At 50.8% G+C, this 114,187-nt stretch overlaps 2 protein-coding genes across 2 annotated transcripts; both read right to left on the bottom strand.

The window, feature by feature from the left end:
• Positions 1 to 1,849: 1,849 nt before the first annotated feature.
• On the bottom strand, positions 1,850 to 68,553 carry LOC101596504 (maestro heat-like repeat family member 5). Its single transcript, XM_004672044.2, has 27 exons — positions 68,503 to 68,553; positions 61,612 to 61,771; positions 59,836 to 59,888; positions 49,126 to 49,233; positions 48,718 to 48,834; positions 48,002 to 48,121; positions 46,585 to 46,731; positions 45,862 to 45,984; positions 45,054 to 45,133; positions 43,784 to 43,928; positions 38,609 to 38,704; positions 37,238 to 37,329; positions 35,166 to 35,312; positions 34,655 to 34,829; positions 33,115 to 33,264; positions 32,556 to 32,710; positions 18,458 to 18,614; positions 17,473 to 17,657; positions 7,884 to 8,024; positions 7,424 to 7,538; positions 5,871 to 6,014; positions 4,203 to 4,379; positions 3,646 to 3,801; positions 2,703 to 2,825; positions 2,454 to 2,556; positions 2,220 to 2,294; positions 1,850 to 1,983 (listed from the first exon to the last, which is right to left on the bottom strand). Exons 1-27 carry the CDS (start codon positions 68,536 to 68,538, stop codon positions 1,883 to 1,885), a joined length of 3,381 nt encoding a protein of 1,126 aa, XP_004672101.2. The 5' UTR covers positions 68,539 to 68,553; the 3' UTR covers positions 1,850 to 1,882.
• On the bottom strand, positions 51,482 to 51,706 carry LOC101594455 (small integral membrane protein 15-like). The gene has a single exon (XM_004672039.2). The coding sequence runs from the start codon at positions 51,704 to 51,706 to the stop codon at positions 51,482 to 51,484; it is 225 nt and encodes a 74-aa protein (XP_004672096.2).
• Positions 68,554 to 114,187: the final 45,634 nt, after the last annotated feature.

The following is a 114,187-nucleotide window of genomic DNA, read 5'->3' as shown; positions in this document are numbered from 1 at the left end:
GGCAGTGAGGGTGCTGAGCTGGGCTTTAGGTGCAGTTGTCTTTGGCTTAGGAAACAGTCCATGGCCCAGAGAGGTGGAGGTGGGGGTGAGGACAGCAGGGTGGCCTGAGGTGGCATTGAGGGTGCTAGGAGGATGGGACAGGAAGAGGCCCGTACAGAGCCTGGGTGTACTCCCAGGTTCCAGAAGCTGTGGGATGATGACCTCTTGCTCGGCCGAGGAACCAGGGCCTAGCTGGGAGGAGGACAGCCCAGGGCTGGCTGTGTGTGCTCTCTCTCCTAGTTCCCAAGACACCAGCACAGCCTGGGGACTGTGACCCTTGGATCTCTGATGAGCCCTTCACGTCCCTGTCCCAGAATGGGGCCCAGGCTACCTCATGCCTACCCGTGCCATCTGCCTTGGGCACTTCTCTCCTCAGGCCTCACACACCTATCCCGAGGCTCCCACCCTGCCCAGCTTTGGACTGGATCTCTGGGCACCCAGAGTCCCTATTGCTGTCTTTCCCAGGAAGGCAGGTCTCGTGGCCAGGCGGGAAGGCGAAACCCTGCCCGGAGCTTATTCCCTGGACGTGGCGCCCACAGCCTGGGCCACTCTGCCTGCACCTGCCATGGGGGGCCGGGGTGCTGCCGTGGGGGGAACCAGGCTTGCCTGCGCAGCACTTGTGGCAGCACTGGGCAGGATTGCAGCCGCTGTAGAGCCGGCTTTAGCTGAGTGGGGCCCTCTCCCATTGGAGAAGTGGTTGGATGAGCCAGCTATCTGCAGTCCAGGGTGTCATTGGCAAGCACACCCCGCAGAATGGCCCTGGTAGCTGCCACTCTCACACCAACCAGTCTGGATTCAGGGGACCTGCGGTCACCAGGCTGAAACAAAGGACTCAGCGCAAGATGCCCATGGGGCCAGGGGACAGGGTGGGGATATATGAAAAGCCAGAACTACCCTTCTCAGGTGGTTTTTCCTTGGAAAGCTTGGAGGGATGGATGAGACAAGGTGGCACTTGGACATCCAAGGCCTTTGGGAGCACAGGGACCTACTTCACTCATGGTGGTCTTCTCTCCGGCGAGCACACCAGGAACTCTTAAATCTGTGGCACATTTGCACATCACTGTATGTTTTTTCAACCCACCATGCAAGGTGTGGGGGCCTCTCTGAGCCCCGAGCACCACGTCCCTACCCCAAGATGCACAGAGTTTTTGGGGGTGGGAGAGACAAGCTGGGATCTACTCAGGTGAAATGGGGAGTTCAGCCTCAGGGACTAGAAGCCCCCCCTCCAGGGGCTCCATAGGACCGAGCAGGCTGGCGTGCTGGAGCTGAGTCTAGAGGAGGGGCTTGGGCAGAAGCCTGGGCGGGCAGTTGGTTCCAGCATCTTGTAGTGCTCAGCACACACAAGGACGGGTTGCTCATTTCACAAGTGGGGAAATGGTGGCTCAGTGGGGCCAGACTAGTCTGAGGAGTGGCTGATACCTACAGCTGGAATGGCTATGGGGCCGGATAGCCAAGGCCTTTGTCTCAGGTTCTGTCCGGCAACCCTGAGTGGACTAGAAGGAGGGAGGGTGGAGGTGGGCTGGGCTAGGGAAGCTTGCTGCGGAGCCATGAAGCCTCCTTCTGTAGAACCCCAGCTGGGGCACTGGAGCTGGGGATCCCTCGAGGCCTGGGCTTACGTCACATGGAGCTGACCTCGTGTCTCTCTGCCTGCCCCTGCTTGCCCTGAGTCCTGCCAGCATCTCCCAGGCCTTGGCTTGACCATGGTGGAGGAGTCCTTGAGTAGAATCTAGAATTTTATTATATGGAAAAATGTTCTACAACGAAGCTGTGTGGATATTGGGCCGTGGTGGTGGTGGGGTGTATTACTGTTCTGGGGATGAAGGATTAGAAGGACGGCTGGAGGTCACTTATTGGATCTGGCTGACATTTCTTTAAAGAAGGAGAGCTGTCTGGTAGCAAATTCACGGATGCCAGGCTCTGGGTCTTTTTTGAGGTCTTTAAAAGCTTTGGGAGAGGAAGGACAAGTCAAAGGTCACTCTTGCCTGGGAGCAGCCCCCCAGCCCCCATTCTAGCCATTCCCTATTGGCCAGCATAGTGGGTGGACCCTATATCCCAAGTGCCCTGGTGGGGTGTGGCTTGGGTCCCCATTCTGGTCCTGGCGCTGGGCTCAGTGTCACCATCTGTGAATGTGTGTGAGCGCGCTGCATGGGGCTGAGAGGCCCTGGGCAAGGGTGACTCACCACATAGCAGCAGCTTGGTGTCCACGTCGTTTACCACCTGGGACACGGCCTTGGGGTGGTAGCAGGTGGTGTACCCTGTATGAGATGGGAGGCCACTGGCAGGCAGGTGGGGGGCTCCCGGGCCCAGACCCACCCCAGTCCCCCTAGCCCCAAGGCCCCCTCCCCTCCCTTTTCCTGTCCTGTGATGTGTAAGCAGGGTTGGTGAGGGTGCCCAGCTTGGCCCACGCTGCCCACCTATGAAGAGTGCTGCCCAGGTCTTGATGTAGTGGTGGTGGCTGTGCAGGTAGCTGATGGCCTGAGCCAAGTGGATGCTGAACTCCTCCTGGCTGTGAGTCATCTGGCAGAAGAGAGACTACCTGTCACTCCCTGGGGCAGGGTAGCCTGGGCTTCCTGCCTCAGCCAGCCCAGCCTCTCTGGGGAGGAGAATCCACGGGAGTAGCCATCCTGCAGTCCCGGTCCTGGCCCTGTACCCCAGCCCCTCACCAGGCACGTCCAGAGGAAGTGGCGGGCACTGAGGCCCCGCTCCCAGGCCAGCGTGCAGAACAGGGTGTACCGCAGGTGCCAACGGAGCAGCACGGCGCAGCGGTAGAAGGCAAACTTGGCCTGCTGTGGAGGTGGACAGACATGCAGAAGGTCACCCGCTATGGAGGGGGACAGACACGTTGGAAGGTCACCCGCTTTGGAGGTGGACAGACACGTGGAAGGTCACCTGCTATGGAGGTGATCATGCGGAAGGTCACTCACTACCTGGTGTATTTCAGCCTGGGGTCTACATTCTCCCTCAGAGACCACAGGCTACAGTGGTACCTGAGAAGCCTGCTGGGGTGCTGTCTCAGGGAGACGTCCCCACTCCCGGCAGCTCTGTTTGGGCTTCCCCTGTGGCAGGGAGTCTGAGGGAGCTGCTGCTCACGGTGGGGAGGACTCCGACCATGCTTAGTGAGCAAGTTTCACGGACTACACCCCGTCGTGTGCCAGGTGCAGAGGACAGTGCAGCCCGCAGAACCCATGATCCAGTCCACATAGCCAGAATGGGGCGTGTGCCCACAGGGAGGGCCGGGTCGTTGGGAAAGCATTGCCAGTGGCAGGACCTGCCATTCGCTTGCAGCCCTAAGGGCTCCATTCTTTTTTTTTTTTTAATTTTTATTTTTTTTATTTGAGAGCGACAGACACAGAGAGAAAGACAGATAGAGGGAGAGAGAGAGAATGGGCGCGCCAGGGCCTTCCAGCCTCTGCAAACGAACTCCAGACGCGTGCGCCCCCTTGTGCATCTGGCTAACGTGGGACCTGGGGAACCGAGCCTCGAACCGGGGTCCTTAGGCTTCACAGGCAAGTGCTTAACCGCTAAGCCATCTCTCCAGCCCAAGGGCTCCATTCTTCAGGCAGCCGCGCCTGACCACCCTGTCCCTGGCCGCAAGGGCGCACTGACCGTGGTGACAGCAGGGCAGTGGTCCTTCGTGTGCAGGAGGAGAGGCACCATGCTCTGGTACACCTGAGCCCGCAGGGCACTCAGATCCTGGCCTGCCATCGTTGCCACCAGGTTCCCGAACAGTGCCATGGCTGCTGCTCGAATCCCGTCTCGCTCCTGTGAGGCGAGAACTCATGGGGGGCACTGTTCCCTAACTTGGAGCCCCACTCTGTTGGCTTCCCTTAGCCAGGTTTGGGGACCAAGGCCAGGGAGGGCTGAGCGTTCATCCTCATGCAAGGCCTCAGGCCATGCCCCAGACTGTCTCCCAGGGCATAGTCCAGCTGCATGGGACCTTTTGGGTGACCTGCCCTTTTCCCCATTGTTTCCCCTTGAAGGGAATCTTGAGGGTGGGGACTTGTCACGGATGACAACGTCTGCGAGGCCGGTGGTGGAGACAGAACAAGAGAGGTGGGACCTGGCATCCTTCAGTGCCACTTCCCTGGGCTCAGTGACAGGGGACCAGGGGACCAGGGAGCCCACCTCAGAGCCACCTCAACCCTACCTGTCCCCATGCTCACGTCATCAAAGAAGGAGCGGGCATTGACGGCCACACTGAGGCTCTGGGAGCCTGCCCCCTGTGTGCCTAGGCGGTGCAGCACATCCGACACCATGCCCATGATGCCCACTACCACTGACTCGCTGTTCTGAAAGAAGCCGTCGAGGAAGGACGACAGCTGTCCCCTGAGCAGGATTTCCTGTGGGTGGTAGTGGGAGCCATGGGTAGAGGGCACAGGAGTGACCCCTCCCCCTGGCTTCACCTGGGGTGCCTACCCCGAGCTACCCACCCTGCCTTGCCCATGTTTTGTACTTTATCCTGCCCGAACACACCCTTCTGAGCCCGAGGCCACTTTTCCCTTCCTCACCCCTGTTTCTAGATCCTCTTGGGTCAGGTGGGGCCTGGGCTGGGGGGCTTCCAACCTTTCAGGCAAGGGACCATTGCATTTTATTTTTACACTCTCTTCTTGGAAGTTTTTTTAAATGATTTTTTAAAGTTATTTTTTCAATCTTTATTTTATTAGAGACAGGGAGGGAGAGGGAGACAGAGAGAGAATGGGCACGCTAGGGCCTCTAGCCACTGCAAACAAACTCCAGATGTATGGGCCACCATATGCATCTGGCTTAAGTGGGACCTGGAGAATTGAACCTGGGTCCTTATACTTTGTAGGCAAGTGCTTTAACCACTAAGCCATCTCTCCAGCCCTTGAAAGTTTTTTGAATTCATTTTTAGCTCGTTCAGTGTGCCCCTCTTGTGGTGGCATGGCTGGGTTCATGGGGACTTGGGGGAGGGGTGGGTGTGGTAGGTGGGCGGATAGATTGATGAGCAGGTTCTATCTCCACATCCCCATTATTAAGCACCTCCTGTGCCATGTGCACCCCAAAGGGCACTGCTCCCTTAGTCACAGGACGATGGTCAAGTGGATTGAGACCTCTTTGGAAACTGTTCCTTCTTTGGCCTTCCCGTGACTATATTTTTCCTGCAAACCCTGACTGCAGCTCTCCAGCAGTAACAGCTGGGAGCTGGGCCTCTCCCTTGCTGGACACTGAGAACACCTTCATCTAACTCAGTATCTTTTCTGGCTATGGCTCGTGCTTGCAGGGCAGCAGGATGCCAACTGTAAGAGGAGGCCATGACTACTCATGATGGTAGCAGTTTGCGGGCTGTCGTGGGTTCATGGCCATCCAGTTTAACTGTCGTGAGCTCTGGCGCCTGAGTTCCAGATATCCTCCCTGCTAGAGTGTGAGTTGGTCTGTCTGGGCCTTGGCCCTTACCCACTGCTCAGAACCACAGAGGGAGGGATGTTAGGGACTCCAGGGCCTGAATCGGAGGGTTGGAGGTGGGTAAAGGGCCAGTCACCCAAAGGCAGCATTGCAGGCTATCTGTTCCATATGGGTCTCTATGGTGACGGGTGGACTTCACTGGGAAAGGAGAAGACAATCAACATCAAACTGGGGACTTCATGATTCTCTCTGGGCCAGGTGTAGGAGGGCTTGTCTCTTGTGAGGATGGGGAGTCAGGTTCCTGAGGAATCGACACTTCCCTCCCACAGTGTGCCCCTTTCTTTAGATGAGGAAACTAAAGGCCGGAGGACGTGGTCGTGTGTTCCAGGCCACACTACCAGCAGTGACAGACCGTGTGGCCTTGCCTGTCCTCGATGCCCATGGCCACATGCCTGTCTGGGTCTCACCTTCCCCGGGTGGAAGAGGACGTTTCCGAGGCCTTGCAGGCTGGTCACGCGGATCTCGGGGCCGGGGTCCTGAAGCATTTGTGCCAGCACAGTCAGGGCGGCCTGTTTGGAAAGCACCTCCAGCAAGGTGGGGCTGTAGAGGAACTGGGGCCCAGAGGCAGGCTGCTCAGGCTCGGCCCCCTCTCCTGGTGGCCTGAGACCATGTCGGCTGCTTTGGGGCCAGGGTCTGGGCAAGGTTTTGGGGAGCACAGTTAACCAGCCTCCCTGGGTACCAGGGTTTAAGAAGCCTACCTTGGGGCTGGAGAAATGGCTTAGTGTTTAAGGCACTTGCCTGCGAAGCCAAAGGACCCAGGTTTGATTCCCCAGAACCCACATTAGCCAGATGCACAAGGGGATGCATGCATCTGGAGTTCATTTGCAGTGACTGGAGGCCCTGGTGTACCCATTCTCTCTCACTCTCTCTCTCCCCCTGCCTATTTCTCTCTCTCGAATAGATAAAGACAAATAAAAAATCTTTTTAAAATATTTTATTTTCTTTTTCATTTATTTATTATAGAGACCAAGGCCTCTAGCCTCTGCAAATGAACTCCAGATGCATGCGTCCCCTTGTGCATCTGGCTAACATGGGTCCTGAGGAATCAAACCGAGGTCCTTTGGCTTTTCAGGAAACACTTTAACTGCTAAACCATCCCTCCAGCCCAAGGAAAATAAAATATTTTTTAAAAAAGAAGCCTAACTTATCCAACCTTTCCATATAGAACTTTGGAAACTAAGACCCATAGAAGTGATGCAGCAAGGGCTGGAGAGATGGCTTAGCGGTTAAGCGCTTGCCTGTGAAGCCTAAGGACCCCGGTTCGAGGCTCGGTTCCCCAGGTCCCACGTTAGCCAGATGCACAAGGGGGCGCACGCGTCTGGAGTTCGTTGCAGAGGCTGGAAGCCCTGGCGCGCCCATTCTCTCTCTCTCTCCCTCTATCTGTCTTTCTCTCTGTGTCTGTCACTCTCAAATAAATAAATAAATTAAAATTAAAAAAAATATTAAAAAAAAAAAGAAGTGATGCAGCAAGCCGGGCCAACTTACATTAATGGCCGGCTCAAGAAGATCTTGGATGCCACCTCCCCCACTGGAAGGTGGCCCAGAAATCCTGCTGGTGGGATGGTGGTGGCATGAGGCTCTGGTTTGGGTCAGTGGCACCAAGTTACTAGTGCCAGTTATGGAGATGACCCCTTTCCTGGAATTCTGCCACTGCCCAGAGCCCACAGTGGCAAAGCCGGCCATTTGCCTGGTTCTAAACACTCCCTTGCAACTTCAAGGTCCTGGGGTGGGGACCAGGGTATGCTTGAGTCCAATCTGCTGAGTCTACACCCATGTCTACCAACCTCAGGTTATCGACCCAGGGTCCCAAGAGGCGGGGACCCCTACAGACTGTCAGCGAGGAGGAGTGGAGGAGTCTGTTTGGGTGGTCTCCCCCACAGTGGGCATTCTGCTCGAGCTGGAGGAGGCCAGGGGATGAGGGGCAGGTTGTGTGGGAGTGGCTGCTCCTGCCCCAGCTCACCTCTGTGAGGACCAGCATGGCTGTCTTCCTCTCCCGTTCCTGCTGGCTCTGTAGGCTGGATAGCAGCTGACAGAGAACTGCCTTGGTCTCTCTGCAGCCATTCTGCACCATGGCCCTGGGGGTGGGGGCAGGGCCTGGACTGTGGTCACTGCCCAGAGTCTACCTCCCTCTACTGCCACTCTGGCCAAGATCCCCTTTTCACCCCCCGCTGCCTGCTCTGTACCCGGCCCCAGAGCATGGGGAAGGAAGAGGAGGAAAGACAGTCCTTGTCCCCAAGGCCATAGGCCAAACGGAGGGAAGGGTCTGCACCTATGGGTGCACGTGCGTCCAAGTAGTACTGTTCCCAGGCAGCCCTGAGTGGCCTCAAGGGCTCCGTGAGGTTCTGGGCCCAGGCACTGTGGTCCGTGTACTCAGCCCCCAGCATAGGTGGTGGCCTCCTCTGTCCCGGTCCCACTGGTACCTGGCAAGGAGGCCCACAGCCTGTGGGTAAGTGCTCATAGAGTTGAACTGCTCCCAAGCGCCCTGTAGTTCCAGGTGGGCAAAGTCATGCCAGTGCCCTGTGGTGGACAGCAGGCTCTTCAGGGCCTCTAGGGATGTGCTAGAGTCAAGCAGAGAGGTCAGGGTCCACCTGGGGTCACAAAGGTCATTTGGGGGCTGGAGAGATGGCTTAATGGTTAAGATGTTTGCCTGCAAAGCCAAAGTATCCCAGCTCAACTCTCCAGTACCCACGTAAGCCACATGCACAAGGGGGCACATGCATCTGGACTTTTGTGGCTGGAGGCCCTGGCGCTCCCGATCTCTCTCTCTTTCTCTCAAATAAACTATATATATATATATATATATATATATATATATATATATATATATATATGATTTATTTTTATTTATTTGAGAGAGAGATGGAGAGGGAGACAGAGAGAGAGAGAGACAGAGAGGGAGAGAATGGGCACACCAGGGCATCTAGCTACTGGAAACAAATTCCAGCTGCATGTGCATCTGGCTTACGTGGGACCTGGAGAATCGAACCTGGGTCCTTAGGCTTCACAGGCATGTGCCTTATCCGCTAAGCCTGCTCTCCAGACCAAACAAAAAATATATATATGTATATTTTTAAAAAAGGTCAATTGGGCCACCCTAAGTCCTTGGGAAGGCTGTCCCAGGATAGGCCCATTTTGGCTCTTCCAAGGCTTCAGGGTCTGCCTGTGCCACCATTTTTCAACACAGAAATGCTGAGGTCTGGGCTAGGCACGGGGACATAGAACACAGCCAGAGCTGTCCCTGCCTGGGTGGGACACTGGAAGCTCCACAGTGGCTGGGATGGTGCTTCTGGAGCCAGTGGAGTTTGAAGTCTCGAAGCAGCTGGGGATCAGGGCGAAGGGCAGGCTGGGAGAACCGTGGGCCTTCTTGGACTCTCGTGTTGCTCAAGTGTCAGGGTGGGGGAAGGTCCTGGCAGAACCTCAAGGGATCTTGGCTCATCAGGATGGCTTGTCCTTCTGCTGCTTTGGCCCTGTAGCCACAGCAGGAATTCCAGAAGGCTGCTGTTCTGCTGATGGGAGCACCATAGGGAATTTTTAAAATGACGGGCAAAGGAGGCAGAGAGGGAACTGCTGGCAGCTGGAGCATGTGGCATCATGGAAGTCGGGAGGATCCTGTCTTCAGAGGACACGGAGAAGCCATGTGGTGCCAGTCCAGGTGCGTGAAGAGCGCCTGTGGGGCACATGGTGTAACCTTGCACTTGCTGTCGCTGAGAACCCATAGCGGGCCCTCACAGAGGAGCAAGCTTTGCAGAGGCTGCCGCGACTTGTCACACACCTGGCTGAGGTCAGCGCAGAGTCAAGAAAGGTCCCTGGCTCCAAGCATGTCTGGCAATGTCACTGTCATAGGCGTAGGTGACTCCACTATTGGACACAATTAAAAGTCCAGGAATGTGAGCCCAAGATGTGCAGGGAAGCCCGGATGGCTAATTATCTGGCTGCTCATGGCTGCCCTGACTTGGTGACCTGATGTGTGTGGGCTTGCCTTGCCATGGGACTATCTGCTTGGACCAACTCGCTTTGGAGCAGATTTGCAAGACGAAGTGTCAGGGGATGAAACGCTACTCTGAAAGTCCCTGATGGTGCCAATTCACATGCCAGTTGGCTTGCCATCTCGCCCCAAGCTGTCATTAGAAAGAGGCAACATGTTCCAGGTCACTGGTCTCAGCCACAGAGATGAGGGTTTTCAGAAGGCCCTTGGGGGTGAGGGGGGTTGGGTGCATTTTGTTCACTCTGTGATGTTCTGGAAGCTTCTGATCTTGGGGCACCTTGGCTCATCAGGATGGCTTGTCCTTATACTGCTTTGGCCCTGTGGCCACAGCAGGAATTCCAGAAAGCTGCTCTTCTGCTGATGGGAGCACTGTGGGAACTCCCTGGCTCCAGTGGGGAAGCCACCCTTCTGTGGACCCCTGCAGCCCTCCTCAGTGTGGGACTCCACATGCCTGCATGCTGATGGAGGCCACGTGCCTTCCTGAGACCTCAGAAGACGAGTCCCTAGAGGCCATGCCCAGACAGGGGGCACTGTCCCCACCACCCCTTGCTGCAAGGTCATGTCTTGTCTCCAGCTCTCCACACTCCAGCGTTCCAGTGATGCACACTCTGTGCCCTGCCTGTGAGCCACTCTCCTTCCTGGCTCTGGCCCTGGAGGGGATCAAGGCTCCCAGAAGGAGGATGCAAGGTCTGTGTGCTTTCCAGAGCTGGCCAGAGAACAGCTCATCCCTGCCCACATTGCCTCCTTTCCTGCTTTTACTTTTATTTTTTATTTTGAGGCAGGGTCTCACTCGAGCCCAGGCTGACCTGGAATTCACTATGTGTCTCAGGCTGGCCTCAAACTCACAGTGATTCTCTTACCTCTGTGTCCTGTGTGCTAAGATTAAAGGCATGTGCCACCATACTTGTCTCTCATTTTTCTTTTCAAAATATTTTTATTTATTTGCAAGCAGAGAGAGATAGACAGAAGAGAGACAGAGAGAATGGGCATGCCAGGACCTCTAGCCACTCAAACAAACATCAGATGCATGTGCCCCTTTGTGCACCTGGCTTTATGTGGGTATTGGGGAGTTGAGCCCAGGTTGTCAGATTTTGTGGGCAAGCGCCTTAACCACTGAATCATCTCTCCAGCCCCTTACTTTTAATTTTCTTATTTAGGTACAGTGCCATTATAATATTTGTGTGTGTGTGTGTGTGTGTGTGTGTGTGTGTGTGTATGTGGGTGTGGGTGTGCATGTGAATGTGGAGGCTGAAGTCACTCTCCTCAATCACCCTTCATCTTACTCATTGAGACAGGGTCTTTCATTAAACCTAGAGCACACTGATTTAGTGAATTGCGACAGCTTGTTTGCCTCCAGGATCTTCCTGTCTTTGCCTCCCAAGTTTTGGGATTATACGCACATAACACCATGCCTGGCATTTATGTGGACCTGAGAATCTAAACTTAGGTCCTGGGCTGCAGAGGTGGCTTAGTGGTTAAGACACTTGCCTGCAAAGCCTCAGGACCCAGGTTTGATTCTCCAGGTCCTACATAAACAGATACACAATGTGGTACATATGTCTGGGGTTCATTTGCAGTGGCTAGAGGCTCTGGGGTGCCCATTTTCTCTCTCTCTGTCTCTAATAAGTAAATAAAAAAAGAGAAAAAAAAATTTAAACTTAGGTCCTCACGCTTGCATAGCTAATGCTTTTCCACCTAAGCCAGCCCTCCAGACTTTCTGATAATTTATTCTCTCCTTCTAATAATGTCTAACTGTACAGTTTGGTGGCGTTGAGTACAGTCATATTGCTGTAATTAGCACCACCCATCGCCACGGCTCTTTCTTCTTCCCACATGGAAACTCTGTCTCCATTAAACCCTGACCCTTGCTCCCCCACCCAGCCCCAGGCACCTGCCATCCTGCTTCATGTCTCCCCGAGTCTGCAGCTTCTGCCCCCTGGTCACTGGCTTATCTTGCTCAGCGCAGAGTCCTCCGGGGAGCCTGTGCGGTCTCTGCACTACAATCTCCCCCTTGTTAAGGCCGAGGGCTGATCTTCATTCTCAACTTGATTGGAGTAGTACCAAGGAGATTAGAAAAGCACACCCCTGGGTGCTCTGGTTCCTTCCTGTACATCCATAGTCTCTGCTTCCTGTGCACCAAGAAGTGAGGAATACTTCTGCACGCTCCTCTCCCATCTTGTTCTTTCCATCTGGCGCGTGGACGGAGCTCGTGGCAGCCCTAAGCCAGGACGGACGAGTCCCTCCTGCCCGCCGCGTCTGTCAGGCACTAGGTCACAGCAGTGAGTCAGGCGCCGTGTGTGCGCCCCGCCGCCTGGCTGCTCTGCACTGGCTTGCTCCACTTTTGGCTGCCCTGAATAGTGGCTACTCTCTTCTGAGTCTCTACTTCAGTTCAGGCCTAAACTCAGTGCAAAAGCAGGGTCACCAGATCACAAGGCCCTGCCAGTCTTGACTTGGTTTTCTTTTTGTTGCTATTGTTTTTTGATTTTTCGAGGTAGGGTCTCACTGTAGCCCAGGCTGACCTGGAATTCACTATGTTGTCTCAGGGTGGCCTCGAACTCATGGCAATCCTCCTACCTCCACCTCCCGAGTGCTGGGATTAAAGGCGTGAGCCACCATGCCCGGCTTTGACTTTTTTTTTTTTTTTTTTAGATAGGGTATTTCTCTGTATCCAGGCTAGCCTTGGACATGCTCTGTACCCCAAGCTGGCTCTGAACTTGTGATCCTCTTGCACTTGCTCCCCAAGTGCATAGACTGCATGCATGTGCCACCATGTCTGGTTCTATCAGTGACTTTTTGAGGATCCACCATGCTGTGACCACATCATTTTCCACAACAGCTGCTCCACCCTGTCTCTCATTGACAGTGAGCAAGACTTTGCTTCTCCACATCCTTGCCAGTCTGTTAGTTTCTGGATTAATTTTTTCCCCAAGGTAGGGTCTCGTTCTAGTACGGGCTGATCTGGAACTCACTCTGTAGTCTCAGGGTGGCATTGAACTCACAGCGACTCTCCTACCTCTGCCTCCCAAGTGCTGGCAGCCACCATACCCAGCTTATTTTCTGTTTTGTTTTGTGAATGTGGTCATCCTCATAGACATGAAGTTTCTACCCATTCTCCTTTTCTTCTGCTTTTTTTTTTTTTTTTGACAAGGTGTTGGCATGCAGATCAGGCTGACCTTGAACTTGATATGACCTTGAACTCGATATAGCGGAGGCTGTCAAATTCAGGATTCTCCTGGGTTCAGGTGTGGGACCAGTGCCTCTTCTCTTATAAAGGCTTCTGCCTCATGGCTCAGAAGGACCCAGGAAAATACCGAGGCCGAGAAGAGAGTGAAAATGGGCACTGAGTGAGACAGGCACTGCACAGGTTGGGCAGTTTAGCCCTCAGTGGGTCCAAGAGGGGCAGTGGGGAATTCCTTAAGGGGTGGGATGGATATTGGCTAGCCAGAAGACTCAGCTGTGGGTCACGTTTCTAAGTGAGGGTCTTTATGCATGGCAGAAGCAAGGGATTGTCTCACACCTCCCTCAGCCTTGTCCAGGGAGGGATTCTACTCAAAGCCCTACACTTGGGCACACAAGCCGGTCCCGTTGATCAAGACATCAGGAAGTGTGAAGCTGTAGGCTCAGTTCTGAGTCCTATCAGCTTCAAGGCTCGCTTGGCTGCCATCCAATGTCTTGGATCATTCACAGACCTGCCCTTTTAGAAGAGATTGGGCACATTTGAGGTTGAATGGCTGTAGACACTCACCTGCCCTTTCAGCCCCTCTTACCCTCTTCAACAGTGCCAATCAACCTTGCACAGGGTGTCAGCCCTGGACTGTAATAGATCTCTTTGATGTTCCCCTGCTCCCTGAGGCCTGAGTGCCCACCAGTCTTCCCACAGTCCCTGACTATCTGATGGCATCCCTGTTCATGTGCCTTGTGACTGGCCTGCCCTATGCCCGGGCCCCTTCAGGTCTTATCTGGACAAAGTTCCCTCCCCAGGCCAGTCCAGGCTACAGGCAGGGAGGCATAGAAGTCCCCAATCAGCCTCAAATGCCTCTGTTTCCAAGAGATTGGTTTAGAGATGGTCATGTGACTGCACGTGGGCCAATCAAGCTAATGGGCTGTGTCCAGGGTAAATTTCTGGTCCTAGGTCTGCTGGGGCCACGTTCAGGGCTTTCCATAGAGCTGAGGAGGGGAGGGACCAGACTGATTCACCTTGACATCTCCATCCTGAGCAGCAAGTTACCCACGGGCCCCAGGACAGATAGACATCCCTATTGTGTGAGATCCCCCTTGGGCATGGAGGACTCCAAGAGGACCAGGCATACCTGGCCTCTAGGGCCTGCCATCCAGCCTTCCATTCTCGGGGCACACAAAATAAGGGTGATTGTGAGGTACTATCCATGACTGTGCCCAGGGTGGGAGGAGGCTGTGGGAGGTGCTGCTGTTCCAGAGGGAGGCTGGGGGGCCCTGGCAGGTGACTGGACAGGGGAGCAGAAGCCATCAGGCAGTGGTATTGGAGGAAGAGCTCCACAGGGGAGACCAGTGGACAGACAGATGGAGGCTGTTTGTCTTTGCGTTCTTCCCACCCTCCCGTGCTCATGGAGAGCATTTTATTAGCTTATTAGGGAAGATTCATGCATTTTGCATGGCTGATCTGAATAAGAAAGGGATTTCATGCACATTGGAATTCAAAGGCAATTGGGGAAGAAGAGACTTTTTTTTTTTTTGGTGATGTGCCTTGGGGAGACCTGTTAAAACTGACAAATTGTATGAGCACATCGCCACATAAACAAATGAAAATAGTGAGCCCAGTGGATTTTAGAGACTTGCTTATTGGATTTTGAGAAATATGGCTGGTGAGCAGGGAAGCTCAAGGCAGCTAGCTCTACTTTGGCCGGATGTCCCTCCTACACAGGTGGGGGTGGGGTGGGTGACTGTCCATGACATTGCTCAAGGACATGCCATAGTTCAGTCAGGCAGCCAAGCTGTCTAGAAGTGGGTGAGTGTGGCAGCTTGATTCAGGTGTCCCCCATAAACTTAGATGTTCTGAATGCTAGGTTCCCAGATGATGGAGATTTGGGAATTAATGCCTCCTGGAGGCAGTGTATTGTTGGGGGCGGGCTTATGGGTGTTATAGCCAGTTTCCCCATGCCAGTGTTTGGCACACTCTCCTGTTGCTGTTGTCCACCTGATGTTGGTCGGGGGGTGATGTCCATCCTCTGCTCATGCCATCACTTTCCCTGCCATCATGGAGCTTTCTCTTGAGTCTATAAGCCAAAATAAACCCTTTCCCCCCAAAGCTTGATCAGGTGATTTCTGTCAGCAATGTGAACCTGACTGTAACAGTAGTGGTGGTACCAAGAGTGGGGTTGCTGCTAGACACCTAACTGTGTGGTTTTGGCTTTTTGGAGGTGATTTTCAAGAGGAACGTAGAAGGATTTGAAACCTTGCAATGCTGTAAGTACAGCCTGATGGACTAGTCTGGTCAGAGTTGAAAGAGCTGAATGCAGTAGGAACTATGAACTGTGAGGTTTGGCTTGTCAGGGTGATAAATAGCTTTGCTTGGACTGGGCTAGAAGCAGTTTGTGTGGGAGGCTTGCTGTTATGGCCATATTCTGAGAATTTGTGCAGGATTGCTTTGCATAAAAATGGACTGGTGTGAGTAGAGGGATATGGCACAGAGAAGAAAAACATGAAATCTTTGGGTGAAACTGCTGCTTATTCAGCTGCAATTGAGAGATTACAACCTTTGAGCTTGGACCAACTGACCTGCACTTGGGCAACAGGAAGAATGTAGACTGTTTTAAAGGGATCTGAGTGTTCAATGAGTATCCTGTTCTTCAAAGTCTGTTTTATTCTCCCTTGTATTATGGAGTATAGAAATTCAGGAAAGAGTGGGTCATTGAATTTACAGCACAGTCTTGTGTTTTGGAAATGACCATGGGCAGTGTGAAGCAGGTTTGCTGGATGCTTGCATGGAGACCCCATGGAGCCATGAGGATGAACTGTGGGTTTCAGTGGAGACCCAGTGGAGATGGTGGGACCATGAGATGGCTGCTAAGGAAAGCTGCTGGCCCCAGATGAAGTTTTCCAGGACTGTGAATAGCCCACCTGGAGAGTAGAATTGGAACTCCAGAGACTTGTTGCTGGTTAGAATTATTGGACTTGGAGACTTGTTACTGAGTAGAGTTGTTGAATTTGAAGCTAGTTTGATGTTTGCCCTGTTTAAATCTGGTATTGGCTGAATATTTCTTTGCTACACCCAATTCCATCTTTTGCAGTGCGAGCATCTATTCTGTGCCACTAAGGTTTTTGAGGGAAATTTTTTGGTATTATGGCTCAGTTAAAAGACCTTGGATTAGGGATAGAGAGATGGATTAATGGTTAAGGCACTTGCCTGTGAAGCCTAAGGACCCAGGTTCAATGTTCCAGGTCCCATGTAAGCCAGATGCACAAGGTGATATGTGTGTCTGGAGTTCGTTTGCAGTGGCTAGAGGCCCTGGCACATATATTTTCTCTTTCTCTTTCTCCCTTTCTCTCTGACTGAAATAAAAATACATAAATAAACAAGTAAGTAAGTAAGTAAATAAATAAATAAAGGTCTTGGGTTATGGGATATTTGAACATCATTAGGATTGATAAAAACTATGGGGACTTTAAGGCCGGGCTTGGTGGTGCATGCCTTTAATCCCAGTACTCAGGAGGCAGAGGTAGGAGGGTCACTGTGAGTTCAAGGCAACCCGGAGAATACAGAGTGAATCCCAGGTCAGCCTGGGCTAGAGTGAGACCCTAGCTTAAAAAAAACAAACAAACAAAAACCATAAAACAACAACAACAACAAAGAACTGTGGGGCCTTTTAAAGTTGGACTGAACACATTGTATTTTGTATCATGTATGGATATCAGTTTATGGGGGCCAGGGGCAGAATGTGGTGGTTTGATTCAGGTGTCCCCCATAAACTTAGGTATTCTGAATGCTAGGTTCCCAGCAGATGGAGATTTGGGGATTAACACTTCTTGGAGGCAGTGCATTGTTGGGGGCAGGTTTATGGGTATTATAGCCAGTTTCCCCATGCCAGTGTTTGGCACACTCTCCTGTTGCTACTGTCCACCTTATCTTTGCCAGGGGGTGATGTCCACTCTCTGCACATGCTATCCTTTTCCCCTGCCATCATGGAGTGTCCCCTCAAATCTGTAAACCAAAATAAACTTTTCCCCCCCAAAAGCTGCTCTTGGTCGGGTGATTCCTGCCAGTATTGTGAACCTAGATGCAACAGTGAGTGAGGGTCAGGTGGCTGCTAGGTGGTCCAGCCCAGCGCCCTGTGGCTGGAGCACCATCAGAGGTGCTCTGAGCCTTCACTGCCAAGTTTGTACAATGGGGAGAACAGCACTAGTGTCTGGGGCCCTGATGAGGAGCACACGGGGTAAGAACAGGTGCACCCACCATGTTGGAACTGAGGGGTCCCTAGCTGGCAACAGACACTGAGCAACTCTACAGTCTACAGTCAGGCATCATTGGGGGGAGAGGAAATGGGATGAGAATCTGCCTGTGAGACACTCCGTGCTGGCTGCCACCTTAGCCATGGTGGCATTTGGGATCATAACTACTATGGACGACTGTCCCTTTTAGAAGAGACATGCTGGACATGTGTACCCATGCATGTGACCTTATTTGGAAATTAGTCATTGCAGATGCAAGTTATTAGGGAGGTCTCAAGGCAATGATAGGTGTCCTTATAGGAAGGGGACGTTTAGACACAGGCAGTGGAGGCCAAGAGTGGTGGTTTCAAGCCACAGACCACCAAGGGTTCTGGGGAGCAGCAGAAGTGGAGAGCAAGAAGGCTCTCTCCTGGGTCTTCAGAGGAGCGTGGATGTGGACCCTAGGTTTTAGACTCTAGCCTTGGAACTGGGAGGCAATACCCCTGCTGTCTCAACCTCTACCTGTGGAACCTTGATCTTAGGACAGGGAGCCAGCACCTTTGGGTGTTGCGGCCGGTGTAGCGCACGGCCTGGCGATGAGCCGTCTGGGAGGCCGGACTCACCTCTGGGGGCTGGGCGTGACTGTCTCCTTGGCCTGCAGCCCCGCCTGGGGACCAGTGAGCACGGTCAGCTCCAGCGTGAAGTGTACCTGGGCCAGGAGAGCCAGGAGCAGTTGAGGGTAGGCCTCCCGCATGGCCTTCTTGTACTCTCGTGCAAACTGCAGCTCGTGAATTGTGTTCATGGCCTGTTGGGGAAGGACCAGAAGGGTTCTGGGGAGGACTGCTGAGCCAAACTCATGACCCAGCACTTCCAGGTGCTCCTGGCCAGTGCTCCCACCAGGCATTTCCAGCCTGATGTTTTCAGTCTTCAAGCGCTCCCAGCCCACACTATCCAAATCGAGTGCCCCCTGCAGTGCTCCGTGTCTGCAAGGTGGACGTCAGTCTGTCCAGGGAGGACTCGGGTCGGGGGAGGAGTAGATGTACAACCTGGACGGTTGCTCAGGGGCCATTGGGACTAGGATACTGTCTGGAAAGTTCCAAACAGGGTCAGCCCAGAGTCTAGTCAAGGGGTCCAGGTGTGGGCACGTTAGGAAGTTGTCCCAGCCCCAATAGGTGTGCAAATAGGGTGTGGGTTGTTGGGAAAGCTGGAGATGTTTCAATAGGAGGGAGGTGATGCAGGAGACAGCGGCTAAGATTCCCCAAGTACCCATGACTCCTCAGCCCAAGCATGGCACACAGTCTCAAGTTTTACGCCTTTGCCCTCTTCCCGAACCCTGCCTAAAGTCCCACTCCTGATGCTGCCATGCACAATGGGGTTGAGTTTCTGTGGCGGCCCTGCTGGGGGATGCCCTGGGATGAACCCTGGGGCAGGTCGTGGGCAGCTGAGACTGGGGCCAGGGCCTGTGGGATTAGCTGGTGGGGTCTGGCTGCTGCCCATGCAGGGAGTGGACTGTGCCTCAGCTCCCCTCCCTTCAGCTTGGCACACTGGCCAGTGTGTTTCCACAGTCACTCATCCAGGGGTCAGAGGACGAGAGTGCAGACTCACGGCCAATGAGTACAGGTATGCCTTCTTGGGGTCGGAGCTGCTGTCGCTGTCGCTGGGTGGCAGGGTCCGCTTTTGCAACCAGGTCAGCAAGGTAGCCAGTACCAGGTGGCTCACGGGCTGCTCGGCCCCCAGGGCCCTCCATAGGCAGAAGGCATGGCTGTGGGAAGAGGTGGCACTTGGTGCTTCATTGCAGCTCAGGTCTGCCTGGCTCAGTCTGCAGGGCCAGGGTCTGGATAAAGGCTATTGGCCCTAGCCATGGCCTTGAGTTGGTGTGTGTCTTTGAGCCACATTGTGGGGACACTGAGGCTTCCAGAAAGAAGTTTTCCCTAATCAAGGACCTGTTTGGTATCTGGACACTGCCCCTTCACCTGTTTATGAGGCCTGACATGACCTTGTGAGGGTGTCAGGGCTGTCCTCAGAGGCTGCAATAGACACCTCCTGTCACCCACCCTCAGCTGTCTCTGGGCCTGGGTGTTGGGTAGATGGATCAGGGCTGGGAGAGTCACAGTGGAGGTGGCTACCTGTATGTCCAAATATATCCAAGGGGGTTGCCACAAAGGCCCGAGGAAGCCAGTCCAGTCCTGGCTGACATTTGCTAGGTGGGCACAGGAGATTCTAGAAGGTTCCATGATATGGCCACTGGCCCTGGAGAAAGTTGGGCATTTAAAGCCAGAAGGCACTGGGCTCCACTGGGCTCAAGTCTCTGCCCCATGCTGGGCAAGTCACTTGGATAAGTGTGCCTGCTGACAGTTCAAGGTGGAGACAAAGATTTTTCAATTGATTTAGCAATGTGATGTTGGTGACAGAAAGAGCTTTATTGCTCTGCAGTGAGGAAAGTTGGATCTAAACAAATTTAGGAAGAAAAGCTACAAGTCAAAACAGAAAGACAAACAGTCAAGATTCACAAGGGACAAATGCTGAACAGACAGACGTCCTCCAAAAAAGAGGCAGGAATGGTTGAGGGGCAGATTCAAGACACTGGACACCAGCAGCCAAGGGTAGCCACCACATGTCACTTCCACCTACTGGGATGGCCACGGAGTGAACCAGGATATGGAGAAGCGGAAACCTCACATACTGCTGGTGGCTGTGGAAAGAGGCAGAACTGCTGTGAGAAACACACATTACTGTTTACTATTTGTGCCACATCTTCCTCCTAGGAGATTTTACACATGGCTTAGAGGTATTTAAACACACATAGGACTATGTATGTAAGGTGATGCAAAGAACAACCATTTCATAGGAGGGTCTTGAGCATCCATAGATAATTAAAAAAAATTTTTTTTGTTTATTTTTACTTATTTGAGAGTGACAGAGAGAGAGAGAGCATGGGCGAACCATGAAAACGCAATGCAAAGGGAAGAATGGGCTTCTGCTGCACGATGTACCTAGAGAGGTGAATTCATAGTGACTGGAAGTAGATCAGAGGGTCTCTGGGATCAGGGAAGTGGAAGGGAAGGACTGTTTAAAGTGCGTATTTAATGGCCATTCTTGCAGTCAGGTTTGCATTGCTGGTAGAAATCACCCAACCAAGAGCAGCTTGTGGGAAAAAGAGGTTTATTTTGGCTTATAGGATTGAGGGGAAGCTCCATGATGGCAGGGTAAATGATGGCATAAGCAGATGGTGGACCCCCTGGCCAACATAAAGTGGACAATAGCAACAGGAGAGTGTGCCAAACACTGGCATGGGGAAACTGGCTGTAACACCCATAAGCTTCCCCCAACAATATACTCCCTTCAGGAGGCATTAATTCCCAAATCTCCATCAGCTGGGAACCTAGCATTCAGAGCACCTAAGTTTATGGGGGACCCCTGAATCAAACCACCACAGCCATGAAGGTTCTGTGGGAGTGATGAGAAAGCTTGGTAGTAAGATCTGGTGACAGTTGGATGCCAATGTAGACATAACCAGCTCCACGGAACCAGGTCCTCATGAGCACCTGAGTGCTGAGGAGATGGCTCAGGGTATAAAAGCATTTTCTGTGTAAGTGTGACGGACCTGAGTTCAGATCTCCAGGACCCATTTAAAGCCAGAAGTGGTAGTGCAGGTCTGTAACCCCGAGTGCCTGAGGAGAGATGGCTGGCAGACAGGATAACCCCTTGGCACTCATGGGCCAAGCATTCTGGTATACGCAACAGAGAGCAATGAGAAACCTTCCTCAAACAGGATGGAAGATGAGGACCAATGCCCAAAGAGCTATCCTCTGATTCCTATGCACATGCTCAGGCACAATGCACCCACACTTGCACACATTCATCACATGCACTCAAATATGAAAAACTAAATGAAAGTGCTTAAGATGGCAAATTTTATGTCATGCATATATGATCACAATTTAAAAAATTAATAGCTGGGCATGGTGCATACTTTTAATCCCAGCACATGGGAGGCAGAGGTAGGAGGATCACCATGAGTTTGAGGACATCCTGAGACTACATACTGAATTCCAGGTCAGCCTGGACTAGAGTCAAACCTTACCTGAAAAAAAAAATTCATGATGTCACATGCAAAAAATCCACTTAATTGTATACTTTAAGTGTGTGAATTACATAGCATGTGAAAAAATATGTATACAGATCCATAATATATTTACATATAAATATGTGGAATATACATAATATATATGTGAAACATATATGTGACAGTGTTGGGGGTTGAATACAGGGCCTTACATATGCTACACACCCCAGGCTATGAATATCTTAATCAATCTGTCTTCAAAAGAAATAGGAGGTTCCCATCTTCCAGTAATAGTATGCCAATCTATTTCAATCAGCTCCTCCGTTGAAAACAAGTCAGGAGAGAAGATGGGGGGGGAGGGGCTGGAGAGATGGCTTAGTGGTTAAGTGCTTGCCTGTGAAGCCTAAGGACCCTGGTTTGAGGTTTGATTCCCCAGGATCCACGTTAGCCAGATGCACAAGGGGGGTGCAGGCGTCTGGAGTTCGTTTGCAGTGGCTGGAAGCCCTGGCGTGCCCATTCTCTCTCTCTATCTCTCTCTGCCTCCTTCTCTCTATCTGTCACTCTCAAATAAATAAATAAAAATAAACAAAAAAACATTAAAAAATGGGGGGGGCTAAAAGTAGTGGAGAAAACAGGACTATGAAGAGCCAGGCCAGCAAGTGGGGTGCAGGAGGATGGTGAGAAGTCGCTCATGAGCCAGTAGGTTTCTGATGCCCTGAGGACATGTGGTGATTCGGGACTGTTCGGTCCTTTGTTGGGACAGATGAAGTGACAGAGCTCTGAGAATGATTAGTCACACAGGAAACCCACCTTCTCAAGTGACGCTCAGCTGCCCTGAGCTATTGAAGTGCTGGGAACTTCCAGAGAAAGGCAAGTCCCAGATTCGGTTGGAGGTGGCCTTGAGCTGCAGTGTCCTCGGGGCGCAGCATAGGGAGCGCAAATCCCCTCCTGAGGAAAGCGACTGTGGGGCCGACCCCAGAGTACTTGTATAATTAAAACACCAGCGCCAATGTGTAGGGTACTGTCCGTGATAACAAGAACGACTCTGCGTGTGGCATCAGCAAAGACAACAGATACCCAACCTGGCCACCGAGGACGGGCCTCAATGGCCAGGCATGGGCTATGCCGTGGTGAGATGTCACCAGGAGCAAAGAAACAGAAGACAAGCTTAAAAATGTCTTCAGGGAACAGGAAGCTATAGGTGAGAGAACATAGAGACAGAAAGAACAAACAGACTGACAACTTAGAAAAAATGCCAAATTAGAAATTGAAATTTCAATAGAAAAGTTAGATATGGTTGCAATAGAAAACAATAGGAATCTACACCAAACCTGGAGAGGTGGCTTAGCGGTTAAGCGCTTGCCTGTGAAACCTGGGGACCCCGGTTCGAGGCTCGATTCCCCAGGACCCACGTTAGCCAGATGCACGAGGGGCGCATGCGTCTGGATTTGGTTTGCAGAGGGTGGAGGCCCTGGCATGCCCATTCTCTCTCTCTCTATCTGCCTCTTTCTCTCTCTGTCTCTGTCTGTCGTTCTCAAAGAAATAAAAACAAACAAACAAACAAACAAAAACAAAGCACATATCCTATAAACAAAAGTGGGACTCGGTCCCTGTAAGAGAGCAGTAGACCAACTGATTTGTAAACAGCAGCAATGGAGCCGGAGGACAGCGGAATGCTGCCTGCCTGGGCTCCAAGAAAGCACAGTCTCCCCGAAGCTGCAGGGTCACATCACAAGATCCACAGTGGATGCCCGACACCAGGAAAGGGACCAAATTACACCTTAATTATGTTTTCATATATGCACATGACAGGGAGTAGGCAGTTAGGGTGATTGGGCCCCAAAAGTAAGAAGGCAGGAAGGTCTCCACTTTGCTAGAGATCAAAGGATGATCTGACTCCTCATCTCCTGCCTAAAGGAGATCTGTCTTTCCACAAACAACCTGGGCCCCTCCTGGGAGGGAGGTCTCCCCTAGGATTTAAATCTAATCCTGACATTGAGGTTAGTCAAGTTTAGACCACAGACCTTGGTGTCACGCTGGCTTCTTCCTGAGACAGCCCCTAGCCCAGACCAATTAACTGTCCCTCCGGCTCACCTGAGCTGGAAGTTGGGCTCACCACAAGGTTATAAATACATTTGCGAGGGGAAGGCAAGTCATCTCAGCGGCCTGACCACTCATGAACCCCCAGCTTCGGATGAGAATCTCAGCTTCCAGCTGGGCTGAGCAGAGGGAACAGCCACCCTAGCCCTTACTTCCCACATGGGCTCTTTGAACTTTCTTTTCTACTCTCTGTGAGGCTTTTCCAGGCCCTCCACATGGGCTTCCAAGCCATGTGGGTGTCTCTTGTTGGTTCTGTGCCTCCCTAAATAAATATAATAATTTAATAATTACCCTCCTCAGTCTTATTTTACTTAATTCTTTGATTAAAATTAGACATGGACCTAGGGTTTGGGGTTCAAGGACTTTGCTGAACCCCTAACACCCTGCTACATATGTACCGATACGTATAGACATATGTGAATTCGACACAGTGAGACAAATAAGCAGTAGCTAAAAATAAAAAAACAGAACAACTGTGACCGTACACTGTAATATATGAATGCAGGTGTCTATCTCAGAGTGTCTTCTCTATTTTCCCTTCCTTGTGAGGAGGTGAGATGTACAAGGCCTATGCTGAGATGCAGTGAGGTGAGTGATCTGAGCTTGGTGACATAGCCTGAGCCCACAATTCCAATCCAAGTATGCCAGAGCAGCACCAGTTGATTCATGACTGGCCACTGCTTGGTACCTACTGGGCAGACAGTGCACGTGGTGTGGCAATGCTCTCCTGGCTTGCGAGACTACTCAAAACAATGCCCAGAGAAAACCTAGAAACTGTTTTTCTCTGGAATTTTTCACTTAGTGTTTTTGGATTGTGGGTAACTGTGGCACACTGAAATCACAGATGAGCGGTGACCACTGTCACTGCCACTTGGAGTTTTGACTCTAGTGGAAACATTGTTTAAGAGTGAGGATAAAGCCCTGCGTGGTGGTGCATGCCTTTAATCTGGCACTCAGGAGGCCGATAGAGGAAGATTGCCAGGAGGTTGAGGCCAGTCTAGGTGACAGAGTAAGCACCTGGCCAGCCTGGGCTACAATTAGACCCTGCTCCAGAAAACAAAATAAGAAAAGACTGAGGGTGAAATAAAGACATTTTATGAAAGCAACTGAGAGCATTTGCAAAGGGACCCAAACCAGAGCGTACCCCAAGGGATAGGCATCGGCTGGAGACAGATGGTCTTGGTGGAAGGCTTGAATTTCAAAAAGGAATGTGGAGAAAAGAAGGAGGAAAACAGGCCAACTCTGAATGGATATTGCCTTGTGAGATTTCACATAATAAACCACAAAGGCATGGACATGGAAGTCTATGAGAGCATATGGGGGTTGTGAGGGCAACTTTCTTCTCTGGAAAGAGTGAAGATAGGAAATTTAATCTCAAATATACTGGTGGCTATCGCTCATTAAATGGAGTAAGATCCCCATTCAAAGACAAAGCCTTTCTGATTATAAACAGCCAATGAAGTTTGCAAATGCCTCCATCTAAAGTGAAAAAAAAAAGAAAGAAAACAAAGAAACAGTAAAAGTAAAATCATGCGATACCAATAAAAGAAACGAGTGTGGCTAGCTCATTGCTAGAACAGACTTGATTCTGAGCCATATGGACTCAGAAGTGAAAGGGTGTCCAAAGGGTATGGAAATAGGAGGAGATGATGAAATCCGTATAAAATATGAAAACTGCAATTCATGATATTGAGTTATGTGGACTCACAAAATAATAAAAATGCCTTGAGGAATGTGTTCAGATCCAATAAAACTATACAGAGGAATAAAAACCCTTCAAGAGTGAGTCATGGCTCAGAGCCAGGGTCTGGGCACTCTGCCTCTAAGTAGGACTCTCCCAGATTCTACTCTGTAGGCATGTAATGGGTTCACCTGTCCACACAGGTCTCTCCCAGATGTCTGAAACTAGACTCATGTTAAAACCACTCACTAAGTGAATGAATGATTAACCAAGTAACTTAATGACAAGTATCATACATGACTTAATAATGAAGCAAGAAATAGGTAAAGCATGGACCAATACCAACGGGGCAAGTGTCTCAAGTCAGGGATGACATCTTGTGCGACTGAGCTCTAATCAAGTAAAATGAGCCGGATGGGGGGGGGCGTGGAGAAGAAACCATGACCACCAGGTTCGCAGAGCTCCATGGAAATGGTGAGGGCCTGGAGTGAACAAGACGTTCCTGAGGAAGGCGAGGAGGAGGCCCCTCTCTATGGGGGGTGGGCATCTCTGCACGGGTGAGGAGAATCTCCACAAAGCTACAGGAGTTGGAGCCCTGGTTATCAGCCTGGGCATAGGCAAGAAGACCCAAAGAGTGCCGAGAGCTACGGACAGTCCCTAGACCGAGGTGCCTGGCTTGAAAGGAATGATGAGCAGAGAGATTCCGTTAGTGGTGTTGGGATGAACATCAGTCTAGGTGTGTCAGAGAGCTGGATGCCATCAAGAGAACTCCGAGAAGACAAAATGTGAAAACATGGAAGTTAGGGTACAGAAAAGATCTAAGACCGCAGTCCAGAAGGGGCTTGTGTTCAGGTTTCATAGACCATGAAGAGGGACGACACAGCAGAAAAGCAGGCTGGGCCAACAAAGAAGATGTTCAGGGGTCAGTAAGAAATGAAAAGTGTCCACATCCATGACTTAATGCCACAGCAGAATAACGTTCCAGTTATCTCCAGTTCTAATAGGCTGAAGGCAGATGCTAAGCATCAGTAAGGATGTGGAATGACACGGCTCCCAGAAAAGCCATCAGGATACGAATTGGCACCGGCGTCTTGGGAAACAGCCTGTACCATCCATCCTGCAGGGTGTGTGCCTGGCTTCCTCCTCCAGGCACGCGGGTCCTCGATGCACATGCTGAGGAAATCTAGTCCCTGGTGGGAAGCAAATGTCCAATCACAGCAAGAGGGTCCTTGGCATTCACAACACAGGTGCCGCATGGTGATGAGCCATAGCATGGTGCCACGAAACTAAGACACATGTTGGAGGAAAACAAGGCCCAGAAAGGGAAAGATGCCGGGAGAGTTCATACTGTGCAATTCAGTTTGCACTTTAGGACGCAATCGACCATTAGGACGTGTACTTCAAAAATATATATATAGATGTGCCGGGCGTGGTGGCGCACGCCTTTAATCCCAGCACTCGGGAGGCAGAGGTAGGAGGATAGCCATGAGTTTGAGGCCACCCTGAGACTACATAGTAAAATCCAGGCCAGCCTGGACTAGAGTGAACCCTACCTCGAAAAACCAAATATATATATGTTATTTTATTGACTACTTTCATATATACACACAATGCACCCTGTGGTTTTTTTTTTTTTTTTTTTTTTTTTTCGAGGTAGGGTCTCACTCTAGTTCAGGCCAACCTGGAATTGACTATGTAGTCTCAGGGTTGTCTTTTGTTTTTGAGGTAAGGTATCAGCATATAGACCAGGCTGCCTCAGCACTTGTGGCAATCCTCTGCCTCAGCTTCTCAAGTGCTGGGATAATAAGTGTGAACCACTGTGATAGGAGAACAGGGACGTATGGCAACATCAAGTTCAGCATATGCAAGGCGGTCTAGCTGGAGGTACAGCTCAGTGTTAAGCATGCTTTCTGAGAGCAGGAGGGCCCGAAGGAGCTTGAGACCACCCGAGTTTGAATCTCTAGAACCCACATAAATAGCTGGATGTGGCCATGTCCATCTGTGACCCCAGTGCTGTGGCAGGGGGGACACCAAATACTTCCTCCGGCTGTCGCAGGTGAGCTCATGGTGTGCCGCAACACACACACACACACACACACACACACACACACACACACACACACACACAGGAGGTGATGGCACTCAGAGGAGTGGAAGCCTTCCCATAGCTGGCTGCATGTAACAACGGAGCCTGTGTGGAAAAGCCTGCACTATCCAAACGAGAGTGGCAGATGCTATGTAAATATCTAATTAAAGGGCCATGAAGCTCAGGGCCCTGTGCTTTTTGGATATATGTCTTTTCCAGCTCACTAGCCTATTCCCATCTCAAGAGTACTTTCCTTTCCTTAATAATCAGTATCTGTTTCTATTACCTCACTATACATCTTGGGTCCAATTCCATGTCCTTGGAAGCCCCCACAGTCAGTGGGTGCCCTCCCCACTGGGACTCTTCTCGGGAATCACTACCACGCCTGGCTATGACATGTAGTTTTAAGAAAGATGGCCCATGATAGGGGCCATGGGAGAGCTCTCTTCAGAACGGTGTGCAGTTTAGGGATGAGGGGAACAAACCCCTCCTGTGTAGACAGAGGAGTGAGGACCTTCAGGCTTCAGCCAGCACCCTGTGGGTGAAGGGCCGTCCTGGGAATATGAATTACAAGTCCTGTTTTGATGTCCAAATTCACACCACCAATGAGACCCCAAGTCTGCAGCAGAAACTTTTATGTTTAATGTAGTCACAAATGGATGGTGCCCAGCTGACGGGCAAAAGCCAAGATAAATCCAGATAAATCCTACCGCAAGGTGCCATCAGTGTGCAGGGCTCTGGATTTCCTAAATGTTTACACCAGGTGCTTAGATGTGGGGAGCAAGATCTAAATTCCAGCATGAGTGATGCGGTGTGCTGCCTGGCCTCCCCCTCCTCAGATGCCCGTGGGGAAGGGCGCAGTGAGCGCAAGGGAGAGATGAAGCCACAGGAGCTGACCTCGCCCGACATGCAGGAGCCCAAACATCACCTCACTCAAAGAAAAAGGAGATAAACCGCCAGCCTCGGGGGGCAGGCCTGATGCTCCTGCCCACCCCACCCCACCTCACCAAGGATGTGTGGTGGGTAGAGGCGGGTGAGAGAGAGCGGAAGCAGGGCAAGCTTTGAAAGGTTAGGCTTGATGCCAGCCACCCTCAGGACGACGGGTCCGCCTATGACGTCACACACACTAGCAAGGAGACAGGGCAGGACTTAGCACACAGTCTTCAAACTGCACAGCCTGTGGGAGATGGAAGAGATGAAAAAACATTATCTGAGTTTGGTATGGTGGCGCATCTGTAATCCCAAGACTTGAGAACGGAGGTGGAAGCATCTTGAGTTCAAGACCATCCTGGATTACATAAGCAAGATCCTGTCTCAACAAAACCCCCTCAGAAATGAAAAAATATTAAAAGAGTGATAGACTCAAATTAAAATTTAATAAGGGGCATTCAGAAAAGGTGGAAGACCATCATGAAAACAAATGATCATAATTGTTGGTGGGGATGTGGAAAAAGAGGAACCCTCCTACACTGCTGGTGGGGATGCAATCTGGTCCAGCCATTGTGGAAATCAGTGTGGAGGTTCCTAAAACAGCTAAAGATTGATCTACCATGTGACCCAGCTATAGCACTCGTAGGCATATATCCTAAGGACTCATCTCATTTCCTTAGAAGTACGTGCTCGACCATGTTTATTGCTGCTCAATTTATAATAGTTGGGAAATGGAACCAGCCTAGATGTCCCTCAACTGATGAGTGGATAATGAAGATGTGGCACATTTATACAATGGAGTTCTACTCAGCGGTAAAGAAAAATGAAGTTATGAAATTTGCAGAAAAATGGATGGACCTGGAAAGAATTATACTAAGTGAGGTAACCCAGGCTCAGAAAGCCAAGTGCCACATGTTCTCTCTCATATGTGGATCCTAGCTACAGATGATTGGGCTTCTGTGTGAGAAGGAAAATACTTAGTAGCAGAGGCCAGTAAGTTCAAAAGGAGATATAAAGGGAAGAGAAAGGAAGGGAGGAGGGTACTTAATAGGTTGGTATTGTATATATGTAAGTACAATGATTAAGATGGGGAGGTAATATGATGGAGAATGGAATTTCAAAGGGGAAAGTGTGGGGGGGGGGAGGGAGGGTATTACCATGGGATATTTTTTATAATCATGGAAAATGTTAATAAAAATTGTGAAAAAAAGTTATTTTATTATTTTTTTCTAAAAAAGAAAAGGTGGAAGAACGACCATGATGGTGACAGGGTGACCTCTTTTGTGAGAGAAGTAATGAGGATCAGAGACAAAGCCAGGAAGGGGCAGTGGTCTCCACTGGGGTCTCCAAGGATGAAAAACAACAGGTTAACAGAAACGATGACCTAAGCAGAGCCTATAACCATAACTACGAAAACATTACAGAGCTAATAACAAAAGGATGCACCCGGTGCTGGAGAAAACTAGTCTGGCATTTTCTAATAAAATAATTAAAATTTAAAGATATAGAAAAAATATTTTGGGCTGGAGGGATGTCTTAGCAGTTAAGGTGCTTGCTTGCAAAGCCAAAGGACCCAGGTTTGATTCCCTAGGACCCGTGTAAGCCAGATGTACAAGTTGGCAAATGTATCTGGAGTTTGTTTGCAGTGGCTGAAGGCCCTGGCACACCCATTCTCTCTTTCTCTATATGCCTCTCTCTCTTAAATGAATAATAAAATAAACAATTTTTGTTTTTCAACATAGGGTCTCTCTAGCCCAGGCTGACCTGGTATTCACTATGTAGACTCAGGGTGGCCTTGAACTCACGGCGATCCTCCTACCTCTGCCTCCCGAGTGCTGGGATTAAAGGTGTGCACTACCATGCCTGGCAAAATAAATTAATTAAAAAAACAAGAAAGAAACAAATCTGTAAGGCAAAAAGAGCAAGTAAAATTCAAAGGCAAAGACAAAATTACAAAAAGCCAAAACCAAAAAAACGAACCAAAAATGAACACGCCATCCTTACCATCTATCCAGCCCAGTTTTTCTTCAAAGCGCAAGTGTCGACATGAGAGAGGGAACGGGTTCTGAAGCCGTGTGCTGTCTGTGAGGAATCTGCCGGAAGATGGACTTTGTCCAACCCAGAGATATCCAGCAAAGGGTGTGTGGAGTGCACCCACCAAGAATAAATGTGGACAGCGGTGGGCAACTTGGGTTCAAGTGCTGAGGGGGAGTAGATAAGTCTGAAGGGCACTGTAGGGATGGCAAGCTGGGGCATTGCCAGCCAAAGCTAACCACACCCATAAACCCAGCTCCTGGCCCAGAATCAAACACTGGCCAATCAGAAACATCCTCATTTACATGGTGGAAACCACACCCCAAAGAGAGCAGCTCCCATAGCTTCCATATTCAGAGTGCCAAGGCTGCCCTCTCTACCTCTGCCTTGCCCACGGCTCCCTCAAAGTGTACTAAGTAAACCCGCCTCATCTTTTTCTACTCTGATCTGACTTATAGGAATTCTTACATAGCTGGCATTGTGAACCCACCTCAAATGCATACATTTTGCAATTGCAAATCAGAGGCAAAGGGAGACATAATGAGGAAACTAGCATAACTGACTGTTGTATACAAACTGGATGGGCGTTAGAGAGTATCCAATAAAGTGAACAGCCAGGTGTGGTGGTGCATCCCCATAACCCCCACACTCTTGAGGCTGAGGCAGGAGGAAATATTTTTCTTAAAAAAGCGACAATGGGCTGGAGGGGATGGCTTAGCAGTTAAGGCATTTGCCTGCAAAGCCAAAGGACCCAGGTTCAATTCCCCAGGACCCATGTAAGCCAGGTGAACAAGGTGGTACATGCGTCTGGAGTTCGTTTGCACTGGGTGGAGGTCCTGGTGTGCCTATTCTCTCTCTCTCTCTCAAATAAATAATAAATAAAAATAAAAAATTGAAAAGATAACACTTATGAATATGAATGTACCACATGTATGAAGCACAGTTTCTTCCTTTCCATTTCCATTTCCCTTCCTTCTTCCTTTCTTCCAGCTTCCCTTTTCTCTTTCTCCTTCCTCCCTCTCTCTCTCTCTCTCTCTATCTCTCTTTCTTTCTTTCTCAGACAGGATCTTGTTATATGGTCCAAGCTACCCCAGAACTTACATGTTGCTCAGTCATTAAATTTATGTTAGTCCTGCCTCAGTCTCCTGAGTACTGGCATTATAGACATGCATCATCACACCAGGCTCTATGGTTTCTTTGGTGAGATTTTCACACACTCCCAGTACAAGAGCAGTCAAGGAAGGACGCTGGACGTTAGAAGACCTATGCCACTGTGGCAGTTACCCTCTCGTTGCTGGGAGAAAGCACCAGCCTAAAGCAGCTGATGGGAGGAACGATTCTTATTTTGGCTTACAGTCTCAAAGGGATGCTTCATGTGGCAGGGGACAGCATGGCATGGGAAGAGGCTGGACATCACCTCTATCATAGCAGGCGGAAACAGCAGCAGGAGACTGATCCACTAACACTGGCGAACTGGGGACTAATAAACCTCAACGTCCACTCCCCAGTGACACACCTCCTCCAGCAAGGCTCCACCTTTCAAACTGCTACCTGCTGGGGTTCAAGCCTTCAGAACACATTAGTTTATGGGGGACATATGATTCAAATGATCCTAGCAACTTATCAAGAAGGTTAGCCTTGTGGCAATATATGAAGCTCCATACCCCAATGAAAGAAAATTTTTTCTTCTTGAGGACTTCTGGGACATTCACAAAATTCACAAAAAGAGTTCCAAAGATTATGGTGGTTCACACCTTTAATCCCAGCACTTGGGAGGCAGAGGTGGGAGGATTGCTGTGAGTTCAAGGCCACCCTATAACTACATAGTGAATTTTAGGTTAGCCTGGGTTAGAGCGAGACACTACCTCCAAAACCAAACCAAACCAAACCAAACCAAACCAAACCAAACCAAACCAAACCAAACCAAACCAAACAAACAACAACAAAAAAACAAAAGACACCTCTACACTGTGATGGAGAACTACCATGGAGAAGGCTCTGGGCACAGTAGAGCTCTCTTGTGGGCTTTCCCAGGTTCTCAAAGCAGCCGGAAGCAAAGTCAGCTGCAGAGGCAATGGGCAGGGTATGTGGAGGTTTGGTGATGGTCGGAGGAGCCACTGGCAAAGAGGAACTGGATAAGGACGGATGAGAGCTATGAGATGGGTAGGGCAGTAGCCTAAAGGTCTTACAGAGCAGAGGGCCCCAGCCATGGGAGAAAGTCAGAAGACCACTGAGAGAGAGGAGATCAAAGCAAAAGTCAGGTAGGAAGATTCTAGTCAGGAGAGGGGAGAAGCAAGAGGTTATCTTTGAGTAGGAGCAATGTGCTCAAGAAGTGACAGGTGACCTGGAGCTGGTGTGGCAGATGGTGGCAGTGGTAGATACTAAGAATGTGGGATTCAGAGCTCAGACAGAGGAGTGGCCATGAACAATAATAATGACTTGCCCCCCAAGGCCAGGTCCGTATGAGAAGACCAAGGCAGTCACAGGGTCTTTGGAAGAGCAGGCAGGAGACGAGAACAGAGAGGAGGATGAGCTGGGGAGGGGGTCTGTGCTGATGGGGGTGATCTTTGTGGTTGGCTGGGGTCCTGCTGGGAGCCCTTCTCCATCATGATGAGTGATGGAGACTGGGGTGAGAATTTCATGTGGAATGCCCCTGGGCACTTACAAATGAATGGATATGTAGGGTTCCCACCAACACGCCAAGCAGTCGGCTCTCTGTGGGCCTTGAAGGGGCAGACAGGAGGGACAGAGGTCATAATCCTGGTCTGGGGCAGCGAGGCAAGTGAGGGAGGATAGGGCTGGTTACCTGTCCAGCGACACAGAAAAGTCCAAGAAGGCAGCCACCAGCTCAGGAGTGTGGTTCCGGGCCAGCAGGGTGATAGCACGCAGGATGTTTTCCTTAGCTTGGGGAATGCGGATGGTGCAGATGTGGTGGTAAATGGCTCGGCCTATGTTGGTGACCTGTGAGGAGAGGGGAAGGTCTGGTGGGGAGGTCCTGTATTGTGCCTGAAGAGGATTCTCAACATAGGAGGCAGGCCTGAGAACACTGAGCCCACCCATTCAGCTTGTCTTAAACACACCACAGTTCCTTGTGCACAGAGTTTTTGTATGGCATCAGCCAGACCCAGCCAGTAGCTTGGCCAGTCTGATGCTTACTGTGCAACACTGGCATCAGTTGTCTCATGCTGGGCTACTCCTCCCATCCCACTGGGGTGCATCCATCCATCCATTGGATTGGTTGTTGCCTGTGGTGGGATTTGGTCTACTCCATCAGAGACACTATCCTGGTCCCTAAATGTTGCCTTCTGTCTGGTCCTCCACAACACTCTCCCCTCCCCAGCCTTGAATGGGGCCCCAACCCTCACAGTCATTAGCTTGGCCCCATGCTCCTGGACAACAAGGAGAAGTAGGTCAGCGGCTGCTTCCACACGAAAGGGGCTGGTGGAGCCCAGGTTTTCAACAAATATCCAGATGAGGTCATCCAGGTCTGCCCTTGAGAGATATGTCATGACCGCCTGAGGGGTAAAAAGATACATTATGATCTCCCGTGGGGTGAAGAGATATGTCATGATCTCCTGTGGGGTGAAGAGATATGTCATGGTCTCCTGTGGAGTGAAGAGATATGTCATGGTCTCTTGTGAAGAGATATGTCATGGTCTTGGATGGAGTGAAGAGATATGTCATGGTCTCCTGAGGGGTGAAGAGATATGTCATGATCTCCTGAGGGTTGAAGAGATATGTCATGGTCTCCTGTGGGGTGAAGAGACATGTCATGATCTCCGGTGGGTGGAGAGATACATCATGATGATGCTGTGGTGAGGATAATGATGATGATGTCATGGTGAGGATGTTGGTGGTGGTGTGTTGCTGCTGCTGCTGCTGAAAGTATAGTGTGTCCCAAATCACATCAGAAGTCAGGAACAAATTTGGGACCATAACCAAGTGTCTGCTCCCCAGGTGAGCCTCCCCAGTTCACTTCCCGTAGTCAGTAGCCTTCCATCCTTGCTCCTCCCCCAACTCCCATCCTGCCTCTTGCCCAGGGAGACCAGTGCAGGGTGCCTCTCCCCAGGCATGCACACTGCCTCCTGAAGCTCAGCCGTGGCCCCTGCTGGCAGCCAGTGGGGCTCTCCTCTCTCTGCCCTGCCTCTGTCCCAGTCCAGGTTCTCCAGTCAAAACTGCAGCCAAGCCAGCTTTTCCTCTTCTGGGACATTCACCTTGACATCCTGGGCCCCAAAAGCTTCAAGTTTCCTTACTAAACTTCGGGTGGGTTTCAGTAGCTGTAGTTGCCCAGTGCATGGGTCCCCGAGTCCTGAACCAGACCAAGTCCTGCTGGGCCATTCGCTAGCCATGTACTCTTCTTCTTCACTGTCTGGCTAGGTGGGAAGTCATCGGAGTTTGTGGAACCAGCTCCACCCCCAGACCCTGTACTGGACGTCAGTGGGAACCAGCTTTTGTCCCGAAAGGCTCAGGTTCTGACAGGGATAGACAAGAATGCCAGCCATGGTGATCTTTCTTAGCAAGAATTCACTCCTCCTGGGGCAAGCAAAAGCTACCACTTTGCAGATTTCCTGAGCTCCAAACTCTGGCACCGCATCCCGCTAACACCAGTACCCGGATCACCCATACCTCAGCTCCTGCAGCTTCTGAGGATAACACCAGTCAAACCCTGATATGAGTGGGGAAGGGCTGTACGCGGAAAAATCGAGAGTCTAGAGACGGTAGGGAAAACTAGAGAAAGGCTGTGGGATGCCGGAGAACCCCCTAGCACAGGGTATGCACCTAAAGTATGCTGGTGTCCCCTTCTGAGCACAGAAGAGAGCCAGTGGGTTTACCCCCACCATCAGATGTTGTAGTCTGCAGCTGGCCACACCCTCTCCAAGCTGCCCAGATGCTAAGGCCCCTGACCTTGATGGCTTGGGAGCTGCTGAGCTGAAAGATGCTGTCCTTTTGAGATGTTATCTCTGGGGAGATCGAGCAGGTGTCAGGCTGGTCTTCACTGCTCCCGAGGCTGTCCCCGTGCACATCAAGCTGGGAGAGCTGCTCAGGGATCTCCCGCTCTTCCTGGGAAGAGTCACCTGTTGGCCGGGACAGGACATGGGTGCAGACAGGGCAAGGTGAGGGTAGGATAGTAAGGGCAGGGCACAGTGAGGCCAGGCCAGGGTGAGGTCAGTGCAGGGGCGAGGGTAGGGAAGGGATGGGCTAGAATCTGGGTGGGACAAGAAAGCAGTTAGTAGTGAGGGTAAGGTCTGTGCCCACTTTGGGTGTGGGGTTTAGTTACTGTGGGGTTAGGTCTAAGGCAAAGTTGGACCTGGGGTGGGCTTGGGGTAAGGTTGAATTCAGTGTGCTGGTGTGGGTATGCCCGAGGCCACGGTTGGGGGTGTGCCCAGCGTGCCGTGGTAGCCTAAGACACTTGCCTTTATGGTGTACCAGGATCTGGTAGAGGTGGCCCACAGCTTCCAGGCTGAAGCATTGGGTGGTCCTATCTGGGTCCTGGCACACAATCCCCAGCATGGCCACCAGCTGTCCAATCTGTCTGAAGTACCCCTTTGTGCGACAGTACATGCACAGGTGACAGACAATCCACCAAGTTCATCTGTCCACACATGCACCCAGCATGCTTCCGTCAGAGGGAACCCCTCACACTATATGGAGGACTGGGACCTGGGAATAGGCTAAATATAAAATCTTGCCCCCAAAACTTAGTAATGGAGAGAAATAATATGCTAACACAATTTTAAAAAAATAGGGGCTGGAGAGATGGTTCAGCAGTTAAAGGCGCTTGACAGTCCGGGTTCGATTTCTCAGTGCCCATGTAAAGCCAGATGCACAAAGTGGCACATACATCTGGAGTTCTTTTGCAGTGGCAAGAAACTTGGTATGCTCATTCTCTCTCGCTCTCCCTCCCTTTCTCTCTCTGCTTGCAAATAAATTAAAAAAATAAAAATTTCAAAGAAATACAAAACCTTTCATACTATCAGAGCGTCAAAGTTTTGTGATCCAACCTTGTCTTAGCAGATCTGGGTTTGCTTTACTAACTCAGGGCCTAGTTCCAACCAAACTTTATTTACGAAAATAAGGGACTGCTCCATTGGCCAGAGTCACATTAGTCATATCAGACTGTGATTTATTTTGTGTATGGAGTTTTTTGGCATTTTGTAAATTTTGGGCCCAATTTTCTATCATCTTTTGCTTTGCCTAGGCTAGGTGGAGCTCTCTGTATGGTGTCTGTGAATTGTGATGTGTGTATAATGTGTGTGCATGTGTGTGTGTGTGTGGACTGTGGTGTGTGATGTGTGTGTGGTGTGTCTGTGGTATGTGTGGATGTTACGTGAATGTGGTCTGTGTGGGGTGTCTAGTGTTTGTGTGTGACTATGTGGTATGTAATGTGTGTGATGTGGTGTGTGTGTTTGTGCTGTGAGTTTGGTTTGTGTGGGGTATCCGGGATGCGTGTGTGTGTGTGTGTGTGTGTGTGTGTGTGTACAGTGTGATGTGTGTGGTGTGTCTGTGGTATATGTGCAAAGAGTGTGTGTGTGTGCTGTGAGTGTGGTTTGTCAGGGGTGTCCGGTGTTTGTGGCACTGGTGACCTCCCTCCCTTACCCCTTGAGGGGTTGGCACTGATTTGGTGATGCCCTCACTCTCTAACCTGGGCAGAATTTCATTTTCCCCCAGGACAACAGACCCACAGACTGGCTGGAGCTGTGGGCTGAGGTGCCCCCCTGCAGGGCTACAGTCTTACCTCATTAGCATGCCACCACCCTTCCAAGGAATCATGTCTCCCATTTTACAGGGAAGAAGTCAAGGCTGGGGGAGGAGAAGTACATGGCCCAGGCCTCGCGTGAATGAGAGCCCCACCTCCTGAGGGGTGCACGTGGGCTCAGGGGCTGGTCAGGAGACTTTTTGCAAGCGCCCTCCCCCCTCCGCAGCCCATTTCTTTAAGTGTCCCTTCAAAAAGGGACACTAAAGTGAGTTAACCCAGGCCCGGAAAGCCAAGCGCCACCTGTTCTCCCTCATATGTGGATCCTAGCTACAGATGACTGGGCTTCTGCGTGAGAAGGAAAATACTTAGTAGCAGAGGCCAGTGAGTTAAAAAGGAGACATAAAGGGAGGAGAAAGGAAGGGAGGAGGGTACTTAATAGGTTGGTATTGTATATATGCAAGTACAATGATTGCGATGGGGAGGTAATATGATGGAGAATGGAATGTCAAAGGGGAAAGTGTGGTGGGGGAGGGAGGGTATCACCATGGGATATTTTTTTATAACCATGGAAAATGTTAATAAAAATTAAATAAATATTTAAAGAAAGGGACACTATTTGGGCTGTCCAGTCCCAGGGGCCCAGTTGGGCTTGCAGAGTGCTGAGTGTCCACTCTGGTCTAGAGGCAGGGCTACGGAGAGCGTCCCTGAGCGGTAGACCCGGGTCTCGCGGGCAGGAGGCCCTGCCCTTGGCGGCCTCGGGCTGGGCGCTGGTACTTACGTGCAAGCAGCATTTGTGGTTCGAGAACTTGAGGAGCGTCAGGCAGCAGTGTGCAGCCCGCTGTCGCTCGTGGGTCTTCTCCGACGCCAGCCAGCAGTTCAGGTGCTGCGAGGTGGGTTGGGTCAGGGTGCTGCAACCAGGCCCTGAGAAATGGCTGCTCCCTCCCTCCCACGGAAGGTTCCAGGGCTTTCACTACTTCCGTGTGAAGCCTTCTGTTTCCTTTTCGGGTGCACACAGCCTTGCCAGTAGTCTCTTTCCCCGGGGGCACCCTGCAGCACTGTCATCTCTTGTGTGGTGGGCACCCCCATCCTCTGCACCTTGGGTTAGGGTTCTTAGTCTGCGTGAGCAGAGCGTGCTGTCTAGAACCCTGCTGTCCGTGGGCAGCATGTGGGGACACAGCACCTCTGACAGGCTGGGCTGCTATTTGAAAGCACTGTACAGTTACGGGACTACATGGACCAAATAAGGACACACAATACTGGAAACTGGGTAACCTCAGAGGTGGGGTGAAGCTGCTGTGACTACCTGACATCTTCTAGGAGTGGCATGCCACCTCATGTTTAAGTGTTCTGCCACCCATGTTCTCCCTCCTGACTTTACCCGGGCACCCTAGGGCTGGAGACCTTGTTTTATCTCATGGTTCTTTTTTATTAAAGTATTTTACTATTTATATATGTATTTATTTGTTGAGAGAGAGGGAGAGAATGAGTGTGTTAGGGAAATGAACTCTAGATGCATGTGCCACTTTGTGCATCCATCTTTATGTGGGTACTGGGGAATTGAACCCAGGCCATCAGGCTTCCAAAGCAAATGCCTTTAACTGTGGAGCCATTTTACCAGCCAATCTCCTGTCTTGTTGACGAGACCCTCAGCCTTCTGGGCCCTGTGTCCATTGGCTCGAGCCCTTACCCTAGCCTCCTCCCCTCCCGACTCCAGCGTGTGGAGCACTCTCTGATGAACAGAGTTCCTGCCACTCCTTAGATCCTTCTGTGCCCTCCACCTGTGAGTCATGCCTGCCCAGGGACAGCCATAGGCCTCACTCAGGTTTCCTTGACAAACTCCTGCTGTCCTGGATGGAGCCAGCCTCTCCTCAGGGCCTGGTCCCTGCCATTGAGCTATCACTGCCTGCTGAGTGGCATCCCTCCCCCATGGAGGCCTCCAGAGCATAGGCAAAGGGGAGCTGTGGGCTCCTGGACCCTGGAGACACTGGCAAGTCGGGGAACCACTTCCTTATCAGGCCCCTTCCGGCCAGGCTGACCCTCTGCTCCGCCATCCCTTCTAGATGTTTCCAACCACCAGGTGTGGGAAGCCAGCTGACTTGCATTCTGAGCCCTCCTTGGGGCTCCTGTGTGTGTTCCCCTGCTCCCAGCCTCCTGGCCCTCACCGACAGCAGAAAGTACAGCTCATCCCCCGTGGGGCTCTGCACCATGAAGCTCTGCAGCATGTGGTCCAGCGCCTCCATGGTCTGGCTGTACAGCATCTGCGGGGGTGAGGGGCGATGGTCAGACAGGCCCCAGCTGGGGTGAAGGCCCAGGGCTGCTGCCACACGTGGTGGTGTCCGCTTCTTGTACGTCCCCCAGCGAGGTTCCCACTGCTGCCAGAGGCCACCGTGTGCCTACCAGGGAGCTGCATGGCAGACATGGAGACTGAGCAGGAAGGCCCTTGGAAACCCATCCAAGGGCATCTCCCATGTGACTTGGGCTGTCCCTCATGATCCCCCAGACTCAAAGGGGCTCAAGAGGGTCACTATAACTCTATATTTATGAAATACAGAAAGTCTTCAAATTCTTAGGGCATTTCAAACAAGGGTCTGGATTCCACTTTTCTTTGATGCTCACAAATAATGTTGCCAACCTTGGTTTCTAGGGCTCAATTGGAGCCCTCAACAAGTTCACGGCTTCCTGGCTGGCATACTCGGGGAGGGAGGTGCCACAGAAACTCCCTAGTCTAGGCTATATCAGGCCACTAACAGCATAGCCTTGGCTAGTTGCTATCGGGCCGGGTGCCTTGGGGAGCTGGTTTCGCCTCCCAGGCCCATGTTCCTCCAAAGGTGTGCCCATGAGCCAGGGCAGAGGTGGATCGGGTGAGAATGAACAGGAGTCTGGCCCAGTGCCTCAGTTTCCAGCACTGACCTCCAGTGCTAGTCACACTGTCTGCAGGGCCAGGGCTGCTTCTTGCCATGAGCCTCAGTGAGACATGGGGCAGATAACATGCCTCCCTTTGCCACCACCTTGGAGGGAGTGCTCATCTGTCCAGATGCGGCCTGGACCCAGCCTCAGAGGTAAGCAGTACAAGAAGCACCTGGGGGGGGGGGTGTGCTCAGACCCTGCTTCCCTAGCCCAGCTTCACTCCATGTGCTGTTTTCCACCCTCTCAGTTACTGTGGAATGATGGGAAGACCTCTGAGAGAGCCAAATCTATATGACACAGCTGCCCAGACGCGCAGCCTGATCGGTGCCTGCGCCCTCTTGTGGTAGCCACAAGCCACAGCAGGTGTCTCCCCGGCAGAGGCAGCTCTAGGCAGGAGAGGATGGTAATTCTAGAAGCTACTTTCCTAGCCTGGCCCCTGGCCAGGGTGGCAAGGTGGACTCGGAAACCTGGATGGGTATAAATCAGGCAAACAAGCGAGGTGAGATGAGGCCACCTTCCATGGAGGGTCACCCTCCCTAGGGGTGGTGGGATCTGGCAACTGAGCTAAGGTTCTTGGATCCCTGGCAACGTGGGGGAACTCATCCTTCAGAGATAGCTGCCTTGTTCCTCTGCTCAGCCCCTGGGCTGCCATGGAGTGTGGAGACGAGTATAATGGGGCCAGTGCCATAATGGTACCTGCCACTCAAGGCTTGGCAGGTGCTGAGCCAGGGTTGCTGCCTCCTCCATCTGGCGCTGGGGTCGATGGGAGGCCAAGCTGCTGCGGAGCTATTGCCTCCAGATTGAAACGTTAATACAACAGATGGGCCAAAATGTGGGGCAGGACAGAGCCAAAGGTGAGTTTGTGAGGAGCAGTTGAAGGACTCAAGGATGCATTGTGGACCCCAAGAGTCGCATGCATGGGATGGGATTACCAGCAAGCCTTCATGGTGGTCACATGGCCACTGCTACTAAGAGGAGACAACAGGAAAAGGCACGTGTGGCTAGTGTCCTCTTTGCTAGCCTTTGATCTGGCAGGTAAATGGACTAGAAAAGAGGGCGAGAAAGAGGTGCTGGCTTGACACTTTTTATGCCTGGGGCCAAAAGGAAAAGAACACAAATTAGATAATTAGATCTGTGCTTAAAAAACAAAACAAAGCAAAGCAAAACAGAACAAAAGAAAACAAAACCCTCTTCTGGGCCCAGCGTGAGAGCGCACGCCTTTAATCTCAGCTTGGGGGGCTGAGGTAGGAGGATTGCCAGCCTACGGCTATAGTGTGAGTTCTAAATCAGCCTGGGCTAGGGTGACACTCTACCTTGGAAAAAACCAAACCAAACCAAACCAAACCCAACCCAACCCAAAACAACAACAAAAGCCTTTTCTGGGATCCAAAACTTACAACCCACAGGAAGAGTCAGATAGCAAAAGGGAGAAAATGCCTTAGAGCCTCTCCAGACTGACTCTGACAGATAGGAAGTGAAATCATCATGCCGCTGGGGTTGTAACAATGGCCCGGTACAAGACTGTCTCTGTCTCTGAAGTGCTTGAGTTGGAAGGGCTTTTGAGCCCAGAATGAAGGAGCCCCTCTGAGGCTGGCCTGTGAGGCTGTGGGACATGGGGGCAGGTGCACCCAGTCTGAGCTCTATGAAGCAGAGAGCCTAAGTCAGGTCACTACTCATTCCTCCTGGTGGCAGAAGCTGCATCGTCTGTCAGTAGGAGGGAACTCAGTCCTCGATGGACGGGCTCACACAAGCCATGAGGGACAAGTGGTCATCATGGGCTGAGGTCTCTGTGAACACCAGCGAGTGAAATACAAGAGAGGGAGGACTGGCATTCCTGACGGAACTTGGGCACGAGAGAGCCATGTTGATGCCCAGTTCAATGGACCAGGTAAGACTGTATTTGCAGGAGAGTTAAGACAACAGCTAATTCAAATTGGGTGTGGTGGTGCATGCCTTTAACCCCAGCACTTGGGAGGCTGAAGTAGCAGGATAGTGGTGAGTTCGAGGCCAGCCTCAGACTAGTGAATTCCAGGTCAGTCTGGGCTAGAGTGAGACCCTACCTTGAAAGAACAAACCAAACCAAACCGGACTGAACCAAACCGAACAGAACCACCACCACCACAAAAGGGCAGAGGCCTCAGGACTGGTGTGGGTCTTTAGTACTTTGCTGGCCCCTTGCTTGTTGCTGGACCATGATCCCAAGATCGTCATGAGGCAGGAGAGCCTTGGGCAGACCCCAGTAACTTAGATTGACCTGTGAATCAACTTTGAAAAGTGCTAAAGCAATCTCGAGATGAAAACAGGGCCAAGCAGATGAAGTGGTCTGTTTAGGTCACTTGAGGACACAGGTGCTGAGGTTGTATTGAGCTGAAACTTCTAAGAAAAAACACCCTGAGGGCTGGAGAGATGGTTTAGCGGTTAAGCACTTGCCTGTGAAGCCTAAGGACCCTGGTTTGAGGCTTGATTCTCCAGGAGCTACATTAGCCAGATACACAAGGGGGCGCATGCGTCTGGAGTTCATTTGCAGTGGCTGGAGGCCTTGGCGTGCCCATTCTCTCTATATATATCTACCTGCCTCTTTCTCTCTCTGTCACTCTCAAATAAATAAATAAACAAAAATGAACAAAAGAAAAAATTAGAAAAAAGCACCCCGACCGTAGGCTATGGAAGGCTTTAAAGACTGAAGAATTTGTAGGAGACAGAAAAGACCAAGCTTGTTACAGGGGTGGGTCGTTACCCTCTGAATTAACCGGTGTTTCTCCTGTGAGGAAATGCGCTGGAGGTGGAAATCATTTGATTTGCCTGGCCCAGGGCTCGCCCAGCAGCCAGGTGTGCCTAGGAGAGGCATCCTGCCTGCCCCAGAGCCTGTCAGACTCAAGGAGCCAGCGCAGGCAGGCACAGTAGGCGAGACTGTGATCCCATTTCCCCTTGACCTGAGGTGGAGAGGCTTAACTTGGCCCCCTCTGAGCCTGTCAGGGGTGGGGGATGTTGGGACGCCCCATGCAAATGTGTCAGAATAAAGAAGCAGATGGCTCATGGAAAGGGATCATGGCCAATAGAAAGCTAGGTAAAGTAATGCCTTCTTCCCATAGCCACACACTCTTCTCAACATCATTCTTTTGAGGGAGCAATTGGTACAAGCCATGGAATCTGTTCATGCTATATTAGACCTTGCCTTTTTTTTTTTTTAATATTCTCACTACTGCTGACTCCCATGATCCACTGGCACTTGCTTGGAATGAATGGTGGTGGGATTTCAATGATCCTCCCCACCCTCTATAAAAATGTTTCACTGTGACTTGGAGAGATGACTTAGTGGATAAGGCACTTGCCTGCAGAGCCTAACAACCTGGGTTCTAATTTCCCAGTCCCATGTAAAGCCAGAAGCACAAAGTGGCAGATGCATTTGGAATTTGTTTAGGGTGGTAGGAGGTTCTGGTGTGCCTATTCTCTGTCTGTCTCTCTTTTTTCTGCTTTCAAACAAATAAATAAAAATAAAAAAAAAAGCTTCATTGCATGAGCGAGAAAAAGCACTCCACAAAGATATAAATTTGCTGGGTGTAGTGTTGCACACCTTTGATCCCAGGACTTGGGAGTCCAAGGTATGAGGATCACTGTGAGTTCAAGGCCAGCTGTAGACTACATAGTGAATTCCAGGTCATCCCAGGTTAAAGTGAGACCCTACCTCAAAAAACAACAGCAAAAAAAGATATAAAGTTGTTCATTAGAAATCCCGGTGCCAAGGGTAGGTTATTTCTCAAAGAGTTGTTGGCCAGGGAGGCCTCTGAGACCCTAAAATGAAAAGGTTATTTCCATCACTATTCATGACATGCCAGACCTATACAGTAAGACCCTACTGCTGAAGATGCCACATGCTGGTATCAGGCTGAGACTGAACTGGAACCCCTCCCCCTCCCTGCTAGCTAGCTTTCCTAGTGCTGGAGGTGCCTTGCTGGCTGCTGGGGGAGAATTGCTACGGATAAGTCCTGCTTGAGTGTAGACCCTGACTGCTACAGACTAGGCCAGGCAAGACATGCCACCTGGTGCAATAGAGTCATAACTGCTATCGATGCAACCATCTACTTTCCAGTTGGATTTGAGGTCATAGGCCCTGGGGGGAGGCAACAGCTATTACTTTGCTTAGTGGATGTGATGTGCCTGTTACATTGCCTTCTAGAAATTTATGTTAGTGCCCATGGATTACTGCTCCTGTCAGCCTCAGACAGTCATAGAAACTTCTTTCCTGAGATGGGAGCTGCATTGCAGAGACATTAACCTTTCAACCTCTGGAAGCAATGTGGCTGTTGCTGTGGCATAACAGTAGGAAAATAATCAAACATCTGTGTCACCCACTTCAAGGGCCAGGGAACATTGCAGAAGAGGAAATGAAAAGAATTCAAGAAAGCCCTCTGGGCTGAGGAGGCCAGCGCAGGCCACACCTGTATGTTGGGTGGTTCCAGAAAGAGGCAAGTGTGCTTCTCCAGGGTGTCCATCAGCGGCAGGGCCAAGACGCTATGCAGGCAGGTAGAGAGGAGCCGAGATTTCCTGTCCGTATCCATGGGTGGTCTTAGTGCACTGTGGGAAAGGTATAGGGATAGGGCCTGAGAAGGTTCTGTCAGGAAAGCCCCTGGTATCAGGGGCCCAAGGATTTGGGCATCCCCTGGCATTTTACAACGTTTTGTCTCTCAGAGTCCTGTGTGCACATCCGCCTCTCTTGTTCTCTACTGGTCCAGCAACCCAGGTGCACAATGTGTTACCTGCAGGGCTCCACTGCCACCGTCCGGGGCTTTGCCCAGAAGTCCCTTTTCAGTCAACTGAAGTCAGCTTTAGGCTGTGTCCTGGAGCCTAGAAGAGCGCACCAAGGCTCATGGGATCTCTCGGCCTATCCGGCCAGCAATCACTCAGTTTCGCTGACCCAGTGTCAGGTCAGAGCCGGGTCTCCTGTAGCCTCAGCCCAGTGAGGGTTTTATGGCCTCTCCTTATCTCACTTCCTGCCACAGCCCCAGTGTGACCATCCCGTCCCCTGGGGGGCATTCTGGGAAGAGATGTTCCCTGTTGGCTCAAAGTCCCCAGAACCCAGAAGGTCCCTGGTGCTGAGATGCTCAGCAGCAACGTGGGCAATGGGTGAATTAAGGAGCCAGCTGGGAGAGGTGAAGCAGGTGATGGTGGTGAATGCAGACTGAGCAGATGCCACCCTGCTCAGGGCTACATAGTGAATTATAGGTCAGCCCAGGTTAAAGTGCCTATGCCTGTCGGGCACCTTTGAATCCCAAGACCAGGCAGCTCTGATACCCCTGTACCTAATTTTCTCTCCTATTTGCCCGTGGTGAGCTGAAGTGAGGTAACCTTAAACCCCCTCCCCTCCCCTGAGCTCTAGCCTCACTCCAGTTCCCTGGGGTTTGTTTGGCATCTGAATGTAGTGATCTTTTGTCCCCCTCTTCCTGTCCAGCCCCTGCCCATGGTGGGGCCTTGCCCTGATTGCTTCCCTACTTGAGCAGCAGTGAGGAGAGGGCCAGTTCACAACGTCAGTGCCCAGATGCCCCGGCTCATTCCCTCCCCGTGATGTGCACCATATTGGCTCAGGCCCCAGGCCCTGTCTGGTGGGGCCATGGTGTTTGTCCTCCCTCACCCTGCTATTCTGCTGGCAGTGGGCAGGGAGCTGTGGTTTGGACCGAGGCACCCCGGGGGGCTGGAGCCTACCAGAGGCTGGAGATGACCTGCATGGCTTGCTGGCGGCTGGCCGTGCACAGCGAGTCTTGTTGCTCCTTTTCCATCAATACCTGCAAGTCCCCAGGAGAGGAGGCAGTCTCTCAGGTCTGGCCCATCCCGCCTTGGACACTAGGTCTCACCTCTGCCTCAGGACCCCAGCCCCCCTGTCTCCCACAGGATGATGCCACCCACCTTCACCCACTCAGAGGGGTTTCTGAGACCCTGCTTTGAGAATCAGGGCACAGCCCAGTCTGAATCCTGGTTGTCAAGTCCTAGGCCACCTGACCTGGGTCCAGTTACAGGGTGCTCTGAGCCTGTTTCCTCATCAATAACGCACATCACACAGGAAGCAAGGTGCAAAACCCTCGCTGTCTGGGTCCCGACATGTAGCAGGAGTGTGCTGTCCTGATCCCCTGGCTCTTCTTGGTCCAGATCCAGCTGCCCAGTGTCCTGTGCATCTCCCATTATCCCGGAGGGCCCAGGAGGCCTAACTCCCAGGTGACTGGTCTCAGCATGTGCAGCAGGGATGGTGTTGACCTTTCCAGGCCTCAGTGTCATTGCCTACTCAGAGTTCCCATAAGAACCTAAGACCCTGGGATATATGCATGGTTCCAGGCAGAAAACCTGGGAGGGACTGGGTTGTCCTTGTAGCCTGAGTCTGCCCTTCCCCGGCAGTGGCTCTGATCTGAGGGATGGCACTCTGGTTGGAAAACTGGTGCTGCTCGGAGGAGGGAAGGGGGCTCTGCCCTGGGAGGCCGCTAATCTGACCTGGTTCTCCTGTGCCCAGGCCTGCACGTACCATCAGGCACTGCATCAGCTCGCAGGTCTGAGAGAACTCGTAGCTGTGGGCACCCTCGCTCCGGCTGATGGCCGCCACCAACATCAGGATGGCGGTGAGGAAGCTCTGCTTCAGAGTCTCATCCTGCATGAGTCAGGCCCCGGGACAGGGGTACAGATCAGGAGAGCCCCAGAGCTTCTGGAGAGAGCAAGATGCCAGGCTGCTATCTGCAGGGGCAGCTGGAAGGGAGGCGCATGCTTGGGGGGCTCTTTAAGAGGGATGGTTTGTTTAACAAAATGTGAAGTTAGTAAGCTTCATCAAACAGCAGGGAAGGCCTGTGAGGGTTTCTGGGGTGCAGGGGCTGCAATCCTGATATGCGAGTGCTCCCCACCCCTCATAGCAACTAGGCTGGAGGCCTGGTGCCACACAAAGATAAGGGACACCTTGGCCCCTCAGTGCCCCTCCCCGCTCCTGAGGTGACAATCAAGGGTTTTCTTTATGAGAAGTGGGGGGATGGGTTCCTTAGGAAAGCCCAGAGGCCTTTCTGAGAACAGTGGAGGTAACAGGGCCGCCCAAGGAGCCCTGGTCTGGTTCTTGGTGATTCCAAGACAGTGGGGAGGGGTGATGCAGGTCTGGCCAGCCCTGGACCTCTTGAGTTCATGGTTTAGGCTGAATGGGGCTGGTGTCCTGGACCTGTCCCAGAGGAGGCACGGGCTTGGGGTGAGCCCAGAGCAGTGCCCGTACCCAGGAGCTGTCGCGGAAGTAGAAGATCATTCTGGACAAGATGTTGTCCACCCACGGCAGGATGCGGGTCTTGGCCCTGGCTGCCATCTGCCCGTAGCAGAGGAGGATGGTACTACTGGCCCACTTCCACCGCAGGTCCTCGAAGCCCTGGCCATGGGGGGGGGGCGGCAGGGTGGGCTCTGGTCATGTACTGTGTGCGCCCCGCTGGGGGCGTGCTGATACCCAGGCGCTATGGGGGTCTGGGAAGTACAGTGTCCTTTGTTCACTGTAGAGGTGGAATTGGCTCTTGGAGTTGGGACGGTTGGGACCGAATACAGCCACCCAGGCCGAATGTGGGGTGCCTGGGTCTGCTGCAAGTGTTCGGAGTCTGGGCCCCTCACCTCCCTTCTATGGTGACCCTTTCACCAGAACCTCGCTTCTGCTTTTCCTGTGGGTGGGGAAACGTCTGGCACACTGCACCCTTTGGGTGGCTTGGGAGGGTCATGCTATCCAGAAGGCTGGTGATGGGTCACATGGGACTTCCTGTTCGGATGAGGCCCAGAGCATTGCCTGTCCTCCCAGATGGCACTTCGTACCATATGGTGATGCTTATCAGTGCCAGGCACCCTTTGAAGGTCTGAGGCCTGGGCCTTGATTCTCTTATGCCACCTTATAGCTGGGGGACCTTCCAGAACCCACCGACCCTCTGAGTTGCAGGGTTAACCATAAGTAGACACCCAAGGGCAGCAAGGGGCCTCCTTCCCCTCCTTGGTCCTGAGGGCTTCCCATGGAGTGCCCCGGGCACCGAGTCCTTCAGTGGGAGCCAGGTGGGGTGCAGTGAGGTGGGGCAGGAGCATGGGTACCCATTTATTATTCATAGGCCACTCTCTGGCCAGGTATCTCTGCTCTGTTTTAAAAAAAATTATTAAGATTTTATTTGCAAGCAAAGAGAGGCAGGGAGAATGGGAGAGTCAGGGCTTCTAGCCACTGGCAATAAACTCCAGATGCATGCACCACTCTGTGCATCTGGTTTACACGGGTACTGGGGAATTGAACTCAGGTTGTTAGGGTTTGTAGGCAAGTACCTTAACTGCTGAGCCATCTCTCCAGCCCAGTCATCTCCATATTTAATGAGCCCTTTACCCTAGGGCTGATCACAGCCTGATGGAGGCTGTCAAAGTACAGTGGGACTTCAAGGCTTGAGGCCCTGCTGTGTGCCAGGCTGTCCATGGCGGAGGCATTTCAACACACAGGGATTGGGCCTGAGGGGGTTGGGGATACTATTCAAGAGGAGGAAACTGAGGTGTGAAGGGATTAGATGGGACCGGTGTAGGTGGGACGGGAGCCACTGCCGCCCTGCCCAGGGAGTCGCAGCTGGGTACACTAGCCTGCACAGGGTGATCCGGTGCATGGCCCTCGCTGAGCCCCTTGCTGGTACCTTTATAGAGAAGCTTTTCAGGCTCCACTTGATGGGCGTGCTTCGGCCAAACTGGTCCAGGACGGCCCAGACATCATCCAAGTGGCGAGTTGCAGCCAGTCCCACTGTGAGAGCAATGCCCTGTGGAGAGGGGCCAGGATCTGATGAGGGTGCCAAGGGTGCCAGGCCTGGACTTGGTGCGTCCTCTAGGCCACTGGCAGTGTTGGACCCTCATTCATGATCCCAAAATGTCCACTCCCTTCCTGCACACTTTATAGAATATGTGACTCTGAATCCAATCCTGTGGGGGTGTCTCCCTGGTGGGGGCCTAGTGGGGGGCATGGAGGAGGGAGTAGGTGTAGGGGAGCCCTCAATGCCACCTCTGCGTAGATCTGTGTCCGAGGTAGGAATGAAAAGGTGTGTGTGAGAGGAAGGAAGCAGATCCCAGTCATGGATGAGATTAAGTCTGCTATTGGACCAGGGCTCAGGCTATAACCAGGATCAGTGTTCAATGTGAATAGGTCAGAGATCAGGCTGGGACCTAGAGGAACATTTAGAGTGTGATCTGGACCAGAGCCTGTCAACCAGGATCAGGGCTCAGTGTGTGACCTGGGCCCAAGGATCAGTGTGTGACCAAAATGAAGACTTAGTATGTGACCAAGATGAGGAGGGCTCAATGTGTGACCAGGACATGGTAGGGGTCAGGCAGTTGGAACAGAGTGGGACTCAGTCCTCACCTCCCTCTGCTTGGGCCACTGGTGGGACGTGTCCAGGAGGGCTCGCACGTGTGTCCTGACGTTGGCACTATTATCCTCAGCCTGAAGGATCAGCCCGTAGTAGGTGAACAGGAAAGCCTGGTGGAGGATCCAGAGTCCTGTCCTTGGCTGGACTCACTCGGCCTTGGAGGCCATTTCCAGTGAACAGCCTGCCTGACCACAGTGTCCTGGGCTTCTCTAACCCCTGCCATGGGACTAGCGAAGAAGCCACGGCCTGTGCTGTGGCAGAGAAGCTTCCAGTCCTGCTGCCCAGGCCTGGACTTGCGCTCTTCATTCCTACCAGTTTCTTCCTGGGGCCGGTGTGTCCTGTGGACAAAGCCCCTGGGTCTGGCTGCTGTGTGGGCAGGGCTGCTGGGTTTCAGGGCCTACCTTTTCCGGGTTCTGATCCTGCTGGGTCTGGCTGGGCTTGGTGAGGGTCCAGAGCATCTCGTTGGACCACACGTCTATGTTCAGGAAGGGCACAGACTTGGTGGCCATCTGTTAGCAGATGGGCGCACAGGGGTGGAGTCACCTCTGCTTTCATCCCCAAAGCCCCAGCCCTTTGCCCTCCCTCCTCTGGGTCTCTAGCACTCAGCTCTCTTGCTTGTTAGCTGGTTCTCAGAGGTTGAGAGCACATTCCTCAATGTGTCCCTAGATGTGCCCCTGGGAGGCATGGCACAGTGCGGTGTCCAGACCATGTCCCCAGCACCAGCCGGAATCCCAGACATAAGAGACGCAGTGGTCACTGATGACAGCCCCTTGGCAGGGTGGGCTCCAGGAGCGAGGACATGATCTGCTCCGTTTCCAGTGTGTCCTCGGAGCTTGGCCCTATGCCCAGCATGTGGTAGTTGCTCTCCATTAATGTTTCTTTTTTTTTTTTATAAAAAAGTATCAAATTTATTTCAATATCTCGTTTAATTTTTTAAATTAGGATTACTGATCAATTACAGTAACTTAATATTCATTATCAGAGGTGCAAAAACATTAATAAGATATTAAATAATATGGTGATAAAGTTACTAGACCATGCATTTAGAAGAAACATGTTTAGTATTTGAAAGTTCCAGTTTTACTAGGTTTTTGCTCTGTACTTGCAATTATAGCATGTTCCATTCTCATGTTGATATAATTTATCTAGTTTGTACAATCACTACTATGCTGTTCAAAATTTTTTAAATTTAAATTTTAAGCCTTTCTCTGCCACTTAGGAAGTAGGATTTAACTGTTTACTTATTCTTTACAGGAGATTGAAATTTTAATTTTCACTTTGATCCTGTTTGCTTAAAAAAAATCATGACACCACTACCACACGAGTTTAAAACAGAATGTAATAAAAACAAGTCCTGGGCTGGAGAGATGGCGTAGTGGTTAAGCGCTTGCCTGTGAAGCCTAAGGACCCTGGTTCGAGGCTTGATTCCCCAGGACCCACGTTAGCCAGATGCACAAGGGGGTGCATGCGTCTGGAGTTCGTTTGCAGTGACTGGAAGCCCTGGCATGTCCATTCTCTCTCCCACTCTCTATCTGCCTCTTTCTCTCTCTGCCACTCTCAAATAAATAAATAAAAATCTTTAAAAAAATAAAAAAAGCAAGTCCTATCTATATAATCAGCAAATTATCAAATAAGACATGTTAACTATCTCACAGCTGTCATAAGCACAAGGCAACGCTGATGCCCAAGTACAACAGCGCTTGGCATTTTGTCTACAAGCTTTACACCAGTGTTTCTGTTCTCAGCAACACATCCAGGAAAATGGCAGTGCTCAGAAATACAAAAACTATTATGTACAGTAGGTGGTCCTCTACATGGCCAGTAAGAGAATTCTTTATAAAGTTGCATTAAAAATGCAAAATGTCTTGATAATTACCACCTCAAAGGTCAATGTGAGAAAAATGCAAAAAAATAAGACATACTCATTAATATCATTTCCCTTTGAGAAAAAGTCAGCAATGCTTCTATTCCAAAAAATAAGAAATAATGATTCTAAAATTGTGATTAATATACTGTATGTCTTTCAAGCCAACATAAACTTTTCACTTCCAGAATAGAAACTCATTTTATTTTATTTTATTTTTTTAAAATTTTTATTAGCATTTTCCATGATTATAAAAAATCCTGTGTTAATTCCCTCCCCCCCCACTTTAGAACCTCATTTTAAACCAGTATTTGAATCAAGTTCATAGTCCTAAAGCCATTTTTCTTCATACAGTGTTTTCACTTGAAAACATAAGCTGCAAAATGGCGCCCAGCTGTCAGTTATAAAGAACTACAAGTTGAGCATCCCTCAACAGAAATACTGACCAGTAATATTTTAGTTTTTCAGACCTTAAGAGTATTTGCATAACACCTTGCTGATGGGATCCAAGTCTAATCAAAGTTCATCTCCATCTCATTTAACCTGAAGAGAATTTTATTTTCAGTGCTCCTGTATTTTAGCTGCAGCCCTTCACAAGTTCAGGTGTGGAACCTGCTTCTTGCAGCATCATGTCTGCACATGCTTCAGATTTGAGAGGGGTTTGGATGGTATGGTAAATGCCAATTCATAGTAACTTTCGGCAGAATCCAACAAACTTCTATACCAGCCTAAAAGTTACTACAGTATCTAGGTCAGAACATGATTCTCTTATATGGTCAGCTGTAATTTATTAATTAATACTTCCATGAACATGAATGAAACCTTAGCGAGTCCTTCCAAAGCCGCACGATTTCCAAATGGTTTTTCTCCAGGTACGCAACCTCTCCATTCCTTTAATCTTCTTTTAGTCGTTTAGCTTTGGCAATATTTTCTTGACGTTTTTGCTGCTTCTTTTGCTCTTTCTCCTTGGCCTCAATCATCTTGGCCAATTTCCAGGACAGTACAGTGCTTGTTAGGAAGAGTGGAGTGAGGGCCCGAATGACTGTTGTAAGGAAGCCATATGGGTCTTTTGCAGCCCATTCCACGACATACTCAGCCCACGCCTTTATGTCAAACATAATTTGTGACAGTCTTAGGAAACTTCTGCTTGAGTAGTGATCTCTAATCTTTTCCTGGGCTTATCAGTAGGCTAAACAATCTCAGATGACCCGTGGTTGTTGTCTTTAGTTGTACAATACACTTCTGAGAAGCCACGGCCCTTGCGTCCTGCCTACAGGCCGGTCCCAGCTGGATTGGGCTCCATTAATGCTTCTTAATGAGTGCTTGAATGAATGAATGAAATGTCCTTTTGACACACAGGATTCTGGAAGTTCTGATCATAGCGTGCCATGATTCTGTGATGGTGTGTATAAGATTGCTTCATTTCCACTGCTCCCAGATTCTGTGATCTAACAAGTCCAAAGGTTTTTGTTCCTAAGAGTGTTCTAATGCGTGGGGCACTCTATTTAACCTCTAAATCTCAGAAAATATTGATAAGTGTGAAGATAAATGGTCAAGCGAGTTTGCTAAGCGAGGCCATTAGAAATTAACTGGAAAGATTGAATTAAGTTGAAAACAAGCTCCTGTCACCGTGGCCACGAGTTTATATCCATAATAAAAAGCAGCACTCATAAATCAACAAGAAAAAGGCAAACAGTCCGATTTGAAATGATGAGAGGACACAGGCAACGAAGATAAGAGAAGCGCATGCTGGCGAATACTTCAGGAGTGGAAATTAAGATACTATGTCATCTGGATGAAGATGGGCACCAAGACCGGCCGCCTAATGATGTGTCAATCAACTATGGAGTGCAGATGACGTGGTCCCATTGAATTTAATGGAGCTGGGACGTGGTCCCATTGAATTTAATGGAGCTGGGAGATTCTGCGCTGTCATCTGCGGCCACGTGTTGGTGGCGAGGCGGGAAGGCGACCTAACACACCATCAGAGCGCAGCAGCAGCGCAACGATGCGCATGTGCGCTTGATCATGACCCACGCCGACATGTATGTTACTTGTCCATGCTCCCTTTGACCGATGTTTCAGAGTGTACGCCTGCTTAGGAAAACAAGTGCACTGCAAAACAGTAGCGCCTGTGGCCTGGCCTGTCTCGTGCTTACTGCCTTGTGTTTGCTGTGAGTGGCTGTGTGAATCCCTGGCCTAGGGCCTGGCGGGAGCTTGAGTCACTCTTGGTTGGCACAATACTGGTGATGTCTGACAGTACACTTCTCAGAAAGCCAGATCTATAAGGGCAATGGACGGTCCTTGGGTGAAAGGATGATTGGATCTATAGATTTTTTTTTTTTTTTTCGAGGTAGGGTCTCACTCTAGCCCGGGCTGACCTGGAATTCACTATGGAGTCTCAGGGTGGCCTCGAACTCATAGCAATTCTCCTACCTCTGCCTCCCAAGTGCTGGGATTAAAGGTGTGCACCACCATGCCTAGCCTACAGGTATTTTTTAAAGGTGTTGGCAACAGTAATTAAAAAGCACTATTGACACCAATTAAAGTCTAAAAGGGTTAAACATTTTCTCAAGCAAATAAACTTTTAGGGATTTATCCTAAGGAGATATTCGGTTATTGACACTTTGAGCCTCAAGGGGCATGTCTTGCTGAGGCTTAGAATGCCCCCGCAGTAGGACTGTCTGTGCCCTCTCTGGGTTGAGACGGCAATTGCTCCCACTTATGGCAGGACCCTGAGGAGCTTGTCTGTCTGGACTGGGGCTGCAGCAAGCCCCAGTGGCTCCTTACCTGCAGGGCAGGTGTCTGCACAGTCCCCATGGGACAGCGGCAGCCATGGGGAAGACTCCAGAGTCCCCAGAATCAGCAGGGGCTCCCCAAACCTGTATTGCCTGTTCACTGCTCCAAGGGTCAGCACCTTGCTGGTCTGCGAGGTAACTTTCGAACTCTCAGAAAACTGTCCCCGCAGTTCTGCAGCCACCTCACTGGGTGGCAAACACTGTCTCAAACTGATGGGTCTGTCATGATTTGTGTGACTTAAGTGGCACATGTGTGGATGTCTCTGCAACAATAGTAATGTATTTCATTCTGCGCCTGCTGCATGCACTGCTCAGAGTCCAGCCTAGCTGCTCCTTTCGCGTTTAAAAAGTCTGCAACGTGGGGTGGGGGTGGGGGATGGTCAGTTGCCATACAAGCCTGAGTAGTTGAGTTTGGATCCCCAGAACCCACGCAAAAGGCAAATGATATTGCGGGTGTCAGTAATCCCAAGTGTGCCTACTGAGAGATGGGTGGCAGAGACAAGAGAATCTTCTGGCAGCTTGTGGGTCAGCTAGCCTGGCGAACAGAGCAGTGCACAATGAGACTCCCTGCCTCAGCTGGGGCAGAAGGTCAGGACTGACTCCAGAAGCTGTCCTCTAAGAACATACGCAGACGCGTGCGCACACACACACACACACATCAGGCAACATACTGGAAAAATCTGAAACATTCTGAATTTTGAAATATATATGATCTATTCCCAAGGTTTCTTCTGGTATGTGTATCTGTGCTATGCATGCACGTGTGTGTGTGTGTGTGTGTGTGTGTGTGTGCCAGAGGTTCAGACCAGGTATCCTTTCCACCCTATTATTTAAAAAATTTTAATTTTATTTATTTGGGAGAGGGAGGGAGAGAGAGAGAGAGAGAGAGAGAGAGAGAGAGAGAGAGAGAGAGAGGGAGGGAGAGAGAGAGAGAGCTACACACAGAGAGAGAGAGAATGAGCACGCCAGGGCCTCTAGCCATTGCAAACGAACCCCCGATAAATGCGCCACCTTTTACATCTGGCTTACGTGGGTCCTGGGGAATCAAACCTCGGTCCTTCGGCTTTGCAGGCAAGTGCCTTAATGGCTAAACCATCTCCCCAGTCCATCCACCCTATTATTTTTGAGCCATGGTTTCTCATCAGCAGAGCTCACCATTGTCTAGACTATCTAGCCAGCAAACCTAGGGGGCCCTTGCTCCTCACCACCCCAGTGCTGGAAATATCAGTGTACACCACATGCCAACTTTTACATGGGATGTGAACCCAGGTCCTCATGCTTGAGTGGTAAGCACTTTACCCACTGAAACTTCTCTCCAGCCTCCTAATCCTTTTCATTTTAATTTAGATTTCTTTCTTTTTTCTTTTCTTTTCTTTTTTTTTTTTTTTTTTTTTGGTTTTTCAAGGTAGGGTCTCACTCTAGCCCAGGCTGACCTGGAATTCTCTATGTAGTCTCAGGGTGGCCTCGAACTCATGGCGAACCTCCTACCTCTGCCTCCCAAGTGCTGGGATTAAAGGCGTGCGCCACCATCCCCAGATAATTTGGATTTCTTAAGATATTTGTAAACTTGAGGTAGGGTTAATTTGCAGTGCAATTCACTGACCGTCAGTGCAGAGTCTGGGGGGCCTGCAGAAACGAATTGCAACACTCACTCACCACCACCCCGAGGTCGCCCAGCCTCCCTCCCGGCTCACTTCCGTGGTTTATCTGCTGTGGTCGCTTCTGCCTTTTCTAGAGCTGTGGCATTTAGATTCCCTGGGTTTGCTGTTTTTCCCTCAGCGAGTGTTTCCAGCCGCAGCCATGCTGTGGGTGCGTCAGAGGGTTTCCTCTTTCTCTGCATTAGCTTTTGTTTGGTTGGGATTTAATATGCTTCCCTGTCCTTGCTTTCCTAAGTGGACACTTGGGTTGTGGAGTCAGGTCTCTGAGTGGGGACGTTGTTCTGTCAGTCACGGGGATCCCCAGTTTGAGGCTATGATGAGGATGGCTGAACTTTACTTGGGAGCACACGGGATCATGGCTTTCCGGCGGTGGCGCCATTCAGCTGTGCAGCGGCTATCTCGTTGCTGTGCATCCTCGCTGGCATTTAGGGTCCTTGAGTCTATTAGTCAGGATTCCCTGGGGGCCCAGAACTGATAAAGCCAGTGAACTCTCCTACAGAGCACTGCTGGCGGCTCCTTGCTGTTGCCTGAGGACCGAAGATGCTGGTCGTTTTTCATCTGCTTCTTGGTTATTTATGCGGTTCCTTTGGAGAGTGTTTATACAAATCCTATTCTCATGGTAAAGGCTGAGCTATCTGTCTTTTTTTCTTACAAAGCTATAGTTCCTACTTATTCTGTACTCCATAGTCCCTTGTAGGAACATATCTGTGAATATTTTCCCAAATGTGAGAGTTACCTGCCCATTTTCTTTATGATATCAGCTGATGAACAGAAGTTTGAATTTTAAAGAAATCCAAATTGCTCATATTTTTCTTTTGATGATAATTACTTTCTGAGTCCAAAGGAATATTTCCTACCCAAGTTGGCAAGAGGCTCTTCTAGAGACCTTTCTGTTTTAGATTCACATTTAAAAAAATTGTCAAGAGCTGTTATCTTAACATTATAGGGCTCTTCTGTCTTCAAACATCATCTGCCCTCATTTGAAAATTTTCAATTTGCAATACTTTGTGGAGATCTTAGACATATTTGTAACATTTGTCTTTAAACTATTTTTATATTTAATGTTTAACTGTGTCTTTTTTTGGGGGGAGGGGGGTTTCAAGGTAGGCCCTCACTCTAGCCCAGGCTGACCTGGAATTCACTCTGTATTTTCAGGGTAGCCTCGAACTCTGGGTGATTATCTTACCTCTGCCTCCCAAGTGCTGGGATTAAAGACTTGTACCATCACACCTGGCAAAGCTGTGTCATTTAAAAATTTTCATCCTCGAATCGTTTGTCACATGAATAGCAATGTAATTGATTTTATTTTTTATTTTTTGGTCTGTGTAGGACTTTTTATCCTGAGACACTGGTAAATTCCACTGCCAGTAATTATCAGTTCTAGTAAATATATTTACATGAATATTTCTGTACTTTTTAATGTATCCAATTAAGCTTGCGAAGAGGCACTTTGACTACTTCAGTGGAAATCGGTATCTTCTTCCTCCTGTTGCAGCGGCTAGAGACTTCAGTGCAGTGTGGAGGGCCGGGCCCATCTCCTCAGCCCTTGGCCCCTTAGTCTTATTCCTGATTTGCAGGGAAAGTGTCCATTTGTCCTTTGTTAGCCATGCGATCTGTAACTTTAGATGTGCCTTGTCAGGTTGGGACAGTGTCTTTTTATCCCTATCACTTTAAAAAAAAATATATTTTTGAGGTAAAGTCTCGCTCTAGTCCAGGCTGACCTGGAATTCATTATGTAGTCTTAAGCTGGCCTCCAATTCAAGGTGATCCTCCTATCTCTGCCTCCCAAGGGCTGAACAAGCTCTGTGTCCTTCGTCCCTGCATAGGCTTTGCAGGCCCTCACCGGCTCACTCCTGTGCTGTTTGTTGACTGTAGATGACACCTCACACATGTGCTTCCAGATGAGGTTTGATCCACTGTCTTTCCCCCACCTTGGCCTGCAGATACCCACAAACCTGGTCCTTGACTTAGTTATTTGAGAGAGGGAGGGAAGAAGGTGGGGGGGGGGTAGGGAGGAGAGGAAGAGGCAGATAGATAGATTGGGTGCACCAGGGCCTACAGCCATTGCAAATGAACTCCAGAAACATGTACCACCGTGTGCATCTGGCTTACATGGATAGCTATCGGGTTCTTAGGCTTTACAGGCAAGTGTCTTAACTGATAAGCCATTTATCCAGCCTAGGGAGGTGGATTTTAAGATCTGTTTAGGTCTCCATCTGCTAGAACACCCAATGAATAAACTCTTTACTCTGTAAAATGTGTCATTTTGGTGACTGGCATCTACATGGTGGGAAAATTGGGCCTCGGGTTTTGTAGCAGAAAGATTCTAAATTTTAATCCTAATTTCTTTTTTTTTTTAATTTATGAGAGAGAGAGAATGAGAAAGAGAGAGAGAATAGATGCACCAGGGCCTCCAGTCACTGTAAATGAACTCCAGATGCATGTGCGATCTTGTGCATTTGGCTTACATTCCTGGGGAATTGAACCCAGGTCCTTTGGCTTTGTAGGCAAGTGCCTTAACGCAGCCTGATTCTAATTTCTTTAATATACATAAGACTACTGAGGTTTTCTGCTTCTTCTTAACTCAGTTTTGGACCTTTGTATTTTTCAAGAAATTTGCCTGTTTTAATTCATCAGAATCCTACTGCATTGTTATCCTTTAAAATCAAAACTTCGATTTTTGATGTTCCTGATTCCTGAAGCAGAATCTTGTCTTTTCTCCTCTTAATTTGTCTAGTGATTTTTCCAACAAACTTCTGGATTTCTTACTGGGCCAGAGCTCCTTGCGGATCAGGCCTCAACAGGCAGCAGCTGTCCTGCTTCTGCCTCCCGAGGGCTGGATCGCTTTTGACTTTATTCATTCCCATTTGTGTGTGCTTTTTCTTTTCTTTCTTTTTTTTTTAAATTAATTATTTATTTATTTGAGAGCGACAGACACAGAGAGAAACACAGATAAAGGGAGAGGGAGAAAATGGGTGCGCCAGGGCTTCCAGCCTCTGCAAACGAACTCCAGACGCGTACGCCCCCTTGTGCATCTGGCTAACGTGGGACCTGGGGAACTGAGCCTCGAACTGGGGTCCTTAGGCTTCACAGGCAAGTGCTTAACCGCTAAGCCATCTCTCCAGCCCTTGTGTGTGCTTTTTCTGTCTCTTTGATTTCTGCTTGAATTTTTAAAATTTACTTTATTTTATTTATTTGAGAGAGAGAGAAATAGAGAGAGAGAGAAGAAGAGGCAGATAGATAGAAAGAGAGAATGGGCATGTCAGAGCCTCCCGCCACTGTAAACAAACTTAAGATACATGCGCCCCCTTGTGCACCTGGCTTATGTGGGTCCTGGGGAATTGAACTGAGGTCCTTAGGTTTCATAGACAACCTCCTTAACCACTCGGCCATTTCCCCAGCCCTACTCGAATTATAATTGGTTCTTATCTTCTACTTATTTTGGGTTCAGTTTACCTCAAGAGCTTCTTAAATGAAGTTTAAAGAGTTATCTTTAGCTGGGTGTGCATGCCTTTAATTCCAGCACTCAAGAGGCAGAGGCAGAGGCAGGAGGATCGCCATGAGTTCAAGGCCACTCTGAGACTACATAGTGAGTTCCAGGTCAGCCTGGACTAGCATGAGACCCTGCCTCGAAAAACCAAAATAAATAAATAAATAAATAAATAAAAATAAATAAATAAAATAAAGAAAAAGAGTCATCTTTACACCTTTTCTAATCAAGGCATCAAAACAAAAATTTGCTTTTAAACTTTTTTTTAAACACAAATGCTCACATATTGTATTTTTATTACCATTCAATTAAAATATTTTCTAATTTTCTTTCTGATTTCTTCTTTGATCTACATTACTGAGAGGAGTTGCTTAATTTCCAAGCACTGGAGTGTTTTCAGAGAGATTCTAACGTTGCCCTCTAATTTCTGCTTTGGTTAGAGGATGAACTCTGGTGTACAGTCCTTTCAAATTTATTGGAACTTGGTACGTGACCAGCATGTGGAAGAGCACAGAGAAGGTCGCACTTGTATCAGAAGAGTGCCAATTAGATCCGCTGGTTAACTGTGGTGGTGGGTTCAGATCTTCCTCGCCCATAGTGATTTCCTGTCCCATCTGGTTAAATCTCTCCCATCCACTCTTGCTACTCCGCTGCTGTCTTGTCAGTGGCTGTGGCACTAATAATCAAAGCTGAGCAGGTCCCTGTGTCCCAACCCAGTCATAACCACTGCCATCTCCATATGACACATGAGGAAACCAGGAAACAGAGTGGCAAAGGAAGTCTTTCCAGGCCACACAGCTGAGATTAGCTGCGGTGGGACTTGAACGCAGCTCTTCCCTGACTGCATTTCTTCCTCCCAGCAGTCAAAGCCCCTCATTCAGGTCAGGGTCAGAGATGAACCTGTCAGCTTCTGGGCTGTGCCATCTTCACTGTACCTGGACCTGGGTCTCTCCTTGCTTTGTATCAATTCTGGCCCCTGTGTCCTTTCTCATCCCCCCAGTGTAGGTTCCATTCCCAGGGTGGGTGAGAAGGCTAGTACTGAACCCCTGTTCTGTGCCGGGTGTCTAGAGACCAAGGTTCAAATCCCAGCTCCTCTAGTAACCTTGGTGGAGTCACCTCCATGCTGTTTGTTCATCTATAATTGGGGATCCTCCTTCTCATCCTGCCTCATGCTTGTCTCCTCCCTCCCTCTTCCCCTTAGTCCATTCCCCTCAGAGCCACAACAGGGGACCCCCAGGTAGGGGTTTCTCCCTTGCTGGTGTCTCCCAGAAGGTCTGGGTCAGGCTGGGGTCCCTCCATACCTGGGTCAGAAGGTTGTTCCAGCTCCTTCTGTCTTCCTTGTTGAGAAGCTCCTCTGTGGGAAAGGGGTTGGGCTATAGAGCCAGGTCTGATGCGTACAGCCAGGGATGAACCCTGGGCCCCACTTGCCCACCCCTGCCTATCCCAGTTCCATGGCCAGTGGCCAGCAGGAGTAACATGAATAGAAATGGGGCTCAGGGTCCAGAGAGTTGAGCTGGACTTTTGGCCCTGATCTATGGTATGTGACCTTCCTTCTCTGGGCTTCTGCTCTCCAACAGTGAATGTTGGGTCCCTTCCTAGTATGGGCCTTTGGGAGGTGCTGTGGTTCTGTTACAGGCACTGGGAGCTCAGAAATAGAGTTCTTGAACCCCAAACCCGGAGTTCATGTTTGCATTTAACCAAAGCATTGGGCCAACCAAACTGAGAAAGATAATTAAAATTATTGTATTTATTCAGTGACATATAAAACCAAGGGAAGGAAAATGGATACCCCACAGGGTCTGAGAGCCCATGTGATGGGCTTGGAAGAAACATGAAAAGAGATTTCAAGAGGACAAAAGAAAGTACAGAGAGCTCCTGCCACGTGGAGGTCAGAAGGAGGTAGAGAGGGGTCAAACTGAGATGAGGGGAGACTTACCAGAAGTCGAGAGAGCCTTTGCCCTGGGTATAACTTTATTGTAGTGGGCTCAGGTGAGCCAGAGTGAGGGCTGATTGGGCTGGCCTAGGGGCTGGCTCAGGAAGAGGGTTGCCATGATGCCAAGTTCTGGGGGCTGAACTTGACCAACCACAATGTCAGGGTTAGATTTAAACTCTGGAAAGGGGTCTTCCCTCTCAGTAGATAAGGAAAAGAGAGATCCTTCTCTGATCACTAATAAAGTGAAGATTATAAGGATAGACTTAAGGACTTTTCTGTCTTTACTTTTGGGGGCCCAGCCACCCTAACTTCTTCAGTTCCTTCCAGTGTGGGAAAATAAGGCTAAGGAGGGGACCTTTGTGAGGCTGAAAAGCCTTTTGGGAAGCTTGGACATTCCACCACAGAGGTAAGCTCTGCTTTGGGGATCCCTCTGCCCAGAAAAGGTCAGTACCCAGCCTGTCAATGCTGGATGGGGCAGAACTAAGCTCGGCTAGGTCCTACCTGATCCTAGCCCAACCGATACCTTCCCAGAATAGCCTTGGAGCCCTCTTTCTGCTCCCAGACTATTACGGGCCTACTGCTCCTCAGGTCACGGCTGGGAGTGGCTCATACCAGCCACCTTCCCCAGGGAAGCCTCCCTGATGGCCTTCTCTCCTTGGTCTCAGGACAGGACCTCCCCCGCTGGACAACTGCGAGGGTGGTAACCCTTGTGAACAGAATGAGTGAATGAATGGATCTGACAGAAGCTTGGGGACCTGGGGACGGCAGACTGGGAGGTGAGGCTGGGTGGTCTTGGCCCTCATCATCATGCTGCCTCTCTGAGTTGGGCTTCTAATGTGTCTCAACTTTGTGTGGCTGAGGGAACCCACACAGCGGCCCTCGTGTGGGGGTGACAAGGTGGGGTGGCAGAATCACAGGGTCTAGCTCAGCTCCTGGGCCCTCCTCCAGCTTCCTTGCTCTGTGTAGGCTCAGCAGCTGAGGCACCCATAGCAGCAGCCAGATATGCAGAGGACTGGCGAGCTGCGGCGCTCCGAGCAGCAGCCTGGACAGCCACGTGCAGCGGTGGTCCCTGGAGACCACCCCGATACCCTGCAGAGTTTCCCTGGACTGCCAGGTCCTCAGCTTCTCCCACTGCAATGCGTACCTTGAGAATACAGAATGCCCATCACGTAGAGCAGGCTGCGATGTGGAAAGACTCCCGTCAGGAGCTCCGTCTCCAGGTACTGGGCCACCTCCCGCCATGAGTACCGACAGAGGGCCACCAGCACGTTGCTGGCGGCATCCTGATACGTGTCTTCTAGCTCCTGGGGCAGGGTGTGGTGAGTAGAGAGGGCAGGGGTAGAGAGGGAGAGGCAGAAGTAAGAGTAGCTGGTACCAAGCTAGGCACTTCCACACACACTGTCTGGCTTGATGCTCTTCCTCTTTTTTTTTTTTTTTTCCCTAAGGTAGGGTTTTACTCTGGGCCAGGCTGACCTGGAATTCACTATGTAGTCTCAGGGTGGCCTTGAACTCACAGCGATCCTCCTACCTCTGCCTCCTGAGTGCTGAGATTAAAGGTATGTGGCATCATGCCCGCCTGGATTGATATTCTGTGTATGTATATATATTGCTTTTGTTTTTTGAGGTAAGGTTTCATTCTAGCCCAGACTGATCTGGAGTTTACTATAGTCTTAAAGTAGCTTCAAACTCACAGTGATCCTCCTACCTCTGCCTCCCAAGTGTTGGGATTAGAGACATATGCCACCACCCCTGGCTTCAACATATATATACATACATATACATATACATATACATATACACATACACATACATACATACATACATACATACACACATATATATATATATATATATATATATATATATATATATATATAGTGGTTTGATTCAGGTGTCCCCCATAAACTTAGTTGTTCTGAATGCTAGGTTCCCAGCTGACAGAGATTTGGGAATTAAAGCCTCCTGGAGGGAGTGTATTATTGGGGGCGGGCTTATGGGTGTTACAAGCCAGTTTCCCCATGCCAGTGTTTGGCACACTCTCCTGTTGCTGTTGTCTACCTTATGTTGGCCTGGGGGTGATGTCCACCCTCTGCTCATGCCATCGCTTTCCCCTGCTATTGTGGAGCTTCCCCTCGAGCCTGTAAGCCAAAATAAATAAATCTCTTTTTCCCAGAAGCTGCTCTTGGTTGGGTGATTTCTACCTGCAATGTGAACCTGACTGCAACAATATATAAGTAGGAAATAGGCTGAGGGAGCCTGAGATGCCCATGCAGCCCTGCAGTCTGGCTTCTAGCGTCCAGAACACGTGCTGCTCCCTGTTTCCCCACCTTCGCTCATACTCTGTCTCGGCCTGGAGCTCCGATCCCTCCCACTATGTCTTTCCAAAATTCCAGTCCGTTGGAAACCCACTCCCAGGCCTACGCTCAGAACCCCATCCTCAAGCCTCCAGCTGAGGTCACTTCTCTGCTGAGCCCGGGTAGCTTATGACAATGTCACTTCCTCGAATCCTTTGTCACCACGAGTTTATAACACAGGCAAGGCCATGTGTTCCTGCCCTGAGTTCTTGGCTTGGGCAGCCAGCGCCCAGCGTCTGTGCCCGCCTCTTCCCAGCCAGTGTGCTTGTCTTTCCGTGTGCAGTTCTGCTGGTGGTGGGAGGCAGACGCAAGAAAGCGCTGCCTGCAGCCGGTGGGGTCTCGGAGAGGGGTTGGGGTCCCCCTCCCACTCCTCGGCGATGCAGGAGACCATCACGTGAAATCAATATGCCATTTACAGCTTATTGAAGGCACGGCCATGAAGGCCTCTTGTGAGGATGCCGGGTTGAGTATGATTTTGCTCTTTCAATAAACAAAGACAAAAGCCCCTCCAATACACACTATATTTAGGAAATTGAAACAAAACAACAACAGCAACAACAAACAGGCCAGCAGCAGACCTACTCTGGAGGCCGGGAACCGAAAACCAGTGCTACCCCGGGGGCAGGGCAATCTCAGCCAGCTGTGCCCACCCTGAACACCCTCCACTGCCTGGGGGTGGAAGGAAGGCTCCTGCCTTCAGAAGCCATGGAGCTGTGGTGGCCGTGGAGGTGCTAGACATAAAAGCAGCACAGTTGGAGGGGTTGTCACACCCTCTACCTCAGCTGGAGGTCCAGTTCCCCTTCCTTTCCCCTCTATAGAGGGTCCTACTCCAAGTCCCAGAGGGTGGGAAGCTCCTTGGCTACGCTTCCCTTGCTAGGCCACCTGTGCAGCGGTCACCATAAAGCAAAGTGGAAGAGAACCCAGGGCTCAGAATTTCCTGAAAGCTCAACAGGTGGAAGTTTCCGGGGTGTGGAGTCATGCTCTCCTTGTCCCCCATGCCTTGCCTGTTCATCTCTTTGCGCATTTTGTAATATCCTTGGTAAGGAACTGATGAACACTACCATTTCCCTGTGACCTGTGAGCGGTCAGAGCAAATTCAGCAGACCCGAGGGAGGGCGTGGGAGTCCCAGCCTGTAATTGCTTGGTCAAAGGCGCAGATGTGACAACTGGCGTTGTGACTGGCATCTGAAGGAAGCGGCCCGTGGGAACTGAGGCCACCTCCAGGTAGACAGTGTCAGAGCCGCAGTGACTCGGGGACGCCCTGCTGGTGTGGACTGCAGCAGCACTGGCTGCCAGAGCCACCCACGCACTCTGAGGTCACAGAGGGCTCTGCGGGGATGCGGTGTGAAAGCGAAGGCCAATGCTGGCCGTTCTCAACACCCGGGGTGAGATGAAAAAGGATCAGTGCAAGAACAAAACGAAGAACTCTAAGATGAGGCAAGGGGTAAGGAGGAGGATTAGAAGCTGCCTCCGTGTGACTCCCTGGATGAGAAGCGTCATGGTTTAACAAAGAGCAGGTTTGATTCCAAAGACAGAAAGGGAGGGAGAGCAGGGATGCTTGGAAGGAGATGGCCAAACAGCTGAGGGGCAGAAACAGAATGACCTGCCGGGCAAAAAATATTTATTTATTTAAGAGACAGAAAAAGGGAGAGAGAGAGAGAGAGAGAGAGAGAGAGAGAGAGAGAGAGAGAGAATGGGCGCACCAGGGCCTCCAGCCACTGGAAACGAACTCTAGATGTATGCACTACCTTGTGCATATGCCTTACATAGGTCTTGGAGATGCAAGCCTGGGTCCTTTGGCTTTGCAGGCAAGTGCCTTAACCACTAAGTCATTTCTCCAGCCCTAGAGTTGATTTTAATTTCATTTCCATATCTGGTTTTGTTTTGTTGCTGTTATAATAGTTTGTTTTCTCCTTAGAATGGTCTTTAAGAGAAGAGCCAAGGAGACCCCAAATAAAATGGGGAGATATCCATCCCAACAGATGAGTAGCTCATGACTCAGAATCACAAGAAACATGAAAAAAGCCGCATACCATGACTCCTCCAAGATCAAGAGCCAGGCCAGGAAGATGGCTCAGCCGTTACAGCAAAGCCGACAATCTTGGCTTCAATTCCTCAGGACCTGTGTGAAGTTGGACACAGAGCAGAGCATGTGTCCATGTTCCCAGCAAGCCTACAGCAATGGGAGGTGGGGCCAGGAGAGGTCAAAGATCAAGGGCCAGATTCATTTGCAGCAGCCGAGGTACCCTGTCTGTCACAGTTTCTGGGACAAAACACCTGACAAGAGGCAGCTCATGGAAAGAAAGAGTTTAGTTTTAGCTCACAGTTTTGGGAGCAAGGTTCATCACGGTGGGATGCGTAACAGGCTGACAACTGGGTGTCATCTCTCCACAGCACCAGGAAGGAAGTACCCTGAGTGAGCTGGGCTCTGAACACCTACTGGGGCTGGATGAATAGTGACACCCCTCCTATAGCAAGGCCCCCTCCAAAGGGGGATTAAGAATGAGGCTGTGTCACACACACAGGAGGGGATGGGGACATTTTACATTCCAACCACTGCACTGTCTCAAAGACAGTGGAGCACAGACAGCTCCTCTGTACATACACAGTGGCAATGTGCACTCACATATATGCACATACATATACACAAATGCAAATTAAAAAGTACTGGAGAGATGGCTCAGTGGTTAAAAGCAGTTGCAAAGCCTGGTGGCCCATGTCCAATTTCCCAGTGACCACGTAAGGCCAGATGCATAAAGTGGTGCATGCAGCTGGAGTCTCCTTGCAGGGGCAAGAGGCCCTGGCATGCTCATCCTCTCTCTTTTTTGTTTTTTTCTCTCTCTTTCAAAATAATTTTTAAAAAGTAAGATAGAAATAAAAAGATCAAACTCGATGACTAAATTCAAAGATACTAAGTGGTTGAAATGGCAAAGTATACAGAAGTTTAATTTAAAAAGAATGACCAAAGAGGATTCAAATAAACTGAAGAGTAAAGTAAGGAAGCCAAAGCAGGGCTTGATCAGAAAACCAGTAATGTGGACAAGAAATTCCACAAGCAACTTATGAGTTTATTTTATTTACTTATTAATTTTCAGTTTTGTGAGGTAGGGTCTCACTCTAGCTCAGGCTAACCTGGAATTATGTAGTCTCAGGGTGGCATTGAACTCACAGTGCTCCTCCTACTTCTTCCTCCCAAATGTTGGAACTAAAGGCAAGCACCACCATGCCCGGCAAGTTAAGATTTTAAAACAAGCAAGCAAATAGAAATGTTGGATATGGAAAACTGAAAAGCCAGATGAAAACCAGGGAGCACTGCTGGTAGACTGAGTCCACGAGGAAAAGAAAGAGCGTTGGGGATTTAAAAGAGGGTCAAGGAGATGTCACATTCAAATACCAAGCAAACAAATAAGGAACAAGTGTGACCACAACTTCCAGGCACACTGGGAAATTGTCAAAATACCAAATCTAAAAATCTATGGCGTAGAAGGAGCTAAAACACACACTAAAGGCTGTGGTGGTTTGGATCAGGAGCCCCCCATAAACTCATGTGTTCTGAATGCTTGGTTCCCAGCTGATGGCAGCTTGGGAGGTGGAGCCTTGCTGGAGGAGGTGTGTTGTTGGGGGCGGGATTAGGGGTGTTATAGCCAGCTCCCCTTACCAGAGCTCAGCTCACTCTCCTGATGCTGTTTTCCACCTGCTATTGCAAGGAGGTGATGTCCAGTCTCTGCTCATGCCACACTTCCCTGCCGTCATGAAGCTTCCCCTTGAGGCTGTAAGCCAAAATAAACACTTTTCTCTTGTCAGCTGCTTTTGGTCAGGTGCTTTGTCCCAGCAATGAGAAGGCATGTGGTTGTTTGAATGTAGATTGTCCCCCACAGCCTCAAGTGTTGTGACTAAGCTTCCTATATAGGCCCCAGCTGGTGGAGCCTTTGGTAGGGGGAGCCTAGAGGGAATGTCTCACTGGGAGTGGATCTTGGTATTGATTGGTCCAGCACACTTTCCAGAGCCAGCTTTCACTTGCTTAGATCTCTCTGTGGCTGATATATGGAGATGTGACACCTCCCCCTGCCTGCTCTACCATGACAAAGCTTCCATTTGAAACTGTAAACCTGAAATAGATCCTTTGTCCTATAAATTGCTCCTGGTCAGGGGTTTTGTTCCAGCAACAAGAGTGTAACTGCTGTAGCACAGAAAATCTATTCAATAAAATTATATCAGGAAATTTCCAAAATCTCCAATTAAACAACATAGACTAGCTGGTTGGATTATACATCTGTTTGTTGCCTGCAAGAAACACACCTCACTGGCCAAGACCCACACAGACTGAAAGTTAAAGGATAGATGTTAACATACCAAGCAAAAGGCAGCCCCAGATAAGAAGAGGCCACACTTCTGTCTTATAGAACAGACTTCAAGCCAAGATTAGTCAGAAGATAAGGAAGCTCACTATATATTGATAGAGAGAACTGTCCATCAAGAAGATATAGTGATTGTGAATATATGTACAGCAAATGTTGTTGAACCCAATTTTATGATACATTATTGGACATAAAGGCATAAGTAGAACCAGGTACAGTAAGAGAGTAAAGCTCTTCAGTAAGCAGATCTTCCAGACCAAAAACAACAGCAAATAATCTTCCAAGTATGACACAGATCAGATGATGTAACAGCTTCCTAGAGAATATTCCATCAAACTGTGGACTGTTCAATTCTTCTCAGCAGTCCATGGAACTTTCTCCAAAATGAGCCACATGCACACACAAATGCAGAAATAAATGCACTGTACCTTACCAGGTCGTAGTGGAATAAAATTAGAAATCATTATACAGATAATATCCTATCCCAATTATAACTCCTCAACCACAGACCCTGGCCAGCCTGTGTCCCATATCCATGGTCTTCAAGTCATAATCACAGACCCTTCTTATGTTTGCCTCTTGCCCTGGGGGTGTGGAACTGGCTCTCAAGGCTCTGTGTGGTGCCCTGGGGCCACGTTTCAGGAGTGTGCGTGTGTGTAGGGGACTATGAGTATTAGAAACTTACTCAGGGCCTTAGCCTTCTGTGTCACCAAGCACAGTTCAGGTAAAGACATGAGTCTGGTCTTGCTTACAGAGGGATTGGATTACAGTGAGCCTTGGTGAGAGTCACTATTCTCTGATCATCGCTCATACCATGGATATGGAATAGTTCACCATAGGGCTTCCCAGGATAAGTGGGTCTGAAGAAACCACCTTTCCCAGGCCCCTGGAAGAGAACAGGGCTTTTGGGCTATAGGGACCAGTGATTTCCCTGCTCTGCACACCTGAGCTGGTGTGCTGGGGGTATCTGAATCTCAAGCCTACACAACTCCATTAGGCATGAACCTGGAAGGTAGGTACTGAGGGCTGGATTAGGTCATGGGGATGAGACAGGCTGACAGTAGGCCTTCCAGAGGCTGGGGTGTGGGCAGTGTGGAAGGGATGGGAAGGAAGAGACCTCCTAGGGAGCACTGTGGCCCGAGTCCACAGATAACTTGCATGGGACAGCTCCTCTGAAGGGGCAGTTCATGAACATGAGGTACAGACTCTGCCTGGTAGACTGCGTGAGACCCACACACACCCTCATTGTTTGGACATGTAGGCAGCCAACTGAACCCCAGGCCCTCGGAGAACTGGCTTGTGTGCTGGGAGAGGGAGGCCCACCGTGGACTTGGTCATGTTCTCCAAGGCCAGCTGCATGAAGCTCTTCCTCCAGGCCTCCTCCAAGCTGTTGCTGGCTGCAATGACGGCCTTCAGGGCTTGGAGCAGCCGGAACTTGTGCCGAATAGGCATCTGTGCAGGGCAGAGGCGACACTGGGATAGCCGCACCTGGCGGTGCAGCAAATGGCACGGGGGCACAGGTGGCAGGGTGTGCAAGGCCAGTGGGAAGGAGCCTCAGTAGCTGCTACATTTGCCACGCACTTGGCCCCTTAGCCGACGCCCACATGCGCAGGCCTCAACGCAGGTGCTGCAGGCCTGAGAGGAGCAACAGCCAGTCCCTATCCTCAGGGAATGGCTGTGAAATTTCAAAAGGTCCATCTTCAAAGTACCTTCATTAGTGCTTAGGCACGTTTATCCATCTATGCACCCACCCACCCATCCATTTATCTATTCACCCATTCCTGTATCCACCCACCCATTCACCCACATATCCACCACTCCCTTGATGGATCCATCCATCCATTCCTATATTCATCCATCTACCCACCCATCCACCCACCTATCCATACCCACCCACCCATCCATCCCTTATGTATCCATCCACGTACCCACCTGTTCATTCAGCCCCATATCCATCCATCTTTTGATTCTCCTCTCTCTCTTTCTATATATCCTTCAACCCTTCCAATAGTCACCTACCTATCTATTCACCTGTCCATTCACCTACTTTCTTATCCTTCTTCCCCTCCCACTCTCTTCATACCTATACTCACCCTCCTAGCTATCCATCCATTTCTAACTACTGGTGCTGTGACCTTAGACAAATCCCTTCCCTTCCTTGAGCTGTAGTTTCCCATCTGTGAGGATCATGAAACCTCTTCCTCATGAAAGTGTTCTGAGGGTGTCTAGCACGAGTGACTCCACTTCCTTCTTTCCCTACTCAAGCCCATTATCTTGGAAGAAGGTTGGTACTTGCCTTGGTGATGCAGCTGCCCTATGTGGCAGGCAGGGCTTGAGCCTACCTTAGGACCTAGCCCTCCCTCTACTCACACACCCCCTCCCAAGGACCCAGCAGCCCCACCTCAGGGTTGTCTTTGAAGTAGTCATGAATGGTTTCCATCAGCAGGTTGGGGCACTCCTGAGCCATCTTCCTGATCTTCTTGAAGATATACTTCACGTGGACAGGGTCCGAGCTGCCCATGTCCCGGAGCATTTTGAAGCAGATGGCTAAAGTTGGCAAGAAGGGTGTGTGTGTGTGTGGGGGGGAACAGGGTGGTCACATTGTGGAAACAGGTCTGGATGGACAAGGAAGGACAAGCTTATAATAAAAACAAGAACGGGGGAATGGGACACTCTGGATGCCTTCACTGTCCATGTGGTCCTTATGGGCTTTGAGATGCGGTAGAGCAGGAACGCATGCCAGTCTACATGCCCTTATTCTCCTAATCATATTTCCAGCCAGTCACTGATCCACTTTCATCTACTCATTCATCCATCATTCACCAATCCATCCAAAATTCATCCTTATTTCCATTTGTCCACCAACCTATCCATACACCCACCCATGTGTCCATGTTTACATTCATGTACACACCCACTCACCTGCCCTGTGTCCACGTTTACATTCAGGTACACACCCACTCACCTGCCGTGGGTCCACGTTTACATTCAGGTACATACCCACTCACCTGCCATGGGTCCACGTTTACATTCAGGTACACACCCACTCACCTGCCATGGGTCCACGTTTACATTCAGGTACACACCCACTCACCTGCCATGGGTCCACGTTTACATTCAGGTACACACCCACTCACCTGCCGTGGGTCCACGTTTACATTCAGGTACACACCCACTCACCCATGTACTCATACATTCATTCTTCTAACCCTCTATCCGTTGACTCACTACTCATTCATGTATAACTTATCCATCCATCCAATCATCCTTCCTTTGATCCTGCTACTCTCCATCTAATCATAGAGCACTCCTTGGCACTGGAGTGAAGGAGGAAACAGTCCAGGGAAGGGGCCAGATCTAAGCTGCAGTTCTGAGATGTGCAAGAGCATAGGAGGAGAAGAGGGCTCTGGGGAAGGTAGGACTTTTGGGTTTGGGGTTTTGGATGGTGCCTCAGGAGCATGAGCAAGCTACAGGAGTGTGCAGGGGTCTCTGCTGAAAACTTTCTAGGTCTACACATAATGCCATCATCTCCAAAGTCCTGGAGAGGAACACCTCCTAGTCCTGATGCTCAGGACTGCTTTCAGGAGAGGGGCTTGATAGGGCCTGTTGACAGCAGAACCCCATCTGGCTGAATCTCAGGGCAGGTTCTTACCCTCGTTGTAGGCCTCTTCCATGAACAGTCGGTGGTCCTCAGGCACCAGTTCAGGCTGGATGCTTCTGGACTTGCACAGCATGATAGTGTTGGGGTGGCCCTGCTGGTCCCTGTGATCATAGTCCTGATGTGCCATCATGCACCCTGGCTCCGTCGTGGATACGGAGACATGGGTGATTCTGAAACACAACCAGGTCCTGGCTGTGAGCATTAAGTGCATGTGTGCGTATCCAGGTGCAAGTGGGTGAGGTGTGTCTTCAATGCAGCCATCATTATGTTTAGTGGCCTGAGGAGCCTTGGGAGGCAAGAGGGCAGGTCTTTAGGGTCATGTAATTTAATATGGGAGTCTTGAAAATTTTAGAAACAGCAAAGGATTTCTGAGTATGGGCTGGAGAGATGGCTTAGTGGTTAAGGTGTTTGCCTGCAAAGCCTAAAGGACCCAGGTTCAACTCCCCGGTACCCACGTAAAGCCAGATACACAAGGTGGCACATGCATCTAGAGTTTGTTTGCAGTGGCTAGAAGTCCTTGCATGCCCATTCTCTTTATATGTATATATCGGCCCCCTGTCTTAAATACATGCTTACATAAAATATTTTAAAAATAAAATAAATTAAAAAAAGAAGATTTCTGCAAGGACACTGAGAAATCCTGCTGGATCTGAGCTGATAACCTCCTCCATGCAGATCAGCTGACAGAAAGATGGAAGAAGCCATTCTGCATGCAGTTCAGTGGGAGAAAGAGAAATCACCAGTGAAGATACTCAACAGTGGACACTGCAAGCCTTATATTTGGCCAGCCAGGCCAAATGACCCAATGGGTGCAATAGCAGCAAGTCTGTTATGGGGGAAACCAACTGCCCTCTAATTGGACTGGAGGCCCACTCCATGGGAGGGAATACATCCCTGATACTGAACACTTAAAACAGGGGTAGTCATGAGCCCTAGGGTTGTAACGTCTGCTGTTGTCTGGCTAAATGTATATACTATGCTTATCAAACTGCCCAGTAAGCACTTCTCTTAATATTTATACCTTTATATTAATGCTACTCTCATTCTGGGTAGAAAATCTTCTCTTTTCAGATGGCAGTGACCTTGGGACAACTCAGAAGGTATCATGGTGATGGAAAGAAATGACCGCAGTGCTCAGTACTGCAATATCTCTATCACACCTTCCAAGGCTCAGGGTCTAATGTGGAAGAGGTGGCAGAAAGAATGTGAGAGGTAAAGGAAGGGCAGGACTCCATATAACATGATCCCCCCAGACATAAAATGGCCTGGATATCCATGGCCTCACAGTGCCTGACACTACCTGCACAAGACCATCATAAGAGGAGGAAAAGATCATGACATCAAAAGTAAAAGAGAGACTGATTGAGATGGGGAAGGGGTATGATGGAGAATGGAATTTCAAAGGGGAAAGTGAAGGGAAGGAGGGTATTACCATGGGGTATTTTTTATAATCATGGAAGTTGTTAATAAAAAATATTTCTGAATACACAGTGGCCAAAAATTAATTCAGAAGTAAACACGTAATAAATCTAAGGTGTTTCTGGTTTGCTTGCCCATGCTGCATCATGTGACTTCACTATATCCTTGGTTCTATACGCCCAGCACATACACTTTATATGGAACCTGCCATCACACCATGCAATGCCAGTGAATGCTGCCTGTTACTTGAGTTGCAGAGGTTTTACTGCACAGTTTCTTGTTCGCCCACTGTGAAGCAAAGTAACAATTTCCATGCTGTCGTTCCTTGGTGTGTAAGCATCAGATTGGTACATCTCTGGATTGTATTGTGTTAAAACAAGCACATCCATCTCAGTATGTGGGTTTGCTTTCAACTTTAATAAGCAGTAAAATTATATGCATACCAAGGAATTGTTTTAAAATACTTCATGATTTATTGTTAGCAAATGTTTAATGTGCATGCCTATTTTATATACCTATATCCCTAGAGCCATATAAAAATTTCTTGAGCAAAGGGGGTTGTGAGTGGATGAATTTAGGAGCTCTGGTGTAGGCAGCCTCAGATGTGGGTCATATTGTCCAGCAGGGACGGATGGGCACACACCCTGGTGGAATGTGGAGTGGCTCAGGATTCTTTACTGCAGCTCTGGCTATTACCCTAACTTGGAGGGCAGAGCTCTTCAAGATAGCGCAGGGGACTTCCTGGCTACCCAGATGTCCCTAGAAGGGTTTTAGAGTGGGTAGAGCTGCTCCAGGTGGGGGTAGGACCAGGAGAGGACACGGTATCCTTCCCCTTCACTCTTCTTACTCTCAGACCTACGTCATTCATTCATTCATTCATTCATTCATTCATTCATTCATCGATAGAGATGCGTGTCAGGTCATGTCTCTGACCTAGGTGCCTGTGACAAACAGTTTTACAGTGAATTTTGCATTGCTAGCAGAAAACAATTTATAGGAAGAAAGGGTTTATTTTGGCTTACAGACTTGAGGGGAAGCTCCATGATGACGGGAAAACATGGCATGAGCAGAGGCTAGATATCACCTCCTGGCCAATATCAGGTAGACAATTGCTGGAGGAGAGTGTGCCACACACTGGCATGGGGACTCTGATTATAACACCCATAAATCTGCCCCAACAACCCACGTCTAACAAGGTTCCAATTCCCAAATTGCTATCAGCTGGGGATCAAACATTCATAACACATAAGTCTATGGGGGACACCTGAATCAAATCACCACACCCAGGAAAACCGAAGTCCAGAAAGTGACGTGTAAGATAATGGTGATTCTGGCCAGGATGGAGCAGTCAGGAACAGACTTATCTTCTGCTTTCAGCAAACCAGAACTCAGACAAAATATGCAAGATCATGCATCAGGTATTAAACAATCAGAACAGTGATGCAGAGCACACTGTACCTAATGATGGACACCTTGGACCCATGAGACCATTGTACCTCTACTCAACAAGGTCCAATGAACAATGACTGGCATCTATCCAAAATTTACCAGGGTACAATCAAGCACAAAACACGTTCTATCATGAGGAGAAAAGCTAGTTGATTAAAGCAACATGGAAGGCTAGGTGTCTGGCACATGCCTGTAATCTCAAAACTCAGGAGGCTGAGGTAGGAGGACTACAGGGAATTTGGGTATAGCCTGATTTATACAGAAAATTCTGGGGTATCCAGTACTATAGTATGAATACTGTCACAAACAAACAAAAAACCCAAGTCTATCAACACAAGGACAGAATTAGTACACAAAGATATGAAGACAGTAATAATTATATTCTATTCATTCAACATGGTAGAGTGAAACATGTTAAGGAGTGACATAGAAAATATAACAGGAATCAAAATCACATTTCAGGTTAAGAATCCAATCTGTGACTTAAGCAGGAGATTAGATACTGTGGAAGGAAAGACCAGTATGTGAGAAGACCAATAGAAACCATCATCAAATGAAACACACATAAACGAAAGACTGGAAATGATAGAACAGTGTCCATGAGCTGTGGGACATCAAATGAATGGTGTATGTGATTCGAGTCCTCACAGGAGAAGGAAGAGACACAGAGCAAATATTTGAAGAAACCCTTTATGACCATTTTCCAGACTTGATGAATGTTCCAGATACATATATCAAGAAATTCCATGAATTCAGAGCAAAAGCAACATGAAAAGGGGCTGGGAAGATGGATCAGAGGGTAAGAGCATTTGCCATGCAAGTATGAAGGCCAGGCAGAATCTCAGCACCCCATTGAAAAGCTGAGCATGGCTGTACATGTCTTCAACACTAGCGCTGTGAGAAGCAGAGCCAAGAGAGTCCCTGAGTGTGCTGCCCAGTCAGCATGACTGAGAGCAGCAACTCTGGGTTCCGTGAGAGTCTCAGTTCAAGGAGAGTGAGTGGTGAGTGATGGAGGAGGACAGGCGCTATGGAAGAGGACACGCACTATGGAGGAGGACACTCACTATGGCACGCGTATGGAGGAGGACACACGCTATGGAGGAGGACACTTGCTATGGAGGAGGACACATGCAGTGGAGGAGGACACGCGCTATGGAGGAGGACACACGCTATGGAGGATGACACTTGCTATGGAGGAGGACACACGCTATGGAGGAGGACACATGCTATGGAGGAGGACACTCGCTATGGAGGAGGACACTCGCTATGGAGGAGGACACGTGCTATGGAGGAGGACACTCGCTATGGAGGAGGACACGTGCTATGGAGGAGGACACTCGCTATGGAGGAGGACACTCGCTATGGAGGAGGACACTCACTATGGAGAAGGACACATGCTATGGAGGAGGACACGTGCTATGGAGGAGGACACGTGCTATGGAGGAGGACACTCGCTATGGAGGAGGACAGGCGCTATGGAGGAGGACACGTGCTATGGAGGAGGACACGCGCTATGGAGGAGGACACGTGCTATGGAGGAGGACACTTGCTATGGAGGAGGACACGTGCTATGGAGGAGGACACGTGCTATGGAGGAGGACACGTGTTATGGAGGAGGACAGTCACTATGGAGGAGGAGATGCACTGTGGAGGGGGACATGTGCTATGGAGTAGGACACGTGCCATGGAGGAGGATGCTCACTATGGAGGAGGAAGCTCGCTATGGAGGAGGACATGAACTATGGAGGAGGACACGTGCTATGCAGGAGGACATGTGCTATGTAGGAGGACACTCGCTATGGAGGAGGACACTCGCTATGGAGGAGGACACTCGCTATGGAGGAGGACAGGTGCTATGGAGGAGGACATGTGCTATGGAGGAGGACACGTGCTATGGAGGAGGACACTTGCTATGGAGGAGGACACTCGCTATGGAGGAGGACAGGTGCTATGGAGGAGGACACGCGCTATGGAGGAGGACACGTGCTATGGAGGAGGACACGCGCTATGGAGGAGGACACTCGCTATGGAGGAGGACACTCGCTATGGAGGAGGACACGTGCTATGGAGGAGGACACTTGCTATGGAGGAGGACACTCACTATGGAGGAGGACACTCACTATGGAGAAGGACACATGCTATGGAGGAGGACAGGTGCTATGGAGGAGGACACGCGCTATGGAGGAGGACACGTGCTATGGAGGAGGACACGCGCTATGGAGGAGGACACTCGCTATGGAGGAGGACACTCGCTATGGAGGAGGACAGGCACTATGGAGGAGGACACGTGCTATGGAGGAGGACACGCGCTATGGAGGAGGACACGTGCTATGGAGGAGGACACTTGCTATGGAGGAGGACACAAGCAGTGGAGGAGGACACTTGCTATGGAGGAGGACACAAGCAGTGGAGGAGGACACTCACTATGGAGGAGGACATTCACTATGGAGAAGGACACATGCTATGGAGGAGGACACTCACTATGGAGGAGGACACTCACTATGGAGGAGGACACTCACTATGGAGAAGGACACATGCTATGGAGGAGGACACGTGCTATGGAGGAGGACACGTGCTAGAGAGGAGGACACACGCTATGGCGGAGGACACTTGCTATGGAGGAGGACACTCGCTATGGAGGAGGGCAGGCGCTATGGAGGAGGACATGTGCTATGGAGGAGGACACGTGCTATGGAGGAGGACACTCGCTATGGAGGAGGACATGTGCTAATGAGGAGGACACGTGCTATGGAGGAGGACACTCGCTATGGAGGAGGACACTCGCTATGGAGGAGGACAGGTGCTATGGAGGAGGACAGGCGCTATGGAGGAGGACACTCGCTATGGAGGAGGACACTCGCTATGGAGGAGGACAGGCGCTATGGAGGAGGACACGTGCTATGGAGGAGGACACTTGCTATGGAGGAGGACACAAGCAGTGGAGGAGGACACTCACTATGGAGGAGGACATTCACTATGGAGAAGGACACATGCTATGGAGGAGGACACTCACTATGGAGGAGGACACTCACTATGGAGGAGGACACTCACTATGGAGAAGGACACATGCTATGGAGGAGGACACGTGCTATGGAGGAGGACACGTGCTATGGAGGAGGACACTCGCTATGGAGGAGGACACTCGCTATGGAGGAGGACAGGCGCTATGGAGGAGGACACGCGCTATGGAGGAGGACACGTGCTATGGAGGAGGACACTCGCTATGGAGGAGGATAGGCGCTATGGAGGAGGACACGTGCTATGGAGGAGGACACGTGTTATGGAGGAGGACAGTCACTATGGAGGAGGAGATGCACTGTGGAGGGGGACATGTGCTATGGAGTAGGACACGTGCCATGGAGGAGGATGCTCACTATGGAGGAGGAAGCTCGCTATGGAGGAGGACATGAACTATGGAGGAGGACACGTGCTATGCAGGAGGACATGTGCTATGTAGGAGGACACTCGCTATGGAGGAGGACACTCGCTATGGAGGAGGACACTTGCTATGGAGGAGGACACTTGCTATGGAGGAGGACACTCGCTATGGAGGAGGACACTCGTTATGGAGGAGGACATGAACTATGGAGGAGGACATGAACTATGGAGGAGGACACCTTCTGGCCTTTGCAAGCACGTGCATGGATCTTAGACATTTGCAGTTCATTTCACAAACCACACATCACACACCCACCACACATAACACACACTCGACAAGCATGTGCATGGGGCAGGCACATCTGCAATATTTGTGCACATACCAAATACACACACACCACACATCACACACACAGACACACTCAGCATGCATGTCCATGGGGCAGGCACGTCTGCAATACATGTGTACACAGCACACATCACACACATACACACACACTATGTTAGCATGTGCATGGGACATGCACATCTGACATACACATGCACACACCACACATCACCCACACACAACACATACACACACAGAAACATGATGAAAAGCAACCAAAAAACTCCAAATGAAGCTGTCTCAAACCAAAGGTAAGACAGGGGCGAAAAAAAGGCACAGTTAAGCAATAAAGGCTGCTGTCAGTGTTCTTGTTTGAGGAAGGACAGTGAGTAGGGGAACGACCCCAGCAACCCATAATTCTACATCCAGAGAAGCTGTCTTGATCAGCTGCAGGTGAGAGCTGGAGAGATGGCTCAGTGGTTATGGTGCTTGCTAATGACCCAGGTCCAATTTTCCAGTGTCCATGTAAAGCCAGGAGCACAAAGAGGTGCATAGCTCTGTAGTTCACTCCCATTCTCTCTGTATGTCTCTCTTCTCTCCATATCTCTCTGCTTTCAAATAAATAAATACAAGTATATATATATATGTATTTTTTTCCTTATTTATTTGAGAGAGAGAGAGAGAAGGGCACATTAGGGCCTCCAGCTGCTGCAAATGAACTCCAGATGCGTGCACACCTTTGTGCATCTGGCTAATGTAGGTACTGGGGAATTGAACCTGGGTTCTTTGGATTAGTAGGCAAATGCCTTAACCACTGAGCCATTTCTCCAGCCCCAAATATATATATATAAGCTGCAGGTGAAGCTGGGCATGGTGGCACACACCTTTAAACCCAGCACTTGAGAGGCAGAGGTAGGAGGATTGCTGTGAGTTTGGGACTACAGAGAGTATGTGGTCAGTGCAGGCTAGATTTAGACTCTACCTTGGAAAAACAAAACAGAAAACAAGCTACAGTTGAGAGAATACATGTTTTCAAATGTATAAAACCCATGAGAATTCACCCCTGGAGGGTCTTCCCTGCACACGGTGTTAAAGGAGCCCTGAGGGGGGGAGGCTGGTAGGTGGGTGTAGGGAACTAGAAGAATGATGGACTTGAGAAATGCTAACTGTGAAGGGAAGTGGAAAATGTGTTTATCATTTTTAAAATTTAAGGTAAAATAATGTAATGCATGTTTATAAAAATGGAGAATTAAAATATATAACAACATTAGTGCATGGCCAGAGGGGGTTGAAATAGAGAGTTGGTGGTTCTGACACTGTTAACAGTAGAAGTTGAAAGGATTGTGAGGAGCTAGCTCTGCACCCCACCAACCCCACAGTGATGAGCTGGTATTGTATACCATGAACCCCACAGCAATGGCGAGCAGGGGAAACAGGACATCAATCTATAGAAAGATAATAAAGGACATGGTAGGGGCCAGGCCATCTTGATAGTCACATTAAATGTAACTGATTTAAACCCTGCAAGTGCATAGCACAGACTGTCAAATTAAATAAAAACCAAGACTCATATATGTACTGCCTGTAAGAAATACATTTTCACTAAGAGTGACGGTGTTCATCTGGAATCCTAGCTCTCATGAGGCTGAGGCAGGAGGATTGTGAGTTCAAGGCCAGCCCAGGCTACATAGTGAGATACTGTCTTAAAAATACATTAAACAACAAAGAAATGAAATATAGTTGAAACACAATAGCCCACCAATTGATTCAGCACAGAGGATGGGTGGTTGGGGAGGTGGCTCATCAAGCCAGTTGGAGTGTGGCTCACCGGCTCCCCTTTACCTCCAGATGCAAAGTGCTGGTGCATCTGTAACCCCAATGTACCTGCTGCAATGGGAGGTGGGCTCAGAAAACCCTGGAGCTCATGGGCTAGCTGCTCTTGTTTTTCCCACAGCGAGCAATGAGCAACAGCTTGTCTCACACCAGGTAAGAGGACCAGCACCCTGAGATTCTTTTCTGTCCTCCACCTGTGGCCCCCTAACATACATACGGGCATGTGCTCAAAACTTTAAAAAATAAAAAGATGGAAAACGATAGTTTATTATAACATTAAGACTCATAAAGAAAACAAGAGTTGTCATAACTCAAAGTATAGTTTAGGATAAATAATAGGATATCGCTAGAGAGAAGCAGTTCAGAATGATAAAGGAATTATTTATCAAGACGCAGAACAATCATAAAAGTCACTCACTGCGTAACAGAACTTCAGAAATGCATACTCAAGACAAGACTCCAAGGAGAAATGCACCGTTAAGATTTCACAACTGGAAGCATGAGAGAAGAGTCCAGCGTGGTTTCAGAGGGATGGGCAGCGCCTGACCTAACGATACTCCCGAACTCTGTCTAGGAGCACACGCATTCCTTCAGGTACCCACGACACATTTATCAACATGGGATGAATTCTGCCATGGGAAAGTTTCAAACAGCTTAAAATGATTCAAATCAAACTGCTCCCTTGGATCACATTACATGGAATTAAATTAGAATTTAGAAGCAAAGAAACAGGTGGAAACTCCCCAGGGATGTGGAACCTAATTGACATTTTCAGATTACCCATGGGTCAAGAAGGAAACAAGAGAAAGTGAGAAGTGTTTTTTTTTTTTATTTTTACTTTTCTAAATCAATACAACTTCTCAAATTTATTTTTTTTTTTAAAGAAGTACTTCTAATCTCTGTCAAAAGGAAGGTGAGGAAAGGTGGCCCTCTCCCTTGTCAACACTGAAATACAGATCTGGGAAACCAGGGTCAACACACACAAAAAGTGCATTTTTACAAAATATCAGCTAAAATATATTTTACATGGATTATGCTTCCATTGACATTCTACTAGCTGCATTTCCAGGCTTGAAAAAAATATTTCCACATCTAAGTGTGAAGTGTTTTGAATGGAGTGAAAATGAAAACACCTCATCACAGGGCTTGTGAGGATGGTTATAGCACGAAACACATGCAAATATAAAGAGTAAAAAAAAGCCTAAAATCAGTGACCAAGGAGTCTACCTATAAAAGCAAAAGAGAACAAATTAAACTCAAGGAAATAACAAAGGGCATTAAATAAAAATAAACATTAAATTAAAGAAAAATTAAAATGAAGAAAAGATAGAAAAAACCAATGAATCCCCAAACTGGTTGTTTGGAAAAACAAAGTCAGTAAAAAGAGAAGACACATGTTATGAACATAAAAGAATGGTGCATCATTATAGATCAAAAACATTATAGGACAATAAAGAAACACTATGCCAATTAGATTGACAGAATGAACAAATGTCAAAGCTTGTTCAAGAGTTAAATAATACTAACCTTTATTTACTATAAAAATCACTTCACAGTGGAAAACCTTCCTCCAGTGAAACTTCCTATCCAGCCAGCTCTCATTTTCCCCAGGCACTAGAGGAAGAAACACTGACATCTCTGACAAACACTGGAGATGAGCCTCTCCCAGCTCAGCCTTTGGGAGCGTTGCAATCACCTTCCTGTTGCTAGAGGAAAGTGCCTGCTCAAAAGCAGCTGGTGGGAACAAAGTTATTTATTTATTTATTTTAGGGAGGGAGGGAAAGAGAGAGAATGGGCCTGCCAGAGCCTCTAACAACTGTAAATGGACTCCAGACACACACCACCTTGTATATCTGGCTTACGTGGGTCCTGGGGAATCAAACCTGGGTCCTTAGGCTTTGCAGGCACGCACCTTAACCACTAAGCCATCTCTCCAGCCCAGGAGGGTGCAAAGTTTTCATTTTAGCTCACAGTCTTGAGGAGAAGCTCCATGAAGGCAGGGGAAACATGGCATGAGCAGAAGCTGAACATCGCCTCCGCCACAGCAGGTGGGCAACAAAGCAGGAGAGTGAGCTGAGTTCTGGCAAGGGGGAGCATTATGCCCCAAGCACGCTCCTCAAGAAACACACCTCCTCCAGCAAGCCTCCACCTCCCAAATTGCCACGAGCTGAGGATCAAGCATTCAGAAGGGACATCGGACTCAAACCACTGCAAGTGGCAAGCTTTGATAGTGAAACCATACAACAGTCTTGCGAATAAAGGGAATTACAGCTTAATGTCCTCTATCAGGAGCCACAAGCTTTCCTCAAAGAATACAGAAATGCTGACCCATTGTCTCCAAGTGCACCGACTGCTCCTGAGAATGCAAGGTGCTGGCATGCAATTCACCATGTTGACTGACGGGTGAAGGAAATCACGTACTCATGAAGAGACACAGGGTGCATTCAACAAAATTCAACATCTAGGGCTGGAGAGATGGCTCAGTGGTTAAGGTACTTGCCTGAAAAGCTTAATGACCTGGGTTCAATTCCCCAGTACCCACATAAAGCCAAATGCACAAAGTGGCACATGCACTTCAGTTCATTTGCAGTGGCTGGAGGCCCTGGCATGCACATATTCTTTCCCTCTGTGCTGTATCTCTCTGCTTGCAAATAAATAACTAAAAGATTTTAAAAAATTAACAACTAATCACGATAAACAGAAATTGAAGGAATTCCCTCAACTTGCCACAAAACATCCTCCCCCTAGTTCATATCATACTTAATGACAAAAGACTGTTTCCCCCACTAACTGAGAAGGGGGCAAGGGGATCTGTTCTTGCCATTCCTGTTACACATCATACTGTGGAATAAGTCAATACAAGCAGTAAAATGTGTATTCAGACTGGAAATGAAGAAACAAAGCCTAGTTCCTTGTAGAGGACATTGTAATGTAAGCAGAAACCCAAAGAATCTACAATGAAGGCACTAGAAACCAAGAAGCAAATCCAGAAAGTTTGCAAATTTTATCAGTGTACGAAAATGAGTCACATGTTTGAGAACACGCAGGAGCTGAAATGGAAAAGGGATCTTGTCCAGTAGCACTGAAGGTATCGTGAGGTGTTTAGGTATAAATCCGACACGTGGCTGCAAGGTTTGCATGCCTTGATGAAAGAGATCATGACAACACAAATCAGTGAAGACACAGACCGTGTCCATAGAGTAGAAGGTGTGGTATTAAGATGTCAGTTTTGGGCTGGAGAGATGGCTTAGCGGTTAAGCGCTTGCCTGTGAAGCCTAAAGACCCCGGTTCGAGGCTCGGTTCCCCAGGTCCCACGTTAGCCAGATGCACAAGGGGGCGCACGCGTCTGGAGTTCGTTTGCAGAGGCTGGAGGCCCTGGTGCGCCCATTCTCTCTCTCTCCCTCTATCTGTCTTTCTCTCTGTGTCTGTCGCTCTCAAATAAATAAATAAATAAATAAAATTAAAAAAAAAGATGTCAGTTTTTTCTATATTTATATAAACATTCAGCTGGCATTTAAAGAAACACACAGTGTATTTCATATTGTTTCTCGGTGGGGGGGACATTAGTTTAAAACCATAGTGCATCTATTAAAATGCCTCAAATCAGGAAAACCAAAACCGCCAAGTATGGTGAGCAGGCAGAGGGGTGAGAGCTCCCTGAAGCACTCAAGGAAATGCCACATAGCCTTGACATTTGGTGACATTGAACACACAGGGACCATAGTGACCACATGACTCAGCCATCCATCACCCATCACTTGAGTGGCCATTCACCAGCTGGTCCTGGGAAGCAAGTCAGAATCCTATGGAGAACAGGATAATGGATTTCAGTAAGAAGCTCCCACTCATCTTTGCCAAAAGAGAGGCTACACCCATAAACATCTCCCTTAACTCACTATCCTTACCCTCTTTAACCTATGCTGATATCACTGTCCATTGGAGAATCTGTTTTCCTTTACAGAAGGCAGCATTTAAAAACAAGGGAAACCAAAATCTATCAACATGACAAGAAAAGATAGCTGACTCCTTACCACGAGATAAGCCACCTCTCGCACATCAGCCAGGATTGAGGTGACACCACAGAGGAACCCGTGAGTTTAGCAAGAGTGCTGCTCTCCCAGCAAGCCTGACAACCTGCACCAGGGACACGACTATAGACACTGAGGACACTCAAAACGTACCAAAGCAGAAATCTAGACGCTGCTGAGAGCTCAACACTAAAGCAGACTTAAAGCACGCCCAGCACAGCTCAGGAAACGTTGCAGAAGAGGGGCGGAAATATTCTAAGAGCCACGGGGTGGGAAGGAAGATCCAGAGACACAGCCCTCTACCCTCAATGACTGACTGCTGCCCTCACATCTCATAATCCACAACCCCATGGTGAATACCAATAACACCACTAAGGAGGGCCCTCAGTGGAATGGGGGGAGAAACGGAGGGAATGGGACCAACATATGATTTGTCCATACAAAGTTTCTACTTAATAAAAAAAAAATCCCTACATGAAAAAAATCCCTTCATGAATATTTAATTGTGTCTTGACTTATAATAGCTAAAAGTGAAAAAACATCCAGATGTCCTTCATAAACCAGCCATGTCACACCCACAGAAATCTCATAAAAATAGATGAATTACTGATAAACAGCATGGCTCTGAAATATATCATGCTATGTGAAAGAACCCAGTCCTCAAAAGGTACATAGTAAATTGCCTCATTTTCTCAACATTCTGGAAAGTACAAAACTGTAGACAGATGTGGCTCTGGCCAGTGGTTTCTGGGTGGCAGGCTGGGGGACCGAGCTGCTTCATATCTCATCCGTGGCGCAGGCTACATTCAAGAGGCTGAATTTTACAGCATCTAAACCAGACTGATGAGACGGAAAACCAGACGTAGAAAGCAGAAATGACTGTGCCGTTTCTGATCTCATTTCCTCCTGTGTCCTGGACTCCAGCCAGTTCAGGGAGTCCAGACTTTTCCTCAAGTTGCCAGTCACACATCTGCCTCAGAGAACTGGCACCAGCTACTCCTTCAGTCCGGTGGGGGCGGGGGGCAGCATTCTTCCTTCCAATCACTGCTTGGAGAGACCACTCACTTCCTTCCAGTCTCCACCTCATTGTTACCTCCTTAATGGGCTGAAACTGCAACCTGACTCTCTCTCCATAGCTACTCCTCCACCCCTCGACTTCACACTTCTTCTTCACACTTCAGCTTGTCACGTGGTATAACTGATGCTCTCACACTCACTGCACGTGTCTGGCTCCTCCCTGGGGTGGAAGCCAGGAGGCAGGGATCTTTAATGCTCTTGTCTACTGTATCCTGACTCCAAGGACAGTACCTGGGCCACAGGCCTGTGTGGAATAAATGTCTCCAAGGCAACCATAGCTCCTTCTGACCTTCGGATATAGCCCTGTGACAGCCAGGTGTGGTGATCTGTTCCTGCAACCTTTCCCTCTGGACCTGTCAGGGCACCCATGGGTGGGGCTGCCTGAGAACCTGCATTTCTGAATGGCTGAGTGACTATGACACAGAACATTCGATAGCTTGGCATTGTGAGAATTCCTCATGCCAGGACCAGCTGGGATGAAAGTATAAACTGCTGGGGACAGAGAAGGGGGTTCTCACTGGGCTGCAATCCTTGCTGTGGACTGACCTGTGTCTCCTTCCTAGGCCTCAAGTGGCAGCTCAACCCTCCTTGTGTTCTCAGAGGTAGGTCTTTGTGCTGATTGGGGTTAGATGTGTCCTGAGGGGTGATGCCTCTGCATGGGGTTAGTGACCCTGTAAGAGGCTCCAAAGGGGGTGTCAGCAAGCCAGGAAGCGGTGCACATATGGGGTCCTAACTGTGGGAGACAAGTGTGAGGGCGCCCCCGGCCATGTGTTCTGTCACAGGGTTGAGTGAACTGGTGTGGTCCCGAGCCTTACATAGCCCTGTTCCGAATCGGTCCTTCTGCCTCATCCACTCAGTGTTTGTTCAGCAAACACTGAGTGCTATTCAAGGTTCCTGAGCCTGGCTCCCCACTGCCCAGAATGCTCAACTCAGACTTCCCTCCTTCAGGGGGCTTGCGGTCTGGGTGGGGTGGGGTGCAGAGGCAGTGAATGGATGAGGTCTCTATGGATGATGGGAGGACTGGGCCGTGACATGGGGGTGACTACGGAAGACAGACAGGGCCAAACCGAAGGAGCCAGGTCGAGAGAGGTCATGCCCTGTGGACAAAGCTGCTCCTTAGTTACTGTGTGTGTGTGTGTGTGTGTGTGTGTGTGGTGTGCAAAGAGAGAATGATGGCATGGCAATGACATAGCTTGCCTGAGGTGGACACAACTCCCTGCTGAGGGACAGAGTGTCAACCCTTGCCTCCACCTTGCCTTGGACTCCACCTCCCCAGCACCAGCCCTAGAGATGACAGAGCTCAGACCTGGCTTTGTCTCTTAGCCTGCATCCTGACACACATCTGCCAGCTTGGTGTGTTCAGGGCCCGGGCAGCCCCATGAGGCTGCTCTCTTCACCTCCCTGAACCCAGCACCTTCCTTGCCCTTCCTGGGAAGCCTCCTTCTGCCCTTGGCCACCAGAAACCAGCTGCAACCTGCCACAGGTGGGATCAGCATTCCCTAGGGGCTTGATGGGCTGGGCTGGGCTCTGGACACACCCTTGTTGATCAGGCCAGCTAGACCCTGGCTTCCCGGGCACAGTGAGGTCAATGGTGGTTTACCCAGTCCAAGCCCATGTCACTACCTATGGAATCCACAACTAAATGTATTTTTAAAAACAAAACAAAAAAAAGCCTAGTGGGGTGTGGTGGTGCACACCTTTAATCCCAGCACTCGGGAGGCAGATGTAGGAGGATTGCCATGAGTTTGAGGCCACCCTGAGACTCCATAGTGAATTCCAGGTCAGCCTGGGCTACAGTGAGACCCTACCTCAAAAAATCAAAAAAACAAATGAGCATAAAACAACAACAACAACAACAAAACCAAACACTACCTAAACACTCCATTAACAGACATCCATAGAGGGGAGTGAGTTCTTGGCTCAGAAGTTAAGCTGAGGTGAGTGACATGGGAATGAGTAGCCATTTGGGAGTAAAACAACCAAGGTGGGCAGGATACAGTGGTCATATGGACCATAGCAGCCAGTCCCCACTTGGGTGCTCCACACCCTCTTAGAAAAGGCACTGCCTGGGTTGAGGGTTCAAGAACAGCAAAGAGGGCTGGGGATCCCAGGATGGTCGAGATGCTTATGTCTGCCTGGGGATTTGGGTGGTCACTGGGGACACTACAGTGCAGATGACCTAGATAGACTGTCCTTTCTTCCTTCTCATGTGTTTTTGTAAAAGAAATATTTTATTCTATTTCTTTGAGAGAGAGAGAGAGATAGAGAATGCGTACACCAGGGCCTCCAGCCACTGCAAACAAACTCCAGATGCATGCACCACCTTGTGCATCTGGCTTACGTGGCTCCTGGGGAATTGAACCTGAGTCCTTTGGCTTTGCAGGAAAGCACCTTATCAGCTAAGCCATTACTCCAGCCCCTCATGTTATTTTAATGACAAGAAGTAGCCTTTCTATTCTGTCCCAAACAAGCTGACACAAGAGCAAATGGCACCCTGTCCTTCTGTCTGTCCAGCCATCCAGTTACTTGTTACCACTGCCTGCTATGACCCTGGCCTCTCCTCATCTCTGGTCCTCATGAGCGTTGGCTGCTGTCCCCTCCCCCCCACTCATGGCGGGAGCAGAGCCTTCAGTCCTGGTACCTTCTAGGCCTCCTCCCTACTGGGCTGAGCTCGGTGGCATCTGGGGACCCATTCTAAGTCCCTTCCAGCTGCTCACAGAGGCAGGACCCCTCAATCACGGTGCTTGGTCAGCCCGGAGCACAGCCTTGTAAGATGCTGTCCCAGAGTGTGTAGAGCCAGGGCACCTGTGTGTGGGGGGGAGGGGTGTCCCCATGTGTCCCAGGGCTGAACTGACCTGGGGTTGAAGGGCACTGGTGAGGAGGTCCTCTCACTTGAGCTGTGGCTCTGTGGCCTGATGGAATGCTGCCTATCCATGTCGGGGTATGGAGCAGGAACCCACAGAACCCGGATGCCAGGCCTGTCCTGAGGGTGGGCCAGCTCAGTCCTTGGCACTGTCCCTCCCCTGATGCTCTGGCTGCTTTGACCTCACCCTGAGGTCACAATGGCTCCAGTGTCCACGGCGTCCTTCCCAGGGACAATGTTGCGGAACCGAGAGGGGGGTACAGGGAGGGTGACTGGACCCCAGGAAGTAAGAAAAGGGTGGGAAAGTCTGCACTTGCTAGAAATCAAGGATGATCTGACTTCTTATTTCTTGCCTAGTTCTTTAGATATGTTCCTCCACAAACAATCAGGACCCCTCCTGGGAGGGAGGCCTTTTGTAGGATTTAAACATTGTGGTTGGTCAAATTTAGCCCCCAGAATTTGGTGTCAGGGCTAGCCTCCTCCTGAGACAGCCCCTAGCCCTAACCAACCAGCTGTCTCTCTGGTTCACCTGAGCCAGAAGACAGCCACCACCAAGGTTATAAGTACTTCTACAAGGGGAGGGCAGGCTCTCTGACCACTTGGGAACTTCCAGTTGTGGGTGAGTTTTTCCCTCGGCTAGGGCCTGGGCTGGCTTGGCCCAGGCCCAGCTGGGAGGGACCCCTAGCCCTTACTGTCCATATGGGTTCTTTATTCCACCCAGCTCCCCACATGTCAGGAGCTCCTTGAACTTTCTTTTCTCTCATTTCTTTCTGAGTTTGTTTTTTCTAGGCCCTCCATGTGGGATCTCTGGCCATGTGGGTGCCTTTCCTTGGCACTGTACTTCGCTAAATAAATATACTAATTTAATAATTATCCTTCTCAGCCTTTTCTTATTCAATTTTTTGATTAAAACTAGAAACGAACCTACAGTTATGGGTTCAAGGACTCTCCTGGACCCCTTAGCACCTGGTTACAGAACCAGCACTGTTTGGGGAGAGCCTGTCTGGGCTTGGGTCTGCACAGTGCTGAAGACCTGTTCCTGGCCTTACAGAAGCCTGCTGGCTGTCCCTCAGTGTCTGGGCTCGGCTGTGCCCTGTGAGAACTAGGGCTCCAACTGGACCATCTGCTCAAAGAAGCCGGGTCCTTGTGCTGATGGCAGGGCCAGGGCTAGAGGGCAGTGACTCTCTGGGGGAGCTGTGTGAGTGCTCATGGTGCTGTGCCCACACTGCCTGGTGCTTCACAGGTCCCCAGGGCCCGGGAGGGAGAGAAGCCTGGGCTCAGAATGGGGAGTGGGGCAAGCTTCTCTGAATTAGATCCAGACTCCTTTCTTGACCCTGTGGCCTGGTGTCGTTTAACCTGTGTCTCAGTCTTCCCATCTATCAAATGGGAGCACAGGTGTCCAGGTTCTTGGCAGCTCTCTGTGTCAGGGGGAAGGCTGGGGCTTCAGCAGGCTAGGGGCATCTCCATTTCAGTGCCACATGATGGATGGTAAGCTAGGTGGCTCCTGTCCCAGCCCAAGGCCATGACTTCAAAGATGGCAACAACGTCTCCTCTGGCTGCTGGTGCCAAGTGTCTGAAGGTGGAGCCTCATAACACAAAGTATGGGACACAAAGAGGGAAGCTGGGCAGTGGAGGGGCAGGGACACAACTCTCCAGTAAGTCAGTGATGTCCAGGCCGAGGACCTAGGGAGCTCTAAGGACGGCGAGTAGAGTCAACGCTGCCACGTGAGATGTGTCGCGAGACAGCTAAGCCATGCCAGGAGGCCCAGGTTCCCAAGGAAGGTGGAGAGAAAAGCCAGGTGTGACCACTGTTCACCAGGGTCCTGGCAGAGCAGAATCCAATTTGGACAATGTAGGGGCCTTCGGGGTCGTCCACAGATGCGGACAGGCTGGATGGAGGCAGTGAAGGTTCCAGGTCTGGCCTTCTTTTCACTGTGGAGGCCCCACAGTATCCATGTTGGGATGTGGAGCAGGGAATGCGGGACCCAGACACCAGCCCTGTCCTGACCTCTAGCATCTATCTCTGCTGGCCAGCCTTGAACCTCAGTCCCCATGGCTGCATTAGCTTAGATTTCCTGTGTGTCTAGGAGGAATGACTGGGAAGAGGCCCTAGTCCCCAGTCATGCAAGGTCACTGAAGAAGATGCTGTCCGTGTCCAGGAAGTGGCCCTCAGAGGACACAGAGTTGGCTGGCGCCTTGATCTTGGCCTTCCAGAAGTGTGAGCTATGCCATCCTGATGTCTACAAGCCTCCAGGCCACGCATTCTGTCACAGCAGCCCGGGCCAGGACCCCTGGCTTTCTGGAAACCTTGGATTCACTTTTCCCCCTCTTCATACTGGGAGGGGGTTATTAACACCAGTCTCTTGATGAGTGAGGTCACAGTGTGGCTGGTTTTCAGGACTTCTGGGAGCTCAGGACACGCAGGAGGCCTCCTTAAGTCCCTGGGAGTTTTCACACCTCTGTGCAGCCACAACAGCCATTCTGTTTGGTGGCATTGGCCAAGAGTGTGCCAGAGCTGGCCCAGAAGGCTTCGTGAGTGCTTCTTAAATTTCCAGGCACTTTGATGGTTGGTTGCTGAATGAAGTGTAGAAAGCTTAGGCAGATCAGATTAAATTCCCAGCCTGGGTTTATGGCTAGTGTCACTGTTACCTGTGCTGCTGAGACCGTTTGTATCCACTATACCTGTGGAGGTAAAGTTGTGTGATGGTGACGTCACACGTCTCCTCACCATTTCTGAGCCCATGGCTTTTCTCAAGGACTTGGAGTCAGCCACACCCAGGCCTCTGTACCACAGGAACTGCCAGTCAGTACCAAGTCAGAGGGCTTGGGAACAGGGCTCCAGCAGCCCCTTGCCCTGGGAATTTGGAAGTAGAGTCAGGTGGGAGGCTAGAAGCGGGGTGCCACATCCCTTTCTTGGGACCAAAGGCAGAAGGAGGAAAATGGGTGCTGAGAGAGGCCGAGCCCTTGTGTGTCCAGGATGTCCTCACCTAGATTGCGGTGAAGCTGATTGTTTATAAGATTACTTTGTCTCCTCCAGATCAGAAGGCATTTCTAGCAAGTCAAGGGCAGGTGAAAGGCAGCGGGGCAGGAGGGTCGTCACCCTGCTGTCTCTGCTGTTTCTGGGGAGGCTGGTCATGGTCCAGAGCTTTGCGTATCACCCTGGGCTGAGGAGGAGGAGTGGCTTCACCTAGAAAGGAGCGAGGGGTACCTCCTTAGACCTGGAGCCATCTCCCCTCTTCCCTGCTGCCCTTGAAAATGGAAGACATCTTCTGGGTCACACAGGTCCCAGCTGTATGGGTCTACCATCCACCACTGCCAGACACGAGCTCCCTGTCTGGTGGCCACTTCCTCCTCATGTCACCCAAAGGCCAGATGTGCCTGCTCTTCTGGTAGCGAATGAACTTCAGCAAGGTCTATAAACCAGTCAGGGCCACACAGTGGTTGTGAGCAGTCAGGGAGGAAACTCAGATGTCCCAAACAAGTCCAGAGTGAGACATTTGGCACTTCTCCCTTGTGTGCCATTCCATGTTAGGGGACCTGGGATCACTGTCCCACATTGCCTGTGTCTCACCTTCCTGACTCCCTAACTTCCTCAGGAAGCCAGCAGGTGGCGCAGTGGGCACAGACAGGATTCTAATGGCCTGAGGGCCTCAGAGAGAGGAGGTGTGGACCTGAGACCCAGCTGAGCCTACTTCCCAGCTCTGGAATGGCCACAGTTATGTGAGCTGCTTCCTATGGTGCTCTCCTCCAGCCAGGCATCAGCAGAGCGGGTATCGGGAACTAGAGGCCTAAGCAACATGCTTTCTTAGAGCTGGACCTGGAGGACTACACCCTAGGTCCCATGGCCATGCCCCAGGAATTTGGGAAGCCTAGCAGAGGGCTTGGCCCGGGCAGGGTGTCCCCTGCCTACTCCTCGGCCTGTCTCTCGTCCCCCCTCCCCCAAGTTCTCGGTGTTCCAGCAACACAGGCTTTCTTCTGTGGTACCCTTTTCTTGGAATGTGTCACCCCTTCCCAAAGAGACTGCGTGTCCTTCCTATTTGTCCCTGGAGACCCCAGCCCAGATCCCCTCCCCATGAAACCACCCTTATTTCCTTGGGCTTCCAGGGCATTCATTCTTGCTGCCATCTTCCACCTGTTCCAGAGCCCCCTGGGAGAGGCTGTACGAGCTGTGATGTCAAGTGGAGGTGACAGCAGGGAACAGACAAGCACAGCTGCTCCCCCACCAGCCAGTCTCTCCCATTCCAGGAGCGCTATACCCGTCCCCTTTGACCAGCTGGCGTCCTATGAAAGACTTTGTCCTCAGACCAGAACTGCCAACTCCTAGAAGAAAACAGTGTCTTGATGCTGGTCTCCACAGTGACGTTTTGTACAGATGAAAAAAAAAAAAGCAGAAATAGACATGTAAGACAGCATCCAAGCAAAGGGCTTCTGCACAGTAAAGAAAACAGTCAACAAAGTGAAAAGGCAGCCGCCGAACCGGGAGGAAGGCCTGGCAGTGTGCTCTCGGATAAGGGCTAACAGCCCAAACAAATGGTGCAGTTCAACAGCAGAAGGTAAAACCACTCAGCGAAAGGACAGACAGAGGGCTGGGACTGACACTTCTCCCGAGAAGACAGGCACCTGGCCGACAGGTACAGGAGCAGGTGCCCCCGTCACTGGGAACCGAGATGATGCCATCAGCACCATGACAAGGCCCTCACCTGCGGGACTGTCAGAAAGCAAGATTGGAGGGTGCAGGGGAGGGGAACCCTCGTCCCTGTGGGCGGGAATGTAAAATGGTGCAGCCAATATAGAAAACAGTATGGAGGTTCCTTGAGAAATTAAAAATAGAACAACCATATGATCCAGTAATCCCACTTCTGGGCAGGCATCCAGAGAGTGCAGAGCAGGGTCTGCAGGAGCTGATGGCACTCCATGTTCACCGCTGCAGCCACAGAGCCCGGGAGCGGGGCAGCCTGCACCTACTGATGTTGGAATTGGTGGGGAGCATGTGACCAGGCACCACGGAGTATTATCCAACATCAGACAAGGAGGGAAACTGCACACGAGTCACACACACACACACACACACACACACACACACACATATAGCTGCCCACTGTGCTATGTGGAAGGAGCCACCACCGCAGCCTCTACAGGTTTATCCTGTGTCCAGCCTTGGCTTCAGGTGATGGCGGGGGGCGGGTAGGTTGCAGCTGTCTGGGGACGGGGACTTCCTGAGTGAACAGAGGACATGGTCTGGGCCTGGCCCCGAGGGGCATCCAGGGGACTCAGAAGACAGTGGCTGTAGGCCCCTCGAATGTCAACCTTCCTTCTTCTTTCCCCATAGTCCTCCTCAGTCTGAGAGTGACCTGAGTCAAGATGTCTCGGGAGCCAAAGCTCAGATACGGCCTGGGTTGTGGATCCATAGCAGGGCCACCTACAGCCCTCTTGGATCCTCACCGGGACACAAAAGGCCACAGGAGAAAAGAGAAGGACCAAATTAGGTGACGTCCCATGGAAGAATCAGCCAGGCCTTGTGGGCTTGGCACGGTAGGACAGCCCAGGAAGGCTTCACGGGAGGGGTCAAGGGAGCTGGACTTGAAGGCTGGGGTGTGCTCCCTGTGCTGAGGATAGGGAAAGCCTGTGCAGACTCCTGCGTGGGGGTGTGGGAAGGCAGAGAGCGTGGTGAGCGGAAGGGCAGTTCTCATAAAACAGCCCCTTATCCCCATCACAGCGGTACTGTGCCCACCAGCGTCACTGTGGTGACAAGCACCCCCGGGCGCACATGATGACCAGAGGGTGGGGAGCAGAATGCCTTTGAGGTCAGCTGGGGCTGTGATGGACCTGAACTGAGTAGGTTAGAGTGTCAGGAGCTTATTCTCCCATGGGATGTGGGCTACGGTGAGGACCAAGGATGGACAGCCGGACATGGAGATGCCCTGCAGAGCCAGGGAAGGCACAGGGCTGCTGGAGAAAGGGCTGCCCACAGACAGTACATGTGTGGTGCCTGCTGGCTCCCCACAAACCAGGCCTGCTGCTAGCCCCACTTCTAGGTGGAGACCCTTTAAATGGAAGGTTCTATCTTCCCCAAGGCCTCTCCCAGTCTCCCAGCAACCAGGTAAACAGAAGCCATAGGACCTTAGCCTCTGCCATGGCTTCCCCCTGCTCTGGAGGCCTCAGCCCCACAGGCCCACTGCCAGCCCCTGTCACCACTCCAGGTGAGAGGCAAGGGGAGCCTGGAGGGGATTTGAGACTGGGATCGGGAACAACAGTTTCCCTGCTCTTCCAGCAAGAGGCGCTGGGGGTAGGACTCTCCCAAGTCCCACAGCAGTACAGTGCCACAGAACCTAGCCAGCTGGGGACATTGACCTCATACCTTAAGGACCTTCCTCCTCTCTTCCCTTTCGTCTGGAGGGACATAGGATCTTATTTGCTCTGGTCACTTCTCCCAGAAGTCCTCTGGACCTCAGCCTGGTTGGAAAGGGCAACCATCTACCCTTCCATCCCAGGATGGACACCACCCTCTCTGTTTATCAACCCTCGGCCCTTCTCTCCCTGGCACACCCCTGGTTTCTTCCCTCTCCCTGGCTCAGGCCTCTTGATTTGTCTCCTCCAAGGATCTTGTCCCCCAAGCTTGTCTCCTACCCTGGTCATGACGTCATTAGCACCCAGCCTGCAGCCCCCAGCCCAGGGAGATTCTTCACCTGCTCTGCTCCCCAAGGCAGCCCCGGAGAAAGCAGCTCTCTCTACCGTCACCACCTGTCCACCCGTTAGGCCCGCTTCACACACCTCCCTCGGGGTCTTTGTCTGTACCTATCTGGCACAGCCTCAATGCAACTGTCCACCCATGTTTGCACCCACGCAGCCAGCAGCGTGGGTTCCCACCTTCCCTTCCTGACGCGTGCCCAGAGGATGCTTCTACCAGGCTGATCCCCTGCCTGCCCGCCTGCCGTAGTCACCGGGCCTCCCTCACCTAGCAACAGCCCGGCGCCTCTCCAGCCCAGCTGCCCAAGGTGGTCCTCCTTGCCTGAGTCACTGAGCTGTGGTGGGAGGATTCAGCACCTGCCCACCTCCCTGAGCCCTGGCTCTGCCCACTGGACTTTCCCTCGCCAAGGCCATCTCCCCGTCCCATCCTTCCCTCCCACGCAGCTGCTGTGCCCCAGCAGCTCTCCTCTCTTGAGGCCTGGACACTCTCTTTCCTCGGCCACCACCATAAACACAAACGCACAGCTCTGTGTCCTTTCTCTCGACCCCTCTTCCCTCAGTGACTGCCCTATTTCTCGAGAACCTTCCTCATTTGCAGCAGAGTTCTGCTGAAAGGTTATTTATCCTTGCTGCCTCCAAACCTTTCTCTTCCATTTGCTCTTGAACCCACTCTAATCAGGATTTAATTTTGGCTCCTGAGTGGGTCAAGGTCACCGATGACCTCCTGGATGCTAAATCTGAGGCCAGCACTCAGACCTCTTTGGATGTGACCCAACAGCAGCACGTGACTCAGTCTCTTCCAGCCTTCAGAACCTCCCACGCTCTTGCGTCATCGCCTCCTCCCTGGTCCCCTTGCTCGCTCCTCCTTTCCCTGACCTGGCAACGACAGTGGACAGGGGCTCCGCTGAGCTGATCTCTCTCTCCCACTTCCTTGGTGATGTCACCCACCCTCTCGCTGTACCTTTTTTTTTTTTTTCTCCCCAGGTCTGTCCCCAGCTGGTTGTGCATGCCCCTCTCCCTTGGCCCATGTGAAGACATCAACCTGCCCAGAATCAAACTCTCAACTCCCTAGCTCCACCTGGTCCTCTCCAGCCCAGCCCAATCATGGTAAATGACACTCCCTTCCCTGACGTCTCTCAGGCGGAAGCCCTCGGGGTTCCCCTCTTCTTGGGCCCCCGCGCACATCTCCACACTAGGATGTCCTGCTGGTTCTGCCTTCAACGTGTCTTCGGGATCAGAGCTCTTCTCCCCACAGCCCTGGCCCCAGGCCTCGCCACCCCCACTTGGATCAGCGTCTGCTGTCACACTGGTGTCGCTGCTGCTGCTCTCCCATCCCGCTTCTACAAGGCAGTGGGCAGACTCACCTGGAGCAGGGCTTGTCCCAACATTCCACGATAGAGTGGGGTGGCGCAGTGACCCTATCCCCTCCTAGGACCCATCCACAGCCCCACTCCTCCCCTGAGCTTTTTCCCACTCACAATCCCAGATCCCTTTCTCTGGCTGTCACCCCACCCTGGTACTGTGAGCTGCTTGTCTTGGAGGCTTGTGTGGGGGGAGGGGAGTGGCCTGGGGACAAGACAGGCTGCAGGGATGGAGGTGTGACCTTTGTCACCCCATCTGAGCTGTGGGCACTGTGGGCACCATTGAAGGCCCTGCTGGCAGTGCTGATAGCTGCAGGCCCTAAGCCACTTGCAGGCCTCACTCACTCCCTACCAAGCACGGTGTGTCACTCATCTCTGAGGTGCCTCTTGGCACAGCCTCCTCCATGCTGTGTGAGCAGCTGACTCAAACAGGTGTTTTCCAGTAAGAAAACAGGCCAGGCCACACCAGCTCATCTCTGAGGGTGGCAGAACAGGCTTGGCTGTCACCATTTTCCAGATGGGGAAACTGAGGTGCACCGAAGGTAAAAGGCCAATTTCAGGCTCTCACAGGCAGAAGGAAGAACCTTTCCCCAGGCTTGTGGACTTTCTTAGCATGCACAAGACCCCATGTCTGTGTGGCTCACGGCTGCAGCCAATGCCTAGCACAGAGCTTCACTGCACACAGCAGGTGCTCAATAAGTGCACTATGTGAGGATCACAAGCAGGAGGCTCCGGAGCCTAGGTGTGGCGTGGAGTGCTGTCATCCACCCAGGGGGTTTCATCAGGCTTCTGTATGACTTCTCTACCAAGACCCTTATTGGGCAAAGGGGAAGGCATGTGATTGAACCCCCCTCATGATGGGGGAATCCACACACTTTCCAAGTGGACCCCTCTGACTCTTGTGAAAGCACTCTGTCCCCAGCTCCAAGGATGTCAGGCACGTTGGGGAACCCCAACCATCCTTCAAGAGACCGGAAGATTCATTCCCTCTTTCCCTCTTGACTAAACATTTCCCCACCTGCTCCTCACCTGCACTCAGTTGACCTCCACGCACTGTCCACTGGGTCCAAAAGGCCAGAGCGTCATTTCCATTGAGTGGCTGCCTCACCTCCTGCCCCAGTAGCCGCTGCCTGCTGGATGTACTCCTACCCTGAGCTTGCATCACCATCTATCCCTGCCTGGCCAAACCTGGCCGCTGCCCATCTGGAACTTTCTCAGGACCTGGCTGCCCCCCACAGTTTGCTGTGGCTGTCCCTCAGCAAACCGGGTGACCTCCACCTTGGAGAGAGGAGGTGACCAGTGGGGACAGGACAGCAGTGCGGACAGGACAGGCTGGGCGGGGGTGAGGGGGGGAATGAAGACCAAGCGGACTTTGCACTCTTGGCTCGGCCCCGTGGGCGCTGTCCGCGGTGCTGATGGCAACCGGCTGTCACCTTGCCCAGCTGTCAGCGAGGCCTTCCACCAATCTTGGGAGTTCCTCCTCTGCTTGGCTGGGAGTCGGCCCGGCTGACTGTCTCACGCCGCAGGTCCCGCGGCGGCCCCGGAGCCGCGCTTCCCGGACATCTACGGCGGCGACGCGCGGCTCTGGGAGGCGCACTTCCGCGGCATCGGGCGCGCCTACCGCGCGCTGGGCAAGGAGGACGACTTCGCCATCCGCGTGCTCACCGAGGACTTCACGCTGCCCTTCCCCTACGCCTGGCCGCCGGGGCCCGACCCCGCCCACGGGCCGCTCTTCTACGACCCCCGCGACCGCACGGGCTTCGACTTCCTGCTACGCGGCCCGGGCGCCACGCCGCCCGCGCTGCTGCAGCCCCTGCTGGCCACGGCGCGCGCGGCCGAGCGCAAGCGGAACCTGGAGCGCCTGGCGCTGAGCTTGGCGGCCTCGGGACGGCCACCGGGCATCGTGCTGCTGGCGCCCGCCAACCCCAGGCTGGAGCCTGGGTGCCCCGGCTGGCGCGTCCCCGCCCGCGACCACGAATAAAGCTGCTGCGGCTCGCTTCCGTCCGGGTGCCCCTCATGCTCCATCCCAGTGCGCCCGGAAGGCGCTGGACTCATCCAGGCTGGACCACGGGCCCATTCCAGCACGATGCTGGCTCGCTTGGCTGGCTCTCACAAGCATAGTCTAAATGTGAGATGGAGATGGTCACCCAGGCAGGCCGTCAGACGGAAGAGGACCCCCGGGAAGGTGGGGCTGTCAGCCCCACCACCCAGAGTCTCAGGGGTGGGTAGTCAGGACCCCAGGCTGCAGATGGGAACACCGAGGCCCCTTGCACTTCCAAGGAGCCGCCGCCGGGGCTGGTTCCCTTGCATCTCCCTCTGAGTCCTGCAGCTTCCCTTGTTTCCATGGAAGCACGCTGGGATGCAGGAGGGCCGAGAGTGTGGGGGAGAGGATGTGACAGGAAGGAGCTGCCTCTGGCACAGTCTCAGGCTTGCTTTCACTTGCTGCCCACTCCCAGGGTGTGCCTCTTGTTTCCCCGTGGGAATCAGAGCGTTCCCAGGGTCTGGAGTGGCACAGGTAACCCAGGCTTCTATTCTGGCGACTTGTCCCTCTGAGGTGACAAGACCCAGGCAGAGGACCGTGTGGCCAGCTGCAGGCAGGGGCTGCCTGGTGACTCGGGTTCCAGGTGTGCGGGGGAGCTGTGCGAGGGAGGCCAGTTCTCAAGTGCAGATGGAATCAGAGCTTTTGTTTCTGTTTTTGTTTTTTTTTCTTTCTTCTAATCCAGGAATTATTTATAGTTTGCTAACAGTGGAGAGAAAAGATTTCCCAAATCCTGGCAGAACCACTTTGAGAGGGATGCTCATCTCTGGAGGAGGAAGAGAAGGAAGAGAAAGTGGAGGAGGGAGGAGAAAGGAATAAAAAAGGAAGAGGAGGAGGAAGAGTCTGGGGCAGGGGAGGAGGGGTGTCCTCTTCCCTCTCCTCTGTGGAACACACCCTAACCCAAACCCTCAGCCCCTGCTCCAGGCTCCTTCCCACTTCTAGCCTGCCTTCACTTTTCTTTTCTTTTATTCAATTCTTCATTTTTTTTTATTAGTTATGTACACAATGTATACAGTCATGTTGGTGCCATCCTTAGCCTCCTCCCTGTCCCCCCACTCCTTAGGGACCCTCCTCCTTGGGGATTGTGGGTCATGCATTGTGGGGTGAGCCATCAGTTATGGGGAAGAGGCAAAGTCTCTGTGCGTAATGACTCGACGTGTGGCTCTACCATTCTTTCCACTCCCTCTTCTGCAAATTTCCCTCAGCCATGTTGGGTTCGTTTTAGGTCTGCTTCAGTGATGAGGTCTTGGGAGCCTCTGTGTCTCTGGAACTCTGATTTGGTAGGAGTTGAGTGTTCTCTGTGTCTATCTCCTTCACCCTTGCACTGGTACCAGGTTCGCCAAGAAAGCAGCACTCTTGCTCATTTCCCTAGTTACCCTTAGTTTCACCTGGGGGTCCTTTTGAACCATGATGGATCTGCATCCATCTGAAAAAGAGAAGCAAATTCTCCAATAGAGAGTGAAGTCAGCACCAGATAAATGGGATGACTTTTTCTTTAGAGAATTTAATACGTGTAGGCCCTTTTGTAGCCCATGATTGCTGGGAGCTTGATAATGGAGAGTGAGCTCATTTTTCAGACATGGTTCTGACTTGTTTCCCAGCTCCAGCTATGCATTCCGTTCCTCTGAGCACATCAGTTAGTCAAATCAAGAGCAGTTGGTTTCCCACCATGGCTGTGTGCCACTATTGCACTTGTGTGAGCATCACGTCAGGTTCTGTCTTCGGTTTTGCAGAGTTGCCTACCAGTCCCGTTGTAAACATGCCCAGGCATTTGAGTCCTGATGGGAAGCAATGCTCATGCCCGTGTGTCAGTAGACGTCCTTCCTAAACAGCACGTTAGCTGTTTGAGAATGGAGGGGAACAAGGAAGGAGCCAACAGTGGGGGATGGCAAACAAGCTGTCCTCTGGACAGCTAGAGGCCAGATCCCTGGGTCTTCTGCAAGGCATGACAGGGCCATAGCCCCCCCATCCCCCCCGCCAGGGTAGGAGCCCAGCATTAGTCACTGACTGCCTGTCTCCGTGGAGAGTCCTCCAGGCCAGTAAGGCCCCTGGGTCAGCTTGCTCTGTGGGGGATGAAACACACACCTTCCCTGAAAGCCGTAACAACAGGAAAAATGTCATTTAGAAACTTAGGCTTTCTTGATAGAGCAATTTTATGACTGTACAGTATAATAATAGAAATTTGGGGGCCGTACTTTTAATCTTTTCTGGAAATTATCAAAGTAGTTCTCGAAAGCATGGGTTTGACCTCCAGAAACAGAAACCTTAGTCCTTCGTCACTCCCAGTCCGAGAGACAGAGGGCCACCAAGACCCTGAGCAAGCTAATCAAATGCAGAAGCTCCCCCAAGGAAACGGTGTGCTGTGAGGAGTGGAGGCACGGCATGGCCCTGCTTCTGGCAGGTGACAAAGCATCCTGGAGGAGGTGGCCCCTGCTCTGAGAATGGAGGCACAGGGAGGAGCCAGCCATGTGGGCAGGGCAGGGTGCTCCAGGCAGAGGGGACAGCATAGACAGAGGCTAGGCAAGCTGAGCTGAGCCAGGAAATGGGGCACTTCCAGTCACTACGATGCCCAGAAATAGGGTGAACTTATGGAAGGTTTGATTCAGGCTTCTCAGGGAAACTCTGCCTTCTACCATGCCAGGCGTGGCCTGAGAGTGGCCTCCTTGCGTACCTGAGTATGGTATCCTGGGGGCACTGCCCACCTGCACAGACACCTGACTCTGGAGAAGATCACAGGCTGTTGGTCTCCCTGAGCTGTCTCAGAATTAGTGGCCCCATGTCTGTAAAGCACAGGTGATCACTTACCCATGTGACCCATGTTGAATGACTCCCTGTGGTCTGAGGAGTGCCTTGCACCACTTGGCATAGACTTGCATTCCTTGAGTCAGTCCGTTTGGCAACAGGGCAGGGAGGCATTGGGTCCAGGACACGTTGGTGGCTCACCCACAGTGGGGGAGGGCAGAAGGGGATAGTGGGTGGAGCTACATCCAGGAAGTTCAAGGACCAGTTTAGTTCACTCTGCTGCCTCCTCCACCAGTTCTGTTCACAGGAAACATTTCATCCCAGCCACAGCGTGGGCTCTCTTTCTTTTGTATCTAGCCTGGCCCAGTAGCTGTTCTGGGCTGAGTGATACTGAGGCTGGAGGTGTGGGAAGTGAGGAAACCCTTGCCTCTAGATGTTCTCAAATGGGGGTTGGGAAGGATTAAGCAATCCCTTCTGAACCTCAGTTTATCCTGTTCTCCTCATCACCCTGGAAGAGCCCTACACTTTCCTTTTTTTAAAAAAAAAATATTTATTTGATGGGGGGGGGGAAGGGAGTGGGCATTCCAGGGCCTTCAGCCACTGCAAACAAACTCCAGACTCACGTGCCACTTTGTGCATCTGGCTTGTGTGAGTCCTGGGGAATACAAACCTGGGTCCTTTGGCTTTGGAGGCAAGCACCTCAACCGCTAAGCCATCCCTCCAACCCCAATTTCCCTTTTGGCTATAGCCACTGGGATGCTCCAAGCACATTTGCTCTCATGTTCCTGAAGTTCCATCTTATGAGACACTCGGACCCCTCTCTCTGGAGTTGCTGTCATTTCTAGCTGCTTGTCACCCAAGTATCACGATGCCTGGGTCCTAGGTATAAGTATGAGGTTTCAAATGATCTCCGGGAGCCAGAGGAAAACCTTTGTCATGAAGTCTCAGAGCCTGCCCTTGGGCGGTGACCCTACCTCCACCTCAGGGGCTGGAGCATTGAGCAGGAACGCTTGTCCATCTCGGGGCCCCTGCCATTCTGGGAACTGGCATAGCCAGGGAGGGAGGAATCAGGGTACAGCTGAGTCCTGAGGCTAGACCTTGCCACCTCGCAGCTGCTCCAGGTGGCCATGTAGCTCTGTGGTCTTCCAAGGAAGCTAGGCCCCGCTTTGATTCCTGGGCTGCTGGGAATAGGTGGGGCACCCCCCTCCACCAGTTTCCTTGGATGGACTCTGAGGAGTAGCAAGAATGTTTAATTAATTGCAATTACAATCTTCAAAGGAAACCCGGAGTTGAAAGTTGTTCCTAATTACTGTGTGAGTTGTCGGCCGACTCCCCAAATTGATTGTGTGAGGTTTTCCAATGGAGGGTGAATTGAGCTGCTGTGAGCCCCCACCCTGCGCTGCTCCCCTGCAGATAGTGTGAGCAGAGCTGGAATGGCAATGAAGGCTGGGGCTGGGTAGAGGCCGACGCTGAGGCCTGGATCAAGACCTCAAGGCCAAAACCTAGAGTCTTGTGTGGATGGCCAGAGGGGCTCCATGGTCAGCTCTGCACTTCCCCTGGGGACTGGCTCCCATCTTCTGGCACTTCTGGGTGGGGCTGCTGCTCCTCGGCTCTGAGGCTCGTGGGGGGGGTCTGTCTGTAGGTGGCCACTGATGGACACTGAAGTGTGGACACTATGACCCCTTCTGCTTGTGGATCAAAGCATCATGGCTTGGGCAGAGCACAGAGAACCCCCTTTCTGTCTGCCATGGAGACCCACAGTGCCCAAGGCTTCCCAAATTGGCCAGTATCCTGTGACTGGCTGGGGATGGGGCCACAGCAAAAGCAGGAAATAGATAACTGAGTGGAGTAAGGATGTGCTGACTATGGTTGTCTTGGACCCTTCTGGGCTGAGACCCTGTGTGACACCCACGTAGCTGTGTGCAGTCAGCCACCCCACACCCTTGGGCTCTAGTTCATCTGGCAGGGTGGACATGGCCTGGGTGGGATGGTCTCTTTTCTCTGTGTCTCACTTTCCTCACCTGAGTGGATGTGGTGTTTTCAATCAGTTGCCCCCCCCCCCCATGTGATTTGAATGCTTGGTCCTTAGCTGGTGGCAATTTGGGAGGTTTGTTGGAGGAAGTGTGGTGCTGGGGTGGTTTTTGGGGTGTTATACCTCAGCCTCCCTCTTACTAGAGCTCAGTTCACTTTCTTTCTGCTGTTTTCCACCTGCTGTGGCAAGAAGTGATGTCCAGCCTCTGCCATCCTGAAGCTTCTCCTCCAGATTGAAAGCCAAAATAAACTCTTCTCCTGCCAGCTGCTTTGGCTGTGGCGTTTTGTCCCTGCCTGAGAAAGTAACTAAACCATGGGGTTGGCAAGGGGGCGCTGTGGCACGTGGCCCCGTGGGACTGAGTCAGTGAGCCCTATCTCTGGCTGTGGCGGAAGGAAGTCTTCCCTCAGCCCATGTCCCCGAGCTCTTCCTGCCCCTCAGGGAGGACCCAGGAGGGTCGCTTCGCCCAGTGCAGGGAGCTGCAAACCTGGGTGAGTGGGAGTGTGTTCAGAAGAGCCCTGGGGGTGCTGGGCCCTCTGTGGGATGGGAAGCCCTAAAGGAAGCAGTAATGCAGGTGTCAGGAGGCCACGGGTGGAGGTGAAGGTGGGTGCTCCTGAGAGGTTGGTCCTGATCAAGGGACTCAGGCCTAGGGCAGGATTGGAGCGTGGAAGTGACATGACGTGTTGATGTGTTAGAGTCCTCCCTTAAAGGAGCACTTGGTTCTTTGGGGACTGAAGACACCCATCTCTGTGGATAAGGCACCAGTACACACAGCATCCATGGCATCAGGCTTATGGGGACAAATTCGACATAAGTGGCTATGGGGCTCCCTAGGTGGCATGGTGATAATGACTGTAAGAGTGAAGACAGGGCTGGAGAGATGGCTCAGTTGTTAAGGCACTTGCCTGAAAAGCCTAAGGACCCAGGTTCTATTACCCAGTAGCCACGTAAAGCCAGATACACTAATGCCACATACATCTAGAGTTCGTTTACAATGGCTAGAAGTCTTGGTGTGCCCATTCTCTCTCATCTGCCTTCTTCTCTCTCCTCCCTCTCTCTTAAATAAATAAATAACATAAAAAGATGAAAAAATAAATTTAAAGAAAAGATTGAAGAACACTGTTCTAGAAGGCCAGCTTTCTGCTCGGAGCTGGGCTAGACTTGAGGCAGAGACTGGAGGGCAGGGGCTGTTTTGAGCCATGCTGGTGACCTGCTAGGGGCCGGGCCAGAGCTGGGATGTCAGAACTGGTGGAGAATTGGGAGGTATGTGGGGAAGTGGGGTCTGCAGGGTCTTCTGAAGGTGAGTTATGGCTCAGGGGAGAGTTGAGTTCTTTTTGTTTGGTTTTCTATTTATTTAATTAATTATTATTTTTAATTTTTTGAGGTAGGGTATCACTCTGGTTCAGGCTGACCTGGCATTAACTATGTAGCCTCAGGGTGGCCTCGAACTCTCGGTGATCCTCCTACCTCTGCCTCCCAAGTGCTGGGATGAAAGGCATGCACCACCACACCCAGCTTGTTTTTTATTTATTAAAAAAAATATTTTGTTTTTATTTATTTGAGAGTGAGGAAAAGAGAGAGAGTGAGAGAGATTAAGAGAATGGGCATGCCAGGGTCCCTAGCCACTCCATGTGCTACCTTACGTGTGGGTCCTGGGGAACTGAATCTTGGTCCTTTGGCTTTGCAAGCAAGTGCCTTAACCACTAAGCCATCTATCTCTCCAGCCCTGTTTTTTAACTTTTAAATATTTCATTCATGTATTTATTTATTTGACACAGAAGAAGAGGGAAGGAGGGAGAAAGGGGGGGGAGAGAGAGAGAAAGAGAAAGAGAGGAGAGAATGGGAGCGCTAAAGCCTCTAGCAGCTGCAAACGAACTCCAGACACATGCGCCACTCTGAGCATTTGGCTTTATGTGGGTATTATGAAATTGAACTGGGTCCTTAGGCATTGCAGACAAACACCTTAACTGCTGAGCCATCTTTCCAGCTCCTGTTCTGTTTTTAAATGCGTGTGTGTGTGTGTGTGTGTGTGTGTGTGTGCGTGTACACAGCAGGATATGTGTCACGTGTGCGTATGCAGGTCAGAGAATGACTTTGGGTATTGACCTCACCTTCCACCATCAAGGTGGGGTCTCTTGTTTGTCCTTGTAGGCTGGGGGATCTGCAGGTTTCTGAGATCGCCTGTCTCTGCCTCTATGGGCACTGGGGCTACAGATGTGTGCTGCCATGTCTGGCTTTATGTGGGTTCTGATGATTTAAACTCAGGTCTCCATTTTGCATGGTAAATACTTTACTTATTGAGCCATCTCTTCAGCCTGTAGGGCAGAGTTCTGATGTCCAAGGCCGGGCAGGGCACTGCGGGGGGAGGGCTTGCCATACTCGGGGTTGGGGGAGGAGGGAAGGCCGGGCAAGGTACTGAGGGAGGAGAGCTTTCCACTCTCAGGGTGTGGGGAGGAGGGAAGGCCAGGCCAGCAGACCTTCTTGGGCTTCTATCTGGGAAATGGGCTGCCAGACAATTTACTAGGGTGGGTCTTCATCCTGGAAGGGGGTATTCCTGGCAGGTTGCAGAGGCCCATTACAGGCCTGAATGACTGGGCCATTGGAGTGTTCCCTGGCACCCCAATTACTGAGTACTAATGAGCCCTGAAATTGAGTTATGAAGACATGCAGATAGGCTGGAATTCTGTCTTTATTTTATTTCATTTTTTTATTTATTTGAGAGAGAGAGAGGAGAGAGAGAGAGAATGAGTGCGCCAGGGCCTCCAGCCACTGCAAACAAACTCCAGACGCATGTGCCCCCTTGTGCATCTGGCTAACGTGGGCCCTGGGGAATTGAGCCTGGGCCCTTTGGCTTTGCAGGCAAATGCCTTAACCACTAAGCCATCTCTCCAGCCCGCATTCTGTCTTCTCTCCGAGCCTCAGGAGAGCTCACAGTCATGCCCTGTTCTATGGAGTTATTGTTTTTTTTTAAATTTTTTATTTATTTATTTGAGAGCGACAGACACAGAGAGAAAGAAAGATAGAGGGAGAGAGAGAGAATGGGCGCGCCAGGGCCTCCAGCCTCTGCAAACGAACTCCAGACGTGTGCGCCCCCTTGTGCATCTGGCTAACGTGGGACCTGGGGAACCGAGCCTCGAACCGGGGTCCTTAGGCTTCACAGGCAAGCGCTTAACCGCTAAGCCATCTCCCCAGCCCGAGTTATTGTTTTTTTGCAGGGTGCTTTGGAGTTCAGATGTGTTCAACTGAGGGTCCCAGGAGCCAGTGATGTATGGATTGGCCACAGTGATCGTGAGGTCATAGGCAATGAGAAGGAAGGCCCCAGTCGTAGACCTGGTGGCTCCCACTGTGCCCTCCATGTTCCAGTTGTGGAAACTGAGTCATGTAGTAATGGCAGGTAGAGTATCTGGTGCTGATGTCTGGGTTCTTAAGGTCTAGGGCAAACTCCATCTCCACTGGGCCCTGGGCTCCTCTCTGGGAAGTGGGTGATGTGAGCCCGTGGGAAAACCACCAGGCAGAGTAAAGGACAGGCAATGTTTGTGCTCTTTCACACTTGATTCAGCCCCAGGGGCTAAACATGTGTGTGTGTCTTTGATGGAGCCACGGGGTGGCCTCTGACCACAGCCCAGTGTCACCAGCAGCCCAAGCACCCTATCTCAGACACGCAGCACTAATGAAAGCTGGGCGGCAGAGCCCCATCCTGCCCCTGCTGAGCTGGCACATCTGTGCCAAGACCATGAATATGTGAGCGCCCACCCCTCCCGCCCCTCCCACGGCACTTCCTCCACGCCTGCAGCCCTCTACATTAATCACGGCTAATTGCTAGTGGGAGCCGTTTATGTCAGGAGCCATTATTCCTGGGAATAAAGAGAAGCAAAAGACGTTTCCTTTCAGGAAGCTTGTGTGGCCCGAGAAGGAACAATGCCAGGCCCAAAAGGAGGTCCGGGCGCAGCCTACTTCCAGGGTTTCCAAAATGCATGTGACAAACTCTGAGGCTTCTGGCCTTTACTGAATATGCAGGGAAATAGCACATCCATCATGTTCTCGCATTTCTCTAAAGTTGTTGTGAGTTTCCTTGAAACCCCCGAGGGTTTTTTTTTTCTTTTTTCTTTTTTTGGCAACAACAGCTGGGAATAAGTTGACACATTCCACTTATCGCTGGGGACGGGCGGTGGTGGGTGTGGGGAAGAGGCCCATGCGTGCCAGGCCCACGCTGGCCCAGACCCCGCCTGAAGACAAGACCCAAGACCCGCCCGTTGTCAGTCTCCAGAGTAGCTGAGCAGAGCTGCACCCACAGGTGTGGGGTCAGGTTCACACGTGGCCCTTACCCTGTGGGCTCAGAGGCCAGTTCCCCTGACAGGACCTAGAGGACAGAAGCAGGAGACACTGGAGTTCCGTATGTTGTGTATTTGAACACTTGTCCTGTGCTTTGTCAGAGCACATCTTACATCAGCTTACTAACTGGAATTTTGGCTTTTTCTTAGACTCAGGATCCCATGCCTGCTATCTGCCAACACTGATTGAAACCACCCAGGCCACGTGTGACATGAGAATAACACATGTGTGCAAAACAAAGGGCTCTGGCTCCATGTGTTGTATACACATTGCTGTACACGTGCCCAGGCTTGCTTGTGTCCTGTGCACTCATGTATGTGTGTGCCTGAATATACGCATGGGCACACGTGCATTTTTGATGGTGTGTACACGTGCTACTATGTGTGTACCCGTGATTGCTTGTGTCCTGCACACTTGTGCATGTATGTGCCTGTGTTTCATCTGCACACATGTGCGTGTTTTTTGCTGGTGTGCACACACTGCTGCACGTGTGCCTGTAATTACACCTATGTGCTCGCACATGTATGCACAGGCGCACGTACATGTTTTCTTGCTAGTGGGCACACCCATGTGAGGAGTTAGGGCACACGTATGTGTGTGTGCACATCTGTGGGTGCTGTGCTTGCTGTCATGTGTGTAACTCGTAGGAAGGGCTTTGCAGTTCTGGACGCCTGGTGCTGGCCCCGGGTCAAAGCTCATCTGTGAACTTTTTTTTCTAAAATTTTTTATTTATTTATTTGAGAGTGAGAGACACAGAAAGAAAGACAGATAGAGGGAGAGAGAGAAAATGGGCGCGCCAGGGCTTCCAGCCTCTGCAAACGAACTCCAGACGCGTGCGCCCCCTTGTGCATCTGGCTAACGTGGTACCTGGGGAACCGAGCCTCGAACCGGAGTCCTTAGGCTTCACAGGCAAGTGCTTAACCGCTAAGCCATCTCTCCAGCCCTCATCTGTGAACTTTATGCTCTCTTTGCTGAGGAGACTGAGGCGTGAGCCTGGGTCTGGCCCATATTGAAGCTCCATTCTGAGAGACCCCGCAGGAAATGGCATGGGCTTTCTGTCTGCATCTGCATTCTTCATGGAGGCATGCACTTGGCACTCTGAAGGCCCGGCGGCCGGCAGGGCACACTACTCTGGGCCCTCTCCAGGCTCATGTGCCTTCGACATCTGGCAGGTCTCCCTGCCCTTCTCATATGCCCATTTCCAGCACCTTCCCTTTATTGCTGGAGTTCTTCTTCCAGTGCTGCCTTGCCTAGTGAGCCAGTGGATGTGGCCACAGGACTTCCCGCTACCCCACTAGGACAGAACCTGGTCCCCAGGGATGGCTTCAGAGTTCTGTCCACCCATCCCTAGCCATGTGTTCCCTGTACAGAGTGCAAAACACTTTCATGCTGCCCCGCCTGGCCCCCTGACTGGGGACGGATTCCTTTCTCCCCACTAACTCCCTCTCCTGGTGGGCACTCTGGGGAGACAGTGATATCCTTGACTCTAGCTATGGAGGTGCCCCAGCTCCTTCCTCTTTGCCACTCTGTGCCCTCCTGGATAGAGCCTGGGTCCCCATCAGAAGAACCCAGGATCCGATCTACACCTTGTCTTTCAGTTGGCGATTTGGGGCACGTGTTTCCCCACCAAGCCTCGTGTCCTTATCTTATCCTTATCTGTCAGGTTGGGTGCTGTCAGGGTGACATGGGAAGGTAGGGCTGCAGATGGGACCCTGGATCAGTCAAGGAGTCGGGATGGGGGAAGCCAGCTTGCTGGGACTCTCCAGGTATCCAGGCATCCTGGGCCACCTCCGCCATGCTTTGGAGTCTCAGCGAAGGACCAGATGGTGTTTTGAGCATTTTAATAAGAGCTATTTGCAGTGTTGCCTCCTTAAAAAAAAAAATCCTGCTTAATGAGCAAAAGCACGTTGGTAGTGAGTTAAAAATGCTTGGATGTTTTAAATATTATGTACGTTGTGTTCGCGTTAACTAACCTGATTTTTAATTACACTGTCTCCTGCTGCCTGGCTGGGCTGAGAACAGGAGAGACGACCGGGCAGAGCAGGAGTGTCTGGCCGGTGGAAGTGACAGCCGGGCTTCCTCGGGGTCTCCCCTTCGCACATGTGGCTCCTACAGTGCACAGATATGGGGCTGGGGTGGTGGGCTGGCTCTCTTCCCTTTACGAAGCCTCCTTTCGCAGCTGCAGGCTGACCCCGATCCTGGCAGCAAGCTGTTGGGCCTAATGTTGATTGAGCCTGGGTGCCTGCTTGTAGTCTGAACCCTGATCTCACTCACTCACTGAGTGCTGACCCTGCTTTTGGGCTGAACCATGGCAGTCATGGCCTGAGATCCAATGTTGGGCACTAACTGGGCCTTGGCCCTGATTAGAAACAGCCCAATTCCTGGTCATGATCCGAGCCCTGGTCCAGCCAGGGACTGTGTCCTGGTTGCAGCAGAGATGGGTATGGACACCGCCACTCTTTCCAGTGATGGCCCTGGAATAACGACACCAGGCCCCAGAGACAGTGGCGCTGGGGTGGCAATGATAAAGAGAGAGTCAGTCGGGGTGCGAGGCAGTGAGGGTGACTGGGCTCCTGAAAGTATCCTTGAAGTCTCTCAACTCTGCTAGAGATCAAAGTATGATCTGACTTCTTTTATAAAATATTTTTATTTATTTATTTGAGAGAGGAAAAGAGGGAGAGAGAGAGAGAAAGAGAGAGAGAGAGCATGGACATGCCAGGGCTTTCAGCCACTGCAAACGAATTCTAGATGCATGCGTCACCTCATGCATTTGGCTTACGTGGGTACTGGGGAATTGAACCAAAGTCCTTTGGCTTTGCAGGCAAACGCCTTAACTGCCAAGCCATCTCTCCAGCCCTGTTCTGACCTCTATCTCTTCCCTAGATCTGTCCTTCCACAAACCACCTGGGCCCTCCTGGGAGGGAGGTCTTCTTCCCAAGACTTAATCTGAACATTGTGGTTGGTCAAGTTCAGACCCCAGAACTTGGTGTCATGGCTGGCCTCTTCCTGAGACAGCCCCTAGCCCAGACCAGTCAGCTGTCTTTGTGGCTCACCTGAGCTGGAAGGTAGGGCCCACCACCATAAGGTTAGAAGTATGTTTACCAGGGGAGGGCAAGCTCTCTTGGTGGCCCATTTATAACTCTTTATTTTATGAGAGAGAGAAAGAGAGAGAGAGGGAGGGAGCATGGGCATGCCAGGGCCTCCTACCACTGCAAACAAGATGTAGATGCCCTTTGTGCATCGGCTTACGTAGGTCCTAGGGAATCAAACCTGGGTCCTTTGGCTTTGTGGGCCAACACCTTAACAGCTAAGCCATTTCTCCAGCCTCATTTATCATCTTGACCCTCCAGGTTCTGGTGAGTCTGCCCATCATCTCAGGGCTGAGATGAGGGGAGAACCCCCCCGCCCCCGAGCCCTGCTCCCACATGGACTCTCCACCCTCTCCTGCCCCCCACACAGAGGAGCTCTTTGTACTTCTCTCCTCTCTAACTCTTTTTACGTTTCTCTCAGGCCCTCACGTGGGCTCTCAGACCATATGGCTGTCTCTGCCTCCGTAAAGCTGGAATTACAGGCACGTGCCTCCACGCTTAGCTTTCCTTTGGGTGCTTGGGATCCAACTCAGGTCCTCATGTTTGAGCATCAGGCATTTAACTCACGGTGCCATCTGAGCAGCCCTCGCTTTACTTCCTGAGACTGTGCCTCACTAACGGGCCCAGGATGTCCTTGAACTTGTGCTTCTCCTGCCTTAGCCTACTGAGTGGGTGAGATCATAGGCCTGTTTTGCCAGGCCAGGCTTCCCACACTGTTCCATGGCAGGTTCAGTCTGCTTTCTTCCTTCCACACAGGAGGAAGAACTGTGAGAGGTGGAGAGATTTGCGCAGGGCCACAAGGCTGGGCTATAGCAGACTGTCTTGTTTCAAGCTCCAGACAGATGGATGGAAAGATACCAGGTTCAGTCGATCATACTGGGCATGCAGGTGTTTGAGAGGCTCTGCCGAAAGTGACTCGGCCACTCCAGCCCTATAAAAGCCATCCATTCCCTGTGGTGGTTTGAATAGATGGCCCCCAATATATTCAGTTTTTTTTATTTGTTTGTAGTTTGCATCTGCATCCACCTGGCTGGAGGCGGTGTCACTGAGTGGATCTTAAGGCGTGGTGGTGGGTTTCAGATTTCAATCTAAAGATATGTAAAGTGTGCCTAGCTGGAGTTCCTGAAGTGTTCTGTGCTGTGTGGCTTTTGGCTTGTGCTTTTCTCTCTCTGTTTAGTCCTGTGAAGGCAGGCCAGCTTCTTCTGCCATTATGGAACTTCCCTAGATCTGTAAGCTTCAATAAATATCCCTTCCTCCATAACTATGCTTCGTCTTGAAGTTCATCTCAGTAAACCTGAAGCTGCCTGCTACACCCAGGTTCAGTAGACCCATATTGGGTGTGCAGGTGTCAGAGAGGCTCTGCCGAGAGCGGCATGGCCATCCCAGCCTAGGAAAGCCATCTATTCCCTGCAGAGTTGGGATGGAGGGAGCTGCCCATAGCTTCTCCAGCAACGAAGGCTGAAGGATTTTTCTGAGGCCCAGGTGGAAAGACTCCAGGGGAGGTCCCTGGTTGGTCTATGTTGGGTCATGCGCTCACAGACTGAACCAATTAGTGGTGTTGCTCTAACAGGTTGCTGTGATCGGCAGCTCCGTGGGTTAGTGGCCTGCACAGTGCAGCAGGCCAGCTTCTTGGGAAAGGCACTGGGGGTCGGGGAGGGGGTGCTTGAAGATGATTGTCACCCTGTCACCGGTAGGAACACATCACTGCAGGGACAGTGCCATGGCTGGGTGTTGGCAGATTGTCTTTACTGTTGAAACCTGTCATTTTCATTTTGTGGCAATAATGAAAATATTGAATGAATGAAAATATTATGCGAATTGCCCATTTTAGTGTCACATAAATTTAAGAGGTTTTGCCCAAAGAAAAGCTGCAGTGATTGGTGTAGTCAACTCTTTAATAAGTCTGCTATTTATGTTTTGGGGAAAGTAACCTTAACTTTGAGCAGGGGTCCGGAGAGCTAGAGTCCCAAGGGCGTCCTGAGCGCTCCCGTCTGCATCTGTGTGGGAGCTTGCAGAGCCCAGCTGAGTCCGCCATGGTCCCAGCCTGCCAGTGGGGGGGCTTCTAATCTCACAGGCCAAAGATGCCATCGTGTGGCTATGAAGCTGCCAAGGCCCCTTCTTTGCTCAAAGCCTTCAGTGGCCCTTGAGGTGCCGAGATGGAGGCTAATATTGTTCAACTGGACCTCTGGGCTCCCCCACCCCAGTAGCCCCACATCTCCTTTCTTTGCCCACAGGGTGGTTTGGCAAAGTGTGGACTGAATATGTGAGTGGACAGTGGCTTCCTTGGCCATTCTAGCAGCTGACGGTGAGACTCTGGTAGCCTAAAGATTCCCGGGGCTCCTGGGGTTCATGGTGGTCACATTGTTGGAGAAGCCCCTGCCCGTGCCCATCCTCCGTCCCATGAAGGGCTTGGGATGGTTTCACGGCTCCTCTCCCATGCACTTCTAGACTCTGGCCATCGCTGTTAGCTTAGCCAGGAACATTCATCTCCCTGTTCTCACTCAATGGCTCCCGGTGACTTTAGGGCCCCAGTTTAGATACCAGGAGGGTCATTCTATCTGTGTCCTCAGGTCCCTCAGGAGACAGTGCTTGCTGTAGTCTTCTGATTGCTCGGTATCTGGCCCTGCCCTGGGGGACAGTTAACCCTTCTCTGCTCGGTGAACCTGAGGAGAGCAAAACCAAGGCCTTGCCCTTTCAGGGCCCAGAGCCCCTCCACCAGTTCCCAGCATTTACTGATCCTATGAAGCACTTTTTTTTTTTTTTTGAGGCAAGCCCAATAGACTGGCCTTTCTTATGTGTGTGTGTGTGTGTCTTAGAGAGAGAGAGGGAGACAGAGAGAGAACAAGAGAGAGAATTGGTGCTCCAGGGCCTCCAGTCACTATAATCAAACTCCAGATGCTTGTGCCTCCTTATCACACATGTGTGACCTTGCATGCTTGCATTGCTATGTGTCTGGTCTACATGGGACCTGGAGAGTCAAACATGAGTCCTTAGGCTTTGCAGGCAAGCACCTTAACCACTAAGCCATCTCTCTAGAGCCCCCATGAAGAACTTTTTTATTTTAGAGAGAGAAAGAGACACACACACAGAGAGACAGAGAATTGGCACCAGGGCCTCAGCTACTGAATTCGAACTCCAGGTGCGTGCGCCACCTAGTGGGCCTGTGCGATCTTGCACTTGCCTCACCTCTGTGCATCTGGCTTATGTGGGACCTGGAAAGTTGATTATGAGTCCTTAGGCTTTGCAGGCAAGTGCCTTAACTGATAAGCCATCTCTCCAGGCCCCTGAAACAATTTTTAAATTTTAAAAAATTATTCTTTTTTTTGTTGACAACTTCTATATTGACAGACAATAAACCATGATAATTCCCTCCCCTCCAGTGGAAGGAATAAACAGAGGCAGGGTAGAATCCAAGTTCACATGGGCCATCTGCCCCTGCTCTCACTCACAAGCCCTCTTTCTCAGGCTGCTGTCACCAGGGATGCAGCATGAGCAGGTGGTGGGGCAAAATCCCTTTCTGTTTGGGTTCTGGGGTAGTGGTTGCCCAGGATGCTAGGTGATGGCACCTGGCAGGATGCAGGAAGACCTTGATCTAGGTCCAGGTGTTAAGTATTTTCAGTTTGCCCTAAGCAGGCAGGAAATTAGGAAGTGCTCCAGGCTAAAAGAAGGTAAGGTGGGGCTGGAGAGATGGCTTAGCGGTTAAGCGCTTGCCTGTGAAGCCTAAGGACCCCGGTTCGAGGCTCGGTTCCCCAGGTCCCACGTTAGCCAGATGCACAAGGGGGCGCACGTGTCTGGAGTTCGTTTGCAGAGGCTGCAAGCCCTGGCGCGCCCATTCTCTCTCTCTCCCTTTATCTGTCTTTCTCTCTGTGTCTGTCGCTCTCAAATAAATAAATAAATAAAAAATTAAAAAAAAAAAAAGAAGGTAAGGCGGTCCCAGCACGATATGAGCTATGCATAAGCCAGGCAACCCGGTGGGAGCAAGACCTCCACTCACCCCTGCTTGGCCATGCCTTACTGACCATCCGGTGTGCGCATGAGCTCTTGGCCAGTGTGTCTCATGGCAGAGAAGGAGAAAGGATCACACGCTCCCAGTGCCGCCTTCTTGGTCAAGGAAGAAGCCAAGGCTTTGAGCACTGTGCCTGCAAGTCCCAGAGCCCTAGCTTTGTGAGGAGGGTGTCTCATTACCAGTCCTGCCTTCTGACAGCGCTGTAAGTATGGGGAAGTTACCGAACCCCTCTTCTAAAGGTGCCTTCGTGACAGCAACCCCTCTACCTCAAGATCCTCCAGGTGTGGGGAGCCTTCACAGGCAATGAGAGCTAGGCTCTCAGTGGAGAGTGCCCAGCGCTTCCCACTTTCCTCATTTGTTAGGAGCTGCTGGTAGTGGCTGTGATGGTGGCTGCGGGGTTGGCGCAGTAGCTAGGGTGGTGGGCGTGGTCTTGGTGCTGGGCGTGGCTCAGGGGGCAGGTTGTGACTCTAGTCGCCCAGTTTCTCCCTACTGCAGGCTGGATTAACAGGATGTGGTGCTTAGATGCTTGGTTGTTTAAAGGGTTCCTTCCTCCCTTCCTGTCCCCAGGAACGCCTGGTCAGCTCTGGTGGAGAGCTGTGCACTCACAGCCGGGTCTCAGGCCCAGCCCTGTGGTCCTGACTGGCTTCTGCGCAGATGCTCAGTGATCCTTTGTCTCCACGCAAGGCGC

This window comes from Jaculus jaculus, chromosome 2, assembly GCF_020740685.1.
Source record: "Jaculus jaculus isolate mJacJac1 chromosome 2, mJacJac1.mat.Y.cur, whole genome shotgun sequence".
Taxonomy (NCBI): Eukaryota; Metazoa; Chordata; class Mammalia; order Rodentia; family Dipodidae; genus Jaculus; species Jaculus jaculus.
This window is presented reverse-complemented; position numbering and strand designations above follow the sequence as displayed.

Bases quoted from the DNA above. Each gene is read 5' to 3' on its own strand.
- LOC101594455 (XM_004672039.2), bottom strand. From the start codon at position 51,706: ATGTTTGACATAAAGGCGTGGGCTGAGTATGTCGTGGAATGGGCTGCA.
- LOC101596504 (XM_004672044.2), bottom strand. From the start codon at position 68,538: ATGCAGCTGGCCTTGGAGAACATGACCAAGTCCACG. The intron at 59,889-61,611 runs GTACGCATTGCA...CCTTTCCCACAG, and splicing joins GGGCATTCTGTATTCTCAAG to AGGAGCTTCTCAACAAGGAA. The intron at 46,732-48,001 runs GTACCAGCAAGG...CCCCATGGCCAG, and splicing joins TGAAAAGCTTCTCTATAAAG to GGCTTCGAGGACCTGCGGTG.